Genomic DNA, 123,626 nt, shown 5'->3' with positions numbered 1-123,626 from the left:
CTGCTCTTGGGCTTGGTCTCGGATTCGGATTCGGCTTCGGTTCGTTTTGGTATCCGTTGTCTACCGCTATCTCAAAGGGTTCATCTCCAGGCGTCGCCTAGAGACGAATTTAATTTAATTTTATTGATTACAAATGATGTCTCGAGACAAGACAACAGCAATAATAACACGACAGCAAGACAAAAACGGAAAAAAATATCAATATCAGTTTATCTGTCTAACAATTTTATTAGCCAGGCAAGTTCGATGGTTCGAGTTTTTGTGGCTCCTTTGCTGGTATACTCTTGAAAATGGTGGAGTCCTTCCTTATACAGATGTTGTGTGCAAAGGATTTGAGCCATGTGGTATTCGAAAAGGCTTTTCTGTCTAAAGATAGGAGCTCAAAATGTTGGAATAATGTCTATGATTGCACCGTTGATAACCAATTTTCACCTCTTGGGAAATAGTTGTGTTACTTGTTCCTTCTAGTAAATTATGTTCCCCCTGTGTTAAGGTGTTCAGGAAGTGTAAGGGCATTCAAGTGTCGCCTCAGTCCCCTCAGAAAATTCCTCCGGCTGTCAGGCCTGCAGCCCTTCGATTAATTCTCCATTTTGTGGCTCACTGGCCTGGTGCCTGCCCCGACTGGGGATCCGTGGATCCGTATCGTTTTGGCTTAGTTAACAATTATTAATTGATCGTAACATTTATCATAGCCCCTTTGGGACTTCGGGAATATGGAAATTTACCTTTTGACATTTAGTTTGTCGTGGGCTCGGGACCATCATTTGATATACGGAAAGAGATAACTTTTGGTGTTTAGCCGACAGAACCAGATCTTCTGGTAGATAATCTGATATGGCAGATGGAAAAACTGAGATAACTTGAGGGGAAAACTAAAGTTTCAGCGGCGGAAATGAAAGCTGAAAATGCTGGAAAAATATTCAAACGAATCAATATTCGGAGAGACAACTTTTGGATCTGTCAGCACGGCAGAATGGTGGTCCTGGCCCACTCCACTCGAAGCCCTGTCAAATGTTGAAATGAGCTGGACAATTTGTGAAGCATTTCATTTGTTGATTGTCCTTTGGGTCGGTCCGTGTCAAAGGTCGGTCCTTTTCTTTCCATTCCTGGGATTCCTGGGCAACATCCCGCAGGGCGAGCCTGCAATTTGCCTTTGGCCAAATCAGCTGGTGGTCTCTCAATTTTTTGAGGAGAAGTTTTCAAACCGTATTCCCGTTTTGTGTCCGCGTGTGTCCTTGTAGGTGTTCAAACCCAAATTAGTGGCTTGTGCCCCTGTCCTTAGCGTAAATCAAATAGTTTTGGCTTGTCATTGAGGTTTCTTCAAGGCAGCTGCATTCCCCGATCAGAGTCCAAGTTCCAGTTTCAGTTTGTGTTCCCCCAATCCCAATAGCGATCTCATTTACCATCCCATCCCATCTCCAGGAGCCAGGAGATGCCTGGCACTCTGTGGCACTCTCTGCGGCTCTTCGGGGCCGCTCATTAGTTATGATTTAGTGTGCGCATAAACAAAGTTATTAAATTTCCATCCACGCTCCGCCAAACTACTAAATTGTCTGCCCCGAAGTTGTGTAGTCATAAAAATTAAAACCATAAATTAAATGAATATTTATTTACTACGCCATTGCCAAGCATCTCTCTCTCCTCTCCTCTCCTCCACGCCACGCCACACTCCTCTCCCACTCTTTTGGCCAGGAAAAGGAGATGTTGGCCAGGAAAGCCAAAAGGCAAACAGAAATTTAATTAACGCTTCTGTGTACATGTAACTACACTCAGCGGGGGTGGGTGGTGGTGCTGACGGTACAGATGATGGCAAAGGCGGTGGGCTTTTGGAGCTGGAGCTGGAGCTGCAGCTGGGGCGTGGCCCTCCGTAGAGCTTCTCCCATGAGCCATAATTAACGATTAATTAAAAGTGCCGACCGAGCACAGCCGAACCGCACAAACAAACAAGAAAGAGTTTGTTGCAATTACAATCTCGCACATAAATTTTAATTTTTAAATTGAGGAAAAAAAGAGAGGAGACAGCTCTCCAGCTCCAGCAATAAAAAATAAAAACGGAATTCAAAATTTTCCAAAATATCTTTTTAAAGTGCAGATTGATCCAGCCAAAGGAAATGCTCATCAAAGTCTTAGAATATGCATTAAAAAGTTGTGAATAAAAATTAAATATCCATTATAAAATAACGCCTGAAGGACATTGATTGATGCGATCAAAATGTAAGAACATATGGTTATAGAAACCTTGAAATTACGGTAGTTAAAAACTCAACAAACAAATTCCATATTTGTCAATTCCAGATCATTGCATTGACAATCGCAGTTCCCTCGTTCAGATGATCCCTTTGAACTAGGTCTCCTGTCTTTACCTATACACCCACAGCGAAACTAATTTTTGTTCTATTCCACCCAATTTCCTGGATATTCAGGGCATAAAAATGCAGCTCAAGACGAAAAAGAGTTTCCCAAAGTGCGGAAAAAATACTCGTACCTTTTTATGCGAACAAAAGTCAGGGCAGTGAGGGCCCTAATGAAAACTAAACTATTTAACCAGAAGTGGTCGACATAATTGGCTCAAAAGAGTTAAGGCTGGGGAAACTGTAACGCCTCTACCTAGAGGACACAGAACTCAAACCGAAACCAAGACCGTTCACAGGTAGTTGAGGTGTTAGGGCTGCTCTGGGACCAACGCCCACAATAACAACTTGACTCGGGCGAACGTCAGCGGAGGAGGCATCTGCATAATTTATGCTGGCGAAAAATGCCCAATGGCCGAGAAAACCTCGAAGCAAATAGAGAGACAGTCACAGTCAGAGCTGTAGTCACAATTCAAATGAAAATCCTGCCCGAGGTCCGGCTAACAGACCATAAATCACAAAGGTCTCGGTCTTGGTCTCGGAGAGAGTTAGAGGCCGGAAAGTTGACTGACTGCTTGACTCGGGGAACAGGGACCAGCACCAGGACCAGGACCAGAACAGGGATGAGGACCGGGACCGGGACCAGGGGCCGAGGTTTACTTGCTAAACTGCCAATTCAGACCATAAAATTTGCTTCAAGGTTTCCGTTTCAGCCTTTGTATGTGTCGACTGTTCAATGGAAAACGCCTTGCGGAAAAAGGATGTGATCCTTGGCCTGGGCCTGGGCCTCACCTTGATGTTTATGACATGTAAATATTTATGGTTGACACGACCTTGTCAGATGTGCCTCCCTCTATCGTTCTCGTTCCCTCCTTGTCACGCACTTTTTTTTATGATTCTTTTGAAGCAAAATTGTTCTCTTTCCTTCTCCGGCGAAAACTTTATGATGCATATAATTTTTCCCAAATTTTATTTTTCCGATTTCTTGCCAGGATTGCCAGTTGCCGGGTTTGCCGTGTGTCTGGTGCGTTGTTCCGGTGTCTTGGGATCATGGGTCATAAAAAAATTGACTTTTGTAAGCTATGTTGGCAAACTGTAATCCTCTTCTCGAGGCTATCACGCCTACGGATTAACAGTGCCAAGTTCTTAATATTTTTTGCGGGTTGTGCAAATTTACTTTTTGCTGTTCCTACCTGATGGGTGGGTGGATTGTGCAATGGGAAGTGGTTGCTGAGGTTTTTTGGGGGTAATTAGAGATAATTTGAAGGTCCTTAGGGAAATTCGCACACGGAAATGAAACAAAATCAATTCATCGGTTCGATCTTTTTTTTAAATACTGTTGAAAAGTATATTTGCTCTTTTTCAAACTAAAACTAAAAGTCTGTGTAGACTTAATCAAAGTACTCCCTAATCTTTCGCACGTTCTTCCATAATTTTCTGTACAGAACCCTCTTTAAAGGACCCCTCTTTCCCATTGACTTTTCTCATACATACTCGTAAATCCCCCCTTCTGCCAATCACTTCAATCAAATCCACAAAAGACTGGAAATAAAATACCTATGAAAACCAGTTGGACAAATACTCCCACGCTTTTCCACATGCACTCGTATTCTCAACCTCTCTTTCTCTGCGAGACTTCTCACTCTCTTTGCATTCACTTTGTATATGGAGGAACACTCGAGCGAACGCGAACCCCAGGCAGAGACCTGTACGCCGCTGGGATCGCGGCATGTGCCAAAGGCGTCCACACGGTTATGGTTTTGATTTTGACTCGGGCTCGGGCTCTGGCTATGGCTGTGGCTTTGGCTGTTTCACAGTCCATGACACGAGTCCATTTGCCTCAAGTCAACGCCCACTGTTTGCCCACTTTTTTGTGGCCAAAACTGATTAAGAAGAGCTTTAATTTGGATTGGGGTGAAGTTAAGGGATTATATTGGGTATCAAATACTTGCTACCATTAATGGGAAAAATGTTAATAGCAAAATAATAGAATATGACACGTTTTTCATACGAAATGCCAATGTTCTTGCTTATAACTGGTGCTCTCGCTATCGTGAAAGGCTTTCTATGCGCTTCTCTTGGAGCTTTCCTAGCTGTCCACTTGAGTGGAGAATGCAACCTGCTGTGTCCAGTTCTATGCCATGGGGCTGTTTGTTTTAGGATTCCTCATTTCTAAATTTGTTTTTGTGGATTCTAGGTTTCTAATTTGTTGTTTTGCCATAGCTTCTGGTTTATTTTTCTGTTTTGTTGTTGTTATTCCAAAAGTTTATTGCATTTTTCGCTTCCATTTTCAAGTGGCTGGAAATGCATTATTTATGGGAGTAGCTCGTTCTACGGCAATGCGCTAGAAATCCACTTCAGCCGACAACGTCTCCATCTTCATCAGGCACTATCCCACTCTCCAGTTCGCTCTGTATAATGCTTTCCCAACCCTCTCCCCTTCCCACCCTCTCCCGCTCTGCCCCTTTCTCCATCTCTATCTGGAGCAATGGCTTCATTTCGAATGACATTTGTCGTTGATGCTCTGCGGGATGGGGCCTCCGCCAGTTTGGTGCAATTCTTTCATGTTTTATGGTCTCGCCTGGATCCCAAATATGGCATTGGGGTCGGGCCTGGCACTCGATTGCCGCGGAGTTGTTTTGACATTTTAATAGTCGTCGAAGCGTTTGGCCAGAATCGTTTGACGGCCATTGCCCAAAGGCTGCGGCGACAGTTAATGTCACAATTTACTGCCAATTTTAACGGCTTGGATAGAGGTGTTCTAGGATACATACATATTATGGCAGAACTGTTGAAGAGAACCTCCATATGGTTATTGGCATTATTAATAGAGAAAGAATATGGTTTTCCATATTCATAGAAGATATTGAAGCTCAAAAACGCGGAAGAGGAAGGAATATTGCGTTTCAATTAAATTTTAAACATATTTTTATATTAACAAAATAAAGAATATTAGAGAAAAAACATATAGAAAACCAAAGCCCTTTAAAAACAGCACCAAACCTCAAAATATCAGTTCAGAAAAAAACCAATTAGTTAAACCACCAAACACTCGGTAGAATCAAATCGAATCCAATCGAATGGGAATAGATCGTATCAATTTTGTACATATACTTAAAGCTTATTTGAAATTCCATAAATTAAGAAATGAAAACGGAGCGGGCTAATGAAAATTTATGTCTTCATTACGCAATCGCAATCGAAAAAATGTTTTCCCAAACCAAACAGAAATCGCCAATGTCCGTGGATAGAATGTGCTTAATATCATTAAAATCAATAAAATAAACAACTAATTTGATAAACTGACAGCTGAAGAGGCGGGGGGCAGGAACGGAGCGCCGGAGGGTCGGAGGAGCCCACCGAAAAATAATGAAAAACATTTCAGCCCCGCCAGCGACAATGAAAAATAAACTTTGTGAAATTAGTGCGAAAAACTTGATGAAAAATGCATGTACGGTAGCTTTCAATTGGTCGCGCGGCGGTCCAATCAGCATCGGGGCCCCATGCACAGGCGCATGCTGGGTCGACGCCCCGACCCCGCGGCGGAACCAAACCAGAGATGAGGCAAACCACCCACAGGCCAACCACAGTGGGTGTTAATTTCTGACAAGAAACCAGTTTACCCCTGAGAACAGAAAGAGATGGCCATACAGAGCTATACATTTCCAATGGACTTGCTTTTGAACGGATGGTGTGCTGCTGCACTCGTCTCTCGTATGGTTGGAGGGCCAGCAGTCAGCCATTTTCTACTAGCCATTGCACTCGCACCTATAGCTCTGCTCCATCCAATCGAGTGGTGGGCTGAGTGAAACACACCACAGCGGCGAAAACTCACCACTGAGTGGAGTATGGCCTGCTCGCTCTGGCAGAGGGGATCGAGTGCTTCTTGCGCCGCTGGCGTGTTGTGTGCTCGCTCGCACGCAGGCGACGATCGGCCGAGACATATAGCTAGAATTTCAGGAGCTGTTGGGCATTTCATTCCTGCTGCGCGTCTTGAAACGTTAAGTTCGTTTCGAGTTCGAGTTCGAACGCTGAGAAAAACGGTAGAAAACGCGCGCGAGTGTTTCTTGAAATAATATTCGAAAGCAAAGCAAATATTTACGATACAAGAGATATCAAAACAAAAATACATAGAGAGAAAATACAAGCTTAGTGAGGTGTCAAGTGTGGTGATGGGCTTTGGCCTAGGAAAAAGCCCGAACAACTTATAAAAAACTTCATTGAAAATAACCAAGAAAACAATACAAACTTTCCAAGATGATGATGAACGCCTTTATCGAGCCGGCCCAGCATCATCTGGCCAGCTATGGACTCCGCATGTCCCCAAACACCACAACGTCAGCCAGCGGCAGTGGCAGCAACCAACAGCAGCAGCAACAACACGACATGGCCAGCCAGCAGCAGCAGCAACAGCACCAGCAGCAACAGCAACAGCAGCAGCAGCAACTGGAGGGCAGCACGGACTCCTCCGCGGTGACGGCGGCAGCCTATCAGAACTCGGGCTACGGGCACTTCAACAGCTATGCCTCCCGGGACTTCCTGCTGGGGCGACGCGACACGGACTATGGGGTGTCCGGCAGTGCCGGTCAGGCCGCTAGCTCGGCCGCAGCTGATTCAATGATCTTCTCCAGCTTTCCCGCCCAGGCGGCGGCCGCCGAGCTGAGCTCCGGCTTTGGCCAGCATCCGTTCCACAGCCACCACCATGCCGCCGCGGCGGCCCACCATCACCAGCACCAGATGCGAATGGGAATGGCGGATGCCTATGCCACCCATCCGTACCAGCATCATGGAAACTTCCCGTCGGCGGCTGTGCATGCGGCAGCACACCATCACGCGGCCGCTGCCGCAGTGCATCACCCGGCACATCATGCCATGAGCGCCATGCATCCAGCGGGGGCAGGAGCTTTTCTCCGCTACATGCGCCACCAGCCAGCCTCGTCGGCCTCCAGCATCAAGCAGGAGATGCAGTGCCTGTGGATAGATCCGGATCAGCCGGGGCTGGTGCAGGCTGGCGGGCGGAAGACCTGCAACAAGATCTTCCACTCGATGCACGAGATCGTCACCCACCTGACGGTGGAGCATGTGGGGGGGCCGGAGTGCACCACCCATGCCTGCTTCTGGATCGGGTGCTCGCGCAACGGACGTCCCTTCAAGGCCAAGTACAAGCTGGTCAACCACATACGCGTCCACACCGGCGAGAAGCCATTCGCCTGTCCGCATCCCGGCTGTGGCAAGGTATTCGCCCGCAGCGAGAACCTCAAGATCCACAAGCGAACGCACACGGGTAAGTCGCACATGGAACCGCCTCCTTCCAGCTCTACCACATCCTCCACATCGGTTCACCTTGCCGTGGGTTTAACCCTTTCCGGGGCATGTAAATCCCTTCGGCTTGAGGTGGGCGTGCGTTCCGACGGCAAAAGTCGGTGCAACGCCCACCCCTGGCTTAACCCGCCACCATCCTACGCGCGGGCCTTCTTTTATGACACCTGTAAAATTTCTGCATCCTAAGCCCTTCTCCTTGCCCTCTGTTGCAAATACCCGTCAAAGTTGTCCTAACACGGATAATTCCTTCGACTTCAACTCTTCCTCTGGCTAAGCCCTGTGAACAGCTCTTGACTTTAACTTTCGGATCGTATCGGGCCTTAGAGACAACACCAGTTGTGGATAAACGGCATGGAAAATCCTCAACACAAATGTTTTGAAAGAAAGTATTGTGGTTTTATGCGAAAAGGGATCAGATCTGCTTGGATTCGAGATATGTAAATATATTTTTCTAGACCAAGAAAAGCTAACAAATATCTTTATTTCCGAGCTAGCTCAGATGCTTTAACTCTTATGTGTTTGATTCCTAAGACAATTATAATCTTCCACCTTGTTTAGCATAGTTTTTTGACCCCTCCCATCAGCTATCACCGTCTTAATGGCCGACAATTAAAGCAGATCATATCGCATAGATCCATAAACACGTACTTGACTGCTCTGCTACGTTTTTACACACCCACTTATCATTTTTCGACCCGCTGCCATCGGCCAAAACCAAAACCAGAGTGCCAACGAGCCCATAAATAACCTTTGCATAATCTAAATCAAGAACTTAATGTACCATAGAGAGGCCCGAACAGAAAGCACACAAAAGTATATAAAACAAACTGCTGAGAGAACGGTGCGGTGAAATGTTTGCAAAACAGGCAGTAATCTACTCGAAATGTTACCCCAATTTCGATATTTCGATGGGTTTTTTGGAGAGGGCAGAGGCACAAAGTGCCAAAGAAGTACGAGTATTTCCGTGCGATTACAAACGGAAGTTTTGACACGTGTCAACACATGTGTGTGTGTGTGTTTGTGTTGGGGTTTGTGTGTTTCTGTGTTTGTGTTGGTGTCAAGGCAATAAAAACAAACACCAGCAGCATCCAAGGGACATTTAACCCAAGCAACGATGCTGATTGAATTTTTGATTTATATAGGGAGCAGAGATGGTGAACCAGGAAGGGAGAGGGAGGTACGTTACGTACTCGTAGTTCAAGTGGCCCGAAAAAACAGAGGTTAAAGGCCTCGGGATCCCCGAAGCCCCGACTCTCTAATGAAGTTGTGCGTCGGCCACTTGAAAGTCCATCAATATGTACAATATCTTCAGCAATTTGTAGCCCTAGCCGACCAATCATAGAGACCTTAAAAAAAAACTCAATTTCTGCAACATCATCGGATGGAAAAGAAAGAAACAAAAATGAAATTAGTCAAAAATATCATCATATCGTACATACAGCAACCGATTCACAATGAATGCCCCAAGAGATCATTATGATGCCACATGATTGTTCCAAATCGACTACAATATGGCGGCGGCGTCTTGAAAATCAAAACGAAACATTTTAATTACCTTCGGATGAGTGTGCAAATAGGGGAAGACTAGAAACCAAAAATAACCTCTCATGTTGTCCAAATCTCAGGCTAATTTCGAATCGTTTCAAGAAACATTTCTAATCGAAAGATTCATTTCTGTTTGGGTGCTGAATACACAGACTTTTAATGAAGCATTCCAAGCGAGGGAAGATAACAAAAATCATATTTTAATTCAATTTATAAAAATATAAAGCCACCTAATCCCCTCGAAACCCAAAAAGAAAGAAAAACTTGTTAAAGCCCACGCGCGAAACAGAGGGAAAACGGAGGGAGGAACAAAGTATGGAAAGCCAAAATTAAAGCAAAACGAAATGAGTAAAATACGAGTATGCCAAGCAATACTCGTACATATATAAAACGCCATTTTCTGGATACACCAGATATTGTTGTGGCAATGGTCGCTGTCTAGCTGTGCCCTACTCCGCACACTCGTTGTCCTCGGGCTGCCGGTTCCTCCCTGATTTAATAAACGGAGGACGCTGCCAGGCCAGGATAATGCCTGCACCCGGCCTATAGGGCAGGACCTGTTATTCTGCTCTGAACTGTTGTGGCTGTTGGCTGTTGGCGATTTTAGCGTTTTCATTATGCCTCCGATGATTGTTTGCATCTGGTCTATAGAGGTTTTGTTAAATCGAGTGGCGCCATTTTAAAGCAATTATACATATTTGTTTGTTGTTTTCCTGCAACTTTGTTCTCGTGTGTTTTTGCATTTTATGTTTGTTCTTTCTGTTTGCCCCCTTTTTTAATTGATTTTAATGGGTAATTTTTTTGTACGTGGTTTTAATGAGGTGGGGTGGTCCACTTGGCCAGTCATAAACCTCAATGGAACGGCTCGGCACAGCTGCAGAAATCAGCACTAAGTCATTAAGCTACGGTTTTTGGACCATAAAGTTCAGTTCGTTATAGATCATGTGTTGGTACTCATTCATTGTACATACTGTTTGACCATATCTCTGTGTTATATTCTTTGGATCGTCGTCGAATATTTTACCCATATATGAGATGAACTTGGTGATGCGAGCGAGTGAGCCTGGGGTTGGCGCATGATTAAAGCGAATATGTATGTCCACAGTTTTGGTTCTAGAGTTTGTAGTTTAGATATTTGCCTTTGATTTATAATTATTATAAAGAAAATTAGAGTTTCAAATATTAAAATAATAAAAAACACTTAAAAGAGCTCTAAGAAGCTCTAACTGTAACTTTTCTCTCTATTTTGATCACATTATCTTTAAGCATTCCATAGAATAAGCATTTCTGTGACATTCCATGTCAAACACAATTTCTATAACCTCAAAAATGTTGGGCTCTTTCTCGACCAGTTGGCAGGTCTGTCCCTTTTCACTCGTGTGCGTGCACTGACTTTTGCACTTGTCACCATCGTCGCTGTCGTTGTCGCCGTCTGGAATGGCCCATGTCCAGCCTCCAGACTCCAGACTCCATTCCCTGCTACCTCTTCTCTGCTGGCACTCTTTTCTCTTGCCCCATGCAACAAATACAATCAACGTTTGTACGTTTTGTTGTTGGTGTTTGTTGGAGCCAGAGTTGACACCTTGCTGGGGGCCAAAGCCTTGTGCCTCTGTGTGTGTGGATAGACGACAGGCAACATGAATGGCGTTTATCATGGTGTGCGGTTTATGTCCAGATACATATATTTTTTGTACATGCTCTTTTTTGTTTCGCTCTTCTGGCTGGACCACAAACAACTTTATTCATTAACACCTACAACGTGCCACAGGATCCCGGGTCCGGGTCCGGCTCCAGATCCACACCGCCGACTGCAGCAAGAGCATTCAACAACTTTGTGGTTAGTTTTTGCCCCTCCACCATGGCTCCACCACACGTTCTACCTCTCCAGAAGCCTGGGAAGCTCATTAAGCTTATGCTCTAGGTCTCCCTCTCCGCTCTACAATCCCCCAAGTCGTCTCCATGAAGTGCAGGCACTCGTTGTGCAATTACGTTGTGGCGGGGGCAAAGTTTAGCATTCAACATTGTCCTGGTAGCAGCGACCCTTGTTTGATTAGCTTGCTCTCCTCTGTACCTCTCATTTATCCTTTCCTCCAGCTACAGGACGGCTCCATTTAATTGAGTGCAAGTGTTTTTTTAATGAGTCTTTTATGGACTTGTTTGGTCTTTGAATGATGAAGTGAATTATGCAATTATTTTACACTTTTATGAAGCTTTTAAGCGTGCTAACAGAGGTGCTATTGAGAGTTAACAGAGGCGTGATGTTAAGTCTAGGTGGGCATAGTAGAGAGGGTACACACTGGTTCCTTTCTCTACAAACATTTCTATCAATCTTCTACCTATTAATGTTATATTACGTATTTGTTATACCCTCTCTAACATATTCCAAATATTCGTACTGCTTAACGCCTTGGGTTCTGTTAATTTTTTGCCCACTCCGGCGCCAATGGAATAATTTCTGAAAATACCGAAACTCAACCAAAGCGAAATACTGGCAAATGTCAATGATTGATGACTTTATTGCGGGTTCAACGTTTTTCACAAAAACACACACAAATACAGACACATATCCGAAGCGAGAGACAAAAATCACTTTTTATTTTTGCGCATAAACTGTGTGTTTTGGCTTCTCAGAATTTTTGAACAATGGATCGAAAGGGAAGGAGAATAAAAACCTGCGATGTGCTCGAGCGATTACCTATACTACCTGGTGCGAGGAGGTCTCTCTCTCTCTCTCTCTGCCCAGGATCTGTCAGCCATCCTCTAAAACTACCTCCCTCCCTCCCGCTGGCTAACAAACTGAAAATCAATTAGTTACGCTTTCGGTATGGCTACGGCCCTCTCTCTAGGAGATGTACGGGGTCTAATGACAAATGCAGCAGAGAGACAACAGAGAGACGGAAATTCGTCATTTAATTAGCGTTCCTTCCCCTCCACTCCCCGTGGTCTTTTTCGTCAAGATCCGATCGAGTACCAGTACTCACCTAACCATATCCATATGGGTGGACATGATGTTTGAATTCGTTTCGCTCAATTTAAAGTGTCAAATACCAGACATGACACACGATTGCAATCTGTTAAAAACTCAGACAAGGCGCAAAGTTTTCTCTTCACTGCCTTTTTTTTTGGAGATTTATGTGCCAAAAGTAAAAAGTATATAAATTTCTGGTGTGGTCTAAGCATTTGACAGCTGAATGTAAGTTAAGTTTCGAGAATTTATTGACTGGACACGAAGTAAGAGCTTCATTATTCCCTTTGGGGCTACGGGAAATTTAAGTAAAAAGCACAGGATTTGTAATAGGAATATATCTATAGGAGGTATTAAGTACTTAAGAAGTAAGAAGTAATTTTAAGAAATATAAAACCATGTTACGTTGCCGTTTGGAACAACGGGAATGAACCAACAACATTTTATGCTCTGTTAAGAGGTATTTTTGTAACAAAATGCACTCTTTACACTATGAGGAGCCATCTTTATAAGGAACATAATCTCTTTTGATCTTCAAAAGCCTACTTAGCCTCGCTCTGGCTTTGGGCCCACAGCCAATTCCCGCTGATCAGCCCATATATATAGAAACATATACATATTCCTGCATAATAATCTTGCAAATGCATTCTAATTAGTGACAACCCTCAACGCCGAACCCCTAACACTCCCAACAAAGACCATCGTTGTCGGTCCACCCGTTACGCTCCTGAACAGAGAGGGGGTTGCTTTGCATTCTCTCTATTCAGGAATCTCCATGCTATGCATTTTACCAAATGTCAAAACAGTTTTATATATGGATATATATGTATCTACCTTAACCCCTGTAGGAATTATAATTCCATTTACCCGAAAAAACCTAGATACAGCGCGAGAGAGAGAGAGTGAGAGCGAGCGCTGTAAACGCGGCAGGGGTTAGTTCTCTCAACCCTTTTGTGCGAGCATTGTCATTGTTTTGGTCTCCCATTTGAATCTATTAGCTAAGTAGCCATTTTGTTGAGGCTGTTGCATAATATTCGAATGGAAGTGGCAGTGGATATGGAAGTGTGGAAGGTAGCCGTAACCCCTGGATGGCTCTGTTCCATGGCTGGATGGACATAAGCTGCTTACCCCGAGCTAGTTAATAAATGAGGCTTATTTTTGATAAATTTCCCCTTCTTCACTGGGACGTAAATTTGTATTTTTTTTTTGGCAAGTTTCGCGTTCCAATTCCTAAGCCTTGGTCACGCCCACTTTGTCATTAGAAGTCGCGCTCAAATTAATTAAATTCCTCACCGAAAGGAGCCAAAAGTAGCCACGTACCAGACTCCATTTCGCATTCCATCGGATCCCCGAAAGAGACGGCAGGCACAAGATTGCAGATAGAGACAGACTGAGATCAGAGAGGAGCACAAATAAGAATAAAATTTCAGCGCATAAAGAACTGATCAGCAGCAGACAAACCATAAAATTAAACTGTCATCTTGCATATTTTTTATATCTGCACACGGACGCAACCTCGAGCCAGGGCACAGGTAGAGGCCACAGCTTGGACTGGGACTGGGACTCTGACTCTGACTCCAACTCCGACTCCGACTCGGACTCAGACCTGGGGTCTCTGCTTTTCGAGAATTATGGAAAAGTAAGGCCTGACTAATCCTCTAAATCGCACCAAGGGCCCCTCGCGCATTGCCCCACTTGTATAAATTAGCTGATGGGAAAAATGAAATCATTATTCATATGGGCAAAAATGTTAAACAGCCAAAAAAAGAACAGAGCTGAGAGCAGAGACAGTCGGGCAGCAGAACCAGAAATGTGTTTTATATAAAATCAGAATGATGATTGCGGAATGCCCTAACCAAAGATGATTTTTGGGTTTTAGAGGAATGCTTGGAATGTTGCAAAGATGTTGCGATTCCTATGAAAATATCTTAAAGAAGTGGAGAAATATAAGGATTAGTTCAGGACAAAAATCAATCAATGGCTTCCACTTTATGGATGCACTCAAAAGCTAGTCTTCAGTTCGTATAAAACCAAAGTTATTCCATAATTCTTGGGCATACAAAAAACAAAATATACAAAAATATGAAAAGCCATAAGCGTGCTTGTCAAATCAGCTTAGGTTCTGATGTGTGTTGTGTGTATATGGGTTGCCTTTTGCGGGATACGTATTCGGATCGTTTGTCGCTTTCGTTTAGACAAATTTGTAACACACGAACGCCTCCAAGTTGATTTAAGCATAAAATTGTGATTGTTTAACCCAAATAGCCAGAGTCACAGAGCCAGAGAGCCATAGAGTCAGAGGCACACAAAGAGGTGGAGACAGGCCGCAAACTGGCACGCAATTTATTGTAAAAACATTGTCAATTGTAATTAGAGGCACAATTTACACAGATTTTGTGTGACAACCGCCTGTCAAACGGTGCTCTGACAGTCGGCTAACAGCCAGCTAAGTTTTTGGCTAAAATTACAACGCAGAGAGAGGCATAGGAGAGTGAAATAGAGCAAAGAAGGGAGACACTCTATGACGCATTTGCCGACGGCTACTGTGAAAAGTATCTGGCGGGAACACGCGGTCTGCTGTTCTTCGTTCTCAGCATGATCAAATTTCTGACCAGGACTCAGCCGAGTGTAAGCCACTGGGATATGTGGGCCATTGAGATGTGATACTTTTTTCCCCTCGATTTTCGATATTCAGATCAATTTGTTTGCCACGAAATATGGGTGTGTTTTTTAGTCGAGTGTTAGGAACAGAAATGCAATTTTAGTTGATGTTTTGATGTGTTCATTAGGCAGTATCGATAAGGTACAGAAAGGTGTTGAAGTGTAAGAAAGGTGGTAAAGGTTTAGGGTTTGAGAAGATGGGAAGTACGAACAGAAAGCCGTAGTACTTTCCTCAAACCTGGATACCAACAATAGTGTGGCTGGTAATACTTCCATTCCAATCCAATTTACCCACAAATTCTCGCAGCCTCATGCCAGACTCTTAACAAAAATATTTGTCGCCTGATGTCATTGATTGGTTTTTATCACCGAGTGGGATCTTGTTAGAATTGACAACGTTTAAACTTTAACAAGCCGTTTGAGATAAGAGAACCGACCGAAATCGAAATCGAAACCCGGAGACCCGGCGATCCGAAAACACGAGCCTAAGAACCCCATCCCATGCCTCCTTCAGTTTGCCGGAGATGTCACATCGCATAACCAAATGATGACAATCTTGATGACATTTTAATTTCTGACAAACAACCGAAGAGATTTTCTACTTGACGGAACTCGAAAAAAAAGAGAAACAAACAGATACCGGGATAAGAGAGAGGAAGGAGACGAGTGGGCTGAGAAGATTAAGATCTTAAAGAGCGCTAAAGAGCAAAAAATCAGGCTGAAGGGATACCAAACAGATATAGATACCGATCCCTGACCAAGCCCAGACAAAGCAACACCTCTTTGAGAGTGTCGAGCGGGCCGCCGTGCCACCAATGTCAATGTCGGTCTCCGGCTTCGGCTTCGGCTTTCGCTTCGGCTTCTGCTTTTGTTGTGGATTTTGGTAGAGCAGAGCCCTTACTTCCAGTTCTGTAACCCCCTAAAAGGGAAGTGAAACATTTCTTTCTGCTTTCTGCTTTCTTTTTTGCAAACATTTACCTCGCGTAAGCAGTTCATTCATGAGGGGTAAACAGAGAGAAAGAGAGAGAGAGGCATCAGCTGCTTCTTGGGCTAATCCTGGCCTAGCACTTCTTTGTCAACTGGAGCCGACTTCAGTTACCAGTCCGTCGTCTTACTCCGGTACTCAATCTGTCCCTCTCTCCCCTTGTGTTGGCCCTGTTGTACGCGTTTTGGGTTCAGACAATAGGCTTAGTGTTACCTCTACTTATTGTCTACGCTCCGTTTGTCATTCGAGTGCATTTTGTTGCTGTTGCAACTGAAGAGTATCTCTCTTACGCTCTGTAGATACTCTAGTAGAACACACTTAACTAATCAATTAGCCCGGCCTTAAACTGCCAAGCATAGCAAGCACATCTTCATTAACTGGGACTTAATATTTATTATAGTAAAGACCGCCTTCTGAGAGGCTCGTAAAGTCATTAAGAATTTAATGCTAAAATCGTAAAAATTTATATAAATTTCCCCATATTCGCTAATGATATCTACTTGCATGAAGTCTTTTTATGGGAAGTACAAATTGCATTAAAAGTTTATAAGAAATTCTGAAATAATGTTTTAGTTTAAAAATGTCTGTAAAACTAGAAAATCTAATTTAATTTTGTGCATACAGTTTTTTACTTTGCTAATTTCTGGACGATTTCCAACAGACATTCAAGACATTTCCATAAACCCCGGTTAAAAGTACACAGAATCTTCCAACCATAAACTTCTTGAGAAACTTTTTGCCTTTACACCAAATTTAATGTTTAATGCCCGACCCGAAAATGGTTTTTTGGGTACAAATTTTGTTATTACACAAGGTTGCCAGATGCAGATGCCAGACGCTTACACATTTCCATATATCGTATACATACACATGTCTAGTTCTTAGTCAGCCAAGAGTTTTGCTGTCAGTCCCCGCTCGGTCGCTGTCTGGAAAAGTTTTTCCTGCTGCTGGAGCTCCAGCCAAATGCAATTTGAATGCATTAAATGCAAGCCGCACTCTCATGTAGGTAGTATATACATACATACATATATCTGTGTGGTACTGGCACACACACCTCGAATATGTTAGAGGCGTTAGTTGCATGGCAAACTTGTCGAAAATTTGTACAAATGGTTGGGGGGGCCTCGCAAAAAGACTGAAAAAATACATAAAAAGGAGAGAAACCAAAGTCAGAGACAGACCCAGAGCCAGAGCCAGAGTCAGAGACCGGGACAGAGACAGAGACCGAGCCAGACAAGCTGGCCCATGTTTGGTCTTGTATTCATGTACAGCAAGGCTGTTGCTGTCATTGTTTTACTAATAGCTCTGCTAGTTGTCTATCTGCGAGTATGGGTCGGATGTGTATGGGTTTTTGTGTGGCTGCTGCACTGGTTGTATGAGTTGTGGTAAGTAAGGCGCAACACCCAAAAGTTTTTATTAAAAGCGGTCGTTGAAATAAAGATTATATTTCATATATTTGAGTACAAGAATTGCAAGCACTTTCAATTAGGAACAGTGGAATAGAACAACGCCCATTTCCCTTTCCTTCTCCTGCTTTTCCTCCCAATGCTTTTCCCTCATTAGCCCACAAGCCGTCATTCAAGTGTAAAATTTTGTGTGTTTTTGTTTTGAAACAATTTCCCAAATGTCCGAGTATCTATGGATTGGACTACAATAAACCGCAGACCAAGGCAGGGCTCGGTCTCGGTCTCGGACCCGGAATGAGACTGAGACTGTGTACTGACCCCAGTGTCAATTATTAACGTATCACTTGACAGCAAACGGCAAAGCTGCAAACAAATAGCGAAAATTATGTGAGGATTGTCTCTCCTCTCGCCCAATGAGGGGTTGGGGGTCATCGTCATCGGCCTCATCATCGGGGAGGGATGCAGAAATCATAAATCATCGAGGAAATTCACTCAACGATGGTTTTTGTCAAACAAACAAACAATGGACCGACTGTGTGGCAGACCCATAGGTAACTTCCCTTCTAATTTAGGGGTGCAACATCCTCTAGGAAGATGATGATGATGATGATGATTATGATGATACTCTCCCCGATGATGAGCGAGAGGATTTTGTATTTGGCCGTTGACAAGCGGCATTCATTGCATTTAAATTATGATTTTATTATTATTATGGAATGGAATGAAGCGGGATGGTTGCCATTAATTTGGTCATCAACTGCAGGCAAATGTTATAAATATTCAAAGCAAATGTCGTGTGGGAAAATCTGTGGCACAAAATCTAAAACTAGTCCGAGTGGAAATTGGGTTGCTTTTGCGATGTAATGAATGAAGAGATATGTATGTTGATGATGGTTAGATAGAATCTAACGACGTTTGTAGTGCATCGTTTCCCATAAAAACTGCCACGTGAGCTATCACCTGCTTATCGAACATCTCTATCTCTAGTGCCCTAACAATATTCCTATCATCAACAGTCACTGCCCCCTAACAATCCCTAACAAAAAATCCAAAGTGAGCTATTCGCAACAGAGACACAACGAGGGGAAATAGGGGGAGCGAGAGCGAGGGCCAGGGAAAATTGCCCATTGAAATGTAAACCGCCAGGAAATCGGGGTTTGGCTTTTTCCGGCTTTAACCATAGGAACAAAAGGAGCAAAAAGGAGCAGGGAAACGGCGCAAAAGAAGAGACAGTGGCGGAATACCAAAGGAATACCAAACAAACAAACAGATACAGATATACAATGAGCTAAGGATTCTCAAATCCGAAGAGTGTCAACAACCCAGACAGGCACCGCGAGGGAGATAGAAAGAGATACATATAAGTGTGGAGAAAGAGAGAGCTATAGGGATGGGAGCAGGGATAGGGAGAGGGAGAGGGCAGGCAAAAAGTAGCATCCACGGGAGCTGCCGTTTTGTTATTGTATTGTTAGATAATAATAATCATATCGCATTGCATGTTGTTGACACATGAGCGATGATGCTGCTCATCCCCTCTTGCTATCTTTCATCCGCTCCTACCTTCCTCTCTTTCTTTCATATTCGGAGGGAGACAGATCCCTTCTTTGTTTTGGCTGGAGGGCGAGTGAGTGCGCTGAGCGGTCGGTCCTTAAGCAGGCAATAAATATTTACCAGGCCAATTATTTAGCAGCAATTAAAGCAGTCGAGCGTACGCTCCCTTTACAGAGATACGCTTATCGGCCTGTTATCGCTCTATAAATTAGGCTATCGCCCTGTTAGCACAGTGTTATCGCCCTGTTAACGCAGTGTTATCGCTCTGTTAGCGCGGATTCTGCCTGCTGATTGGTTTTTTGTTCGTTTTTTCTCATTTTTAATTAATTCCCTTTTGAAATGCTTTTAATAAGCAACCGTCACTCTGACGCCAAAAAATGTTTTATTTCTGCATTTCATTTTTAATGTTTTTTGTTGCTGCCGTCGCTGCTGTTGTTGTTGCTGAAAATTAAAAACCTGATTCAGTTCAATTAATCAGCGACTGTCAATGATGTTTAATTTGCATCGCTCGGTTAGCGGCGATCACGGGCAGAGCCAGGATGGGGGTATGATGCAAGATGCTCTCCTCTTGAATGGTTTCCTCATGGCTCGGACGGGTCCTGCTATTTTTGGATTTTTTGATACAGTGGAGCTTCAAATGCATAAGTATTCATTTTCGTATGGTTTTGTATTCTTGTTTGTTTTAAATTCCTAACAAGTTTTTAAATAGTTTTTATTTTCTTTTTATTTAATTTTTTTTTCTTTTTTTCAAAAGTTTGCATTTTTACAGTTTGATCCTATTTTTTTTTCTACCAGTTTTGATAGGTTTTCTTTAGATTTCCCAACCATAATGTTTTACCAGAGCTTTTCTACGCGTTTAAAAATTGTACAATAAAATATGCCATTGAAAAAACAATGTTTTTAGTATTTCCTCAATGTCAACTAAAAGTTTCTTTTGATATCAAATGTTCAACTCCCATTTATCAACGAATCCTAACCTTCTGCTTCCTGTCTTACCCGCCCCCATCCCTCCTCCATCTCCTGTCTCATAACCCATAAGAAAACCATATTGTAGGCCTTACCACCCCCACGAAACCCCAAAACCATATACGTATGTACAACAGCAAAAAAAAAAAAAAGAAAAACACTTACGAGACGTTTAGCCAAACACAATTTCTATATTATTTTTGTTTGGGCCTGACTACGCCCTAAAGAGAGAAACATCAGAAAATCCTGCAGCCCCCACCAGTCACTCCGAAGAAAAATAAAGAAACAACGCCCCATAATAGCAAAACCAGCCGCAACAAAAACCATTTCAGACGAGCGGAATAGAGAAGGAGGAGGAGGTTGGAGATATATGGAGATTGCCGGTGGAGATGGAACTGGAACTGGAGCTGGAGGAAAGGCCGACGCTCGACGGTCGGCTCGGCACTCGAACGACTCTGTGTCGTCTGCAAATGACAGCCAAGCTTTGCGCTTAACAGAACCCGGCAGAAGCAGTTACATAAAAGCCAAAACATGTGCTATATATACACGATGAACAAACAAAGCCACACTGTATATTATATAAGTATATGTTATATATATATATAGAGCCATGTACGAGTTTCTTGGGTGAACGTGAACCCACGCACACACACACACACGCACAGACACATCCGTACACCCGTTAAGGGAAGAGATTACAAAGCAACCCCAAAAATAAGAGCCACCCTAAAAAAAGCAGCAACAAAAGCAAGTTTGCAGCTGTACCACACCGCAGAACGGAACGGAAAGGAAAGGAACGGAACGGAACGTACGCCATGACAGGCCAAGCAAAAGCCGGGTCCGTGCCAATTCGTGCGTTTTGAGCGAATGTTTTTTTCCTTAGGAAATTAACCATTTCGGGGGCTTTCCAGAAAGTAAAGGAAAGGAAAGTAAAGCAAAGCAAAATAGCGCATAGGCAACTCATGATAATATGCAAATCACAAAGAGCAGGCGGCCTATTTCACAGTTACGGCTACCCAGCTCCAACTCCCCCAAGGCCCACTCCCACAATATAACACCATTATATACACAGAGACTTTGCCATTGGATTTACTTTATTGAAATATTTAAATAAGTTTGTCGATTCGCACAGCCTAAATGGGATTTGGTGAGGAAGAACTGGGAGAGCGGGAGTGCTGGAGTGACAGGGAGCTATACTTATGGCGACTTGCCAGCCCAAAAGGGTGTGTGCCAGGCCGTCTTTCTTGTCGGGCTTTATTTTTTGTCGGGAAAATTTCAACTGAAATTGACATTTTATAAATGGGCGGCAGTTTTTGGTTACTTTTTTGTTGGTTGAACTGTAACGTAAAGCAATAAAGCATATTTAAATTTAAATTTTAATGCTCTGTAGCGCCGAGTCCATGTGGAATGTGAAAATTATGCGTATCCTTGCTGCACTTAGCCGGTACACGAACCCTTTAATGGTATGCCATCAGCGTCGTATGCCGTCGTCTGAGCCGCAGCGCGTGCCGCCTGCCTCATGCCTCATGCCTCATGCCTCACATGCCGCATCGCATTCTGTTTTTGCCCCCGCTGCGTTTAGACCGCAACGCGCCAGGAGATGGATACCTATGTGTGTGGATACGGCAAGGGATATGGCTAGGGAATGTCGGCTGCTGCTGGGTTTCCAGAAAAACTACAAAATGTGATAAGAATGATAGCACGGATAGGAGCGGGCACAGTGGGCACAGCGGGTTGGTGCCCAAAGACAGCTGCCTGTCCAATTTATGACTAATTAGCGTGGAAAGATAACATTTTAGCAGCTGATAACAGCTGAAATTGGGAGTCAACCAAAGGTTACAAAGGAATGACCTTAAAGCTGTACGTTTCGGGGAGATTCCCCTGGCGCCAATCTTCGATTGAATGCCATCCATAAGGTGTACAATCGATCTGATAAAGGTACCCAAAGCCGACACTTGACATTGTCTCCCACCGAAAAACCAGATGAGATTTCGAGGCGCATCGAAGTGCATTCGTGCCGCTTGTTCTGCGGTCAACTCTCGAGCCCTGTCAAAATATATAATTGGGCTCCAGTCACACGCCAATGGTAACCATTGTAATGCATATTTATGAGTTTTAAATTTTGACAAATTAATAGAAACCACAACAACAACCACAATGCGACACGCCATTCAAATCGAACAGCATTTTGTCCGATTTTTGTTCATTTTTTTATACGCGTACGAATATATCTCTCTTTCGCCTGAGTTATTACGCATCACGGAATAAAAGCGGGAAAGAAAACTTTATTCAAATGCGGATAATAAAGCACATAAATTAGTATTAAATTACATAAAGCAAAAAAAATAAACACAAATGAAACGGCTGAAACTTGTTGAACGCGCGGAGTCGGAGTCGGGCCACAGAGTCACCGCTGGATGTCTTTTTATAAGGGGCAGCACACAAAGCCCTGACACTGGCAGTGGCACTGGCACCGACCCGTGCCTGCCCCCAGCTGGACAGCTTTTCTTAGCCACAGCACACCCTCCTCCAATCTGGAGACCCACTTTAAGCTCGAGGTGTGAAAATGTTCGATTATTGTCATCGTCATCGTCGTTCCCTGTGTGGGTTTCCTCTGAAAGAGAGTGGGTCTCCGAGATCTCTGAGCCGCTTAGCTGCTGCAATTGTCATAAAGCTTGTGGTGCATATAATGGCCGCTTATCTGCGACATAAATGCCATATGCTAAATGGAATTAACTGAAGGAACCCCATACAAACATACATACATATAGGGCTTTTATTGGGCTTTTCGCGGTGCACTTTGAATACGTTTAATGTGGCATGTGATTGAAACTGATGATGCAAAGCTAGATGATCCACTAAACAGTTGGGATTTTAAACCGATTCCTAATCAATATGTACACACATATTTCTTTATGCTATCGCTTCTCCAGAAAAGTCCTGAATGCACATTTCTCACCATAAATTTAAAGACCAATCTTGGCAAATTATAGGGTTTCCTTTAGGGTAAATATTATTTATGTTTAATCCTGATTTTATCTCTGTGCATCTGAGTCGGGATCTACCGACGCTGCCCCCACCCTTCGCTATAAATAATTTTCTAATAAGCTATAAAATATCACTTCGGACTAAATGGGGACGACTGTTTCTTATTTTTGATAGTTTGATAGGAAAAGGTGTTTGCTACGCACACGAATCAAATAATAAGCGTTAACCTTTTGACCTGTTCCCTTTACCCTTGCCGCTATTGTTCGTGTCCATGTCCATTCCAACGGAAAAAGAAAAAGGACCATCGTCACATCGGCACAGGTGAAAATGGTGTCCGGGGTCGAAGGGTCCCGGTCTCTGGGTCTCTCGAACAATGGGCGCCTTGATCCCGCATAATTTATATGATTTTTGTGCTTGTTGTATATCTTGTTGTTCTGTTATTGTTTTCCCTATAAATATATTGGACACATGAGTTTTTCCCACCTTTATTAAATTGTGTGCCGGAGGGGAGTTCATAAAAATTGTGAGACCATAAATGGGCATCGTCTATTATATGTTTTATGCCTTTCACATAAATAATGATATTTATAGCCACGCACACACTCCGCACATACTATATGCAAGATCTGTATTCTTTTATCTATTGATACTCATGGATATCTTTTTTGGCCTACTTTTAGGAGAGAAACCCTTCAAGTGCGAACACGAGGGCTGCGATCGGCGATTCGCCAATTCCTCGGACCGGAAGAAGCACTCGCACGTGCACACCTCGGACAAGCCCTACAATTGTCGGATCAATGGCTGTGATAAGTCCTACACGCATCCCTCCTCGCTGCGGAAGCACATGAAGGTGAGTTTTCACTTTCGTTATTATAGCTATAATAATTGCCTGATCTTGATCATTTTTGGTGGCTGAAGACAGGACATTCTAACACATTTAAACGATTTCCCTTTGGTTGAATTCAACTAAATATTCTCTCTCTTTTTGTCTGTTTGTTCTCCTTCAGGTGCATGGCAACATTGACGAAAAGTCTCCATCGCACGGCTATGACAGTGAGGGGGAGGAGAGCTCCAGCTCCAGCATCATAACTGGTGGGGCACAGACGCCGCCTTCGACGCGCCTGGATGGCAGTGCCGGCAGCAGCAGCGGCGTGAGCAGCCTGAGTGGAGGCAGTGGCATCAAGTCCTCGCCGCACTCCATCAAATCAGAGCCCAACCCCATGCACAGCGTCCACCTGGGGGCCTCGAGCAGCGGCAGCAGCAGTACGGCCAGCAGCAGCGCCTCTCATCTGTTGCAGCAACAGCAGCAACAACAGCAGCAACACCAGCAACATCAGCAGCAGCAGCAGCAACAACAGCAGCAGCAACAGCAACTTGCCTCCCATCAAAGCGACTCAAAATCCTCGCCTGCCTTGCAACTGATGGCCGCCTCAGCATCAGCGTATCTGCCGCCCCCGCTGGGACCACCGCCCTCGCATCCGCATCACCATCACCATCACCACCACCACCAGGCGGCGGCTGCAGCCGCGGCGGCCTCCTCCCCGGGAGCAGCGGCTGCCTCGGCCTCGATGCTGCACCACAATCACCATTTGCTGTACCATCCGGCGGCGCAGGTTCATCCGCCCAGCGACTGGTACCACACGGCGGCGCCGAGCGGCTCTGCGGATGCCATGAATCCGCTGAACCACTTTGGACACCACCATCATCACCACCATCTGATGCATCCCGGTGCGGCGACGGCGTATTGAGAGTGGGAGAACTGGTGGCCCGAAGAGCCACCGATGCCGCCGCCACAGCCACCGCCCCAGCCGGGGCCACCAGTACCACTTTCAGCGGCTGCCACCACCCGGGACCCTGGACTCTTGGAGGAGTCCTCTTCCCTGGACTGGATCTGCTGCCAGCGGCTGCAGAACCTGGCCCTCGTGGCGCAATGTGAAAACCAAATATTTCTTAAAGTTGAAGAAAATACTTTAAACTTTTTACCTGATAATTGAAAAATTGCTGTTGAAACGAAAACAAAAAAATCTTAACGAAACCTACACAAGAAACTATATTTAAACCTTTTGAATCGTCTTTGAGCAGGATTATTATGTATTTTAAACGTTATTATACAAAAAACACAAAACAAAAACAAAAACAACAAAAACCAAGAACAAGATCAAGAACAAGAACAAGAAATTGCATAATTGCTTGCTGTTTAAATGTTATGTAAACTTAAACGTAGTTTTCTAGTTGCAGAACAAAACAAGATCTACGTATTGTAAATGTATAAAATATGAATTAATTATCGTATAAATGTATAAAACGTACTCTTAACTTTAATAATAAATAACTTACTTAAGCATATTGACTATTTAACTGGTAAGATTTAGCTAATTTTTTGTCAAAGCTGCTTTCTCTCATGCCCCAACAACCTTGCCCCAACACCCATCGCATCGTCCTGCCCCCCAAGCTTTCTAGTACAAAAATTACTAACGAATATACATTGTAAAAAGAGTCGCAGTCGAACATCGAAGGGAATGGCGTTAGAGACACACATACTACATATATACGTACGATACATTTTCGGCCTTAGATTTTTTCCCCAGCTTAAGTACGCAAAAAAGTAAATTTAAAAAAAGTTACCACAAAAAATCAACAACAAAAACTCACAAAAAACAAACAGGAAAAATAAATGGAAAAAAAAAAACAAACTATAAAGATTTGAAGTTTAATGGTTTTGGGGGAGTACTCTCAAAGGGGAATCCAATATCACATATTAGATGATCTCTGTGGGTTTGGAGTAGACGATGCAGTAGATTCTTATTTTGTTTAGAATTTGCTTTCTTCTTTACTTCACAAAATGGAAACAACTCTCTAAGGGTTCACTGATGTCTTTTCTTTCTGCTGGAGACAATTCATGATCCATAAAAACTAAAATGAACTAGAACTCAATTAACATCTTGGCCAAAAGATATTATTTTCAGAACATTCTCAAAGACTTAACGTTATGTTTAGAAGAGAAATTATTCAATCTTAACCACTCTCAAAGCCCATGCAAAACACAAACTGAATCAGACTTAAACCATTTGGAACATCACGTGGCCGTAAATTGTATAATTCAATTGATTAAAAACAAGGAAAACTTCAGCCCAAAACTTCAATCCACCTCAAATACCATATATTCTTCAAACTACTTTAGCCAATCAATCTAATTCGATTACCATTTCCACCTCCAAGTGCCAGCCTTCAACTAATTTCCATGACAATCGATACGGTTCCCACACACACGCTCTCCTCTCTGTTCCATGCCACTCGTTCCGTTTTGAATTGAAATGCAAATGAAATTTGCAAATTTCTGATCTGTTAATTAAACGGTTTTTATTTGAAAACCCAGCTGCTGTGTCGATTGGAGTATATTCACCATTTTATTTGACGGAATTCCGTCATGAATATTTATTGAAAAACAGCCACGCCAATGTTAATTTGTTTTGATTGGTTCAGTGGAGGCTCGCAAAAACAAATTTCATTTCATTCGTTTGTGATCGTATCAAATTTCCAGGGGCTAAAAGCCATCAAAATACTTTAATGGCCAACTATTTACGGGGCTAAGCGATGTCCATTAACATTACCATGACAGAGGAGGGCCAGGCCAAAAATAAATTATAAGCCAAAAACTAACCCCAGGCAAAAAATATACAAAGTGAAATGGTTTTCGGGGCGAATATTTTTTGATTTATTTTCTGTTTCTACCAAAAATTTCTTTGTTGAAGAATTTCAGTTGATTCGAGATGATGAAAGGGCCGTCAAAAGACCTGCCACGGTTTGTTAGCAGTTGAGAGCGCCGGTTACGGGGTGCCGGGTACGGGGTACGGGGTGCCGGTACCATGTACTCCATAGAAGGTAGGATACGAAATCAAACGATTTATGTTTTTTTAATTAACCCAACAATTTGTTACGTGCCTCAAACGCGCACACTCTCACAGAAAGACGGACGGACGGAGGGACGGGCGGACTGAGAGGATGTCTAGGCTAGTCGAGGGGTCGCGCCATAACGAATTCATATTTTGATTTATTGAATAGAAATCGATTGGATTAATCGAAAGAAATTATATTGCGCCGGCCGGCTGTCGATGAGATTTGCTGTGCCCGTTGGTGCCCCCAAAGCCCCTACCTTTTGCGGTGTGTGTGTGGAATTGAAATTAAAGGAAGAAATCAGCCAGAAAAATGTTGTGGCGTGCAATTAAATTTTGTATCTGGATGCCACTCGTTTTAGCCGTCTTCTTTCCACTATCCCCTGTCCCCCTTCGCTACAGCCAAAGGTGGCCATAAAACGAGTTTGGTTTCGATTTGATTTCGTTTGGAGCTTACGGCCAGAATGGAGGAGCTTATATAGTTAATTTTTTTAGAGAAATGTTGGATTGGCTTAGATTTTGGCATCCAAATCTGAATTACACTTGTCAAAAACTGCACTTCAAGAAAGTTGTAAGGAATATTTTATACGATTTGATTGGTTCAATGTATAGAAACGTGTTTAGAAATGTAATTAATTAATTATTCGATTGATTAAAAACCCAATTCTTAGTATATTATCCATTTATCCTGACATACATGATAAGTTTAATCCTTTTATCAGCTTCAATGCAAATCTAATCTAATCTAAGTTTTCCTTTGACCCTAATAGGTCTTTACTTATATAAAATTAAACCCATAACCGTAAACGGAATATTTAAAAGAGATTAAACTACTCTTATCGTACTTTGCATAAGTAACAGAACATCACTCAATGATCAACCGCCCTCTACCAAAGCTCTATCCAAACAACACATCAAAACATCATACAAAACTTCTTTCCCATGGAAAGAGGTCCATGAGGCCCAAGTTCCAGAACCAGAAACCTTTAAACAAATCAAGCCACGACCACACAACAAACCCAACAACGTCAACGACTGACACAGAACAGAAATATACAAAAAAAAAAAACGAGTGAAAAAATGGCCAAAAGCGAGAGAGAGAGAAAAACTTGTTGACACAAAACCCAAAACCCATACAAAACCCATTGCTCTCCAGCTGTCTCTTTCTGGTCCGCTGCAGCCCTCTCGCTCTCGCACTCGCTCTGTGAACAGTTCGACTGCTTGCTGGTTCGTTCACTTTCTGTGTCGGCACAATTTAAGTTTCAATAAGCGACTATTTGTTGCAATTTAAGCTGAACGCGTTTATAAATTGACGACGGAAACGGCCGACGACTGCGGCGGCAGTTTGCCCCATAGACAAGTTAGGAGAATGGCACATAGACAGAGAGACACAGAGAGAGCGAGGTGCTAGAGAGGGGTGAGGCAGGGGGAGGTGCAACACAGCCAACTGGGGAATTGCCTAGGCAAAGACCCGGCCCGGGAGAGTGACAGGGCCCCCGGACGTTTAAATTGAGCGAACACATGCCGCTCCGCTCACTGGCCATGCCCGCTGTAAAGTCTAATTTTCGGTTTTTGTTCCAAACTTAAATATGGTCTGACATTTAAATTACATAAATTAATTTATACTAGTTATGGTTTCTCTACAGCTATATATTTTATTAGTGGTTTGCTTTCATTATTGTGATTTTTTTGCTGTTGGTTTTTGTGGTTCCATTTGGCGGCTTTTGTGGTCAACTAATTTTCGCGGTTGTCATTTTTTAATTTAATTATTTTTACAGTTGTCGGGTAAACAGTTAGTGATTACTAATGGGAATTAGAGTTTGCCATAAGGGAATTAATAAACAAAGTTTTTGACTTTGATAGTTTAGAACCAACTGGAATTCCCTATGGGTCCAAAATGGATGTATCTCATCCTTCTATTCCCACCTCAGAAATACCATAAGGCGGCAATCAAAGCAATTCAAGAACACAAAAGACATCAATAATTTAATCCAAAAAGCCACGGAGCGGAACACCCAATTTGTTAAACAAAAAATAAAAGTATTGGAACAGCTTGGACCAAGCCCAGACCAGACGCATTGGCACCATAACAATACATTAACGATAATGATAATGATAATTTTAACACTTGGCTAATAGTTTTTTAATCAAAAATTTAACGCCACACTCGAGTTACAATAGTTTTCTTTGGGTACACACCCAGCCAGCAGCCAGCCCCATCATCATCCTGGTGTATGGATCCATCCGTCCTATGACCACACGCATGTTGGGAGAAACCTTAATTACTTTTCAAAGTGCAGCCAAAGATGATAAATTGTTGGATGGGAAAGCCGAAGATCGGCGAAGCGAGCTGATCCCAGACTGACTGTCTGGAACGATCGCTGGGGCTTATTGAGTTACGATGTCAGTGGAAGATCATTAAAATTACAGGCAGTTCCAGCCAGAAACTGGGTTCCCAAGAAATCTCAAGGGACAGAGGGGACCAGCTGGCTGGCTGGCCGGCTGGTCGGCAGCATCAATCCCCCTCCCAGTCCCCATCAAAAGTTTTGTAATTTTTCAATATTCGCACACACAAAACGAAATTAGCTCGTTGGACGATCGGGATCGGGATCGGACTAGGGATTGGGATTGGGAATGGGACTGGGTTGGAGTTGGTATCGGAATCCCAGCGCATGCAAATTTCACAGGAATCAAAAAGCAGCACAACAACACGGCAAAAAGATGAAGAAAATAAATACAAATAATAATAAAAAGGCTTATCCCCAGCCTCAAAAGTCGTTGCGGCGTTGTGACTTATGGCTGAGCCCTGGCCAGACCTCGGACACAGATGCTTTCGTCTCGCTGGTGCACTGAGAGAAATTATTTGGTTGCAATTGTGGCTAATACAATTATGACCATTAAATAGATGGAGCAGTATTTGTGTAACCTATATATTAAATTCTATAAGAATTGGAGAAAAAAGACTGACAACTTTGTCTCCCAAGTATTGATAATTACTGTTTTTTTAGATCAATTATTTAGCTCCAACTTTCACATCAATGTTTTTTGCATTGAAGAAGGCATCTTTTATATTTAAAACACGAATTTTGTTGTTTTTTCTGTCAGATTTCTTTTAGTGTATCTTTGCCTTGAGTATATGGTGTGTCTCGTTTCGTTTGGACCATGTGCAGACAGTTGTGAAATTATATTTGCGCATCGTCATGGCCATTGTGTAGCTGCAGCAGGACTGCGGCTAAGACTGGAGCAGAGAGAGAGAGACTCTGCCCGGACTGGACTTGACTCAACTCTCGATTTGTCAGGGCAGACGAATAGCTTAACAGTTGGGCCAAAAAGAGTCGGAGCTTCGTCTGTGGCAGGTTGTTGCAGGGCTCCAAGTCGAGGGGTAGATCGAGCCGCGAGAACTATGGGAGCTAGCCGCGCATCATCGTCATCGTGCTATTCAAACAAATGATTTACAAAATGTTAAATGAATTATGCATTTTGCATATGAGCCCTGGCCGTATAGTGCAATTTTTCATATCCAATGGCCTCCAGACCCAGGATAACCAGGTAGAACCAAGGAGAACCAAGGAGAACCGGAGAGAACTAAAGGGGACCCAGAGGAGAACCTGTGCCAGGGAACATTTTCTTGGTGTTGGCTTTAATAAATTGGCGTGGGGTGCGCCTGGAGCAAATCTACCTCATCCACAACTTCTTGATGCTGTTGTCGCAGTCTTGTTTAGGCCATGTCCCGGCAGAATGTCCATGGCCATGTCATGGCAATGGGCGGCATGCGGTGACTTAAGCAAATATGGCCAATGGACAACGCGAATGGGGAAAAAAGGAAGGCGCATATAATCAAGTCATATAAATTGAGTGCATTTTTCATAATAAATGAAGGGAATTGTCTAAATTATGCCGTGTGCGCTCACCTGATGACCACAAGAGTCAAGTGGGCCTCATCGGGTATCCATGTGGGCAGTGCGTGTGGGAAATTGCTTAGATGGAAATTGGGAATCAGTTAGATTATCGCCGGCAACAGGTTGCGGAGAGAGTGCGATGGTTGGGCAGGGAATTTAACCGAAGAAGTGATCCCTTAGGCAATGTGTGGACTGAGTAGAGATTGCTCAGGAGCCAAAGTTCTATTCAAGAGATCACGTAGCCATTTCATTACCAAAAACGAAACTACCAGCTACCAAAAATACGAAATGGAAAAGCTAATCGCCAGATTAGATTCTCTCGCTCCCCACACCCAAGGAATTGTATCGTAAATTATAAACATATCCCGGCGCACTTCATTATAAGAGAAAACTATGGAACGAATGCAAGCACACCACCACTCACTCAGTTTCGAGAGTATCTATGTACATATCGTACATATGCGGATCACATTAGGCAGGTGAGATATGTTGATGTGCCTTAAAACAATATTTGCGTGCCTCCTCCTACACCACCACCGATTGCAGCCCAAAGATCTGTGTTTGGTTAGCAATTAAGTGCATCCCGAGTATGCAAGGCAGCATAATGGTACCTAGGGAATGGTACCGTCAGTGCTCGGTGCCGCCCGATTCCTGATCGATCATGTAAACAACTCCAGCATATTTAGTATGTGTAAAGAAAATAAATGGTCTACTCCCCATGAAAAGGGAGGAGGAAAACGAGCAAATGGGGAGTGCACGACTAGACTAACAGTAGCCATGGGCTAATTATGCTCAGAGTCAGCTACCCTGCCCATGCCCATGCCCATGCCTCTGCCTCGTACTCTACACAGGTCTTGTCTCCCACTTGAGAGCTGCGCCCTTCAGCAAGATACTTGGCCTGCACTAAAGTTGATTTATGCACCTCTGCATAGGACCCCAGAAACGAACCAAGCAGACTGCCAGGCGGCTGCTCTACTGCTGAAAGTTTCAAGTAGTTTCCTCAACCAGATCCAGCCCCAGACCCAGCCCAGCCCCAGACCCAGCCCCAGCCCCGGTGCAGACGCAGACCCAGCCCCAATGCAGACACAGGCACCTTGCAACGTCATTTCCCAGCCAACATTTGGAGCACTTAAATCATTCTGCCCGGAATTGTCTTGGCCATTGTTTGAACTGAAATCGTGTGCAGTGAACAAATTATGAGTCTTAGCCTTATTCGATGTCACGTAATTGTATTTGGTAAACATACAAAATATATATTGGCTATAACGATTCATTGAAAAATCTCTTTGAGAGAATGCAGCTGATGCTGGAACTTCTTGTTGAACTCCAATGTCTGAATCTTGCAAGAGATATCAAAATGTAATGGATCATCATCATCATCTCCACTGGCCATCTCGTATTCCACTGTCATATGTTGATATCTTTGCAAAGAGGCACTCAGAATGCCCTCGGCTATTCTATATAAACGGTTTTTCCTACAGTGGCCCTCCTCCGTCTCTGAGCGTCGCTTGAACGCTACTCTTGGCCTACAGCTCATGATCGACTCATGGTCATCTTTGGGAGTGCTTCTGGCACTGGTGCTCCTACTTTTACTTCTGGAGGTCAGAGCTGCAGCCAATAGCTTAGAAGTGATGTGATCCTCATCGTCGGAGATCGATAGGTCCAAGTAATCTGAACTCTCACCCATGACCAAAGGACAATTGAAATCTGCCAATTCTACCAGTGCCTCATCAGCATTGTATAAACTTACACCCAAGCAACTTCGGGACGTCTTCGGATCCTTCTGCTCATCATCGCTGGGATATTGTATCGCAATGGAAGCAATCGATTTGGTACTGAAACTATCCGTACTTTTCTCATTTTGACTGTCAACTGTCTCCGACATGGGGCGGAATCGCGCCGTCTTAATGTTAATGGGACTACTTCCACGATCTCGATATGCCTTGGGCACACTTTCAAGGCGACGCTGACGACGATGATGATGATAATGATGATGACCTGTGCTGCCGCACAGATAATCTCTTCGTACGGAAGCTAGCGATATCGTTGATGATGTGGAACTGTCGCTGTAGGTTCGATCTGTCATCTCTCTGTCACTGCTTTCCGCTTCCAAAATCTCCTCCTGATCCGTGAGTTGATCTCTCTGAGGGCTGATATTCTCGTTAATTTTTCTGAGTTCTTGTGATTTTATTGGTATTCCACGAGAAGAGTATTCACACCGGTCTTTGAGAGATCGAAACGAATATAATTGGCTTGGCCCTGCATTTAATTCTTTGAGGCTTCTTGTTGAGCTCGAGCTGCTAGCTAATTGCCTTGGTGAAAGCCTAGGCGATAGTTCTCCATTAGAGCTACAATGCGATTGCGCTTCACTTTCTCCACTCTGCCCTGAATCAAACTCTACCACATCGCTGGTTATCGATCGTCTAAATGAGCTCCTCACGCTATCTAGGGCATCCTTGTTTTCATACTCGCTTATGATCCTCAATTGCTCCTGAATGAGAGCATCGTAATCGAGCTCACCACTAGACTGATCATCGGAATCTTGGGATATATTACCAGAAACGCTAGAGCATTCCGAATCGACACTACTATTTGTAGCTGTAGTCTCCTCTTCCGGACCCGCTTGCTGCTCCTCATGTTCGGGATTATAAAAAGTTTCTAAAGAGGTGACGAACTTTGCTTTGATGCTATCATAATTGAGCACATCTGTCGCTTGATCATCAGCTTCTTCAGGATTATGTGCCACATCGCTGAAGCACTCGGAACTCAAACTCCTGAATGTGGATGCCTCCGATTCTTCGTCCGTTCGATAGGACCTATATTCGGCATAGTGTGGAGATTTACTCAGATTGTAGGCACGACAGAGTTTGTCCGCCCTCTGTTGACGCGTTATGGACTCTTCGTAAATCTCGCTAAATACTTGACTGTAGCTCAAAGAATTGTCAGTGGATTGGTCGCTTGGACAAGCCGTTGTATCCTGATCACTCGAAGAGTCTATTTCTTCTTTGAGGATGCTGTCAGAGTAATCATTTGCCTGTTCGGAAGGCTGTTCGGAGGAGTAGCAAATATCTGGCCTAATTTGGGCCTCTGCCTTGTGATAGAAGTTCCTTTTGGAGGCCTTTTCCTTGAGCTCTCTGTCCGATGCATTGGTATTGTGGTCGATAGCAGCATCCTGAGCTTTTATGATTTGATTCACATACTCATCTGCCTTTTCCCAGCAGGCCATGACGATTTTCGGATCGATTGACGTCTTCTCTTTAGTAAATTTTGTGTTGTTAGAGTTTTTTTTTTTTGTATAGTGATCCTTTATGGAATATTCTTCGACTTCTTCGGTGTACCCCTTATTGGAGTCCTCTTTTTGTATATAGTGTATATTATCCTCTTTGCTATATTCGTCATCCTTGCCCTTCTTGGCGCGCGTCGTTTCAGTATGGAGCCTATCATCTTCATTGTGGGTAAAGATCTCCTTCAATCGTAGATTACTATGCCTGTACCCGTTCCCTTCCTTACCAGAACGGGGCTTTTGGTGTGAAGATACTTATGAATCAGGTGCGTACACATAGAATATTCCCTTCTGAACTTACCATTTTATAGACTATATGTCTGTTCGTGTAGCTGTATGTGAAATGTGTTTAGTTTCCCGACTTGACTTGACAATAATTACAAGATTTCCTGAGATTATCTAGCAATTCCCTAGCTCTAGATCTCTCTATTCCATCGATTTCATCACAATAATGACCTTTCCTTTCATCAGGCACATCAATTACGGCCAACCCAAGACTTGGCAGCCACAAGGGAGCCAAGAGCCGTGTGGACCACGAAACACCAAACTCAATTAGTCGAAAACGGAGGGGAAAATTTAAAGTAAAGTCGCCCCTCAATCACCACGCGGAGAACTCCACTTTGCCCACACACCACGAACCACGAACCGCCGAGCAACCGAAAAAGTGCAGTCAGAATGGGGCACGGACGAGGAGGCGGAGACGGGCAGGGCTGGGCTGGGGGCGTTTTGGGGGCACTGCAACTGTGCTTCAACTGCGGCCCCATTAGTGTCGCTTAGCAGCTAATTATGCTGCGCCTGTGAATTACTTTTTAATTTGTTTGCTCTGCGCCCCGTACCAAAACAAAAATAAACGCCAGCCAAGAACTTCAAGTGACCGAGCCATGGCCAGAAGGGTGCCGGGGGCCGAGACCCGAGAGCCGAGAACGGGCCACAAACATAAACTCAAGTGGCAAATATTTTCACCGGAGTTTTGGCAGCCAGCTTGGCTGCTCCCTCTATTCTGCAACTCCATCTCCAGGTCCATTTCTGGTCGGTTCTGGGCTCCCTTTTGGGTCGCTCCCTCCGGTCTGTCTGTTTGGCGCGTGCTGTGGGCGTTCTCTTTCATTTGTGTGCTGCCCAAGGGCCCAAGACCTTAGACTCTGGATTTCTGGGAGCTCTGGCTCCCAATCTGTGGAAGCCTGGTGGCAAAATGGGCGTGTGTAGATGTAGAAATTATGTTGTTGGTCCAGGGCAATCCAAAGTAAAGACTAAAAGGGGAAGATGAAACAAAGCTTCAGGGGAAATGTCTGTGTATGAAGGTAGTTACGTGATCGCTTAGAATGCTCTGATCGCAAGAACTGAAGGGCTTAAGGGACTGAAACGAGACTGTTAGACCCTACGAGTCCTCCTCTAGATCATGACAAACATTTCGTAACAAGGAACAGTTTCTAGAGCACTCGTAGCTCTTTGCAGAGGTACGCACGTCCATTGCCTACCTCCTTTCCTACCAGGCATTGCCGCTTGTTTACCTTTTGATGTTCACGCCTCTGGTGGCACACTTCAAGTCGCTATTGCCATGTTCCAAGTGTTAATTAGACAAAACTAATTAAACATTTTACGCACACACGCTCCGTTTAGGGACTGGTACAAGGAGGTAGGGAGGGAGGAGGCGAAGGAGCAGGAGCAGGAGCAGGCGAAGACAACGGCGCCATATCATCAGTGCCAAAGTCGCCTCAATCAATGATGCCTTGACTGAAGGAGGGAATGGGGATCGGACAGGGACCAAGGATGGAGGCTCGTACCAAGAGTGCAGGCCAAAAGCGGCAAAGACACATTTATTAAAGTCGCTCAGAGGGCATAAATCGTTGAATGACATGCGACAAACGTCCGAGTTACATTCTGTGCGGTGCGATTGATACGACAATCGGACGACGGATCGTCGATGGACGATCGCCGATCACCGATCGGTGCTTGCCTGGATGGATGATGATGATGGGTAATTAAAAATTGATCACGTTTAACAAACTGCTACCGAAACAATATATCACAAATGATCCGTAGGAGCAGGAGCAGGAGCAGAAGGAGGAGGAGGAGGAGGACTTGACAAAGTCACAAAACTTGAGCAGCTCGATCGATTTGATTCGATTCGATTCGGTTATATGGACATATCGATCTGGTTGAACTGCCACATTAAGTCAAAGCTCTGGTTACATTTCATCTCGGAGAGTTCCCTCACCTCCTTACAGTTCTTCTTTGCTTTCAGTTTTTTGTGTTTATTGTTGATCAGTCCATCAATAATTCATTTTGGTTGAGTGATCTATTCAGCAAAGGAGCCAATCCATCCGACCATCCACCGATCGATCGTTCGTTTCTTCCATCGATCGCGAGAAAAAAGATATTCCGCTTGTCAGCCAGGGGCAGAGGCAGGGGCAGGGGCAGGCACAGGGGCCGGTACCGGGGCCCGTCCTGGCACAAGTGTTTCTTTTTGTTCCTCAGCATTTTGAAAGCAAAATTGTGCCATAAATATAATAAATACATATTGGAAGAGGAGTCAGAGGGGAGCCAGAACAATGGAACCGCTGAGGTTCCGCTCATTATTAGCTAAGAATTGAAGGACCCTTCAGCATGGGTGTTGGTTTTTTCATACAAAACTGTATGGAACTTTTGATTGAACACCGCCGCCGGACAAGACATACTCCAGAATGTTATTGATGAATGCCAGCAATGCGGTAGGGCGATGGATCACATATCCCTGTGGAAGGAATCCGAAAACCAGACTCCGCTCTGGAGGCCGTCCCATAACCCCCTTCGGAGACTTGGGCAAACTTTAACCCTTGAGAGATTTGCGCCGAGGTGTTGGATAAAACATAAAGTTCGTGTGAATGCCGACACGTTGTGACAATTGTTTGACAACAGCAACAATAAGGGAACAAGCGACAAGCGCAGACATGGAGAACTATGAAAAGGTCGTCAAGAGACAACCGCATGACTCGCCCACAATCATCGATAGCATTTTTGTTGTTTAAACGTGCCACGAGTCGCCCGCGAACATTCAAAATATGCAAATGCCACAACCAGACAGGGGAACGAACGGGCAGGGCATGAGTCCAGGCACAGCCACAGCCACAGCCACAGGCACAGGCACTGGGACAGAAACCAAAACCAAACCAAACCAAACCAATCCTATCCAATCCAATCGTCCTATGCCATCATCTGGCCTGACTTCGTCGCTAGTTTCGTCGGTTTCGTTGTGTGTAGAGGACTCTTTGTGTATTTCTCTTGCTTCTCTGAGTTCTGCGAATTTTCTCGAGCAACAAAAATTATATTAACACAAAATTAAATCCGTCTAATCATATTGACAAGCGGGACAAATCTTGGCAGACTGACGGGCAGACAGTTCTGGCCCAAAAATTGCTCAGCGAATATTCGTCATCATGGAAAGAAAGGGTATAAGTATGTACATAATTTTCAGGGTCTATTAAGGTCTGGAAAACTCGATGAATGGAAGAAGGAATGGTTCCTTTCTGTTTATTGACTAGGATAGAAATGATTGTGAGAACCTTATACGTCACCTATAATTTACTCCCTCTAAGTGCTTCCACACTGGAAGCACCCCCAACTGGAGCATACCCTACCCCACTTCCATTGCCACTTACGACTCTGTCGCGCCGCTTCCCCGCTCGGTCTCCCTCCGCGGCTAACCCTGCTTTTGGATCTTGTTCGTCCAGCGTTGTGGTTCTTGTTGTTCGGGACTGGAACAACACCAAGAGCATATTGATATCGTGCATATTGATCTTGTTGGGCGATAAGTCTGCGCTCAAATACCTATATATATATAAATATTTTCGTCGCTGGGCTTAAGCTTCCACTTCCATGGAAGTTGATCGCATAAAATCCGCAGAGGGAGAGGGTAAAAAACAAAGACTCCAGCTTTGTATTGGCATTAGAGCTTCGGTCTTCGGAGTTGGCCAGTAGTTGGATTGGATGCTTTTTTGCTTTTTGTTTTGCTTGGGCTTGTGCTTGTGCTTGGCCTTTTTGCAGTTGAACTCAGGGCCAGAGCCAGACCAGGACGAGAACAGAGGATGGAGGATAGAGGACCGAGAACTAAGGCACATGTGCCCCAGACATTCTCACACGACCAGCTGTGGAATGGCGATTGGGGGTACGGGAGAACCTGGAACTGGGACTCGATTGCGGTCTCAGTCTCTCTTCCTAGACCGCAACTATAAATTTCATAAACAGTTTGGCTTTTGCTCTGCCATTGGGTTTTGCCTTTGGCTTTGGCTTTGGCACTGGAGTTGCCTTTTTGGCTGAAGGTCTTTGCAATTCTTCGAATTAATATTCGTGTGATTTTTTATCGTTATTTGATTTCGGCCAAACGTATTGGCCATATGAGTCAAAGATCTTTCCATAATTATTGCCATTGCAGTGCCAGTGAAAGGTATAGAAGGCCTTTCTCAAAAGACGAAAAGAATCCCATCAATTCCGCTAATGGTAGAGAGATAGTTGGAGATAAATGATACTTGAGCAGAGCTAGTAAAGATCTCCCTTCTTTAATTTCCCTCCAAAATAGCTTTTACTGCAAGTAAAGAGTAAAAATCAAGTCATTTCCTATCCCGTATCTATCCCTGGAACGACTGGCAACCGGCACCCAAGTAATCCTTTCGACATTCCTCCTAAGTACTTGCTGCAAGCTCTTCAACCCATTAACCCCCATAAAGATTGCCGCAAACATGTGTCAGGCAATTGCCATAAATGTCCGAGAAATTAACATGAGCTGAAAGTGTAAGCCCGATCCCTCCGAGTCGCCCCAAAAATAGTCATTACGTGGCTGAGCCTCAACTTTAACCTTTTTAATGGCAGGCCGCTTCATAAAAGTCCCCCCTCCCATACCATACCATACCCCCTTGGTAAATTAGCCAAAGTCATAAATGGGGCAACATAAAATGGGGGACTGGAGAAGATCTCTCTGTAATTATGCAAAACATTTCAATATGTGCAGATGGATTGGACGTGGTGGGGCGTTTGCAGAAATTAACTTATTAATTCAGCAAGTTGGGAATTTCAATTTGGTCGATTGGAGGGCCTTTTTATGGTTCTGCAACGTTTTAGTTATTAATTTCATTCGCAAACGAAGACCTCGCGAACACACGGCGTATGTGGAATGTATCTCCCTCTCTTATTCTCTAATGAGAGACAGGGTCGTATGGAGGGAGAGGCAGGCCAGGGGTGACCACAAACAGCAGCTCGTAATTTAATATTTCATGGCGCCAGCAGCACTATAAAAAAGGCAGCAGCAACCTCAAGACCAGCTCCAAAATGAAATGACTTAAGCTGCACCATTCATTATGACAACACGACGTGGCTGGAGGACCCCGGACCCTGGACCTCAGGCCCAGACCAGGACCAGGACCCGGTCCCAGTCGCAGTCGCAGTCGCAGACAGGCTGTAGAGCAGTGCGCGGGGGGGTCACACACATTCCCTGGCTTTTTGCAGATTTGCTGCTGCTTCATCTTCATCATCTTTCGGTTATCTTCGCAGGTCCCCGTTCCCGTCCTCCTCCTGCTCCTCATCTCCAGAGCTCGCTCGCTTGCTCACACAGTAAAAAAATGTCTGCGCCAAACACAAATTTTGTGTTGAGATTGCGATCATTTCACTGATATGGCATCCCCCGCCTGGACTCCAACCCGCTCTCTGGTATAGCCTCTACAGTATTTCGCATTCAGGCGTGTGCGCAGGCGCAATCCTCGAATCGATTCACTCTCTGCAGCATCTCTCTCCCCTTCCCATCGACAAGGTGGAACAACGCGTGACGCAAAAATACCAAACATACAACATTTGACTGTTTTCTGTATGGTTGTTGCTGCTGTTGTTCTGGTTCCCTCCTTCATGTCACTGCAATGCACTGCGAGAAATTACCAGGTAATCGGTTATGGGGACAGGGAATGCTCTGATAAATAAATACCTCATAGATTTCAAAATGCATTAGCTATATAGGTATATATTTCTAATATGAATCGATCAAAAATCGATAAATTATCGAAAGTTGTTAATTGAAATATGATTGGCATTTTTGATCATAGATTTTGCGGGCTTACAAATAATTTACGTGATTACTTCGATTCTTCTACGTAGTCTCAGGTAGATGGACAGTGAAAGCTTGTAGTATCTTCCACCTCAACTCATTTCAATCTATTCTCAGTGCCAACAATTAGCAAACAAAAGAAGACAGAAGATGAGATTTCCACTACTCCTGAGCCAAGCAGCAGCCCCCCATTGCATTATGTTGAATGAATGATATTTTATGCTTTACTCGCAGATCTGTGGGTTTTTCGTTGATTGTTTTTGTATTTTTACTCCTTCGAACCGCTTCGCCCGCTGCCCATAAACGTACTCGTAATGTGTACAAAATTGTGAACATGTGGGAACTTTTTTCGCGTTTCAGTTTCAGTTTGAGTTTTGAGTTTGGTCTGAGTTTGAGTTTGAGTTTGGGTGCTTTTATTTTGATTTTATTTCATATGCTGGTTGGTTGGTTCGACGGTTGTTTGCTTGGATGGTGGTGGCTGGCCACGGCTGCATTGGACAACATCGATGACTGCGATTGCGCCTCCGACTCGGTCTCTCCTCCGTCTCCGAACCCTATCCCCATAGCCACCTCCATCTGGGTCTGAGTCCGAGTCTGAGTCTCAGCTTTTTGGTGTTGTTATGTCGTACTCATTTCGTTTTTGATTTATGCAGCGTACCCTTTCTAAATAATAAATAAAATATGAAATATGTCGTATTTCTCTCCGTTTTTCTCCCCTTTTTTGCAACTCGAAGAAGAACAGATCTTGGGTTTCACTTGGCTTTATTCCTCACCTGAAATGACTCTGGAGCAGGACCAGAGCGACTGAGAGCCAGGGGACCAGGTTTCGTTTGAGCCGAATCTGGTGTCGTTTTGTTAAGTGTCCATCAAAATCATTTTTGTGTCTCCACAAAGCTCAAAATGTATACATCAAATGCTGAGAGTTCTGCTTCTCTTTTTTTTCGGTTGGCTCATAAATTATATTTTTGCCAGTCTGATTGTGGGATACTTTTTTGGGTGCGTTTTTGTGTGTTTGATTTTGAAGAAATTGAAAGTTTTACTCCGACAGCGGGCGGGAGACTGACAAGTGGGCTTGGGGCCTCAGGATTCCAATTTTTTCTTTGTATTCATGTCCATCTTTGGCCATACTCGTACGGTGGGTCCGGCGCTAGTTGGCTGTCAAATTAGTTTGGTTTCACGGTGACCGATGGGAATGGGGTTGAGTCATGCTGAGTGTGTGTAGGATGTAGGTCCTTACGAAACGAAGGGTAGTAATGTGAGGAATTTGTTCACATGTGTGGACTGAGGAATTTTACGGCGATAAATGATATGGAGAGGCTATAAGAATTGTTATAGATTACGTAAATGGAATGGGAATGTTCCAAGAAATTGCTTGTCATTAATTAATGAGTTTAGATAGCTTTATTATTTCCCTTTGCTTAGGATCTGAAGTAAAGATACTTCCTTTATCAACCCCCTTCCACTTACTGAATATCCCATAATTCTTCTCAAAAATCTGTTGAGGACTGTACTCTTGTTTCACTTCCACTGTTTCAACCAGCAATTACCGTTGCATAAATCAACAGATTCAGATTTTTATTTGATATATCCTCCATTTAAGTTGTAAAAAAGTAAACGGCAGCCGGATGAGCATAAAAATAGGCCTTTAAATAAATAGACTAAACCGGATTTGCTACAAAACCCACTCCCATGCGCACACGTACACCTCCGCATCCTCATCCTCATCCGCATCCGTATCCGTATCCTTTCATATGACGCATTTACTACTAGGAACATCAACACCACCAGCAACAACAGCTACAACAACAGACTGCAAGTGAAGTTTCCTTATTTGAAGACCCACCATTATCCTTTCACACGCAGTCCTTAGCCACCATCCGAGGGGAGGACGCTACGCGGCCGCCGCTCTCTCTTGCTGTCTCTTTCTCGGAAAAAGTCAATTAAAAAAGTTAAATAAATCATAAACTTGGCAGATGATTTGATTGCGGCACAGGATCCGTTGCCGTTGCCGTTGCCGATGCCGTTGCCGTTGCCCTTGCCTCACCCGGCCAATGGGCCACAATGTGTCTATGCGTCTATACTCAGAGTCGCTTCGGTTCGAAGGGTAGCTGGAATGCGCCCTCTGTTTGTTTGTGTGTTAGAGGCTTTCATCCTTCGGAGGGGAAGTACGAGTGCGAGTACGATTCCTCCTTCGGGTGTTTACTTTGCTGCGGTTTTCTTTTTGCGAGGCTTAGCTTCCGGATGATGATGATGGGTGGATGGGCGGATGGGCGGACATCCGACGTCGCCTCGTCCCCCAGTTGACTTTCGGGCAATCATAACTGTAACTGTAACTGTAAAGGTTCCTTCGCTTTTGGGTTTCCCTTCTCTCTGAAGGAAAATTTATGAAGTGTGGCGTGTGCAAGGACAACTCCGGACACGTGTACGGTAGTCCTGCATTTGAGTTCTGGGCGTGCTTTGGGGATTTCCATTATTAAACATTTTTCGTACCGTTTTTCGGCGACTGCAAGTGATTTGCTTTGATTTTCTTGTCTGGCATTTATCATTTCTCTCATTCTCTGTCGCTCTCTTTGGCAGTAAATGAATTTTAATCAAATATTCAAGTATTTTGTATAATTTATGATTTTCATGGATACTTGTCGCATTTTTCAAATTTCCTTGTTCCTTATGTTCCTAAATGTATGTATGTATGATATAATTCTTGGCAGACTTCTTAAAGTTGTCCGCACCCGCATCCGTTTCCGCAGTCTCCATAGAATTGGTAGCCAAAAAAATGCTTGAACGAAATTTATTATATGGGAAGTGCTCGAATAGAAGACATCTTGTGGATTGCAGTGAAAGATTTCTTCTTTCTAAATAGTTCTTAAGATAAAGGTTTATTTTGTATTAATCAAGCCATAATAAAAACCTCTTTAACTACAGATATTCATCCCTTACCGACTGATCTGTGACTAAACATCTGCTATATTCCATTATTAAAAGAATTCTTTATAGGTTCATTAGTAGATTCAGTTCCAATTATTATCAGAAATAATATAGGATAAAGAGTTCCCGCCATAGTTTCGTGGATAATATTCAAGTACCGCGGGTGAGGAACAAAACTTATCCATTTACTTCCCAAATTGTCTTCACGGCTTCGCCTGGTACTGTTTCTGCTCCGGCCTCCTGCTCCGGCCTCCTCTCCTTCTGGCATCCACTGCGAACTCCACTGCGCCAATACGTTTCCGTTTTCCTGTCTGCCCTGACATTTGCAGCATGTTGCTTGTCATTATCCTTGGCTCCTTTCGGCTTCCTCAATTTCTTTTCCATTTTTACTTCTTCTGGGGGTCTGTACACTTTTCGGGGACCTTACGAAATGATTTAATGACAACGAATGAAAAATTTATGGTGCGTGAAGTTTCTTCTCGCTCAAGGGTCGCCGGTGAAAGATTGGCAACGACATCTCGACATGATTAGCTGGCGGAGATTTTCTTTTTGCAACCCTCGTTTAAATAAATACATATATAGAATATTTGGAATGCAGAGTGGGCGAAGGGGAGTTCGCGTTGGACAGATAGGTTGTCCTGTCAATGTCATAACTATGTGGGCGTTCCCCATTTTCCTTTGTCTGGCGAGTCCATAATTATGCTGTCATTGCCAACATGTCCTCGATTAACCCTCCAGCTTTAGGGCTGATGCGGGTTGCAGGTTGGGAAACTTGGATCAAATTACCAAAGTTGCGATTGCGGTTTCGCATTAAAGTAGAAATATTGAGAAGCGCAGAGAAGGGTCAAGGTTTAAAGGTAATCTGAGAAGTTACTAAACAGACGAGTATAAGAGCAGGCAAAGGTTTTAAGGGAGCTTATAGAAAGAATAATTATCAATCATTTCCTAAAGAAAATATGCATTTGAATAAATAAGGCCTAGTAGTCAAGAGATATTCCAGCTGATTGGTCTTAGGTCTTCCCATAATAGTCCTGTTCTATACGGCCTTCTTAAAGTTTTCTCTTCCCCGTTTTCCTTTCCTTTCATTTCCAAGCCATTGAAGACGTCACAGCCACTGGCTGAGGCCATTAAAATTTCAATAGGTCCCCCGTATGGCCCCCTCTATGGCCATAGAGTTTATTCTTCTTCTGGGATACCGACCAATCGTTTGCCATCTTGTCTCTTGTCATTATTGGACAATTCATGCGCATTGCGTAAACATCCGTTAAAACTTTATTTTATGCCCGCCATTTTACGAACGTTTTGGTGTAAATACATTTCCGCCAGCAGTTCAAAAGCGGACAAGCGACAACGGTCCTCTGACCAGGACAAGCACCAGCACCGGACAGGGGACACTCCAGTAGCCAGAGCCGAACCGAACCGAGCCACCAGTGGGCATGGGGACCAGGAACAGGGGCAGAATCCGGCTCAGGAAGCGCAAAAAATGGCGACGCCAGAAGAGAAACGGCAACAGAGATAAACGGCGCGCCGGTAGAGAGAGGGAGTGAGAGAGCGAGAAAAAGAGCGAGTAAGGCATAAATTATGCACTGCAAAATAAACGACGAGGCACATAATAAAAATCGGCAAAAAATTGTGTATGCAATCAAAAGCATGAAATGGCAAAGAAAATATGAACGAAGAAAGAACAAGTCGAATGAGGAATGCTCTTTGGGGGTTACAGTCTCCATACATAACTCTGAAAATACTTAACTATAAAGTTCTGCGAAGTATTTTTCACTCTATAACAATCGAAAAAGAAAATAAGGACCTCATTAAATAGTACACAGTTTCATCGTTTTTAATTTTTTTTCCTTTCAATTCTTTAAATTTTCCATTCAGAGAGAGTACCACAAAATGAACAAAGTGGAAAAAAAGCTTTACAAAAAGTCCTTTTTTGCTGCCACACAAGAAAGCAATTTAAGGAACCCCTGGCAGAGAGTGAGCGAGATGTGAGATGCGAGATGCGAGAACAGCAGCCTGAACTGACAGGGGCCAACAAAAATAAAGAGAAAAGAAAAGCTGACAATTTTAATGAAAAATCTTTTACATTGCAAAGACAAGAAATGAGTATGGTACGAGTATGTACTCGTATATTTTTGTGACAAGCATGTGACCCAATTATGTGCAATCATGGCGACAAGTTAGAGGAATCATAACATTCACTGGGGATCTGGATCACAAAAGGCGAAATGTCAGCGGCACAAGACACGAGACACGAGACGTTGTTCCTTCCAGCAACAATTTCAATTTCAATGCGGCTGACAGCGCCAGTCCGTTCTGGAGATCCCTCCCCCACCGGCCCCACGTTTTGTGTAGTACAAATCAGCCAGCGAAGACAACGCAGATGCTGATGATGATAAGGATGATGACGACAATCAGCGGCAAACAAACAAGTTAATGTCCGCTCAGAGGAGAGTCGCAGTCGCTTCAGTTGAGTGGTAGGTGGAGATGGAGAGAAATTTGCTGGGCATTGTGTGTGTCCTAGAAAGGCTTTTGTCCTAACAAGTGGCCACAATTGAATAAATGAATGCGCAAACGAGTGGGACGATGACAATGCTACGAGTGAATGGCGTACCATCGTCGGAGCAGTGGAACAGTGGGCATGGGTCAGGTGAATGCTCATTATGCTCTACTCTCCGTCCCTTTCTAGCTCTCTCTCTCTCTCTCTATCTCTCTCTGGTGCATTGTTTTGCGTGGCTGCAATTTGCGCTCTTTGTCTGCACTTTGGGGGCTATGCAAATAATTGCTTTATGCTCTTGTTCTTGGTCCTGTTCCTGGTTCATGGTTCCTGGTTTCTGGTCTGGTATGTCCTGTCCTGTCCTCTCCTCTCCTGCAGCTATTATAGACAGTCCCCCTCTGCCAGACAGCATCGAGGACTCTCAACATGACTTAATGAGCTTTCATTGCAGTGGCCAGAGTTTGAGTTTTGGCCACAAACTAAGTTAAGTGGATTTCTGTGGTTGCCCAAAAACATAATTGAACATCAATTGCGTCATTTGTTTAATGTCCAGGCGAACAAACCCAAAGCCTAGATTAGAGGGAGGTGTGCATGCGGTGGACTTGTGTGCTGCCAACTTGTGCGATATTTTGGTTGCTTTACCGCCAACTGCCAACTGCCAGGGCTGGCCACTTGTCTGATATATCGTATTGCTAGCTAATCAAAAGCATGCCAGATAGTGATGACCCCACTTAATAGTCTTAGCCTGTCCTCCCCCTATGTATACCCCATAGATCCCTATGTATGCACCCCCCAATGAAGTGTTCGATAAGCGGGAAAATCTCCCACGTTCCACTAAGGAACCCAACGAAACCAAATCAACAATTACACAGCGAATTAAGTTAAGGCCCAAGACGGGTCAACCCAGAAAACTCTGAATACTGCTGCCAACTCTCTCATTAGGAATTCAAAGAGCGTCGCACAAAAGTCATTGATAAAACCCTTACCCTGAAACCGAATCGGCTTGGTAGCGGAGAGGGAGGGCCCGAGTTTCGAAACAAAACAATTTACGTATAAATTAATTTACTTTCATTAATTAGTTGGGGCATTAGACGCTCTGCTCTGCTCTGCTCAGCTCTGGGGTGACAGTGTGGAAAATTGAAATGTAAAAGTTTTCGTTTTCGTTGTTTCGTTTGTTCATTTTGGGGCAAAGAGAAATTTGCATAGCAATTCAGCAATCATCCGAGAGTTACGGGAGGAAAAGAAAGATTGTTTTCTATTTTGCATGGCAAATTGAAAGGTTCACTAGAAAATGAAACTCTTTTGCCGGAATTTCTGTGTCAGGGCTGGAGAAATGCGATATCAAAAGTGAGTCTGAATAAAGTGAAAGATAAAGAAAGTTTGTGATGAAATTTTACCCCCAAAAAGCCAGAATCTTAAGGAAAGATCGAAATATCTATGATTGGTGTATTGGTTAATTGAAGAAGAAATGAAATCAAACTCTTTTGGAGCCATGAAATCCTTTTTCCTTACCATCCCGATGAGTATCTCCAGTTTTATTTCATCAACTTTAGATTCCGCCTTTGATGATTCGAGAAATGCAATCCCAAGTTTACAATCAAACAAGATCTGTCACGCCTTCTCCGAGACCCTCTATAGGCCGACGTCAACTAACCCATTAAGATTTTTGATGTGTGTAAACTATAAAAATCTTGTTTGCTTATACGAGTATTCAAAGCGGATGGAGACTATTGTTCGATCCAGAACCGAAGCGCATGCGCCATAGAGACAGAGGGAAAACGTTTAAAATGCACATAAATTAAATGGGAAAAGAAAATGTAGAAAAGGCAGAGCAAGGAAAACTCATAAGGGAGATGCACTAAAAAATCCGTAGGTGTTGCCATTGTCACAGTCTGCCCGCCATTGGAGGTAGACCCAAACCCAAACCCAAACCCGAACCCGAACTCAGAGCAATATTGGAGATCCAATAAAAGTCAGTCAAACGTTCGATCGAATTTATAATTTCATTAAAGTTTCGTTAAAATGGCGCCACTGGACGCGATAGATATAAAAATGTTTATGCATCCGATGCTTAAGAGAAAGATTATAATAATTGCACTCTAGCCGAATCCTGCTCTCAATTATAGGCAATTTCTGGGCTATAAAAGGTTATATAAATTATAGAAAATTGCCGACAAACTTTTGCAAATTTCCGCTGTCGTTAAGTGTTCCTGTTTAATGTTCGCGATGAAAGTAATTGATTTTTTTGTGGCTCAATTTATGGGTGTGTTTAATGGTTAGACATCAAAATATTTGCACAGCCATTAAAAGAGAGGAAGAGGTTTTTATGGACGGAATACATATATATTCTAGAAGAACATTTTAATCTTAAGTATATATCTTTCCTTATTCCTATTTGCAGAGCTGGATGTCGAATACCTCACTTGTTCATTCCATACGATCACATATCCCTCCATTTTATACCCCCTTTATTGACTCTTTATCCGAAAACCAATGCGCCAAAATCCACACAAAGTTTATCTTTCATTAATGCTACTATTTCATAATTTTAAATTGGTCGCGAGTGGACTGGAGTGGTTCGGACGGAGAGAACAGAGACAGAACTGAGGGTCGATTCCAATGCTACAAAGAAAACAAATTTATAACTCAACAACAACTACAACGGAGGCTGAGACAGAGACTGAGAGACACAGAAAATCGTGTAAGAGAAATGAAAAGTTGAAAACCTATAAAATTTAAAATTGATTGTTCAATTAATCTTCACAAAACTTGACAACAACGGACGATGTGTTTTGGATATGGGGTTTTTTTTTTTGGGTAGAGCAGAACAGAATCAACGATAGTCCCAGGAGTTTCAAAGATTTGCTTAGTTAGCAAAATTAAGATATTGAAATCCAGGGGGCACTCCTCAAAGACGTTTTGATCTCAAAGACGTTTTGGGGAGCATTGCAAATAGAGGATTTAATCAAATGTTCTTCCATAATGCTAACTCCCCCTCGAAAGCTCTTAAGCCTCGACAAAAAGCCATAGTTATAAACACCATAATCAATATATACGACACAATGGCTGCACAGACTGAGAGTCCCCTCCAATGACAAAGGGCTTAAGAAGACAAGTTACATAAAACCAGTTACATAAAAGAACCCAAAAAGGGGAAGACCGAGAGAAGCCCATAAAGACAGACCCCTTTGCACCTCTCGGCCCCAGACAATGCAATAATATTTTTCATAATTTTCTGTTCAGTTTCTCAGTCTTTCTTCTTTTTTTTTGTGTCTGTGTTGGTTGTTAACCTACAGTCAATTAATGTCCCATAATTTTCAACTTCATATATGGACAGAGGCGACCGGCGAAGGACGGATCGAACGATCTTCGAGAGCTGCAACGGTACCTAGACTCGACTTTCTCAACTTGTCATAAGATTTCAGTATTTTTTGTCTGTCTTTTAATTGCTAATAGGTATTTTGATCGTTCTGGATGGAGGGGCAGGGCAGGGAACGAGGGCTCAGTCTGGTTAATCAATATGAAAATGCCGCCAGAGCGGAGCGCGTCAAATGAAAACCGATCCCGATATCGATCCCGAATGGCGATGGGGATCCTTGGCGTTCATTTAACGATCGATATGGAAGCAGTCTTCGTCTTGTGCCCCTTCCTCTGAGCCCCATCCGAGCCTGCTCCAATCGTCAGCTAATTTCCATGTCTGAGTTTTGGTTCCATCTGTCGCCCGGCCGATTCGATTGGAGCCCCTTCTTCTGGGCTTCGTTTACGGCTGCCTCTTTCGGCATCATTAACATTTTCGAGATTTAATCATCAAACATGGCGCAGCATCGGCTCTGCAGCTCACCTTAGTTCGGCGCTGTCCGTTTGGATCGGTTGGTGGTAATGATGGCATGTTCTGTCTCTTGTTTAGTTGCTTGTCGTACATGCGCTTTTATCGGCATTTAAAATATATCTATAAACAGTTCGAGGAGCAGCGATCATGGTAGATGCAGAGGCAGCTACTCAATAGGCATGGATAGCTATGGGATTCCATCAGTTTGAGGCGCCACAGTGGAGGAAAGCCACCGAATTGCTCAGATCAGCTCGGTGGCTTACCCAATAGGAAGGTAATCGGATATATCCTGGTCATAAATGTCTACGAGATTAGAGTATTCCATTAAAGTGGTGGATGTCGTAATTATTAAAGATGAGTCTTCTTTGGGTTAGAAGAATGGATACTTTAATGGCTAAATATACGATCTAATTGATGATCAAATTGCAGAGCCTGAATAAGAGATCACATACAGAGTGGCATATTGCTGTTCCAGTCTGTCAGCCATTGCTTTAATGGAAAGCCCTCTACGGAATGTTTTATCCCAGAAATTCCCTTTAAGAAAGCTGAATTTTCCTTTTCATTCCTACTCCTACTCCCCCTCTGAAACCCCTCCCCACACTTTAGTCAGAGGAATACAGCATTTTCATTGATTTCAATTTGCCTGCGTTGCGACGCCATATTTCAATTTCTGACCGACGCACAATTTACAAGCCATAGCATGTGTCTCCAATGGCCCCCACCCCCCGTCCGTACCCCATGCTCACTCGTACCCCATATATCTCTGTCTCCCTTCTGCCATATAGCTCCGTCTCTTTCGTGTGTGTGCAGGAGTAGGAGCAGGAGCAGGACAGTGGACAGACAGCTTAATTGATGAACAAAGGCGTTTGGGCCAAAAGTTGTGCGTTTGTTTAAGAGATAGCAGAGAGCCATGTCTGGGCCCTGGACAGAGAGTCTTTTTGCAGAGTCCGACCGAAGTTGAGGACTTGCAGAAGTCGTACAAAATATTTAACACCCGCTGAGCGTATTTATGGGAGAATGAACCTGTGTGTCCTACTCCTTCTCATCATCAGCAGCGTCCCCATCGTCGTGGTCTTAGTCGTCGTCGTCGTCGTCATTCCCATCCACATCCACATCGTCATCGTCCATGACTCCACCATTTTGTCTTAGACGGGGCCAATGTATGTACAAGTGAGTATGTTAGCTGACAGGAGCGCTATAAAGGATGTGGAGGGGGATCTTGCGATTGGTTTTAAGGGAATGATGTTGGAATACTTTGGTGCTTTTATCTACACTTTAAAATGATATATTATTTATTTATATGAGAAACTACTATATCAAATTTATACTCTTTAAAAAATATCATATGCTGTATAGAAAAACCTTTCCTTGTAATTACTCTAGTCATATTATATTGTAGTTTAATTCTTTCGCCTTAACAAACTGGGACCGCTCCTGTTCTGCCACATCCTCGAAGAAGCTCCTCTATCTCTCTCTCCCTTTACAACCTTACAATCGTTTTCTCTTTCTCATACATATGGGAGATTTGCAATTCCAATTGGCGCGACGTCTTCGCTTCGTCTAGGTCTTGCTCCTTCCACTGATGATTAGTTGTCGTCTCTGTGTCTATCCCACTCTCCCCTGCTCTGTCCCTCTCACTCACATCTCCCTTTCTCTTTCTCTGGTGCTGTGGAGCTTTCTATGGCTTTGGCCTGGGCCACGTTTAACCTTCTTTTTATTGCACACACGATGCAATTATTTGTTTTATTAACTGTTGAACATGTTTTCTGCGCACATCGCGCCATGTTTTCCCACTGATATATAAGTCGCTTCCAAATTGTAAATTGCAAATTTTATTAATTTCTATCCATGGGAAACTTGTTCCCTCCTCGATCGCGGCGCTCCGTGTGGGCTTTATTCAGTTTGGCTTTTCGTTCGATTTGGGTTGGGTTCTGGTCGATGCGATGCGGTGCGGTGGAGTTCGATTTAATTAAATTATATCTATGGCCATTATTGAATGTACAATTAACCTTTTAAGGTATTTTTGATGGGCTGGGCACTGGAACACGGGAGTAGGTGTACTCTTTCCAATCTACCTGGAAGCTCAAATATTTCATTAGTTAATACCTAACATTAGCACAGAATTAACATAAATACAGTACGAGAATGTATGTATGTATATATTTGTTTGCCAAGAAGGTTATATAAGGCGTTGGGGTTCATAAAAGTCAACTACACGAATCCCCCCCTTAAAAGATTAATCAGCTAAGCAAACATAATAAAAGGCTAAGCGGCATTTTGCGACACTTTGATAAATATCGAATCAAAATAATGCGTCAAAATAATTAATCACGATTAAACAGGGTGGAGTCAGAGGCGAGTGACGGGGGGCTGAGGCTTAGCCCTCTGCTAATGATCGATAAGTGAGGGTCGGGAGGCAGCAAAGAGTAGAGAACAAGTGTTTTCCATCACACGCCATTCCCAAATTAGTGGAAAACAATGAGAAAAGCGAACCCCTCGCTGAAAAGCTCACAACCCACCATCATGACTCTAACACTTTGCAGAGGCAAAATGTCACATAATCGGGAAAATCAAATGCAAATGTAATAAATCCGTGTGAAATGCGCTCAGTGGGCGGGTCGGTCCCGGTCCCGGTCCCGGTCCAACCCCAGATTTGTATTTATTTACTTACCGACGACTTTCGGGCGCATAATTTAAGGCCTGTCCAAAGGGATTGGAATCCACCCGAAGTCAATTTATATTCATAGTTTTTCCGAGTGTGGGAACTCTGTCATGTGGTTTCGCATCAGTCAGTCTGTCAGGCTACTGCAACCCTTTTTTGCATGTTTTCACCCAAAAATGTATGTATTTTTTGGTTTTTCTGCTTGGATGCATACGTTTTTTGTGGTTTATCAATGAATGAATAGATTCCACTTGTTGAATGCTGACTGATAGGGCTGTCCTTCTTTTTATGAAGTGTGGGGCACAGTCGCCTTAAAAAAGTGAATTTGATCTTTAAATAAGGAAAAGTTTGCCAAAAGGGCTATAAATCAACTGCCTAGCTCTTCCCTTACCGTCTCTGTAAACGTTTGTTTATATAAATTTTAATCAAAATCGGTGTTCAGCAAACGATCATTCAAAAGCGGCCCCAAGGGTAACATTTGATGGCTTTTAGCACGTGCAACAGGCCGCAAGCCGCACCAGAGTGCCACAACTGTGGGTGGTGTTGTCGGGGGTGTCGGCTGTCCGCAACCCTTAATTGCGCGTGTAATCTGGGCGCCCAGGGCTGTGAAAAGCGGGGTGGAGGCCCTAATGCCCTGTAAATGCAACAAAACAGCTTGTGTGCTCTGGGGATTGACTTCAGTGCGATGTAAAGTGCCGTTGATGATGTGATTTCGTCTCTGATTTGATTAGATTGCATTTCATTAGCGGAAGATTGATGAAGCATACGTCAAATAACATGGTAAATGCATAAGAATGTAAGCCGATTTGTTGTTCAACTTTTTTCGTGGTGAAAAGTAATTTGTAGAAGGTTTAAAATGGAATTTTAAATACTTTTAATGTGTTAGTTTTAATTTGAATTTTGAATTGCAGCCGCGCAAGCTCAGGCTGACATGAACAAAAGTTCTGACGAGCTGCACTCTAACTTCGGTAAGTAGCCTTACAATTATTTTCTGTTTCTCCGATTTTATAAAAAGGGTTAGCCTTTCAAATCTATTTGAACTTTCAATTTGCAATTTATTGCCAAACACCAATTATACATGAATTTTCAAACTGCTACTGCACAAAAGCTGTTTGGTAGGAGCTGAGAATGTTAATACAGTGCTGTTAAGCGCAGTTTTCAAGTGCATGAACAGGTCTAACTTAAAGAAAACGAAAAAAAAGCTGAAAATTTTCAATATGAAATTTAAAAAAGCGTAAATAGTGGTGTTAACAATTTTTTATTAAAGTGATATTGAATATGTATTTTACATAATTTTCATTAACACATCCAGTTCTGTGGGGCTAGCTTCTGATTCTCTTTCGTACAACATGTCACTCCGTAGTTAAAACAGAATTTTCAAAGTCTTCCCGAGCTATACCTGTATATTTAAATACTGATTCGAATTTTTTTTCCTGCTTAGTTCCATGGAATTCCTTAGTTTTGTCTTAACGAGATTAATCTGGCTTAATGCCCGCTCAATCTATAGAAGTAAGCCTCCAAAACCTAGTGCTGTCTCTGATATTTTCTCTCTTTATCATGATTTGCCTTAAATTTCTAAATATTTTCAAATTTAAGGTAATCAAAATTGAAAATTCCATTCTTCTTAGCGCACAAGATTTTGTTGACGGAAAAACGACAACCTGTTTTAGAATTTCTAAATTATCTGTTAAACTAGCAAATATCGTTAAGATATAATGATTAACCGGCCACATTTTCTTAGCCAGTGGCAGCTTCAAAAAAAGTCAAAATATAAAAAATCAAAAATTTCAAGCTTCCCGCATGTGGTCTTCAAAAAAATCCATTCTTACGGGAAAAAGCGTAGTCGGCAGCACTGGGCTAGTGTGACCGAAGTGAACAAAAAACATAACCCCAAAAACCATAAACCATCGCGGCGGCAGAAAGAAATCCATGCATTGTACAAATCTTAAAATTTAAAAATACAAGTGCTATAATGCAAAGGGTATGTTGTGAAGTGTTTGGTTATCAAGCCCATATTTAATTGTTTGCCCTTAGAACATTGACGCATTCTTCAAGCGGCTGCCAGGCAAAACAAAAAAATCTGATGAGGAAGAGCAGACGCCATCGAAGGCGCCAAAACGCCGCAAGCCCATGATCATATCTAGCGATGAAGAGGAAATAGCCGCGAGTCCGCAGGAGCCAAAGAAACGCAAGACGAGCAGCAAGGCCGTATGCAGCGATGAGGACAAGGTGGTCGCCAGTCCAGATGTATCGCAGGCAAAGAAGCGTGTCACAAATGGTGTTGGAGGAAAGAAGCCATCGCTTTCCAAGCTGAAGCCGGTGCAAAAGGTGGATCCAACGCAGCTGTTTGGTGGCGAGACCATGCGCGTGGAGAAGCCGAAGCAAAAGACGAAGGCTGTCATCGAGTTTGAGGATGAGGATATCGATAAGAGTCTCATGGAGGTGGATTTTGATGAAAGCGTAAGGGCAGCGGAACCTAAAGAGAACGAGAAAGGGAGAGTGGCTATTGCTCCCAAGTCGCCCTCGCGCAAACGAGCCAAGCCCGGCAGCCCGGAGCCGTCAAAGAGGAGCAGTCCAAAGCCACCGAAGCCGTCAAAGCGTATCAGTCCAGAGGCAGCAAAGCCCAAGAGTCCGGAGCCCCCAAAGCGCAGCAGTCCGGACACACCAAAGTCGAAAGCTAAGGGCAAGACCACGACGCCACGTGTGAAGAAGGAGAAGCCGCCAGCGGACCTCGAGACCAGCGTGTTGAGCGATGAGGAGCGCCACGAGCGGAAGCGCATGTCGGCAGTCCTCTACCAGAAGTTCAAGAACCGCAGCGCCTGCCTCAATCCCGGCAGTAAGGAAATACCAAAGGGAACACCCGACTGCCTGAAGGGTCTCACGTTTGTGGTCACCGGCGTGCTGGAGTCGATGGAGCGGGAGGAGGCCGAGTCGGTGATCAAGGAGTACGGCGGCCGTGTGATGACGGTGGTGGGCAAGAAGCTCATGTATCTGGTGGTGGGGGAGGAGGCTGGTCCCAAGAAATTGGCCACCGCGGAGGAGCTGAACGTGACCATCCTGAGCGAGGATGGACTATTCGATTTGATCAGGGAGAAGTCGGGACAGGGCAAGAGGCAGCAGGTGAAAGAGGAGATTAAGAGTCCAAAGAAGGAGGAGAAGAGCGAGTCCAGACCAAAGAAGGAAGAGCCCAAGGTAAAGAAGGAAGTGAAGGATCAATCATTGGCCAAAGTAGAGAAGATGGATTCTAAGGTGAAGAAGGAGAAGGAAGAGTCTGTGCCAGCAGAAGCCGTCAAGGTGAAGAAGGATAAGGAAGAGTCTGTGCCAGCAGTCGCCGTCAAGGTGAAGAAAGAGCCCACATCCATAGACACTTCCCAAGCTCAGACCAGGCCCGTTGTGAAGCCCCTAGATCTGGGCAGCATGGCCTGGGTGGACAAACACAAGCCGACGAACATCAAGGAGATCGTGGGCCAGGCCGGAGCAGCCAGCAACGTGACCAAGTGAGTAAAGTAACCCCCATGTCCACCTTCTATTGAACCATCTCCTGCGCAGGCTGATGAACTGGCTGTCCAAGTGGTATGTGAGCCACGATGGCAAGAAGAAGGCGCAGCGACCCAATCCCTGGGCCAAGAACGACGATGGTAGCTTCTACAAGGCTGCCCTGCTGTCGGGACCACCAGGAATAGGAAAGACAACGACAGCTACGCTAGTGGTCAAGGAACTGGGTTTCGATGCGGTGGAGTTCAATGCCTCCGACACTCGGAGCAAGCGTCTACTCAAGGATGAGGTATCCACCCTGCTGGGAAACAAGTCCCTCTATGGCTACGTTAATGGACAGTCGCAGGCGGTGTCCAAAAAGCATGTGCTAATCATGGACGAGGTGGACGGCATGGCTGGCAACGAGGATCGCGGCGGGATGCAGGAGCTAATTGCCCTTATCAAGGACAGCTCCGTACCCATCATTTGCATGTGCAACGATCGCAATCACCCGAAGATTCGATCTCTCGTCAACTACTGCTTTGACCTGCGCTTCCAGCGGCCGCGTCTCGAGCAGATCAAAGGCAAGATCATGAGCATATGCTTCAAGGAGAAGGTCAAGATCTCGCCGGCCAAAGTGGAGGAGATCATAGCAGCCACAAACAACGATATTCGCCAGTCCATCAATCACATTTCCCTGATGAGTGCGGGAGAAGATATTCCCACCCAATCGCAGGCTAAGGTGGAGCTGAAGACGGCCTCCAAAGATCTGAAGCTGGGACCTTGGGAAGTGGTGCGCAAGGTCTTCACCGCCGAGGAGCACAAGCGGATGTCTTTCGCCGATAAATGTGATTTATTCTTCCACGACTACAGTCTGGCGCCACTGTTTGTCCAGCAGAACTATCTCCAGGTCACGCCACAGGGCAATAAGTGAGTCTCGGTAAATCCTCTAATAGGAATCAGTTTATTAACTTTTATCATATTTTGCTTCAGAAAGGATATTCAGGGCAAAGTGGCAGCCACTGCGGATGCCCTTAGTATTGGCGATATGATAGATAAACGAATCCGTGCCAACTCCGCCTGGAGTCTGCTGCCCACGCAGGCATTTTTCAGCTCTGTTCTCCCGGGAGAGAAAATGGCAGGCCACTTCACGGGGCAGATCAACTTCCCCGGCTGGCTGGGCAAGAACTCGCGGACCACGAAACGGGCAAGACTGGCCCAGGAGCTGCATGATCACACTAGGTCTTGCACCTCCGGCTCCAGGCTTTCCGTCCGGCTGGACTACGCTCCCTTTCTACTGGACAACATAGCCCGTCCGCTGGCCAAAGATGGCCAGGATGGAGTGTCCGCTGCACTGGACGTAATGAAGGACTACCACCTGCTGCGTGAGGATCTCGACTCGCTAGTGGAGCTGACCGCCTGGCCGGGCAAGAAGTCCCCGCTGGATGCCGTGGATGGCCGCGTGAAGGCGGCCCTGACGCGGTCCTACAACAAGGAAGTGATGGCCTATTCCTACTCCGCCCAGGCGAACATCAAGAAGAAAAAGTCGGAGGCAGGTGCCGCCGATGAGGAGCTGCTGGGCCTGGAAGAGGACCTCGAGGAGGGCGAAACCAATCGCGTAGACTCGGATGAGGACGAGGATAAAGACAACCTAGAGCTAGATGGCCTGATCAAGGCCAAAAAGAAGTCCACGGCTGCCAGCACGTCGAAGGCAGCGAGCGGATCCAAGAAGTCGACCGCTGGTTCGACGGCCGCCAAGCCCAAGTCCAGAGCCAAAAAGTAAACCCAATGTTCCTTTGTTTCAATTTATACATTACTTCATTGATGGTTATTCACTTTACGAATCTCTCATCCAATAAAAATTCATGTTGAAATAGAGCACCGTTTAACTATAAACTTTATTTATAAAATAAAAGAATGAAATTTTATTAAAATGTATTCATTTACTCATAGTTTTCCCCGGAATATATTTATATAGCGGATCCAATACATCTATTTAAAATTGTAATTCTTATTTGAATAGTAAAATGTGTAACGCCATACAAATATTTTTGACGACTTTTTGCCTGCGTGGATTTTGTAAGATGACACCACCATATAAGAGAAATATACTCAAAGTCACAAGATCCTTAATACAATACGTATACTGAATTTACGGGCCTAAGCGGTTGTTGCATACTAAAAAGAATGTTCCATGAGGACCACGCGATGTTTGACTTTCCATTTTTTAAGCCTGGACTGACAGGCTGTCGAGTCCGAGACAATTCGCTCATAATAAAGGAGACAACATAGGTCATTATTTTTCTTATGTGTGTATTTAAAAATTGTTCAGCTCAAATCACATAAATACTACAGTTGTGCAGTTGTGTCCGCACCTTCGTAGACTATTTGAACAAGCAGGTGGACGTGAAGTCCCACAATCAGAGCCATCATTGAGATGGCCATCCAGTGCCTGCAGGCGTCCCTATTGCTGGTCGAGTCACTCATGAACGAAGCATATGTTCTAAGTTCAGTTAAACTGTGTAGAAAGAAGAATGTACAAATCATAAATTATCTGCTACTAGCAAGTTCGCTAAACAATTCAAAACAGAAGAAAGTTAACTTAAACTATTCATTAATTAAGACCTGACATTGGAAGCATAAGTATCAACGGGAAAATTATGGAACTATTTATTGTAAACTAATATGGTACCAGGAACATATCTTGATATTTTTGGTAGTGAGGAGACCAGATACAGGAACCAGAAAAGAGAAAAGTAGATTAGTTTATGGTATATTGGTAAGAAAATTCCTCAGACTACCTTTTCATAAGGCCAAGGACTCCTTCGGGTTTATTCGAAATAGCAGATATATGAGAATTAAAATATAATTTAGGTACAAAGATAATGCCCAAGTCATTAGCTTCGTACAGGCGTTCGAAGGAAATGTTATAAATTGTGAAGTCAGACCTTCACACCATATTTTAAAAGACTTTAAAAGATTTTAAAAGGGAACCAGACTAGAAATCTATCTCCTCAAAATGGCAAGTCCAATCATTCCCAGTCAGTAATAGGTTCAGTTGTGTGGAGGCATCTATTCTCTTGTCGAATAAATCTCGAATCTGCTGGTTCAGTACCATAATTTTTTCTTTCTGTCCAGAATTTGTATATCCTCAGGCATATAGATTGGATAAAATAATATACTTTTTGAAGGTCTTACACTGTGTAACTCAACTATAATTAATATTACTCTCTATTGGTGTTGCTCCTACGTTGTGAAGGTTTGTCCCGTCATAAATTTAATTTTTATACAATTTATAATTACGGTCGGCAGAACCAATTCTTGAGCGAGTCGATTAAGCCATGTCTGTCTGTCCGTCCCTATGAGCGTCTAGTGCTCAGAGACTATAAGAGCTAGAGCAACCAAATAATACGAACCTGCACAAGTGTATTTAAAAATTTCGAATCAATCTATAAAAAAAATTGGTGTTCGGTGGGATGCTTGGCGAAGCCATGCTCCAACTCCTCCTCCTGTATCTCTTTGCTCTTTTAATTGGAGTCGGACTAGTCGCAGATCGCGGTGGAGCAGGGCGGCTCATTGATGGGATTGATGGGCCAGCATTTTACTGACATTCGTGGTGGTGCTGCAGGCAAACGTAACGTGATGTTGAGCGTGGCACCGTATCCGCCACAGAGGAAATCTTGGACATGCGCTCTGACATAATAAGCGTTGAGGGCGACAACGGACCCGCAGCCTGGTCATCCTTTGGCTGATTTCTTATGGCTGCCGACATCTGTCCAGAAGAGCAGACACTTCATACACGGCAGTGTTGCGAGGCTTCTCCGAGTCCCCGGTACCGATGATGCCTACGGATTCTCCCAGAAACCTAGAAGAGGAAACGTTTTAGGAGCAAAATTACGCGGGTGAATAGTAGAGAGAGGGATTTACCTGGTCACGTTAATGCTGTCGTAGTAGGAGTAGGTCCAGAGGAGCAGAAGCCCAATGATGCCCATGGCAATGTCGAACGGCTTTTCTCTGTCACCTCTGTTCCTCTTGTGGTGGATACGCCCATCGCTGAGCAGCGTATGAAGTCTTAGGGCTCTCTCAAGTACATGAAGCTGCCTTCCACAGGATTCGCGACGTTCCAGGATCTTTCAGTTGTCTTTCTATGATTTTGGTATGGTTTTGAATACAGAAATAGAAGGTCACACTTTTCAATATACCGCAAATATGCATCTAAGAAACAGCCTTTATCGATTCCAGACTTCGGTTATCGGGCTAAAATCAGCTGAGAAAACCCGGTCATCGATTTCGATTTCAGTATTTCATTGCAAGGTGTGTGATTACTCTTAAACGGTCACACTCCTCAGCTGGCTCAAAAGAAAAATGGCGTTGTCGTGAGCGGGACGAGAAATTTCTACACACGGGTCGCCGCAGCCAATCCTCAGCAGAAATGCAATAAAATTGCATCTATTAACGCGTTGCAAGCCTTCGAACAGTGGACAAAATTAGCGTGCAAGTGGAATACAGCGATTGACAAAAGAAAATAGTGTGTACCCGATGGTTTTTCACCGTTCATTTGCTCGAGGGCGCGTTTTTTTCAGTTTGTCACTTGATAAAATTTTTATGCGTAAAAAGTTCCCTAAGTTCTCGCTCTATTGTGTGTATATATGTTTTTGTGTGAAGGGCGCAGCATCGCAAAAGAAGAAAACCGGAGCAACAGCCAAAAATCCATGAGAAATTTCTAGCCCCGGATCTTAATTTAATTGAAATTAATTGCCGCTCAACAGCCTCAGCCCAGCTCTTGGTTCTTTTTTGCGCAACTCGTTTTTGCCGACGAACATCAAGGAGATCGTGGGCCAGGCCGGAGCAGCCAGCAACGTGACCAAGTGAGTAAAGTAACCCCCATGTCCACCTTCTATTAAACCATCTCCTGCGCAGGCTGATGAACTGGCTGTCCAAGTGGTATATGAGCCACGATGGCAAGAAGAAGGCGCAGCGACCCAATCCCTGGGCCAACAACGACGATGGTAGCTTCTACAAGGCTGCCCTGCTGTCGGGACCACCAGGAATAGGAAAGACAACGACAGCTACGCTAGTGGTCAAGGAACTGGGCTTCGATGCGGTGGAGTTCAATGTCTCCGTGGAGCAAGCGTCTGCTCCCACGCTGCTGGGAAAGAAGTCCCTCTGTGGCTAATCAAAAAGCATGTGCTAATCATGGACGAGGTGGACGGCATGGCTGGCAACGAGGATCGCGGCGGGATACAGGAGCTAATTGCCCTTATCAAGGACAGCTCCGTACCTATCATTTGCATGTGCAACGATCGCAATCACCCGAAGATCCGATCTCTCGTCAACTACTGCTTTGACCTGCGCTTCCAGCGCCCGCGTCTCGAGCAGATCAAAGGCAAGATCATGAGCATATGCTTCAAGGAGAAGGTCAAGATCTCGCCGGCCAAAGTCGAGGAGATCATAGCAGCCACAAACAACGATATTCGCCAGTCCATCAATCACATTTCCCTGATGAGTGCGGGAGAAGATATTCCCACCCAATCGCAGGCTAAGGTGGAGCTGAAGACGGCCTCCAAAGATCTTAAGCTGGGACCTTGGGAAGTGGTTCGCAAGGTCTTCACCGCCGAGGAGCACAAGCGGATGTCTTTCGCCGATAAATGTGATTTATTCTTCCACGACTACAGTCTGGCGCCACTGTTTGTCCAGCAGAACTATCTCCAGGTCACGCCACAGGGCAATAAGTGAGTCTCGGTAAATCCTCTATTAGGAATCAGTTTATTAACTTTTATCATCTTTTGTTTCAGAAAGGATATTCTGGGCAAAGTGGCAGCCACTGCGGATGCCCTTAGTATTGGCGATATGATAGATAAACGAATCCGTGCCAACTCCGCATGGAGTCTGCTGCCCACGCAGGCATTTTTCAGCTCTGTTCTCCCGGGAGAGAAAATGGCAGGCCACTTCACGGGGCAGATCAACTTCCCCGGCTGGCTGGGCAAGAACTCGCGGACCACGAAACGGGCGAGACTAGCCCAGGAGCTGCATGATCACACTAGGTCTTGCACCTCCGGCTCCAGGCTTTCCGTCCGGCTGGACTACGCTCCCTTTCTACTGGACAACATAGCCCGTCCGCTGGCCAAAGATGGCCAGGATGGAGTGTCCGCTGCACTGGACGTAATGAAGGACTACCACCTGCTGCGTGAGGATCTCTCGGCCGGGCAAGAAGTCCCCGCTGGATGCTGTGGATGGCCGCGTGAAGGCGGCCCTGACGCGGTCCTACAACAAGGAAGTGATGGCCTATTCCTACTCCGCCCAGGCGAACATCAAGAAGAAAAAGTCGGAGGCAGGTGCCGCCGATGAGGAGCTGCTTGGCCTGGAAGAGGACCTCGAGGAGGGGGAAACCAATCGCGTAGACTCGGATGAGGACGAGGATAAAGACAACCTAGAGCTAGATGGCCTGATCAAGGCCAAAAAGAAGTCCACGGCTGCCAGCACGTCGAAGGCAGCGAGCGGATCCAAGAAGTCGACCGCTGGTTCGACGGCCGCCAAGCCCAAGTCCAGAGCCAAAAAGTAAACCCAATGTTCCTTTGTTTCAATTTATACATTACTTCATTGATGGTTATTCCCTTTACGAATCTCTCATCCAATAAAAATTCACGTTGAAATAGAGCACCGTTTAACTATAAACTTTATTTATAAAATAAAAGAATGAAATTTTGTTAAAATATATTCATTTACTCATAGTTTTCCCCGGAATATATTTATATAGCGGATCCAATACATCTATTTAAAATTGTAATTCTTATTTGAATAGTAAAATGTGTAACGCCATACAAATATTTTTGACGACTTTTTGCCTGCGTGGATTTTGTAAGATGACACCACCATATAAGAGAAATATACTCAAAGTCACAAGATCCTTAATACAATACGTATACTGAATTTACGGGCCTAAGCGGTTGTTGCATACTGAAAGGAATGTTCCATGAGGACCACGCGATGTTTGACTTTCCATTTTTTAAGCCTGGACTGACAGGTTGTCGAGGGCGAGACAATTCGCTCATAATAAAGAAGACAAGATAGGTCATTATTTTTCTTATGTGTGTATTTACAAATTTGTCAGCGTAAATCACATAAATACTACAGTTGTGCAGCGAAGTTTTGTCCGCACCTTCGTAGACTATTTGAACAAGCAGGTGGACGTAAAGTCCCACAATCAGAGCGCGAGCATTGAGATGGCCATCCAGTGCCTGCAGGCGTCATTTGATGTCGGGGAAGAGGAAACGGAAGCCGAGCTTATCAATCCCATGAAAACCAAGAATATCGAGAGTCCCTATGGCTGGTCGAGTCACTCATGAACGAAGCATATGTTCTAAGTTCAGTTAAACTGTGTAGAAAGAAGAATGTACAAATCATAAATTATCTACTACTAGCAAGTTCGCTAAACAATTGAAAACAGAAGAAAGTTAACTTAAACTATTCATTAATTAAGACCTGACATTGGAAGCATAAGTATCAACGGAAAAATTATGGAACTATTTATTGTAAACTAATATGGTACCAGAAGCATATCTTGATATTTTTGGTAGTGAGGAGACCAGCTACAGGAACCAGAAAAGAGAAAAGTAGATTAGTTTATGGTATAGGGGTAAGAAAATTCCTCAGACTACCTTTTTATAAAGCCAAGGACTCCTTCGGGTTTATTCGAAATAGCAGATATATGAGAATTAAAATATAATTTAGGTACAAAGATAATGCCCAAGTCATTAACTTAGTACAGGTGTTCCAAGGAAATGTTATAAATTGTGAAGTCAGACCTTCACACCATATTTTAAAAGACTTAACTGGGAACCAGACTAGGAATCTATCTCCTCAAAATGGCAAGTCCAATCATTCCCAGTCAGTAATATGTTCAGTTGTGTGGAGGCATCTATTCTCTTGTCGAATAAATCGGGAATCTGCTGGTTCAGTACCATAATTTTTTCTTTCTGTCCAGAATTTGTATATCCTCAGGCATATAGATTGGATAAAATAATATACTTTTTGAAGGTCTTACACTGTGTAACTCAACTATAATTAATATTACTCTCTATTGGTGTTGCTCCTACGTTGTGAAGGTTTGTCCCGTCATAAATTTAATTTTTATACAATTTATAATTACGGTCGGCAGAACCAATTCTTGAGCGAGTCGATTAAGCCATGTCTGTCTGTCCGTCCCTATGAGCGTCTAGTGCTCAGAGACTATAAGAGCTAGAGCAACCAAATAATACGAACCTGCACAAGTGTATTTAAAAATTTCGAATCAATCTATAAAAAAAATTGGTGTTCGGTGGGATGCTTGGCGAAGCCATGCTCCAACTCCTCCTCCTGTATCTCTTTGCTCTTTTAATTGGAGTCGGACTAGTCGCAGATCGCGGTGGAGCAGGGCGGCTCATTGATGGGATTGATGGGCCAGCATTTTACTGACATTCGTGGTGGTGCTGCAGGCAAACGTAACGTGATGTTGAGCGTGGCACCGTATCCGCCACAGAGGAAATCTTGGACATGCGCTCTGACATAATAAGCGTTGAGGGCGACAACGGACCCGCAGCCTGGTCATCCTTTGGCTGATTTCTTATGGCTGCCGACATCTGTCCAGAAGAGCAGACACTTCATACACGGCAGTGTTGCGAGGCTTCTCCGAGTCCCCGGTACCGATGATGCCTACGGATTCTCCCAGAAACCTAGAAGAGGAAACGTTTTAGGAGCAAAATTACGCGGGTGAATAGTAGAGAGAGGGATTTACCTGGTCACGTTAATGCTGTCGTAGTAGGAGTAGGTCCAGAGGAGCAGAAGCCCAATGATGCCCATGGCAATGTCGAACGGCTTTTCTCTGTCACCTCTGTTCCTCTTGTGGTGGATACGCCCATCGCTGAGCAGCGTATGAAGTCTTAGGGCTCTCTCAAGTACATGAAGCTGCCTTCCACAGGATTCGCGACGTTCCAGGATCTTTCAGTTGTCTTTCTATGATTTTGGTATGGTTTTGAATACAGAAATAGAAGGTCACACTTTTCAATATACCGCAAATATGCATCTAAGAAACAGCCTTTATCGATTCCAGACTTCGGTTATCGGGCTAAAATCAGCTGAGAAAACCCGGTCATCGATTTCGATTTCAGTATTTCATTGCAAGGTGTGTGATTACTCTTAAACGGTCACACTCCTCAGCTGGCTCAAAAGAAAAATGGCGTTGTCGTGAGCGGGACGAGAAATTTCTACACACGGGTCGCCGCAGCCAATCCTCAGCAGAAATGCAATAAAATTGCATCTATTAACGCGTTGCAAGCCTTCGAACAGTGGACAAAATTAGCGTGCAAGTGGAATACAGCGATTGACAAAAGAAAATAGTGTGTACCCGATGGTTTTTCACCGTTCATTTGCTCGAGGGCGCGTTTTTTTCAGTTTGTCACTTGATAAAATTTTTATGCGTAAAAAGTTCCCTAAGTTCTCGCTCTATTGTGTGTATATATGTTTTTGTGTGAAGGGCGCAGCATCGCAAAAGAAGAAAACCGGAGCAACAGCCAAAAATCCATGAGAAATTTCTAGCCCCGGATCTTAATTTAATTGAAATTAATTGCCGCTCAACAGCCTCAGCCCAGCTCTTGGTTCTTTTTTGCGCAACTCGTTTTTGGGCTGAAAATTCAATAAGCACGTAAATTCCGGAACACACCCCAAACCACCGCACACCCTGCTCTGCTTTCCCCGCGCTTACGCACAACCACTCCACTCCCCCCTCGCGGAAAGGAATGCTGGATTGGCAAAGAGAGAAAGAGAGAGGAAAGCGAACCCAAAGGCAAGTGTAGACTTTGACAACAGCAAAATGAGTGGGTGGCCCTTTGCAAGGTAGATTTATGTGGGGTGAGGGATTCGCAAATTAGCATTATAGTTGCTTTTTTGTGAACGCTTAATTATAAAAAAGCAGTGATTTGTTGTGGAAAAAGTATGTTAAATTCCTACTTCACGGTATTGTCAGTATACGCTGCCGATTGGAGACCGTTTTCTTGGACTTCCTGACCTTCTTGTGAATATACCGTGGCCTGGGCCCCCCTCAACACTTTACTCAGTCACTTCTCTGCTTTCTCTCTCCTTCGCACTCCTGCTGTTGCTGTTGCTGCTTCTGCTGCTTTTGTTGTGTTAGGCACAAGGACACGCCATGGCATACGCATACATTCATGCGCAGCAGGGGACGTGGGGCAGGGGCAGGGGCAACAAGAATTACAGTTACAGTTTTCGGCCCCGAAATTTTTTGTAAACACTTGTCGCCTGCGCCGTTGACGTCGACGCAGACGCTAGCGTCGCAGTTGCCGCGCCTTTTCTTCAATTTTATTATGTTTTTGGCAACACATGTTTACGGGTTTTTTTTTTTTAATATTTGTACCGTAAACTTTGTAGGGGGAGTGGGGGAATAACCCTTTTCAGTGAGAGATGGTTGTGAATGGGGATTCAAATGAAGAGAATCTAGGGAACATTTGTTAATTATTTTTTTTTAAACGGTGGGGGTGACAATTTGTTGTCCTAAATGTAAGTTTCCGTGGACTTATTTCGAAAATCTTACGTTTTCTTATATTTCAAACACTTGTGTTTTCTTGTCCTTCTGCTGCCGCTTTTTCTCGCATTCTTCCCGGCGCCCCTTTGCCACATTTTCTTGCACAAAATGCTCCAAATTCAGGTCATTGCATTTGTTTGAGCAGCGCCACCCACCCATTATGCATGCTCTCCCTCTCTATTCTTGTATCTCGCTCTCCTTTACTCATGCACTCTCGTTGTTTTTCTCTTTCTATCGCCGTGGATTCTGCTCTTTTCCTGCGTGTTAAGCTGGTTTTTCCCATGGATTTTCCCTTTCGTTTCAAGCTTTCTTTAATGCTGTTCTGGATCTATATTGTATTAGATTTTTGCCGTAAGATGTGATTAAGGATATTATCATTCTTGAGAGTGAGCGGTAGATGGGAAGCAGCTTATTTCATTAATCAAAGCTTCAAATGGATAGTATAGAACTCACACCTCTAACCTCTTCAAATAATACATCTAATAGTACTGTTAATGGTAATTTAGAACCCTATTTATTACCATTCTTTATTTTCGGTATGATGTCAGCATATTCTTTATCTGGTTTTGCATAATGACGGGACATGTCCGCATATTCCTCGATATTGGTAGTGCAAAAAAGAGAAATAAAGAGAACGAGAACGAAAACACAAACTTGTAGATAACGGTTCAAAGATTGATAAGACACATAAAACAGACCCAGAACACAGTTACAGCACCAGAGAGTGAGTTCCTATAACGGTGTTCCGAAACAGACAACAATCAAATAGATAAACGATGGGTAAAAGAGGGCAGGCGGCAGGTGGCCTGCCAGTGAGATGGGGGTGGGGTGTAGAGTATTGCTGCTCTCCTATTTACACACGACCGCTTACATGCTTCGGAGCGCACTTCGTTATCAGTTTTTCTACATACACGAGTGTGTGGTGCGTGTGTGTGTGTGTTGTAGGGTTGCCAGGGGGTAGGGTAGGGCAGCGGAGGGACGGGACGGGACGGGTCGGGACAGAGATAAGCAAGCGACGACAACACTTGACTGAGTCCGAAGCGCTGTGGCTGTTAAAAAGACCCGTTTGTTGGCATAGCTGCTTCGCTTTTTTTCTACCTCTTTTTTTTCTGTTGATTTTATTTATTATTTTTTCGTTATTTTGGCAACTCCACCTATCCCCCGCCTCCCTTCTGCTGACATCATCATCCACAGATTTTCATGCTCAATTTGAAATCTAGAAAGGGGACACATGCATTTTATCGGGTCTCGATCACGAGTCGGCAAGGAAATGAATGAAATAATAATGGGGGAACGGCAGGCCAGCCCTTACAGAGATTACTATTTGCAGTGCAAATAGAGGAATTTTATGGGGTAGATTGACTCTAAAGTAAAATCAATTGCATTCTCATGTATTTTGTTTTTCTATTGAAAATTATACGGCACCTCTAAACCCTCTAACCAATCTAAATTATATTTAAAACAAATTATTAATAAGCAGTTTAATTTCAACTTCAAGATTACAAAGCTCGCGCTAGAAGTGGATTAAAAGTCGTCTTAATTATGGTTTTCATAACGAATATGATGATTGGAAAATAAATTTTCATGATAATCAAACGGCTTTCAGCCGCTCTCAGCTTAGAACTGGTTCTTAAAAACGTATAATAATATCTGATCAAGGGTCTTGGCGATCATATATTCTGTATTGGCATCCAACTTGTTGTAGAAACTAGATTGTAAAGTGGTCCAAATGAAAACTTCGTACACGTTCCTAACCCAATAAGAGTGTTTCCGTCGCGTGAGATACTATACGAAATGTATCCAATGGATAGGTCGGACCATGTATGGCAAAAGTCTAGGCAAACACAACACGGATGCAGAGTTCAAACATAGAAATATCACACGTTGCGGTGGTGGAAGGCGAATCAAACTTGGGGCCAAAAGAGAACGAGTTAATCGTGCAGATGAAATGGGTCAACATTGAGTCCGTCTGTACGTGTATCTCAAAGCTACACAGATACAAAAGCCTGCTGACAGTCCCCAGGCCTCAATGGGGCAAAGCAAATTAAGTTGCAAGCAAACTTCTGAGTCTCCATCTCTATCTCTCTCTCTCTCTCTCTCTCAGGCCATACATTATTTATTTGCGATCTCAATACGCTTTGTTGGCTTTCTGTGCCGGGAGGGGATGGGTGAGGGTGGCCCAATGCTAGGGCCGGGCCGGGTCGGCAGGGGGGGGAGAGGCACTTGCATTCATTGAATTTGTTTTGCCTTTGTTTTCTCTTCGGTTTTTGTTTTTCCAGAGGTCTAATTGAAATCTGTTGTCTTTCGGTTGGGTTTCGGCTGTGATTTACACTCGTTAACAGGTTTCCCCTTTTTTTTTGGCTTTGGCTTTGGTCAAAAGCATAAAACGATTTCCATTTCCGTTTCGGGGCAGCATACTCATAAATTCAAAATGTATCTTGTGTCGGCTCCGACGGCGGTCTCTTGACTTGTGCTGCATACAAATTGAGGACAATTTCAAGTGCTGCTTAGCCATGGTTGCACACACACATACACGCACACACCGACACAGTGTAGGGATCGCTTGTCCGAGGGTTACAGTGGATATGCGATAGGGATGACGGGAGCTCGTCATTTGAGATTGCCAGGGACTGTCATAATTTCAGGTGTTGTACGATCGATGCTCTAATCGCATCGGACTTAATGGGGTTATGGGGCATTATCTGTAGAGCCATATGTTTGGCACAGCCCTATCTCATGGGCAGATGAAAGTTTTCTGCATAACAGTGGATGTGAATGTATGGTTGCCGTCGGCTATCACAGCAGATGTTCGCTAAGAAGTCCATTCAGAGAAGGAAGTCCCCTTGGATAAGGATATGTCTTCGAGATCAGAGAGTGGAAATGCTATTTGACTCTTTTTCCGTACATTTGATTGTTCTTCTAACGAAGTTTCCCGCAACATCCGCATATCGATTGTCCTCCTGCTGTTAGCTTTGGCTCTACTGTACTTGGGCTTTATCCTTAACCCGTTTCTTTGTACTCGTTGAAAATGTCAGTCAAGTGTTCTGCGACAAGGCTGTCACCTCATCTCAAGAACTTTTTTGCACTGTCTCCCGCCTCCTGCCTCCCGCCTCCTGCCAACCGCCTCCCGCCTCCCCCCTGCTTATTCTTTTTACTTGCAAATTCTGCCATTCTGTATCTTGACTTTGTCCAACAAATTGCTATAATTTGTTGTAAATTCCATGAAAGTGCTTGTCCGCCATGGAAAAAGGGCGGTAGAGGGGAGGGGTCTACTGCCCGACTGTCTAATCAATAACCAGAGCCACTTGTTTGTTCAGTCAAAGTGTTGTCCGGCTGTCAACGACATTTATTTTCCCCCGTTCATGCAGGGCTCTTGTATGTATCTGTATCTGTGGAGCTACCTAACGACAATACTAATTGATTTCGTTCGGCATTTTCAATTGCGTTTTGTTGTGTCTATTTATGAGTGGTTTCCCCCCCCCGCACGTCTCCCCCACGAGTTCGTGGTTCGTTTTGCATATTAGCAAATCTTTTTGTTTATAGTCGTTGAGGTGAAAATATCTTCAAAGCAGTCGGTGGCTTGGAGTACACTTCTGGCTGTCTGGAACCTCTGGAGAGACACTTGCAGCTTCTATGGGTTCCATTAAAACTAAAATTAAAGTACTTCTTATGGCGAACAAAGGTTTCCATAGGACGATGCCTGCCAGAGCCAGATAGCAATTAAGAGATGCAGATTCTGTGGAATATTATCCGCTGACAAGTACAAAAAAACAACAAAAAAGATCAGACGATGAAGGGACACACATGTGCAGAGAGGACTCTCTGTGTGTGTGTGCCATAAAGTAAGGCCCTGCACTGTATATATAATCCAATGATAAACAAAGAGTCTTCGAGTCGTATAAAAAAAGAGCAACTGATGGGATGATGGTGCTGTTCCTGGTTTCTGGTCGAGGCTCCGTTGCGGGGGAAACTTTAAATAAATATTTTAATGAACTGCACTAAAGGCAGTGCAGTGCAGTGCAGTGCAGTGCCGTCCCGCTGACGGCTAAAAAGAGTTGACTTTGAAATGCACTCGCCGGCAGCAAGCAGTAGCACATCTGAGGAACGTCCATCCGTCAGACGGCGGAGTGCATCCTTTTATATTCAGGCTCGGGCACACACATAAAATACACTCTCTGTTCGGTGCATTTTATTTATAAACCGCTGTGAAACGTGAAAAAAAAAACACACAACCAGACAGACAGATGGAGTTGCAGCCACCATGTGGGCTGTAAAAAGAATATCTACTATATCTTTCGCGCTGGCTTTTGGCCCTATACAAACATCCATCCACAACAATTGTTGTTCTTTCGGCAGGGCAGGGGCTTTGGCCTGCTGTACATACATATTTCTTGGAATGGAAACGGCCCCAAGTGATTCATCTTCTCGTTTGGCAGCGGAATTATGAAAGATGCTCGAGATACATTTTAATTGAGATGCATTTGCCATCACAGATACAAAGATGCCTCTCAGTGCAGAGAGATTGAGATTGTTTCAATTTAAACGATGACAAAAACGAACTAAAAGCAGGGCATTGGAGAGGAGTGGATTGGAGTGGAGGGGGAAAACTCTTCTATAAGCAATTCAAAAGAAAATTATTATTGACATTTCGAATTGATATTGTCAATTATTTGGTATCCAATATCATATATGATGGATTTGTATATCTATGGAGATGATTTATGATGAATTGCAAGAGAGTTTTAATCAATGAAATATTAGGGGAGGGGAAACACTCTGAAAATTGGGAAATTCCTAAAAGAAATCTCTAAATATATAGAAGATACAAAACAATTCTGTAGAAATTAGAAAAGAGTTTGTGGAATGTTTTTCCTATGAAAAACTTCATTGTTAATGGAATATTTTGTGTGGAAAATACTTTGAACGAATTCTCAGATGTGTAGGCAAATAAAATTCCATGAAATGCATTCAAAAGCAGGGAAAACCACGCCCTTTTCCCGACCTTAGCCAACGGAGAGACACCCAAAGTGCCAGAATGGCAAAATGGCAGGCGGAAACTTAATTAAAGAGCCATGAATTTATGTCACTCCATAGTATATAAAAGTCATAAAACTTTGATGGGGACACACACACAACATTTTTTGGGTCACACGGATTCAAAAGGAGAGAGAGAGAGAGAGAGAGAGAGGGGGGGGTGGGGAAACTGGTTAAAAACTTCTTCATGCCTCCAGTTTTGGAGCCCAGCCACAGGGGACAGCCAGAAGCCACAGAGCACATCATTCGCCAATCTGAAGTTTATGGAATGCCGAAGAGTATGCCAGGCCGGCCAATAAGGCCAACAGATACGAGTGGACATAGATATAGCCTTGCCGTGGCCCAAGTTGGTGGCTCATCAAGCGGTACTGTAACCCCATTCTAGCACTGCTTTCAGTGCTCCCCGAGAGACCGGACCGGAGACCAGTGGCTGCCAGAGACCGCTTCTAGCGACTTGTCCATAAATTGTCGAGCATCATTAATATTGCGGCAACGTCTTGATGCCGCTGCCGTTTAAGGTGTTCTCTCAGTGTGTGTCTTTTATGATTAAGGATCAACAGAGAAGAGAAGTGGTCCACCAAAGATTGAGACCAAATCGGTGGAAAGCGATTGAAAGGCTACAAAGAACAGAAGGAGTTTCGAATGCTAGAACTCTCCTTCAAGGGAGACTTCAAAGTCTTCTCATTTTCTATCTGTTCCAAGGATTTTTCGCGGTCTCTTCCACATTAATCATCCCAGAATTCGCCAAAAGACAAAAGGCGGAGAGCACTGCCCGCATTTTATCTGTAGAAATGTGATTGAAGAGGCCACATGATAATCATTTGTGTGTTATTTATGACAAAACGTGACTTATGCGAACAGAAAAGCCACAACTTCACAGAGAGAAGGAGAGTTCTTCAGTCTGCCTATCCCTATCGGTCTCTGGAGTATATGCATTTTGTTATCAGAACCTTCTCAGTGAATGAAGATCATCTCTGTGGGTCATTGAACGATGTCAACGCTTGTCTCCGTGGTTATCATCGGCCTGAGGAGAACCTGCCCACCGCCCCCCCCGACTCTGGCGGCGGACAAGATACGAGTATTCTCATATCGCATCGTAAATTCACACATTTCACGCCCCATTCAACCGCATGGAAGTGCCTGGCGACTGGGGGCATCCTGTGTGTATCTCTCTCCGTCTTTTGCAAATTGACAGCCCGCCGTTTGGCCACGTTCGCATTTAAATTTACGAGCCACAAAACCATAAATAAATGGACACAGAGCGGACAGGAGGACGGTGTGGCTTGGAAGACGACTTCTTGTTCATAATTTTCCCATATTTTATTATTATATTTCGCTTCTACGAAAACGCTTCTCGTCTCGCGTCCCACATAGTAATTGGGCGCCAAGCTCCATCTCCCCAGTCCTCAATCAATCTGCATCTCTAAGACTGCTTTTGTATGTAGGCTGGAAGTTTCTTTTCTCGGATGCGATCCAACGCGTGGGCCGGCAGCCGCCACGTGGGTAGGCGGTGCCGCATCAAACCTGATTCGGCGGCAAACCAGAAGTTACACTCGTACTTCCACTTCCACTTCCATTCCATGTCCATTCCATTTGATTTCGTGCCGCTTCTGGGCCCGCTCGTCGTGATAAGCCTATTTATTTTTTCACAGGTGTTTTCCCTAATTTTCTTCTTTCCATATTTCCACAATTTCCCATTTTTATGGGCTTTTAATGTTTTAAATAATTCCCCTGACAGGCATTTATTTGGGTCATTGTTTTGGCTGTTTTTTATGTGCTTTTAATTTCTCAATAGTCGAATGGGTTTCGGCCCAGCCCCCAGCCCCCAGCCCCAGCGAGAGATGCTCGCCCACTGTCGACTGTCATCTTATTGTGCGAGGCCTGAGGAATGGTTTTCCATCCAAGACTCTGTCTTGTGAAGTCTGTCTCTGAGTGGGTCCACGCCCACTTTTGGCAAGGCGTTTGATACATTTCCAAGACGATTATTTCGATTTCTTTTGAAACTTCACGATCCTGAGATATAGGGCTTTGGAAATATGAAAAGAAACATGGCCATGATTGTGATTTATTTGAAATTTAATGAGATTTGTCCGTGGAAGATCGTGCGATATGGGAAAGGAAAAGTAGAGAAGTGTGTTTTCTTTGGTAAAAATATAAGAACTATTCAAAACATGGGCTCCATGGGCTTTCTCTGATGCAATGGCTGCCACATCCAGTAGCCCAGGGGATGCTTCCACGCAGAAACGCATATCGACCGAGGGGTGCTGCCACATGACGCGTATAAAAGTTTCTCTCATAATGCCTTGTCCCATATTTTATGAACATAAACCAGCAGAACAGAACCCACTGATAATCCAAACCGAAGAGCTTATGAATTTCCATCTTTTCCACTGCACTTAAAATTACGACTAACATATTTTCTCTCTCAATCTTTATAGGAAAACGATGGCCAGTCCGAGGAAGAACTGAGATGAGGAAATCCACGAGTGGCCCAAGCACATGCTGAACGCCGTAAAGCCGATTTCAAAACGAAACGAATATATATCTTTGGCTCTCTGCGCGAATAATGCCAGAGGGAAGTCAAGAGGCATCGTCGGAACGCACCAGAACGTATCCGAATTCGAATCCGAATCCGAATCCGCACCCGAAGACATGGCAAATGTGAAACACATGTGAGAACGTGTGCGTGTGTGTGTGTGTGGTGTGTGGCGTTATAGCTTCCAATTTGTTCTGTTATTGTTCTTTTCTGGATACGAAATGAAATCGAATTAAAGCCCACAGACACAGATAAAGATACAGATACAGTTACAGTTACAAAAACAGAGGCAGATAAAAAAAAAACAGAAGCGAAGAGACAGCTGAAATTCAATTAACGAAACGAAATACAAACAAACGAAGAAACCCCCAGTAGCATTCCATGTTTAAAGCATTTAAAAGAAACTCCTAAAGAAGACAAGAGACAACAGACAGAGCCAAAGAAGGCAGCAGACAGACCCTCGATCTATGCCACAGATCGGAGTCAACCGAGTCTTATTCCAGCCGTAATCCCCCAAAATTCTCGTCTACAAAATGTCCCTCGCCGACATGGGCACGGCCTCGCGATCCACCGGAGGCGGTGGCGGTGGCGGCGGCGGCAGCGGCGGTGGCCGTCACTATGACCTGGCCTCTGGCGGTGGCCCGGCAGGAGGTCTGCCCGGCGGTCGGATGACCCATTCGCTGAGCACACCCTCCGGTGTGGACGGCACCCCCTCAACGCCCAGGCATCGCGGCGGCAAGAAGCTTACCGTCCGCATACAAATGCTGGATGATTCGGTTACCATGTTTCAAGTGCAGGTGAGTCCAAGAAGAGTCCAAAGGAAGTAAGCTGGAAAGTCACTTCCACAAATGAATGCAGCTCAAAAAGTGTACGAGTGTTCGTTTAGCCACTTTATTCATGAAGTTAATGTAATATGAAAATGAAAATTCCATCCCTTATTGGATTGCCAGAATGCCTATCTGTGCATACAGTTTCCCTTCGCGTCGGAGCTATCTTCCATTTCACACAGGAAGCACCTGCCGAAGCGGAAGTCATCCGTTAAATGGAAATTGCACAAGTGCCCCTCCCCCCACATTCTCCCTTTTGGAACAAATAGCTTCACGTGCAAACGGGAAAATATGTATGTGAAAAGCTACTTTTAATTAAATGTAAACTCGAAAAAATGATACAGAGTGGCTTCACAGTCGGAGGAACTACGGAGAGATAAAGAAGTGGAATCGAGGAGTGTACTCCTCCACTCTGTGTGGAGTCTGGGGGCAACTTATGCGACAAGGGGCCCTGCGTTTGTTTCGGGCGCAGAAGAAGGCGTGGCTGGCAGTTTGTTTGGCATTCGGCCAGAGAATGAAGCACATTTTTTCGGTGTTTCCTCTGGCAAACAAGAGGCACAGAAATCAACAGAAGCGGCAGCAGCAGCAGCAGCAGTTGCAGTAGCAAGTGGAAAGTGGATGGTGCTGCACGGGGCAGATGCTGCACATCCGTTCTTTTGCCCCAGCCCCAGGACCACCAAAATAAAACATGGCATAGATTTCTCCTGATTCTTGGCTATTTTTCAGTGGACGAAAGAGGAGGTGCAGGGCGGCCAGGGAGTGGCAGTGCAGCATTTTGGGGTCTACGAACTGCGGTGGCTGTGGCCTGCAAATGTCTGATTGTCGACCGCAAATCGCATTAACGACGGGCAGGATTTCTGGTTTTGGGAGCAGTCCAAAACCACAAAACACAAATTAGAGCAGAGCATCGATGTGCCGCGTCATGGACACAACATGTATGTTGATCGCGAGTCGGGTCGTCATTTGGGAGCAAGGACGCGACAAAAGCTGAACATCTTTCTGCACTACTTGCTCTACGCTCTACCCATACCCTGCTTTCTGTCTCCTCCTCCTCGCTTGGTCGTACTCCTGCTTGCTCCTTTGTTTCTGGCTCTCGCCATTCGCTCCTCTCCCACTGCTTTCTGTCCGTTCGCTCCTCTCCCACTGCTTGCTGTCCCTCAGTTTCTGTGTTGGTTAATGGATTTTGTCGTAGTTTGTTGTTTGTTCTTATTGTTGGCGCTGCTGTTGCGCCACTTCCTGGCTCCATTAGCCCGGCCTAGTGCAAAGGCTTAGGCATTTTTCTGCCTACCATTGAAGTGGATACGCCCAAAAGCCTCACCTCTGCCACAGCCCCAGCCCCAGCCTGTGCCTCCGCCTCTCTCCTCTCTAGTGCAGACACATTTCAAAGGCTTCAACAAGCAAGGAGTGGAAATGTTTCAGGGCAACAACTACAACAGAATGGTGGCCATTGTTTTGGGGGGTTGCAGCACACAGATGGTGGCTGGGGGTTGTGGTTTCTCTCTGGACTAACCTTTTTGTGAACCAGTTGCACTTGAGGCGCTGCCCGATGCTCGGTAAATGTTGTGCTGCAAAGTGCTGCTCCACACAAAACTATTTTTTATGTACGAGTATGTGCCATGCCATTCGCCATCGCCATTCGCCGTCTGCATTCCACTCTTGTGGTATTTCTCTGCTTTAGCGCAGGCCCCCAGGCAGCTCTGGTGGTGGCGGTGGCAGCACTTTTTTGTGTCGCGCCTCTGTTTCAGGACTGACATTGCCAGTGGAAGTGCAGGAAGGACTCTGGCGGAGGACTGGGCTTGGGAGGATACAAAAAGGATGAAAGTTAGTTGTGAAATTAAGCTTAGGAAGTTGCTGGCTTGTATTTGAGTTTACTGTTTGGATAATGGAAAAATACTTTGTTATAAAACAATTATAGGGCAGGGCACAGTAGAAAAGAGCCACTTAAAAAAGGGGAATATGATTTCCTACGGGTATTGAAAGCAGTGCAATGGAAAATATTGATAAATAAGAGTCATGCGGGTTTTCTAATGATATTTGTTTGCTATTCCTTGGATTAATATCTTTATTAATGTATACGAAGCAGTTTAGAGGGAAAAAGCAGTTAAAAGCAGTACACAATAGTTTAAAGCAGCGAAAATCAGTATTCACAAGAAGATTATCTATTAGGAGCAGGTTAGGGAAAAACAAAGCAGTGCAAAGCAGTATTAATCACGGCAATGCAGTTTAAAGTGAAAATCAGTATCTATTAAAGTGTACATCAGGTTTAAAGAGGGAAAAACAGTTGAAAGCAGTGCACAGTTTAGAGAAAACAAGGCATCGCAAAGCAGTGCCAAGCAGTACCATGATATTTTTGCAAGAAAAATCATCTATAGCCAGGCTCTTTCAAAAAATACATCATTCTCAGTGGAGATTTGATTAGTTATTAAAAATGTAAGCTAAAGTATTACTTATATAAAGCAGTAGATGTCAATGCAAGCGATAAATTGCTGGGAAATTCCTATATTTGAGACCAATCCCCTGGGAAAAGGTTCTCTAAACCAAATAAAACGCTTGTAAATGTTACGGAAAATCAAAGCAGTTCCATTATCAACCGCTCAAAGCTCTTCAAACCTCTCACATGGCATTGTGCTTATATCATCGGTCCATGTCCATACTCGACGCGAAAAGCTCTCCTTGAGCTCCGACTGGTATTAAAAATTCAATCACGTTACAATTTCTGCTGTGACGTGCACTTCTTTCGCTGTGCATTGCGTATACGTAATATATATTGACATGGTTACATTTTTAAAAATAGAAACCCCATCCCCCAAGGCACCCTGCAACCCTTTCGCCCTTCTCCCGGTGCTTCGCCGCTGTGTGGTGTAGCCATAATATCAGTTGCAGAACCGTTTTCTCCATCGCATGTTGGCCCTTAAATAGAAATGAATACGAGTATGTGGCCTGGTCTTGGTCAACAACTGCATTATTAATCAAGGCTCCTAATGGATTGTGTGGCTTGTAAACGATAATGTGGCTGTGGCTGTGCCTCTGAGGATGTGGCAGACCTTGTCGGTCATGTGGTCCATGAAAAATAGCACTCAAACTTTACAAATGTAAACTTCCCCAAAGAAGAATGTGGCCAAAAATGTTTGCAATTGAAATGTTTTCGTGAATGCCAGAGCTCGGAGCGAATAACTTCTGGGATTTTTTCTTCTGCGGCTGCCAAAAGTTTAATGTTTTACACTCTACCTTAAGAGCCTCACCTCTCAATGCCTTATCCTGACGCCATTTCATATATTTAGCAAACAAAAGCACTCTGCCTGCCTGGCTGTCTGGTGTGTGCAAACATTCTTAAAAGCTTATCTTCCAGCGTGGAGAACGTTGTGCTGATAGCGCAGGAACACTGGAACACTGCAGAGCATTCTCCGAGAACTTTATTAAATTATGACGCAAATAATTGAGGCATTTATTGTACAATGTCGGGGTTCTTTGTCGGTAGTTGAATGGGATTTAATTGCAGAAACTTGAATCATCAAAGATCGCAATGAACAGACGATTTTCATTGGCTAGAAGGCACATACTTTCGGTTTGATTTCTTGGCTTACTTTTTGGATAATTCACAATCATCGCATAGTGTATTCCTAGTCCCAGAATTCCTCGCTTTCGGAGCATACGATCCTTTTTGGTGGGCTACGAGTAATCTCTAGATCTAAGACATTGCCAATTCCTTCTATTTATGGACACATCCTCAGAGTCAGTGTCGTAGTAATAAACCTTTTTCCATTCAACAAGCATTACGTACTTGCCAAAAAGTTATTCCGAACCAAAACATATTTTCGTCTAAACTCCAGAGCTCTTTGAAAAGACATTCTCAACTTTTCTGGTTACCGAAGAAAGTTTGCCATTCGAGGACCGGAGAGCCCGCAGCTCAGGGACTTGGCAGCAATATCAATGGGGGGGCTTAGGGTTAGGGTTAGGGCTAAAGGCCCCACTCAATAGGCAAGGACAATGCCGGCTATGACACGGGGATTGGAAGCGCCCGCATGTGCAGCTCCCTCCTAGAGGACGACACCTGCCTCTTGCAGTTCCTGGCCCTGGCTATGCCACCGCTGCTGTTGCTTCCTCCTCTCGACACAGCGACAAATTGAACAGCCGACAATTGTGGGCCAACTTTTGGCATATGGGGGGGGGGATGGGGAAATGGCGAGGGTTTTGCGAGAGGCTTGTTTGCATTGAAAAGCTTCCTGTCGTTTTGCCATTTCCGCTCTTCCCAGCCTGCAGAAGTCGCCAAAGTTAATTGGTTTGTTTTGTAGCCGGCCAAGAGGCGGAGGAGAGCCGTGTAGTAGACAGGAATTGCCCTTAAAGGATAAATGCTTTTGGGGAGTAGCCCCATAAAAAGGCTATGGGCGTGGCTGTGTCCCCCAACAAAGGTCTTTCGTACACTGCATCTCCTGGGAAAATGTCCTGCATTCTACCCTGATGTATCTGCATCCATGCTCTTGTGGCTCTTGTCATCATTTTTCTCTTGTTTGTCGAATTAATTAAAAATGTCCCTCCCAGAATTGGCACAACAATTGTCGAAAATTTGCCAAATAACATTTTAGTTTTTCGAGCCTGTAAATTGCATTTGTGGTAAGTGGCAAGTGGCAAGTGGCAAGTGCCATAAATTGCATTAACAGGGTTATAACAAAGTTTTTCGCTGTGAGTTCTATGGGGGGCCATTGGGGAGTTCGGCTCGGGTTTGCTTCGTCGACAGCTGAATGGGAAAACTAAAATGAAAATTTAATTGTGGCCTCCATGACATGGATTTGCTGTCGGTTTCTGTCGGTTTTTGGGGTTTTCATTTTGCTGTTGGTTTTCGGTTCGGTTTTTGGGGTTTTTGTTTCACAAAAAGGAGGAGCTTTAATGAGCGCTTAAATATTATTTTGCTATTTGCTGGAAAATAAGATAAATATGAGGCTGAAATAGTTGATCATTTATTGGGAATAAACCGATTTAATTTCTCCGAGATTTATTCTGTCAAAGTAAGAGAGATGTTCTAGCCGCTTCTACAGGCTTCTAAGCTGCAAATATTGTTCAATTGAAGGCGTTTCCAGTTCCGACGAATGGGGGATTTCGGGTTGTAGCACTGAGAACTCTTTGGCAAAAATTTAAACTGAATTCCACTCATAACGAATGCATCAGTAATTTCCTTTGTTCTCCCTGCGAGCTTTTATTTTATTTGTATTTATTTTTACTGATTATTTCATATCACATGGAAAACGGAAGCTGCGAAAAACTGCCGCATATGGCCGTTCCGTTTTATCTTTTTAGGGCTTTTACGAGTATCTTTATTTAATAGGATGTCCTGTCCGGACCACGCCATGTCCTGTCCTGACCACGCCCAATTCTGTTTGGGTTCTGTTCGTTCGATTTATGCGCCTGAAAGCCGCAAAAGCATTTTGGTCGTTTGCCAACAAATTTGTTGTCCTTAATATCTGGGTTTACATTTCTATACGACGAGTATACATATGCATGAGAGCCATAAAATATTCAAATGGAGAGAACAGAGAGGGTTTAATAACATTTTGGCACTCCTTGCGGAACATTTCACACTCTGATAGATTGTGTGTCCTGAGTCCTGTGGCCTGGGAGGAACGGGGTTCCTTGGCTTCGTTTGGAATAAAACTGACAAAGCACTTTCCTTGATTGGCCAGCGCTAGATCAAGCGTGGAGACAGCTGTGGAGCAGCAATCTCCTTGCTTCCCGATCCAAAAATTAATATACATATTCCACGAGTCACAGGGCACACACATGGCCTGACGTAAGAGGATTAGCAAATTGAAATTGGATTCCTAATAGGTGTTAGGACCAAGGATTTAATGGCCCATTAGCTGTTTTACTCATTTGCCTGCTAATCCCTGAAAGTAATTAGAGGAAAGGTTTAAGGGGTGGGCTTAGGGAGCGGCTCTACATGATGAACATTTCTGTTTGATATGCCATAAATTCGAAGTAGGCAACTGCTCTCCCGACAGCAATTTAAATGCTGGAACCACATAAATCATTCGCCTGAATTCGAAATATGAATACGACACATACATAGTTCATAAAATATGCAAACCCCTCGCTGGCAAAACGCGACGACCCAAATTATTTGTATATGACTTAATTGCGGCCTGAGACAAGCTGGCCCAGTTTTTTCCACTTGCTCCCAGAAGTGGCGAAGTGTGGCCCAAGCCCAAGCCCAGGCGTCAAACTCAATTGAAATTTATTCAAATGCAATCAGACGCTGCAGCGCCCGCCCCCACAAAAAGCATTTGTCGTGCGGCGGGCCGGTCGTTGTGGTCGTCTGAGATGATCTGAAAACTGCATGCTAGATTAGATTTTAACGAGCTCAATGAGTGTGCCAAGACCAAGACGCTAGCGGAGAGGCAGGAGTCTCCCACCTCATGGAGCCCCCGTGGCTTGTCGAAATTGGGCCTGCATGCCTGCCATTTAATTGCAGACCTGACATTGAAAAGTGGTGTGGCAAGGCTTTTGGGGTTTGCATTGAAGTGGTTCTTTTGGACAGGTCTTGGATAAGGAAAAAATGCATGAAAGCGTCTCCTAGGTGGTACTTTGAATAGGTAATTCCCTATAAATGTGAAAGTTCTGAAGACCAGGGCTCGTCCCTGCTGCCTGACGCTCTACAAGCGAATGCGGCAAGAGAAAATGCCCTAGAACTTCAAAAACAACATAAATGTCGTGTGCACGACGCAACCAATTAAAGCCAATGTCTTAGGTGTTCCTCGAATCCTAAAGACGATATTTTAGATCTCTCTTAAATGGTATTTTGAGCTGTTTCTTCCGCAAAAAAGTAGAAAGATCCTTCACACAATGCTTTGGGTTGATTCCATCGATTAAATCCAATTTCTTGTGTTATTTTCCAGGCCAAAGCTTTGGGTCGTGTGCTCTTCGAGCAAGTTTGCCGTCAGTTAAACCTACTCGAGGCGGACTATTTCGGATTGGAGTACCAGGAAATGTCCACACATACCAAATACTGGCTGGACCTGGAGAAGCCAATGAATCGCCAGGTGGGCCTCTCGCTCGTCGATCCCGTGCTGCGCTTCTGCATCAAGTTCTATACGCCAGATCCAGCGCAACTAGAAGAGGAGTATACCAGGTATATCGGGAACATCTGAAATCTCCACAGAGAATCGAAGGCTGAATGTATTCATTTTAGGTATCTGTTCTGCTTGCAAATCAAACGGGATTTGGCCACAGGAAGTCTACAGTGCAACGATAATACGGCCGCCCTGATGGCCAGCTACATTGTACAGGCCTCGTGCGGGGACTTTGTGCCCGAGGACTATCCGGACCATACGTATCTATCTTCGTACCGCTTTGTGCCCCATCAGGATGCCAGCGTGCAGCGGAAGATAATGGAGAACCACAAGAAGCATGTGTAAGACTATCATTATGGAGCTGCCCAGAACATTTCTAATATATTTTGCACCCTGTTCCACTCTGTTTCGATAGCGGACAATCCCCAGCGGAGGCAGATCTTAATCTCCTGGAGACCGCACGACGTTGTGAGCTTTATGGCATGAAAATGCACCCGGGAAAGGATGTGGAAGGCGTGCCACTCAATCTTGCGGTCGCCCATATGGGCATCACCGTCTTTCAGAACATAACGCGCATAAATACCTTCTCGTGGGCCAAGATACGAAAGATATCTTTCAAGCGCAAACGTTTTCTGGTGAAACTGCATCCAGAGGGATATGTAAATACGGGCTTTAAGATCATTTGTAGGATCATATTGATTGCTATTTGTGTACATTCCAGGGCTATTACAAAGACACGGTGGAATTCTTCTTCGAGGGTCGCAATGAGTGCAAAAACTTTTGGAAGAAATGCGTCGAGAATCATGGATTCTTTCGCTGTACCGCAGTACAAAATACCCCCAGGCGGAAGACACGTGTCCTCTCACGTGGCAGCTCTTTTCGGTAGGAATATCTTTAAGAATATATACAAATGTATGTTGTTATGGTTTCTAATGCCTTGGCGTTTTCCCTTACAGCTATAGTGGCAAGACGCAGAAACAGATCATCGAGTTTGTACGCGAGAATTATGTGAAGCGGCAGAACTTCCAAAGGTAGGGGAGCTTTCGACTTACTTTCTTTCTTTGTGAATCAAAACTTACTCTGGCAAAAGTTTGTGTTTTTCTTTGACAATTTTCCCCCTTTATCTTTTGTCTTTAACGATTTTGTTTGGTTGAGATGGAATTTATGATATTTTTGGCTTTTGCAGCTTATAATCGTATATTTCCTTAACCAAAAATCAAATTAATCCTTCCAAATCAAGATCTAACAAAATATCAAATATTCTATCTATATATATATATATTTTATAAGCAAATAATAATATATTCATCAGCCTACATTTGCCAATTCATCCAGATTCCGTTCTCATCCAAAAACTCGACTCGTTCGCTCGATCGTTTGCATCGTCGATCGATAGATCCATTCGTTTGTTCGTTCTTTCTTTTACACTTCTTTACAACATTTGTATATTCGTTTTTATTTGTTGTTAATTCTAAAATCAATCAATTTATGTTTCCGTAAAACCCACAAAAGAAAACCCCACCCCCACAAGAAAAAAGAACACCACAAAAAACTCTATAACTTGGTCGAAATGTTGGTGGCGCGCTTTAGAAAAGAGAAGAGGATCTAAAAAACCAATTGGTACAAAAGCACAAAAACAAACTAAAAACCAAACCTTTGCATACAAATAGTAAAGAACAAAAAACCCCAAAGAAAAACCCAAAAAAATACCAAAATTTAGTCGATATGTACAGCAGAGCAATGACGAGCATTTCAATTACAATCATTCTTGATTTCCAATTTATTTTCCAATGTATATTCCATTTATGATTTCCCCTCACTAACAAATCTGTATGTGTGCCTGTGTGTGTGTGTGTGTGTATGTGAGAGTGTGAACCACAAATCAACTAGAGACCATTATTATAAATTATCCAAAAATTGGCGTTCATCTTTTGTGTACTATAATATTCGCGTATGTATATCATTCATTTCTGACTATTTCATGGAATAGCTCTAACAAATCATCGCTAATCATTGTGGTTCTCATCTTTGGTTTGCCCTGCACTCGAAAATACTTAATAAAATGCTGCTTTTGTCGTACAATTTTGTGTGTGTTTTGTTTAGACTGTACCTACAAGCATAATGTAGTTCATAAGACTCCTCCCCAACCATTTCTCCCACTTCAATGTGTAGTTTATTAGTCGTGTGCGATTCCTTAGAGTTTAGAAACTTTTGAATTCGATAATGTTTGGTATACTCTATAAATATAATAATAAACCCACATAGGAGTAATCCACCTATGAGATCCGAGACTTCCTTTAAGGAACCAGACCCCTCCCCAGTAGTTGCCTATGATAATGGATATTGTGTTGTGTTTTATTCCAAGTTCTGTTTTCTAGTTGTTTACTAATCCTTAACTTTTGAAACTCTCTTAAGTTTTGTTGTGTCTTGTGTTCGTTATACTTTTAACTGACGCCCCTCTGAGCTCTCAAACTGAACAACTTTCTAACTATAAACTAAAAACTGTGCTAAACAAACTAAATCTCTCCAAAAACTAAACCCCCAAAATGAAAAAACTAAAACTAAAGCTAAACCCAAAAAAAAAAAACACTAAAGAAAAAAAAAAACAAGCATGTGAAAATATATAAAGCGTGGTATCCTCTTGTCTTTTCTTTTGCTGCAGGTCTCAGTCATTCCGGCAAGGGCCACTGAATGCTAGTAGCCGAAGTCAATCGCATACGTATGTGAATTCCAGCATTTCAGCCAATCCCCTACTCCCAATTGACACTGGTTTGTATTTATTTTGTTACAACATGCGTTCTCAACTATTCAAGTATTCAATGTATTCGATTTTCTGATTTCTGATTTGATTATTTCGATTTTTGAGTTCCATTCTTGAGTTATATGCCTTTCGGTTCTGTCGCCTTAGCTGATGATGAATGTGCGGCAGAAGGCACGCACGTGCCTTCTATATGCTATCTGTGTTGTGCGTGTAGTCGATTCGAGTTCTTCTTCTTCTAGTCTTCTATATGCTATGTCCTGTATGATTTGTAATGTTTTCGATTTTAATTTGGGATCTCTACAGCGACATGGGACTATCGCAATCAATGCAGCGACTCGATGACCCCTTCTCTGACGAAGAAGGCAGCGGATACCTTGGATCGCCGACGCGACAATCCTATCGACCACATGCGTTCTCAAGTTAGTCTCTACAATAAACCCTCTAGTTCTGCATCTAATTATTGCTTTTTTCAGGTCACAGCAGCCCAGGTGGAGATCTATCAGACGAAGAACTATGCAGCGGAATCGCCAACCTCGCAGGAGGAAGCGGCGGCATGCTCGGCGGCGGATCGTCAACTCCACTCGGCAGTGGCTATGGACCAAATGAATTCGAACCGCTCGCTTTCACCACAGGGTCCGCAATCGTGGACTTCGCCCAGCCACAGCAGCAGCCACCATCAGCCACAGCCACAGCCACCGCCACGCAACGCTCCCGATCAGGCTCGTGCGCATCCAGGCGATCACAATTTAGGTGAGTGCTGCCACAGGAGTGCATCAACCTCTACCTCCATTTAAGTTGGTTCTTAAGCCCAAGATTATTGTTAATTATATTTTCATATGATTTAAGCGATTCCTAGAGATAATTTTGTAATTATACAATGATTTCTAAACCATTTAAGGTGTGGATTTAACATCCGCGCAATAGATTTTATAATATGATTTACTTTTTCATCTAAGAATAGAAGGATTTTATAGTTTTAGATTACATTTATGATTTAAGACATTCTTAGACTTAATTTAGTTGTAGTTGTATAATTTAAATCCCGTAAGAAAGTGGAATGACACTCACTGGGAATTCTTAGTCTTTAGTTTTAGATGTTGCATGATGTTTTCCCTTCAACGGGAGATTCCAACTAGAGATCTGCGTGGCTTCACTCCCAACACAAGCCCAATAGTATGCCTTCTAATTGAATTGAATTAAGTGAGTCCGAGGCACACAATGAAACAAGTCGATATGACTGCGAATGTGTATTGAGTCTCCCAGCATTCGGCGTTCAATGAGTTAGAATGAAGGAGAATGAGCGCACACGACGAAATGAAGGAATTATTTTATGAAAACTTTCCCTAAATGCTCGGATGCTGTCAGGCGCACAACCTGGCTTCCAGAAATGGCACTCTATGAAGTAATTTCGGTGGTAGAGAATCTCTAAATCTCAAGAAATCTCCTTAAAAGCTTTTCTTGATATCAAGGGAGCCCTTAACAATTTCGTACCAGGTGCAAAGTTGAATGCCCTCGAATCACTGCGACTTATTGATCGGACAAGATCAAGCGGACTGGGAGCTAATCCATCGAAAACGGAACTCGGAGCTCTCCGCACAACCCCAAGTGATACGCTAAATGCCATCCTTTGCCTGTGCTCATCCTCAGTCAAACTCTATCGGTGTAGGACTTTATTTCAATCCATTTTGAGCATCATGAAGACCTCTAGTTCCAACCTCCGTTATATTTTTAAGCCTAAGTTATTTCTAGCCTTGAGTTTTGTAAGAATTGTATAATTCTCTGGCATTTCAAGGAGAGAATGGCCTTAACCCACTTTCGTTTTCAGTGTTTTGATTTGTGATCCCTTGTGTTCGGTATGATTTCGGTTTGGCTTTCGTTTTACCACGTCCCACATATGATCATAATTGATTGATTGCTAACTCTCTGTCTGATTGCTGCTCTCTGCGCGCCTATGCAGGTCTGAGCCACTTGTCCCACTTGTACAGCAGCAGCACCCCTCGTCGAGTCTCAGTGGGATCCCAGGCGTTTGTCCCTGCGTCGCCGCAGCTCATCAGCATCAGCACCCACAGCACCCACAATGCCAATCCCAATGCCAATCCCAGCATCAGCATCAACAACAACAACACTATGCCACACAGCACATTGGTGGGGGGTCATTCGGTGGATCTCAGCAGCTCCATGGAATTGGAGGAGGAGGAGGAGGAATTCCTGGGTCCTGCGGACACGGAGGAGGAGGCGGAGGAGGAGCCTATGGGGGAGGAGGAGGAATTAGTCGAGGAGGAAGCGGATTCGGACTTGACAGCATCTACCATCAATCGGGAGACTATAACGGGAGCATCAGCGGCGGCAGCATCGGCCTTGGCATCGGGAACATCGGCCTCGGCCTTGGCCTCGGCCAGTGCCCATCGTCAGCCGCTTCGGTCACAGGAGTCCCAGTCGCAAACTGTCACCCCAGTCCATTATAGCAGTACCAATTATTCGATGTCTAAGCAGTGCATGTTGAACAACGCCAACGCCAATGCCAACTCAACCGAAACGGAGACCGACAACATCATCTACACCGACATCAACGACATGGGCCACTACAAATATCCAGACTTTCACAGCACCCTGCCACATGCACAGGAGCATAAGATCTCCAACAGCGAACACCTCAATCTGAACGAGCGCAACGACATCTACGCGACGGTCAATCGCAAGGCCAAGTCTAAGACACGCGAGAAGCACTTTAGCGATGAGTTCATTGATCAGTCCATCATCCAGTATGCCAGGGCCAAGCAGATGGGAGGCGGAGTCGGCCCACCACTGCTACAGCAGCCCAGCACTTCTGCCTACGCGGCGTCTGTACTCCAGGAGCGGAACTACAACGGTATGAGCTACAATCAGTACCACAACGATCTCAATCATCCCTCGGAGTCGTCTTCCTCCTCATACTTTGGCACTGGCTTCGGCACGAAGCGCTATGCTGGCCAGAGCGAGAGGGTGAAGCTGGCGCAGTCGGAGAACTATCTGACGCCCTCGATGGACTCTCAGAGCTCGAGGCACACGCACTCGTTGCCCCGCAACTCGGAGCTCTCCGGGGTGGATTCGGTGGACTCGTACGACAGTCACTACATCACCCACCATTCGGTCGGCAATCTGCCGCCGCCGCGCCAGTCCTCCTCTTCGGAGAAGCTCGAGTATCAGTTGTCCTCGGGCAATCTCTATTCGACGGCACAGTTTGTGAAGCCTGAGGAGGCGGCCGCCCACTACATGGACGACGAGGAGGAGGATGAGGAGGATGCTGATGTCGATGGAGAGAATATCTACGATCAGGTGGAACGCGAGTCCTGGCTGAAGAGCAGCTCGTGCAAGGATCTGTTCGAGCGTTACAGCAGCACCTATTACGACCGAGAACATCCTAAGCCCATGACGGTTCTTGACAAGGAGTTCCTCTCCTCAAACCGCATCGATTCGCCTGTCACGCGGTACGACGACTCGCGCCATTCGCTGTACATCACCAAGAACCATTCGATCGACGCCCACCAGGACTTCTCCCCGCTGCCGCAGAGCAAGGTCTACTCCTCGAGCTATCCGGGCAGCACGTACAACGCCCAAGACAAGCGGCACCATGGACAGCACCTGGACTACTCGGGGTCTCAGGATGATATCTCGCAGGACAGCTACGAGCTGCTGGAGAAGTACGACATTGACTTTTTCAGCGGTCGCGGTCGCTCCGAGGACCACATGCGCTCCTGTTCCCTGGACTCTGGCAACTATATCCCCAGCGACGATGAGTCCGTATCGGAGCAGCCCAAGTACCGATCGGCTATTGATGTGAAGTCCAAGTCCGCGGCGGACATAATGAACGAGATCTGGGACGCCGAAGATCCGCGCTATCTGCCGCGCGAGAAGCTGTCCGTGAAGTCGGACGGGAACTTCTACAAGAAGATCCAGGAGGCTCTCACGCGCACCTCCAGCCAGGAGAGCCAGAGCGAGATGTTCGAGACGAAGATCTCGCGCAGCTCCGACTCCAGTAAGAAGTCGCGCGACAGCCTCTACCACACGGACAGCAAGAAGTCGCGTGAGACCACCAAGAGCAAGACCTCGGTGGCTTCCAGTCAGGACTCGAAGGAGTCGCTGGTCGGGGACTGCTTTGGGCGCAACTACGAGATGCCCACGACCACCTGCAAGAAGGTCAAGCAGTTCAACAAAAAGGACCTCTACGACAAGTTCGCCCAGTCCTCACAGGACTCCAAGAGCGACTACTACGACGCCGTGGAGGGGGGCGGTGTCGTGGCAGAGGCCCCCGAGGGTCTCTACTCCCGCCCCAAGGTCAAGAGCCACGACTGCCTACTCTCGGACACCCACAGCTCGACGGCGAACAGCTCGTTCTACGACAGCAGGGACACGTACTCGACGTTCCCCAGCAACAAGACCCACAAGACCTCAAAGGTACACTCGATTAGCCTCCAGAACGTGGAGATCGAGCGGAATGCCAAGTCCTTCGGCGCCAAATCACCCGAATCGGTGTCGACACCAGCTTCGGGCATGCGTTGCAAGGAGAAGGACTTCCAGACGGGTGAATCGCTTGAGCAGACGACCTTCCGCAAAAGCAACTCGCAGTCGTGCAAGATCTCCGCCTTCCGACGGCGCTCCGACAGCGAAAACATCTTCAGCTTTGACCAGGATCGGATCGAGTGCATCCAGAAGTACACCAAGCAGTGGGAAGGCCAGCCAAAAGATAAAGAGTCCAAACAGAGTCCCGAATATCCGCTTACGCCCGAGCTGATATCGGAGTTTGAGAAGCAGCAGGCCCGCATCATGGCCCACCAGAAGATCACGCGCAAGGAGGAGCTGATGGCCAAGACGCACTTCGAGGAGTACAACCCCATAATGGTGCCTCTTAGCTACAGCCACGCCACCGTGGAGCGCACCAAGAGCGATCCCAACTCGCTGGCCAATCGTGCGCGCCTCGGCAGCAACTCCCGTCGCCATGTCCTCATGCACCAGAAGTCCATCGATCTCACCCCGGCGGACTCAAACTCTAGCGACGAGGATTATATCTACAAGCAGATACCGAGTGCCCCGCCGCTGTGCAAGGCGCATGGAAACTTTGAGATACCCAAATGTTACGATGGAGGCGGCACTCCCACCCAGCAGGAGCTGCCAAAGACAGGGTTCGAGCTGCCTAAGAGCTTCTTCCGCGACTACGAGCGTCGCTTCACCAAGGTCCTGAAGGAGGACATACCCTATGTCCTGCACAAGCGGCACATCATGAACGGCACTGCGCCTTCTCCCAGCGAGAAGAAGCACACGAAGCCCAAGTCGCCCAAGTCTCCAAAGTCCCCCAAATCCCCCAAGTCTCCCAAGTCACCAAAGTCACCAAAGGCCAGTGCTCCAGTGCTGCCAGTAATGGGAGGGGACTTCTTGCCTGACATCCTGGACAGCCTCCTACCCGCAGAGACCAAAGAGTTCCTGTTCACGCAGAACATTGATCTGTCCAAGGTGGATCCGATCACCCTGGAGATCGACAAGACCATCCCGACCATACAGCTGTCCTCGCCCAAGCGGGACATCACCAAGCAGATGGACGCCTCCACGCTGGAGAAACTCAACAAGAAGCTAAGCCAGATCGAGAGTGACTCGGCCACCAGCTCGCGGACCGAGAGCATGCAGCAGCAGCAGAAGCTCGAGCAGAAGCAGATGGAGCTCATCCAGAGCCTTCGCAAGGAGCTGCAAGCGAATGCCCGCAAGGCCAACAAGCCGCGTGTCATACCGAAAACCAAGTCGGGGGTCAAGTCGAAGAAGCATGGCAAGACTCGCATCACCTCGTTCTCGTCAGACGACGAGAGTCTTGACTCTGATGACGTCTTTGGCTCGGCTGAGGCCATCCCCGACCGGCTGGAGTTCTCGCCCCCACAGTCGCGCAAAGAGATCGAATCGATCCTGCGCATCGAACAGAGTCGACTCATCTCAGCCGCCTGGGGACGCGGCCAGACCATGAGCTCCACCGAGATCGAAGGCTCGCCCCCGCAATGCCGTCGCCTGGCCGATCTGGAGAGTCGCTATCACACCCAGAAATTGGATCCACAGTATGCCAATGCCACGGAACTGAGGCGCATTTCGGAACGCTCCATTTCGATACCCTCCTCGGAGGACGAACCACATGTGCCGATGCGCGGACGCATGGACGAGTGCACCAATGACTATCAGCGAAACGAGAACATCCCCTCGCCGATACTGGAGCATGCCGAGTTCTTCCGCAGCAACGACGACATCTACGAGACGTGCCACGAGGAGAAGATCACCGGCTCAGACATTGACTACACGCTCAAGAAGCAGACGGCCAGCGGATCGCAGGCGGCCAAGTCCAAGGTCAAGATGATGGAGGAGATCATCGACTCCTCGATTGTGCTGCGGTCCAAGGGCCATGCCCCGATCCTGTTTGCCCACGCTCGACTCAATCTGTCTGAGGGATCAGTATCGCTTCAGCGTCAGAAGGCCACGCAGGTGCAGTCGCCGACGGCAGACCGTCGCACTAAGAGCCTGGACACCCCAGTGATCTCTCTGCATCGTCTGCCGCCCATGAATGCATTCTCCTCTAAGGACGACACTGTGGGTTTCGAGGAGGAGGCCGAGATCCTCGAGGAAAAATCCCTGGAGCGTGCTAATCAAACGGCGGCGCAGGACGATGACAACGCGGACAGCGTTCATTCCTGCGGCGGGTCCATTCCCACGCAGAGCAGCTACAACAATGCCCATGGCAAGGACTCGCTACTCAGTGCCGTGACCATCGACAGCGAGGAGGTGCAGCTCCTGAATCAGCTAAAGTACATCGAGAAAATAGCCCTCCAGGGCGTCAAAATCAAGGACAAGAAAAAGTCTAAGACGAGGCTCAAGAGCGGGGACCATCTCATATTGAACATTCCCAAATACCGCTTCACGGACTGGTCGCCCTACAGCTCGGCGAACAGCTCGCGCAAGACCTCTCCCGGTGTGTCCCGGGCCAGTAGCATCGAGAGCACGGGCAAGGGAAAGCTCAAGACCTCGGAGCCCTATAAAGGAAGGCCCGTATCCCGCAGCCGTCCCGAGTCGCGACGCACCAGTGCGGATGACATTAAAGGCAGGGATGGCCGCGGTGGAAGCAAGAAGTCCAGTCCAAAGGAGCGACCCCGCTCCATTGACATGCGGCGTTTGAGCAAGGACAAGAGCAAGTCGCAGGAGGAGACCGAAGCGGATATTGCCAAGCGCAAGGAGCGACAGCAGAAGCTCTACGAATCGGCCATGAAGCAGACCATTACCATGCTAAGTCCCGTCAAGGACGCACTGCCTGCGTTCCCTGCGCCAGAGGACAAGATTCTGGTGAAGACCGACGGTGACAAGATAATTATCGAAACGGAGTTCAAGTCCAAGGCCGAGGATCACGTGCTGATCGCCAAGGCTCCTCGAAAGCTTGACACATCGCTGGTGAAGTTTAGTCGCAGCTTCGACGAGGGACGCAGCCCCGACAAGCTGGACAAGGCCAATCGCAGCTTCGAGGATCGCAACAAGTCCTTCGAGGACTCGGAGAAGTCAGATGTGCCCGAGGACATGCTCATCAAGTCGCCCAAGAAAATAGCTAAGGCGCAGGAGATTAAGCAGAGGATCGAGGGCAGTGTCGTCCACAAGAAGATCGATGGAAAGTCGAACAGTCTGGAGCGACCTGCCGAGCACCACTACCTCGGCACGGACATTAAGGCGCGCAGCCTAGACGACAAGAGGCAACAGACGGCTGCTGCCGCTGAAGCTGCGACCAAAAAGAGCGAAGAGAAGCCCGCTCCTGTGGCGCGTAGCGCCATAGGAGACCGCCGCATGTTCGCCCATCAGTACAATGTCCAGGAGGATATTGACATGCAGGCCGTGATCTCGGAGCGTCGTTCGCTGGAGATACTAAAGCGTTCGCTGCCCTCCGAGGATGCCCGCGACAGCGAGTGCACCCACAGTCGCAAGGCCTCCACCGCCGAGAGCCTAGACTCTTTCGTATCGGCCGATGACAGCCATTCTCCAGCCAGCAAGTCCCCGGTGCCTGGGACGGAAGGTTACCCTCATCGCGTGCCCACCATCGAGTGCGAAGAGCCCTCCATTGAGGAGGACGACAACTCCTCGGAGCGACGGCACTTGAAGGTCGGAAGGCAGGACACGAATCGTCTGAGTCTCGACCGAAGTCGCAGCGACGAGACGGGCTCCTGGATGACCGTAGAATGCGACGAGTTTATTGGATCGGACACCTCTGAGAATGAACCGCGCACCTTAGAGCCCGATCGGAACATACTCGAGACGCAGGCCACTCTGGAGGATGCGAACCCTTTGGAGTACTCGAATTGTGCCACACCCACGTCGGAACTAAACATACTGGTGACGCCACCAAATGCAAGTCCCATGATTGAGAAGTCCGTGCTGGAGACTTTCGAGAAGTACACCGGAAGCTCTTCGGACACCAAAAAAAAGTACAGCCTGGAGAAGCAGAGCGACAGATCGAAGAGCTCTGATTCGTGGACTAGCGGCGAGAAGGACAGCAGCCCCCAGCGGCAGCAGGATTGGAGTCTGTCGGTAGGCAAGGAGAAGAGCTCCGTCGAGGAGGAGTCGAGTGTAAGCTGCTCCATAGCCCGCCCGCTGGGCATCTCACAGGACTTTGGAAACGAGGAGGCCAAAAAGTGCCAGGAGCTCAAGCAGAGAATGCTTCAGCTGGATGTGGCCGCCGGCAAGGATGGAATGGAGGAACCCGCTGGAGGATCCAATGAACAGACACCCACCAACGAGCCACCCAAAGTACTGATCCCAGGAAAGAAGCCAACAACTCCCACGCTGGAGAAGCAGAGTCCCATCGATCTGGGAAACAGCACAGAGTCCTACTTGGATCCGATTGAAGAGCGCATAGCCAAGATCCTGCAGCGGACCGAGGACAGTGAATCGAGCTCGGGAGGATCGCGAAAGCCGCCGCGGATCGAGAAGCCCGCCCGTGCGAATGCCGGGAAGAAGCTGTCGGTGACCCAAGCGGAACCGGGCAAATCTGGCAGTGATCGCAGCTCCCAGGAGTCGAAGTCGAGCTTCGACTCGAAGGGTTCCCTGAGCGTAGAGTCGCGGGGCTCGTTCGAGACGGAGAGCAGCTCCGGCTCGCTGGGAGCTGCCCAGAGACGCGGAGACCTGGCCGCAAAGGAGCAGCAGAGCACCTGGAAGCCCTTCCCTATCGAGAGTTCAAACAGCTCCAGCACCGACGATCCCTGGCACCACGTGGAGACGGATGGGGGATACGAGCGCTACGATGCGCAGCATCCCCTGCGCGACTCCTCGGACAGCGACGTGAAGGAGGTGTCCCCCGACGAGCAAAAGAGGGATGAGAGCGACACTAGCTACCAGGACGATCTGAATGACTTTCCCACGACATTCGGCTACCCGGCGATGACCAGTAATCTTGGCGGAATCGGGGTCAATCCAACGGACATCATCGGCTATAGCACAGGCTTCACTCTGGGCCGCACCCTGTCGCGCATCTCGGAGCGAAGCACGGCCTCGGAGAAGTCCAGCATGGAAGATGACGTGAGCAAGGCCTCCACGCATTCTGTGAGCATGCGAGACGAGTCGGTGGGCTCCACCGACCACCAGCCGAGTCTCAGCTCTGACTCGAGAAGCAACACCAATCTGGCCTATATCTCTGATGCCGATCGTCGCACCTCCGCTGAAATGCCGGAGATTCCCTGCGACTCGGCCACCGGGGATCGTCTCTCCAGTTTGGGCAGCATAAACGACCCAAAGTCCCCGACCCTCGTCACGGGACGCTTCTCGGTGACCCATGTGGATGAGCAGCAGGGGGATGGGGACGACGGGGAGCGGCACACTCTGATGTGTCTGTCGAATGCGGGAAGCCAGGACTCGGAGGACTGGCCACTGCCAGAGATCCCCTTCGATCATGTGCCAGTTAAGCCGCCAGATAGCCTCTATGCCATGCCGGATCTAGACAAGCCCGTGCCAAAGTCTTTCTGCTGGAAGGCGAGCATGTCCTTTCAACAGAGCCAGGACTCCGTAGACTGGCCCTCGCCTCCCTCGAGCACTGTCGGTGCACCTATCATCGTGGAGAACATTGAGACGTACTACGCCAGCGAAGCCCAGAGCGCCGACCAAGTGGTGCTGCTCGAAGAAGAGGGCCATGGACCGCCCGATGTGGCCAAGGTGCTGCCCTACGAGGAAACTGCCTACCTTATGTCCTCTGCCTTCGAGGACAAGGACTTTGGCAGCGAGCAAATCCAGCCCGACACGGTCAGCTGTCTCAGCTCCACCCTGAGTGCTGCCTCGTGTCTGTCGTCTTCGCTGAACGTCAGCTGCAGTACGGCGTCCACACAGCCCACGGCCAGGGCGGGACCACGCAAGAACTCCAGCCCCGAGGTGATTGTAGCCCAGCCCACACGCTCGCCAGCTCCAAGGAGCCCACTCTCCGAGGATGAGCTCTTCTCCAACGACGATGTCTTTATGCCGGGCACCATCAAGGTGCAGCTCTCGCCCGATCCACATTTGAGAAAATTGTCGCGAGGATCAAACAATTCGGACACCTCCATCGACGACATCCTGTCCGCGAGCACCACCTACTTGGACGATCAGACCACAGTGCGGCGGAACTACGAGAAGAGATTGAGCAGCGGCGGCAGCTGCAAGAAGTGCAGTCACTCGAGCCACTCCGAGGAGGAGACCAGTTCCATTGGTACAGATCTGGATGGCACCGTGCGAATGGGACTGCAACACAAGAAGTGCACGCACAGCTCCCACTCTGAGGACACTTCCATTGGGCTGAGCATCTCGGAGTGGTCTACGGGCACTAACACTGTGCGTCAGTATGCCAATCTCTCGGGATCCGACAGCCTGTCGGCCGTGTCCACGCAGTCGTGCGCCAAGAGCGAAAAGTCAAACCAAACCAAGTCGAGCATGAGCTCCATCAACAAGTCCGCGGAGAGCTTGAACGAGCAGAGCGGCGGCAGCTTCTCGCACAAGTTCAGCGGGGACAACGGCTCCTCCGACGGCCTGCGCTACGACATGCTCTCAAACTCGGAGACGGACAAGATGAGCGAACCCACATCGGCCACGCGCAGCGACGACACTACCCTGACGCTCACGGAGATGGCCCAAACGATCAGCGATTGGTCCACCTCCAGTAGCCGCACTCTCGTGGCTGCCACTCCTTTGAAGCAGCAGCAGCGTGTGGGGTCGGGCGCCAAGGGTTCGCTGGGATCGCCCAGCGAGGAAAAGCGCTGCTCCCTGCCGCAGGTGCACCGACGCAGTGGCAGCAATGGCAATCAGGGCCGATCCAGTCAGGAGCACACTGAAATATCGCCACTGACAGGCACCGCCAGTGGACAGCCCGAGACCAGTGCTGCGGCCCGCAAGCGACGTTCCTTGGAAATGATGTCGAAACTCTACCAGAGCCAGGAGATCTGCTCCGAGTCGGAGTCGCCTTTCGTGGAGCGTTTGTATGCGCACACGGAGAAGCTGACGGAGCGGTATCAGAGCCAGGAATTTGTGCCACTCCACGGAGCGGTAGTTCCGGCTGCGACTGCAGCGGGAGCACTAAACACCACTCAGATCCAGACACAACAGTCGCAGCAGGTACGCCCTAAGCCACGGGCACCACAGCCACCCACAAAGCCCAAGCCAGCGGTGACCCGTCCCATCATGCAGGCGCTCCTGAACAAGATGAAGCAGCCAGGATTGGCAGAGCAGGCAGCCGCTGCCGCCGAGGCAGAGGAAGAGGCTAATGCCAAAGCCAATGCCAATGCCAAGAAAGTGGTGCCGCCTCCTGTACCAACACACGTAAAGGCAGCTCCTCCACCGGTGCCCACTGTGCCACCGATTGTGACGCCCAGCGATCTGCCCGGAGATGTGGGCGCACCGCCAGCCAAGCCGCTAGCCAAGCATCACAGCTACGACGACAAAACACTGTCGAAGACCCAGATACGAGACTTCAAGACTAGCAGCAAGCAGCTGCGGCAGTCGAGCTCCTTCCACGAGCACATGCTGAGCAAGTCGCAGCAGTCTTCGCAGGAGCAGCCCATGCGGATTGACGAGGAGCGCGACGCGCACTCCACATCCTCGGCCACCAACACCACGACGACCACCAATACCCTGAACAGCGAGAGCACCGAACCCTATTCTCCTCACATGCCCCAGCGGGCGGACAAGCTGATCCGCTGCTCACCCTACTACTCGAGCAGCCTCAGCTCGGAGTCACCCCCTAATCAGCTGGTGCAGAAGCCCCCCAGGAAGGCGACCAGCGGTCAGCTGACCGCGGCAGCTGTGGCCACCTCCATGAAGAGTCCTCCCAGTGGCAACGACACGGACAGCTCCCTGGATGTGAGGGGCCAGGACCCAAAGCTACGGAGTCGCGGCTATCGCAAAAAGCGACAGCTGCCGGCCAAGAGGATCAGGGCCAACATGACGGCCGCTGCACTACTGGAGCAGGCCGAGAGCTCAGAGTGCTCGGAGGGGTATATGCCCGAGATGGACTCGGGAAGCTCCGAGTACTCCTCCCAGTACCAACGCGACGATCAGTATCTGGAGTTCGACGAGGAGCTGGAGCGCGGAGAGACGGATGAATACGATGACTATCCGCAGTACAGCGGAAAGTTCGAGAGCCTCGACATGAGCGACAACGTAGATGAGATGGGCTTCCCGCGCTACGACCGACTCGGGCACATCACGAAGCCCATGTACCAGGCCCTAGTGGATCGCCCGGCGCCGGCCAATCACCCGATGCCCCCGGCCAGCGGGCAGCCTGTGAAGCCAGCCCGCACCAAGAAGAGGACCCTGAAGCGGGAGGATTCCATGGCAGCAAGCACCTCGAGTGCGGCGGCTCAGGCGCAGCCTTACCACGGACGCAGCTACTGCAATCCCGAGGAGAGCGAGTACGAGACTCGAGGAGGAGGTCTCTCTGATGAGCTGGCCAACTCCAGTGAAGACAGTTGCAGTGGCTTTGGTGCAGTGGCAGCAGGATCGGGATCAGCAGGAGGAGCAGGATCCATGGGTACCATAAGACGGGGAGCACCCAGAGGAGGAACCATGGAGCAGCAGCAGCAACAGCAACAGCAGGAGGGACAACCGCCCCGACAGCAGCTGCCATATCCCGATTTTCTGTCCGACTACGAGAGCGAACCCATTGAGTACGAGCGCTATGCCTGTGGACTGGACATACGCGTCGATCCTCCGCCCAAGTTCCATGACTCGGATGACCTAAGTGATCAGTAGATCGGTAGATATTATAATGGATAAAAGAGATCTCTAGGATACCTAGTATGTTGCGTGTGCCCCCTCTCCTTTTTTGAGTGCAGCATTTTGATTTCTTCCGTTGCCTTGGAACAACATTTTTTAGAACAACTCTACGACTTTTACACACAATCCAAGTACTTATATGTATAACCAACTTATTTGTAATTGAGACTGATTTACGACAAACCAAGAAAAGAAAAAAGAAAAACCAAAGCATCCCAAGAATCCCAAGAATCTTACAAGCTGCGAAACAAAAACCCAAAGAAGAGCCAAGAAGTTATTATTGAAGCGTTTGAAAATCAAATCAAATTCCAAATTAAAGGACATTTTAATCAAATTAACATAACATAACAAACATAAAAAATCAAATAAAATACTTACAAAATAACTTAAATAATCGAAATGATGATGATGATGATGATGATAAGGATGATGATCGTTGATGTCGGATGAAAAGAATTAAAAGATGAGATGAAGTAGTAGATGTATGGATGGATGGTAGATCGTTGGTAGATTGAGTTGCCCATTAGCGGTATCTAATACATATATTATGATATATATATATATGATAATGTTATAGATCAATTCAACATTCAAATATATATATACGAGTATATGAGATATATCGAGAGCGAAAACGTTAAACGAGTTGAACAAATTTTAATGCACTGTTTAATCATCGAATAATGGAATAAACCAAACAAATGTTTAATTGTTATTTAGCTAATACACACAATACAAATCGAGACGACACGACATTTAAGATTAAAGTTATCTATATACAATATATATATATATATATATATTATATGATTCTTCATTCAAGTTGCCAATGATTCAGTATTCGATCAATCAGTATAGGTTATGCAGATCTATGCTCTCAATATAGCTATCAATCTGAGTTCCAGTCAAAGTGTCAATCCATATACATGCGGGTATATGGAATCAATCTTCTAAACTACGATATTTGCCATATATACAAATACCTATGCTATAAGTCTAGTAATCTCTCAGTTGAAGGTGCGACAAATCAGCTAAATGCTTTGAAATACCCAACTAAATATATCGAAAATAGAAACCTCCAGGAAGGAGTTTAATATCTTGGGAGTTCCTCGTGACAGATCCTCCAGATCAGAGCAGTTCGGTATTATCACAGTTTGAAATGAAAGCATTTACTTCATGTCTCCAAGCGGGTTTTCTAGCCATATATTTTATATAGTTCTTGTGCTATATACGTTTTTAATTTACATATATGCCAAAATGTTTTTAGAAGCAATTAACAATTGAAATATTAATTACAATTATCACAATTGAAGAAATGTTGTATTAGCCATTAGTTCTAGTTTCTAGTACATAAATGTGCCAAAAAGAAAACACCCACTTCCCAATCCCCATTCCATAATTATTCTATTAAAAATGGGAGAAACAAAAGGAATTAAACGAAATTAGACGAACCCTATTAAGTTTTAAAACTCCATCATGAGATCTTTAAGTTTATAATGATAGTTGGAAGAAATATATAAGAGTTGTTAGTGAGAATAGAAACGGGCCCTAGAAGAACAGGAGAGAAGATCGTACAACGTACAATAATTTCAAATAAGTTAATCCAGATCAAAAGTATTCGAATCAAAAAATATCCATTTGTGTTTAGCTCTTAGTCGGGAATGAGATTTAAACGAAAATTGGTTGTTGTGAACAAAGTTTCGCTTGGATTTAATCATTTTTTGATTTGCCAAACCACCAAAAGAACCCAATTATTTAGTTAGGATAACTTTTTTAAACCGGACTTTTCGGTTGCCAAAAAGGAATATTTACTATTTGTAATCTTTTCCTTTTCCTTCGAGTGCAAATTGAGTGTTTATTTCATTTAAGATTTTGTATTTATATAGAGAACAGACACAAAACACACCACACACAAAATTTAGCTGAATTTTAGAAAGTAAGACAGGAAAAATAATAATACTCAAGAAATTTCAGTTTAATTGAATTCTTTTCAACCGAAAAATCTCACATAAAAACTCAACCAAATCGAAAAGGATAATACAAAGGTCTTTAAACAAAGTGAATACAAAATGAAATGTACACGAGCAATCGATTTAACAAGCATTAAATTATAATTATATAGAAACGAAACTAAATAAATAAAACTTCATTAATCAAACAAAAGATCGGGAATGAGTTTGGATTTCAGAAAAAAAGGGAACAATATTTTAGTTAAATTCAATTTTAGTTAATGACATTCTTGAGTTAAATATTTCAAGTTAAGATATTAATTTAATTTTTAACAGTTTGCTTTAAGCTTCATTTGATTCATTAGGTTTATGATTTCATTATTTTTATGTTCCTCTTTTGATTGATTTTCAGATGTCTATCACGGAATCAATGGCAACATGTCGCTGGATAGACGTGGGGAGATCACCACTCCTCCGACGCGCTACGACCTCACATTGGGATCGGATAAGTCCTCTTCGCTCTCGCGCTCAGAGGCTGGCACCTACGATGTGATCCAGGCAGAGATCCAGCATGCCAAGAGGCAGGAACTGGCCACCGGAGTGGCCACGGCAACGGCACCCCACCAGAACGGCCATAACGGGAATGGCCATCCGATGAGCACGCAGCATGACATCGAGGCGGAGGTCAAGAAGAGGAAGTGGCCTACTGAGCCGAGCTACTTTCTGGCCAAGGAGCTGCTGATGACAGAGCGGACGTACAAGAAAGACCTGGATGTGCTGAACAACTCGTTCCGTCAGGTACTGAGCATTGAAGATGTGGAGCAGCTGCAGCCGCTGTTCGAGCTGCTCGACTCGCTGGCGCAGCACCACAACCTCTTTTTGCGGGACATCGAGCACCGCATGGTGCTGTGGGAGGGCCGCGGCACCCACGACTCCCACCGCATCGGAGACGTGATGATGAAGCACATGGCGGCGCTGCCCATCTATGACGAGTACGTGCAGACCCATCTGGACATACTGCACTGCCTGAACGACATGTACGAGACGGACAATCGCTTCCAGCAGGTGTACAAGGACTTTGAGCAACAGAAGGTCTGCTATCTGCCTATCGGGGAGTTGCTGCTGAAGCCCCTAAACCGCCTGCTGCACTACCAGCTCCTCCTGGAGCGGCTTTGCGACTACTACGCCGAGGAGCACATCGACTATGCCGACTGCCAGGCCGTCTACCATCTGCTCATTCGCAGCACCAAGGAAATCCGTGCTCAGCTTCCCGATTCGGCTAATTTCGTTGAGCTGTGCGAGCTGCAGCGTGACATCAGCTTCGAGCAGCTGGTGCAGCCCCATCGGCGCCTCATTCGACAGGGCTGCCTGCTGAAGCACTCCAAGCGCGGCCTGCAGCAGCGCATGTTCTTCCTGTTCTCGGACATCCTGCTGTACGGCTCAAAGTCGCCGCTGGATCAAAGCTTTCGCATACTCGGCCACGTTCCGGTGCGTTCCCTGCTTACAGAGAATGCCGAGCACAACACGTTCTCCATATTCGGGGGCCAGTGCGCCATCACGGTGAGTGCGGGCACCACCGCCGAGAAGACCCTCTGGCTGGCCGAGCTCTCCAAGGCGGCGGCGGACGTCAAGAATGGTCCGCCCAACATGCAGCTCCAGTTGACGACGCTCAAGAACTGCAGTGAGTATATCTAGAGGGGATTCAGTGGGGTGCATTAAGATAACTCTTTCTTTAGTCTTCTTTTATTTGTTAAACTTTCTAATATATTTCTCTGTTTATGGCTGGCAAGAAAAGCACGCTGCAAGGCCTTGTAAGCAAGCACCCAGATCCCCGGTGTCCACTCTATACAGAACGATAACTAATTCAACTCTCTCTCTATCTCTGTGTCCCTCGCTATCCCTAGGCTCGTCCGAAGAAGGTCTCGATCTGTTCGGTTTGACGAACGGCAACAACAGCAGTCTGAACAGCAGCATCAACGGAGGCGGACCCCTGACCCCTCAGCAGCTGCAGCTCCAGCAGCAGCAGCAAAGCAAGACGCAGCCATCCCGAAGCAATACCGCTCTGCACGTCTGCTGGCATCGTGGCGCAACCGTCGGACTGGGCGATCATCTAATCGCGGCCGAGCACCAGCTGTCCGGCTATCTGCTGCGTAAATTCAAGAACAGCTCCGGCTGGCAAAAGCTCTGGGTGGTGTTCACCTCATTCTGCCTGTACTTCTATAAGAGTTACCAGGATGAGTTTGCCCTCGCCAGTCTCCCGCTGCTGGGATACACAGTGGGACCGCCCGGCCACCAGGATGCCGTGCAGAAGGAGTTTGTGTTCAAGCTCTCCTTCAAGAATCATGTGTACTTCTTCAGAGCAGAGAGTGCGCATACCTATAACAGGTGAGTTGAGCTACATTTATCAAATATGAGCCAAAGAACCAGCTAACTTTGGTTTCCTTATCTTCATAGATGGCTGGAGGTTTTGCGGAGTACCACACAGACCCAAGACTTTAAGAACATACACAGCCATGCAGTGCTCGGCAATTAGGATGTGGACACCTCTACCTAGCATGGACGTACTTTGACGAAGTCCTCTCCCAACATATGTATAATCCCTGTGCAATTCCATGGAGGAGTCACTCAAGCAACCACATACGCATAGAAATGCCCTCTAGTATTCTATTTTTTATACAACGTATACACCACAACAAATATTCCCGTTTTATATATTGTATTCTACTCTACTACCACTCCCTACACATTCTACACATTCGGTGTGTATTCTATTTGTATCTTAAGTTATCCTGTAAATAACGTCGTCTTCTATCGTTTCGTCTTGTCTTTGTTTCGGTATCTAGTACATCATTTTATCCTGTATCTTTTATATCTGTACTTTGCTTTAAGTGGAAGGTTTTATGTATTTTAGTATTCAAAGTTTTTATTCGCTTGTGTCAAATGTTTATTCGATATGCAATAAAAAAATTATAGAGAAAGTTAAAAACTGTTGGCAAAAATTAAAAAAATCTAATGAAATTCTACTTTCATATACGTATAAATAATGCAATTGTTTAATCGTAAGCTTAAGTCATTAACTTTAATAGACTTTAACAAATTAATAAAAACAATTTTAACAAAATGAAGGGAAGTTCCATATTGAAATTTTAAACGGTGGGGGAGGGGATACTTTTGTCGTATTCTCATTTATTGATATTTGAAATCTTATACTTTATTAATAATAATAATAATAATATTAATTACAATAAGGTATTTTGAAATTCCACATAATTTGAATGGTTGCATCAATCATTGTTGTCATTGTTTGTTGGTATTTATATTTTTCTATGATTTGATTTGATTTATTTGGGATTCTGTTTCTTCCATATACTCATTCGTTACTCCGCTCTACCGTTTCTGCATTATTAAGTGTTTCATAATAAGTTTTAAATAATAAAACAATGGGTTGCTATGTGGTAGATTATTCATACATATATAAGATTAACATGATGCTCAGAGCATCATCACCATCAACGAGTGCTCGTTCTCGTTGCCTTCTATTCCGTTTATATTCCAATTCAATTCAGGATCTCTCTAATCTCATCTCATCTCACATCATATTTCATATCTCGTTTCGTTTCGCGTCCAACACAAAGTGCCAAAAAGTGGAGGGAGGTTGGTTTCATAGCAAAAGGAACAGCAATTTTCATTCAACATACAAAACCAGATCAAAACTCGATTGTAAACGCTTAAGACTAAACTAAATGAATTGCCGCAGCCAAGACACAGTTGAACCTAGAGATTATATAGCGTGGCAAATGGCAGTTTATGAGGTGTTTCCATCCAACTATACACTAAAGGGAGCGATCACACGATCATACAATCTTCTCCATTGCATTTGGGATAATTTTTGGGGGAGGGAAGAGTGTTGTGTGTCTTTGCGTGTGCGATATCAAACCAGTTCAGGAGTTCAGGTCGGGCCAAGGAGGACCAAGATCTTATAGTTAGGCTAGGAAAGTGGTGGTGTGCCGGGTTAGCAACAAAAGAATATACAAAATACATTTTGAATTGGTCTTTCAAGCATTACTTTCTCAGCTCATTCCAATCATTTCCAGGATCAGAATTTGTTCACACTTCCCATGTTCATTTTCATTTTTCGGATTGCTAGTAACTAACATTTAATTTAAATTTCTAGTAAATTTCACATTTTATAGCCAATAAACTTATTATTCAATCTAGGTAGCATGTGCTGTTCGAGTCTGTAGGTGTTGGTGTGTGTGTGCACGTGGAAGTGGGCATGGTTGGAGAGTTAACATTGACATTCCACTTTCAAAATTCAATTACAATTTCAATTTCGGGTTCTTGAGCAGCTGAAAAGTTGCCGCCAATCAATTAACTTTCAACTTTTGCTGTGCTGTTGCTTACTACGACACGAACTACTACAGATATACATACATATGTATCATGTTTTATTATTGTTGCTTTACGCTTTTTAGTTTTTGGTTTAGCTTCGGATTTAGTTTTAGTATGCGTTTAGTAATTTGTTCTTAGTAGAGTTGCTTTGCACACATCTAAAATGAAACTATTTTGTTTTTGCAATTATTTGACATAGTTTTTATAATGTGTTTTATTATAATTATTAATCATTTTTCGCCGCTGCTATCTATGCTACTATTATAACTTTTGAATCGCTGTTAGCTTACGAGAGAGATTATCAGCTGCAGCGGCCTGTGACGCTGCTGCCAGCTGGGGAAAGTATTTCGCATTTCTGGGAGTGTATCGGGTTCTTGGATGATACGATGAAAAGGGCCAAACAAATCTAACTAGGATCGAACTTTCGTGAGTGATTGCGTGGGGGATAGTAAATGAATGTGTTGCTGTGACACTGTTACAATTTTATAGCACTATAATTGTTATAAGTATTCATGCTGTTATTTAATTTAAACTTGTGTATGTTATTGTATATTTTTGTTGCTGTAGTTTGCTGATTTCTCAATCTGAAGCTAGTGCCCCTCCTGCTGCTACTGGTACTGCCTATGCCCTGGCTGTCGCTTCTGATTTTTCTGCTGTTGCTGTTCCTAGTGTGGGCGCATGGCTAATCGATGAAACTCTGCTCCACGCAGGCTTTCACACGCTTCTCGTACTCGCGTCGATTCTCTTTATACAGCTGTGCGGCGGTGGAGTTTGCCGGTGAGTTGGGATTGGGATCGCTCAGCAGTGACTAAGAGAACACACCGAAAATAATTAGTACAAATAATGTCAGTATACCACGATTGAGATTAAGAACCTCACCTGTATGGATGTTAGTATGGCCGACACGTCGTATGTGGGACTCCAGCGGTTCTGCAATATATCAAGGCATATGCCACCATCTGCATACACATTTGGGTGAAATACTTTCGACACGAATCGAACTGTTGGCGGTTTATTTGGATATTCTTCCGTAAATTCTATGGTTAACTTAAAGGTTCCGTCCTCGAATGGTGTATCGTGTGGACCAAAAATCACAGCGTTCCATATCATAATATTATTATCTGTTGGCGCACCCGAAACACCCGTTGGTGGGTCTTCCTGAAGTCTGGTGAAGAGTTTCGAAATGTGGTAACATGTTAGAAATATCAATGCATTATGAAATCTGCTTGGGCATCTATATGATTTTTATTGAACTTTGAAACTGTTTACTAGTCCACACAAAAACGCATATATTTCTTAGTCATAAACTGTTTACTAAACATCTTTCTTTGTGACTAAGAGAAGGCTTTTTATGGCGCGTAAATATGTGTACATATATATAAATAGAAATAAACACGAAAGCTCGGTACCATTTTAAGTGCCTTAAGCACTAGATATGTCGTTGGTTTTCCTTTTGTTTGAGACACGGTAATTTGGAGCAGTGTATGATGTAATCAATATAAAGAAGGATTCTGTTGAAGTCCAGCGAAAGTTATTTTGCAGCCACGAAATGATTATTTAAGGTGCCTTCCTTTTCTTTACATTAGGTACACAATAAACAGACTAAAACTCCAGCCAAAGAGGAATCCCATTCGCGATATGGTAACTGCCAATTGGCACGTTATCTGTTCGGGGATCTGTAAGGAATGTAGGTCAATGCTGGCGCGGTCTGCAACAAGCGGGTGGTCTGAACTGAGCCGAAACCGCACAACAAAAAAGACCTACCACCCAACCGTGCCCTTCAATCGGCTTAAATCAATACCTAAATGCGAAATGAAATGCTGCTCTGGCCAACGAATGAAATCATCGATTAAACAAGAACTACTAGGGAGTAGCGACTAGACTAGGGATGGATGGACGAGTACCAAGAGATAAACCAGTTAATAGAGGGTCACGTGCCACCCACTTCTCGTTCGGGTGCAGCCTTGACATTATGCCAGGGCCATGACGGTGCGAAGTGCAACCTCTGGGGTGAAATCTAATTGACAAAAAGAGAATACACTGACGAAATCACATGAAATTCCATTTGGGAACACACTCAATTCTTGCTATCTCTGTCGCGTAAGTCAACAAGGTTACGCGAGAGTGGTGGCGGGAGCGGGAGAGCAGCAACCAGGATGCGAATGACTTTTGGGGCAGCTGCTGTTACTGCTGCTTTCTGCTCTCTCCTCTGACTCAATTCCCAACATTTTCGGATCTGCTCTTCCTCTCGTCTCCTCTCTCTCTCTCTCTCTGGGGCACACATTCATGGTTGCTATTGTTAATGATTTTTGTCTGCGACGCAATTGGCGAAAACGGAAGACGAATTTTCGTTGTTACAATTTTCACATATTCTATCTTTATTTTCCTTTTGGATTTGTTTTTCGCGCTCTTCTTCTTCTGCAGTACCACACCACATCAAAGTCAAGTGTCAAAGACATGCATATGTATGCATAAATATGTATGGGTGTATATTTTGGCTGCGCAAACTTTTCCACGACATACAGACATAATGGTCTGCTCTGCGTTCACATGTATTGAGGCAGAGGGAGCAGAGCAGCCCCCAGGTTTCTCCATTTCATACCACGAAACACGATTTGGGTTGGGGAACGAGCGACGGATACGACGACGAGGTCTCTCAAAGTGTGTGTACTTTGCGTTTTTTTCTTTTAATTTTTTCGTGGCGTTTTCTTACCTTTTAAAATCTCTCATAAGACGTCTGCGTGCGGGTGTTGACATTTTTTACAACGATACGAGTGCTAGCACTTTGTGTGTATTGTGAATTGTAAGTCTAAGCAAATATGCTTATAAACAGAAACAGTGAAATTTTGGAATTTAATTGAGGACAATTTGAGCAGAGCAGTACAGTGTGACCGACCCTCAGAAATATACCGAAACATACCGTCTCCTTTAAAAAATATACCGTAAATATAATGACGAATTCAAGTTCTATTTCACATGTTCCCCGTTTTTGATATTCCGTGCAATATTATTAGCTAGATAGAACATTTAACCATGAGCACATAATTTTATAAGATTAATAAATCAATTTTCTACTTGACTGGCCTATTTTAAATACTTACTTTTATTGGATTTCTATATAACGTTGAAAACGAAATTTAATAGATTGATGAAATTGACAAAATATACCATTATATACCGATATACTGTAAATATACCGTCGGTTCAATTTTGACCTAAAAAAAATACCGTAAACGGTCACCCTGTTGAGCAGAGCAATACAGTGTGACCGACCCTCAGAACTATACCGAAATAAGCCGGCTATTTTAAAAGTATACCGCCTCGAATTCCTCTCGAATCGTACTTCAGCCTCCTGTTGCGCTGTTGCAAGCCATTAAGTGTTGCTTAGCGGCCATTGCTATTGTATTTGGTATTCCTCGGAGCATCCTGCAGCGATATTTTACTCCATTTTGTAAAGGTTTTCTCTTCGGCTCGAGAATTGGATCTTGTCCAATACATTTTAAAGTGTTCCAACCATTATTATGACCTAAGCATCAACGAGCTTAGAGAGTTGGCTTATCAATTCGCAAAGAAGCTCGCGGTTGACTACCCAGAAAATTGGAATAAAGATCAGATGGCGGGTCGCCATTGGTATACGAAATTCATGCGCCGGCACGTCGAACTTGAGTTTATCACACCAGATTCTTCGACATCGAAAGTGTCGTCGGAACCGTTAAAATCAAGAGCATTTTCAACAATCTGCATATCACCTTTGGAAGACATTGTTCCTCTGCAAGCGGCTACATCAAAGAAGCCTACAAGAAATGGTCGAAAGCCGATACAAAGCTCCGCGCCTACTGAAGGTTAAAGATGCTAAAAGAGCTTCTGAGCTACCAGATATAAAGGCATCTGTTTCTTCCCAGAAAAAGCGTGCACGGAAGGCACCACAAGTCAAACCATCAACTAAGCTCACCAAGGAAACTCCATCTAAACCATCGGCTAAGCGCACAAAGGTACAGGAAGATCTACAATCTGACGATGATGTGAACTTCTGTCTCATCTGTCTGAACCTTCTGCCAAGTAAATTGACCGCAAACTTCATTAAATGCAATGAATGTAGTCGCCCGGTTCATTTAAAGTGCAGAGACTTCACATGCAAGGCTTGTGCTTCTGATTTCAATGAGTAATGTGAAAATGTGTCATGTTTTTTTGTTATTTATGCCAGTGAAGGGTCATATAATAAATATTAATACTAATTTTCTCTTTATTTGTGGTGGTTTCCTTTCATATTTGGCTCCTAAGATTACGGAGAAGTTCAAGAATCCTACCGCAGAAGGTGGTCACCGACACATAATCGGACGACACGGAGCTAATCCCCATATGTCGTCTGGAAACGAAGATACACATGATGCTGTCCAATTCGCTTGTATGTTAACAAAACCTTTCTGAAGGAATCCTTTCTTTTATAATCGATGTTTGCCCACAGGTTCTTCCTCCAATTGCGAGACACAGAGGACGACCAGAAGGCCATCGCCCAGTATCACTGTAAGAACTCCATCGAGAGTATTGGAAACGCCTACACCCAAGAGCGAGCACTGTCGTGGCGGAGCTCTGTGGCAAAACGAGCCGGCTTTGCAAGCTGCAGAAGTCTCTGATCGTGGAAAGCGATATTGATCATTGAAATAGGCGAGTGGAGCAATTGGTTTTTTTCATTTCTTTCAGTAAAAAATATGTACATTTAGATTCTTTTCACGACCTAGAATTTTGAATTTTGGGTATCCGTAAAAGAAAGCACTGATCTAAAAGTTAGAAGTAAATCATCTCATTTCCGTCCCACCCCAGAGGTAAAGATTTACATGGGCTCGTTTTTGTTTGAAGTTTTGTCCCTAATAGTTTCAGTGGTAGCCTTTGATGAAGATTTGAAGACAAAAAGTACAAATTCTTTACTAGTTTCGGATATACATCTGTACTTAGCATTTTGTTGCTTACTGATATATCAAAGTATCGTGTGTTTCTGTTAAATTTCGTTTAATTTATTGAATATTTTAATATTTTAAGACTAATTAAAACAAATAAAGGGTATCACAAGCTTAATTCTAAATCTCGACAGCTGCATCCAAAATGCCTTGACGCTCATCTTAGACGGGGAACAGCTCGTTGTAAGTGAAATTCTCGAGGATTTTGGTGGTGATGACCAGGAACTTGGCCTCAAGGGCGCGCGCGATCGGAGCGATCACCTCGTTGGTGAAGACCTCAAAGTTCTGGTTGATCGTATCGTTGATCACATCGCCCAGCACCTTGTCGCCGTTGAAGAGGTTTTCCAGCTTCAGGTTTCCCTTTCCAGTGCGAATCTTCAGGGAGAACTCCTTGACATGCAGGTAATCCAAATCATTCGATTTCTTGATGTCGTACTGGACGCGCACATAGGCCACAAAGTTGGTGAAGTTGCCGGTGAAGGGTCCGTTGCCCTTAATGGGGAGCGCCAGAATGTTGCCGTTAATCTCGTACATGCCTTCGCCCTGCAGATGTGGCAGAATCAGCTCGAAGTCGAATCGCCTGTTCTGAGTAGAGGCGCGCAGCTTGGTGATCTCAAAGTTGGAGGCTCCCAGAACGCTCAGCTTCTTGGCCCTCACTGTAATGCCAGCGGATCCATCCAGAATGCTCAGGTCGCCAATGTAGAGGGGCTCTAGCGGTGGCACGTTCAGCTCCTTGATGCCCTTGGCCAGATACGGACGCAGGTTGTGGACGCTGCTCTTCAGGCACTTCGACAGCTCGGGATCATTGCGATGGCACACCTGAATGTATTCAGCTAAGGGAAGGGATATTTTGAGTAAAGGATATAGTATGGGATCAGCGTTTTACTTACGCATACTGGCAGCTAAGGTGACGCCCAGGAAGCAGATCATCAGAGAGGCTACAATGAGTGTGGACTGCATTTTGATTGATTGTATAGTTGCAAGTTTAGTTTCCTATGGGAAGATATTAAAGAGGTATTGTATTGTATTATAATAATGGTTACAGAAACTATTGTTTGATTCCCCATCCCCTAACATCCCACCATCCCACCATTATCGCGATTGACGTCACAGCCGATGTTCCATAATGAACATCTATCTAAAAATCATTAACCTCTATAACCGAGTCGGCACACTCAGCCCCCTTTAAACCGATCCTCCTCCCACTGCTATAATCATCCCAAGTCCCAGTCCCGATTATAGGCATTATGGTGACTGCGTCGTAGTCAAATAAGTGGGAGGTTTCTATCGACTGAACCGATCCACAACGATTACTATCATCAGATGTCTGTTTTGTTCGCTTTGTATACAGCAATTTAACTGATTTTGATCGGGTCTCCGCACTATATTATTATCAATGTTTTACGGTTTTTATGAATGGCCACTGATTGGCGGGGTGCCAGCGAGAGCGAACTTTGGTTAATCTTTTACGAGAGTGCAATTGAATAGAGGGGGGGTTGCCTTTGAACTTGAAAGAGTTGGATTGAAATTGAAGCTTGGAGTAAAAAAATAGTTTTGCTGAATTTCAAAAGATTAGTCCTTCGTAATAGGGTTCATTCTCATTCAGAAGTGCGAAGGAATGTAATCGTTCCTTGTTGGATGGAGTGCAGAATGAGTATTCCTTTAGTTAGGATGTTTTCACTGGTTCTCTTGAATAGATTTATGCTTGAGGATTACGTCCGGGTTCTTGTCCTGCGAGTTCTCTAGGATATATCAAACAAATATTTCCTGGCCTGAAACTTACACTTGAAGATTATTTAGCTTTTTATTTGAGTTTTGTGTGTTCGGGCACTTTATTTGATTAACTTTTGATGTCGAAGGCCGCTCAACGTTCTCGCTGCTGCTTGAGGTTTATTCTGTTTGTTTGTTTCAGAGTCTCGTATTCGAGTGTTGCTTTAGTAACCGTCTACAGATCGTACTGAATGCAAAATTGTTGAGACCGGCACGTTTTATAGCAAAAATTTCGCTTCGATTTACATGAGAGCTTGGGCAAGTTGTGGAGCTAGAACAGCAGCACGACGTAGAACTCAGAAATACCCCGGTTCCGCTCCCTGGTGCTGGAGCGAAGCATGCTGGCAAAACGCTTAGACAACTAGAGAGAGACACGCGGCACGCTGCGGCAGAAAGGGAGAGAGATAGAGAAAGACGCTAAGCAGCTACTGTTTAATACTAATAATAATGTTTATACTGATTGCATCCACACAAATGTATCTGCGAGCTGCGGGAAAATTGCCAGTTGCCAGTTGGCGGCTGGGAAAATGCAGACAGCCAGCCAAATGCCAGCAGGTAGGTCATGCAGGAAGCTGTGGGCTGTTTCCCACCTCAGCAGCCTTGCCACCCGAAAACGCAGTCGGGGATTAGTGGTTCGACGGTGTCAGGGGTTGGCAGCGGCCAGAGGGAAGGAAGGTCGCTGTCGTGCCAATCGCAATTACGAGTCGAGAACAGATCTTCCCTGTGTTCCGTGGAGACGATCGGATCGGTAGTGAGTTGAGGTCGTGTGTTGGTTGACAATCTGTTCACTTTGGATATTATGTAATGTTCCTGGTGACGAGAAGCTTTCTCGCTGGGCACTCGCTTATGGTTGGGGTTGGGGTTGAGGTTGGGTCGTCGTTGGGCTGCCTCTGACATGGTTCGGTGCTGCGACTGATTGTGGTATGGGGAAAATTGTTGAACCGCACGCAATTCGGGGGTCAACCAAAAGATCAGTTGGCCAGGCTTCGGCTTAACGGCCACCACGTGTTAGATAACTTGAAACGCCTTTAGTTGCTATTCATTCATCGTTTATTATTCAATCGGCAGTGGTAAGCCTCAGTGAAGCTCCCTTTGGTCATGGAGCTTTGGATTGTCGATCATTCGCGGATTGTTTTGCGGGGGTATGGCACAAAGTGCAGTGCCAATGGTAGTGGAATGCTGTCTTCATGTATTTCTAAAGAGATATCTTAGCTACTGTCGTATCTTCTGATCACTACAGCTACAAAGTTGGGTTATTTCTTAAATCCATATGGCTAGTGATAAATACCAACCCCTCGTTGTTTACGTACATTTTCTCATTCATGGAGACGGCGCGATGGCCTTGAATTAACATGCCAAACCTGAACGAGAGTGGGTAACTTTTCTAACTTTTCAAACGTGCATCTAATGATAACCCCGATCCCGGTTGCCTAATGCCGCCTCTGATGAGCTCCACAACTCTGATAATATAGCAACCTGTTCGTTTGGGTCGCACGGGAGGATTGAGTAGTATAATCTCTCCTGTTTCCACCTCTCATCTTTGGTTTTTCGTACAGTTTTTTGTTTGTTTATTTAGCTTGAACTCTGTGCAATAAATTAGAACTTAGAAGTAGAACAGGATCTTAGGGATGGGTCTTGGGGAGAACTAGTTTAAGTTGATCCATTCATCCAGGGGGATTTTGGCGAATATGCGATCCATAAAGTTCCTGATGACCAGAGTGAGCTTTGTCCTAAGCGCCGGCTTCATTTCCTTGAGGAGCTCCTGAGAGTTCGAGTTGATGAACAGATTGAGAGCAGCCTCTGTGAATGGGAAGTTATGGGGCAGAATTAAATAGGCTTCCTAGCGACTCTAGATCTAAGCTTACGTATGACTGAATTGCCATTGGCAATGTTATCGACACCCATCTGAATATCCTTCACATTGAAGTCCATCTTCACCGAATCGGTGGTCAAGTAAGTGCGGCCATCGGCTCCCTCATTGGCCACCGCCTTGAAGTAGATCTTGGCCTTTACGCCCTCTGCCAAGAGGCGAATTATTAGCATCCGACCATGAAAAGTCTATCCGATGAAGTTACTTACCATACTCGCCCCAGTAGTCGCCGGCACCGGAGGCCTTCACCAAGATCAGAACACCTGTGGATCGGTACTGAGCCTTGACGCGTATGCGGGGTATCTCGCACGTCAGCTGGAACTGCAGTGAGTCCAAGTCGGAGCTGTAAGGTAAACAGATATAGAAATATATAAATACATACGAATATGAATATCTAATGGCAATGACAGTGACAATCTGCGTAATGACTCTTAAAGCTCCTTACAAAAGTGCCACTTCATTGAAACGATGAGCAGACGATTACTGCCACAACCTTGATTTGCTGGGTGGTAACCGAAACGAAACTCTCTTAATTCAAAGTCTTACCCCCAGAGAGAACTGTCCAAAAAGAACAGTCTGAAACGACCTTCGGTGGACAAATCAATATTGAAATGATACCGATTCTGAAACCGGCCCCTGTTTGGGGCCACATAGAGTATCTAGTGTTGGCACACTTTTCTGGCTCGTTTCTTGGTCAACGATCTGTGGGTCTGGTCTGTCGTCGCGGACAGTGTTTATGTGTCTACCAATTGACTTGGCGTCACTTTTTTCGCCAATTGAGTGACAAGTGTCTGTAGAGAAACGGTAGTCCGTCGTCGATTGTTGTTTCTGCTGTTCTGTTGTTCCAAATACCGGAAAGTTAAGCCAAAAGTGCTATTGGCTTTGGGGGCGTTGCATAATCCAAGAGGCCCCCAAAAACTGAGACCATATCCATTTGAGAGATGATTGAAAAGTCATTGAAAAGCAGTTAAACGCGAAGGAATCTTTCCTTACTTGTCCATTGACCACACAGAAGGTATAAGGAGAGCACATGATGCATCCCAATGAAGTATGTATTTCCCCTGCTTTTCAAAGAATCTCCTCTCAACCGCAAACTGCGTCGATAAATCCCCCATTAAATGATAATTAGGTACTGGTTTTTTCTTTGATTGTCAAGCTCGCCATAAAAATGAATTACGACTAATCGGTTATAGCCCAACACGCAAGCTCAAACAAATTTCCAGCGAACAGTATCTCTGTCTGATTCCAGATAAGAAATGGCTAAGATTTCCCTGGAGCTGTTCGCACACCTACACACCCACCCCCAAACCAGAATGGGCACGAGCCGATCTGGGGGCAATTACGTGATATACTTGCAACATTGCAATGAAAAAAAAACCCCTCGTGCGCATGCAAATCGATCCGGGCAAACATAAAACGTTTGAGTTAGAGTTGAAGAGCCACTCAAATGTAAATCAATTATGGCGCGATCGATACGAGTGCGAATGCGAGTGCTAATCGTTTCGAATGGGTATAAATCAAGATCTTGAGAGCCCATAACCGGTGGCAATATATCGGAAACTGCGCTCATTCAATGAGCTCCCCACACAATGTTGACAACGTGAGCGATGATCATGGCGAAGATCGCGTGCTTAGAGGTATTGATCGAATCCGTAACTGAACGATTGACTCACTGACCGATTGACTTGGATGCTGGCCAAGTGGGTTGATAACATAGTTGCGATATATGTAGTGAAGCTTGAATGAGATTTGGATTCACTTAGATGTCTTTAACATCTTTGACTTTTGATCTTATTTTAACGGAAGTTCAAACAAACCTTCTAGAGTTAAATGCATGTAGCCCCTTCTGTTAAAATATAATAATTAAGATTAAAATAATATATAAAGAAGTTTAAATGCTCTTTCTAGTAAAACTAATAAGGAAATAAAAGTACAAGGACCGTGAAAGTATCGCTGATGCACCATAAAATCTCATAAGAGCCTATAAGCCTCGAATTACCCTGAAGTTAAGTATCAAAGTAGTTCTTTTGTTCAATGCCGGTTTGTTCCATTCAGGTTGAATAGCAGTGGGACTCTAGCTGTTCTAATGCATTATCATTCCCCTTCCATGACAGAAGCAACCACTTAAAGTGTCGGTCAAGTTATGCGGGTTCAAAGCTAAGCTTGCCCCCCAGGCACGACAGAAGTAGTGGCGACCAAAGTACATTGGAACTTATCTTGAGTGTACCTGAACTTACCGGATATTTGTGACAGTTATGTTGCTCACTCCATAGGCCTGGATGTTGCGGAATAGAGCACGATAGCCATCCGGACCGCTTCCCAAGACAATGCCGATCTCATCGATCATCACGGGCTCGATCTGGAATGGAAATACTCGTAGGTTAGCGATGTTCGTGAAGCATGAGAGATCTCCACTCACCTCGTAGATGTCCAACTCGGGCACGCCCTTCTGGAGGTAGTGGACCAGCTTGTTGCCACTGTCCCGCAGACACTCGTTGATCTGAGCCTCATCCCGCGGACACTGCTGCAGATAGTACGCTGAAAGTGATTGGTAGTTAGGGGATGGGTGAGCGGTGGGAAATACTGAATGCAGTGCTTAATAATTGCTGCCACTTTTGCCTATTCACAGTCTACATTGTTTCATCGAAAATTGTGCACAATGGAGCTGAAGATTCGCTCCCGAGCTTTCCTCCCATTAACTGCGCTTCCCCTTCTCCAGGGGGTGCGTGAGTTGTCGTTGGGTTCAAGTTCGCCATTATCTCAGGGGATCTCTCACAGCTATAGTGGATAATCGCTGTGAGCATGTTCAGCCTGCATTACGAGTATGAGCGGCGACTGAGAAATGAGGCTGGTGACAGGTTTATTGCCGGGTTAAGAAAGGTGTTCAGGGAGGCCAGTGGAGGAAACAATTGAGGATGTATATCAGAGATACAGACTTGATAAATGGAAGTCATACTTGATATTGCGCTCGGGTCTAGACTTTTCCGGAAGATGCAGAGCCCTGTCTTCTGTCCGTCACTTTTAATTGACTTGAACTTTGAGCAATGATTCCAGAAATTTTGTTTATATCTTAGATTTATCCAGACACGTCCCATCCTAAACATCTTTATAGGCCTCAAAGTTCTTAAAATAGCGAAATGAAATGGCACAAGTAACTCCGTTCCAGATTGCTCAAATTTTGATTGCATTTATGCGGTGAAGTACCGAAAGAGAACCAGAAGTCTTGATCAGAGATAGCACTGCCATCAAATGCTATTCCGGGAACTTCATTGCCATTCGCGGTAGTCGTAGCCACCGGTATTAGCCAACTTTCGTTGTTGCCGGGGCACGTTTGGGGGTGGGTAATTAAAGCCCTATCCATGGGCTACTTAAGCCAATTTTGGGGCCGTGGCCGGGGCCGGCGAACGTGTCTAAGGAGGGGTCTGGAAAGCCGCGCTGCTTTTGATGTAACTCTTCGAAAAGAAAGCTTTCTAGCTCAATCGGCTGATGTCTATTAATCATACGATTAGTTGTAGATGGTTGTATACTTACGCTGCTCTTGGGCCCAAATGGCGCCCACGATGGACGCGAGCAAAATGAATCCTAATTTGTGGCACATTTTTATGGTTTGTTTTGTCTGAATGAAAGTAGAAGTAACAGAGGAAATTATTGATAGTGTTTCACTTTTTTTTCGCTAGTTTCGTAATTGATTAGCACGTTTTTTCTGCTCTACTGTCGACTGTCTCATCGGAAATATATGGATATATGCTAATTTTTGGTCAGATGACGTCGTTGGTCTTTGCCCGGTTTACGAGCGAAAGCGAAAACAGTTGAACAAGAATTTTGAACACACACTCGCACAGTAAATCTGTGGGTTTCACTTTGACGGAAATTCTTTCGGGCTCTTTAAGTGGGTCAACGAAGACCCAGACCCAGTCCCTGACCCAGGCCCAAGCCCCAGCCAGAGGCAGAGGCAGAGCCAGAGCCAGAGCCAGAGCCAGTCCCAACCAGTCCGCACCAGTACCAGTCCGTCGTTGTTTGTTCTTGAATAAAGAATCGAATTGTTGTCCGCTGCTTTCTTCGGCGTGACTTGGCCTGCGCTTACTTTGCGTCCAACTTTCACGCGACTCGGTCGAGGAATGAGCTCGCAGTGCTTTGGTCCAAGCCATTTTAACCAACAAGAAGTCGGCTCGAAAGCGCCGACGAAATGCAGCTAAAGAGCCAGAGAAAGAAAGACGAACACAAGGAGAGGCCTCCACCTCTGTTACTTCCACAGGCCTCGGTCTCAGTCTCTGCCTCTGCCACTGACACACCCCAGAAGCAGGCAGGCGTAGACAGGTCGTCGTCGTTTGGGGCCTGGGTGCCTTGAAGTTGAAGGTTAACCCTGCACTAAAGGGTCTCTGACTTGGGTGCCGCAATGCAACGCAACACCGCCTAAGCCCCAGCCCATCTAAACTTGCAGTCTGGTAATGAGTCTGCCACGAATCATGAATCCATCATTAGCGATTGTCGAGCTGGGATTAGCATCCACCTCCTTTTGCTTCTCCCTTTTTTGCGGCCTTTGTTCTAAAGAGTGTCAAGTGATGGCCAAGCGGCACCTCATTATCTCATCCATCTTTCCAGCCATTCATTGAACCCTTTCCTTTATAAATCAGTAATGTTTATTGGGCTTACCATCCATCTATTCCTGCCATTGACAGCGAGTGACAAGCCCTCCAAAAGAAATGCACATGCCTCGGAGAACTTTGTCACTGAACTTTATTCACTGTCGAGAATAATTCTGATTGTTTATGATTGTGCGTTTTGCATTTAAATTTAATTTACATCTAGAGATGGTAAGAAAAGCGGGTCGTGAGCTGTGAATCACATCGTTTAAATGTTGGATGTTTATCTTGCCGTGCATTAGCAATAATAAAATAATCCATAGCGATTATAAAAGTCGACTTATCAAAACAATTGCGTACACTCGCAATCTTTCCGAGTCTATTCTATCGTTTTTCTACAATTTTTTGGCCAAAATCCATTCGAAAAAAGAATGCCACGCACAGATTGGCACTAATAAATATATTTAAAAGGGTTTTAAAACCGTCCCGACTTTCCGTCTGCAACGATCACGATTTTTACATACAGCATGGTTCGATATTTCCTACCGCCACTGTAGCTACAACGCCTGAAAGTATGCCAAGGAAACGTATAAACTGCAGAGTCGTTTGCATGCAAATGTATTTATTTTTGCAGGAATTTCGTTTTTCTTAAAGAAAGTTCGAGATGAGCTTCCATCGTTTGTGGTCCCGTGTCCATTTCTGCTGCATTCGACCCTCAGTGTAAGTATGTCGAAGAATTCAGCTTGAATCACTTCCCTCCTTATTTATGTTCCTCCCTTCCATAAGGGCTGCCGTCAAAACATTTGCCCTCTCGAGGAATAAAACTCCATGCATCTAATTGTTGCATGCAGTGAGAAAATGCCATATACAATAAAGCGGTGGAATAGGTATTGGACCCGATGTCTGCCGCATGCTATCACGCATGCCAAGAACTCCAGTTATATTTTAATGTTAATTTATTCTTTTGAACTAGTGGTAGCGTAGCCAATGCAAATTGATAATTTCATTCTGGCTATACTAATGATTCGATCTCATCCAGATCTGGTATTCAATCTGGTACCATATCTACCATTCTCTACGGCTCTGCGTTTTCGGTTGTCTGGTATCTTTAAAATTGTTGATGCTACAGATGCTGATCTAGAATTTGTATACAACCTGAAATATGCGGTCTATGCATAAAAATGGTTAACATTAAATTCTTATATCTCCTAAGCTAAAGATCCGATTTTCTTAAAGCTTGAATTTGTGGCAAGTTCTCAATTTATCCAAAGCTCACATACAAATTTTTACTTTTGCCACATTATTTCGGCGAAGGTCCCACTGTGCGGCCCATGTGCCACTGCTTCACTTGGACTCGCTTCAAGGTCAAGGTGGTTCGGTTATTGGGTCAGCCACCCGACAGTGAACGCAATTGTGGATCGATTCCTTTTTGGCCAGCTGCTTTAAGGGACTTAAACCATACATTAGGGGTCATATTGCTTCCTGTTTTATGGCCGAAACTTGATAATTGACTGCTAATCAAAAGAGTAAAAGAAGGAAGCTTAACAAATATGGAATTATACCAGAGCTTGAAAGTAAATGCAAATTTTGAGACAATGTCACTTCGAGACTTTATAGAACTTGTTTCTTGGAAATTTATCTTTTTCTGCTCTTTAAGTGTGATTAAAACGTTCAAATTTTAATTAATACAAATTATGGTTATTTAATCAGTCTGTTTGGCTAAATGATCTCCACCTTCGTTGTTTTTTTTTTACATTTTTCCAGTCACTTTGCTAATTAGTAAGACAGTCTCACTAAAAAATGATGGGTTTGTGAGCAGGCAAACAGCGCCAATTGCCACCTTCTGGGAACATGTAGGGGATGGGATACACTTACGTATAGAAAAAGTTAGAGGCAACAATGAGGCGAATGAAACAATGAGATTTGAGTAATGTTTTCATTCCTCTTCAATGCCTAAAGCATTTATCCATTCCGCTCGCACTGCCACTTCCCAGCCAATTCTCTTTATTCTCGTATGCCTTTGTACAGATACAGATACAGATGGAGATATATTTATAACTACATATACTTACTCGCATTGTACGCATGGACCTGCTGTCAACAAGCTTTAGAATCGGCGAAGAGGCCTTTTGTATGACAAATAAGTATTTGGCCCTCGTTCCATTCCACGCTCCCAGATACTGTACTACTTCCCCATTGCGCTGTTTGTTTGTGCTCAGGGCCATTGTAAACAGTTTAAGAGTTCAGCTTCATTCGTCTAGGTTCAGTCGAAAGTCTCGAGGCTGCAGTGCAAAGTTTTGGGGCAAAGTATCTGGGCTTTCTGTGGTTCCCAGACAGCTCCATTCTATATAGAAGAGAGTGAATTCTAATGAATTCCGCAGTATTTGCACATAGTTATACCAGTTTAGTCACTCACCCAGCTATTAATTAATTATTTCTCCAGCGACTGGTCTGGCTAGAAACTAAAACTTAACGGATAAGATCTATGCCTTAAAGTTTAAACCAGTATAACCTTTTCATTATTCATTATAAGATGAACGCGTGAGGAAAGTCTTACCGTGTGCAACACATAAAAGTGCCTGATTAACTAGTTTCAATGAAGTGCTAATAAGCAAACATGTAAATATGTTTCTTGTGAATAGATGTAGGGGCGAGTCAGTAGTCAATGCTAGTACCATTCAAGTTAATGAATGTTTTTCTGACTGAAAATGTCTACTGTTTTATTGACAACCATTTCATGCATAAAACAAAGTTTTAAACGGGATTTTAGAGTATTACGTAGTGAGGCTTCATAGACAAGACATTCGTTACAGTCTTATACAATCACATCTTGTGATCTAAGCCTAATAACTCATTAACTCACACACACACAAAACGTCTTAATTTAATTTGATTCCCAGATTACGCGTAATGAGGTTTATTTAGCTCGCTTTAGCCTGTTCTGATTCCAAGAATGTACCAATTCTATTCAGTACCTCAAGGTTTTTAAAACTTATGTTTTATTGGATCCAAAGTTTGGTTTCCTCAGAGATCTTGAAGCTGATATATCTTATTATGTCTTTGGCCGATTCTCTAAATAATTGCTACAACTTTTGTTTGCCTCCAGGGTTATTTTGCGGTCAACTGGAGGAAGGTTATAAAAGCAGGTGTGAAGTCTCTCAGTTTCCCTTTAAGGGAAAACCATAGCCATTTTTACCTACATACTCGTATATGTACTACTGTGAGTTCTTACTGCATCTCGTAAGATTGACAAAGAAAATCTGCAGTCTATTGCGTAAACGGAATTGCTTAATTAGTTTTTATGGCACTCGACAAAATGGGTAAACAAAAAATTTGCAAGAAGCCAAAGAAGTCAGACGGAAAGAGAGGCCCAGCCCAAGTTAGAGACAGAGAGAGACAGAGAGATGGAGGGACCGAAGAGCAGGTAAGCAGTCGGTCAGTCAGTCAGTTAGTCAGTTGGCCAACTGCTACTCAGTTCCAACGCTTCACGTAGTCCCATCTCAGATCTGTTCGGAAATATTGAAGTTCTCTGCCAGCGACGACGTCGTCTTAAACGTCGGGACTTGACTTGAGCTCTGCTTTAACTTGTCCGGGCTTTGCATTATGTACTACGAGTGTGTGCCCCGCAGTCCCCAGTCTCCATTTCCCGCTCCACCACTTGAGGGGCCTTTAAAATCTGCGATCGACTGGCGACTGTCTCGCAGTTCAAGTTCTCAGCTTCGCGGTGACAGACGTTCGACCACGACTACGACCAATAATATAAATATTTAAATTAATTATAATTCCCATTCCGTGTCGCGTGTTGGTCGTTTCTGTCTGTGTCGAACTATAATTCATAAAAGTGATCAAGTGCTATTTTTATTCGCATCCGAGATGTTGAAGTACGTGTGCCTGGTGATTGTGCTGCAGACGCTCTGGATGGTCCAGGCTGAAGCCCGTAAGTTGGAATACGGATCATTAAGAATATTCAGAAGGGATATCTTAGTATTTGGTGGGGAAACCCGCTAGCCAAAAGACAAAGATATACCTTTGGTTCTTTATCCATAACATTTAAAGGGTATTCCAGCTTCGATTTCCCTTAAATTGGTTCCCTTGGTGAAACCCATCAAAACAATTAACACTTTCAACTCTTTTCACACTATGGCGGGGGAAAAATGTGCATTTGCATCTTCCCGAATAAGTCAAAAGTCAAGTTTAATGACAGGCATACACATGTACCCACAAAGGCACCTGTGCAACCCATTCCAAATCGATCTAGAGATACTATTCAAAGTGTTAATTGCTTGAAGCGACACAGTTTTATTTGACAAATGAGCGAAACAAAGAAAAAGGGGGACAAAGCCCCGCTTCGGAAGCATTGAGTGTCAACAAAGACGTCGCTTCCGCATTATAAATGTTTGGAGCCCCATGGCATCATGCTAGGAGCATATCATGGCATCTCAGCTTCGAACTCAAAATGCAGACTATGAGCCAAATCCATATTTAATTAGCGCTTGAGAGCGCGGCCGTTGAACAGCCTTCAACTTGAAAATTCGATAGCTCTCGGTGCAGTTTGCCTTGCCAGCGAATGGCGCTAATGAAATCGGACCGCATTGTAGTATTGTGTAATGGTAATACCGGTAATCGCTACCCGGGGGCCCCCGCCCCCCGGCCTCAGCGCAGCCGAAATGTGTGTCATGTGCGTCAGAATGGAGACTACAACAGGTTCTAGAGCTGCACTTCTCGGGCAGAGCGCAGCATAGCCTCAACCTTGCCCGCAGACTCAAATCATTATCATTATCATGATCAAGATCGAGTTCGAGATCTCAATCTGGCTGGCTGAAGGCCGCCTGAAGCCGAGACTGGTTTATGGTATTTATTACTTGTCCGCAGAGTCGTTGAACTTTACAGGAATTGAAGTGCAGAGACTTTAACTGTTGTTGATCTCTATTTTGTTGACTGTGCTAAGTGATTTTCCTTTCTAAGCTTCTGTTTGGTTTCTATTTTGCAGCCGCCTATATCAAGCAATGTCATCGCGATGATCCCAAGCTGGTGGACTGCTTCATGGGTGCCATAGAGCATCTGAAGCCCTATCTGGCCAGTGGAATTCCCGAGATCCAGGTGGGTTACTTTTCTCTCTCATTTGCATTTGTTTTTCCTTGCATTTCCCTTTCTTTTCTGCTGATTTTCCATTGCAAACGAGTTGGAGTTGCATAAGTCAGTTGTAAGTCAAATGGAAGTCAGTGGGCTAGAGATTGACTTGCGCAACGCCAATTTTTTTGTGGAGAAAGTGCGGAAATCTCTCACTCTTCGAACAGTGGTGCAGTGGTGCAGAATCAAGCAAACCTATGACTAAGCCTACACTCTTTCCCTTTCTCCCCACCAGCTGCCCTCTGTGGAGCCCTTCAAGATGGATTCCCTGGCCCTGCAGCTGACAGAGGGGCCACAGGGCTATAAGATCACCCTCAAGAACATGGAAGCATTTGGGGCTAGCAACTTCCAGGTCAAGTCTCTCAAGCTGACTGAAAACAACGAGCCCTTCAAGGCGAAGATCGTGATGCCCAAGCTGAAGATCGAGGCTAAGTACACCAGCTCCGGTGTCCTGCTGATCCTGCCCGCCTCAGGCGGCGGTGATTTCCATGCCGTCTTCGAGGGCGTGAGTGCCGATCTCACCGGCAAGACATCGGTGCGTGCGTCCAAGGGGGCAAACTATCTGCACATCGATTCGCTCAGCCTGGTGCTGGATGTAAAGGATGTAAAAATGAGCATCTCCGGGGCGTTCAACAACAACCGTATCCTGCGTAAGTTTATCTTGGCATTTACCCAAGCTCCTGCCTAAATCAATTGCGTTCTGTCCCCCTAGTGGAGGCCACCAATCTCTTCCTGCGCGACAACTCCCAGATTGTCCTGGAAGCCATGCAGAGCCAGCTGCAGAAGAAGCTGGCAAGCGAATTCGGAAAACTCGCCAACCAGCTGCTGAAGAACGTTCCTATCGAGCAGTTCTACGTGAACTAGTCGAAGCCCCGGCCCTGCATCCTAGTCTAAGCACCTACTCTAAGCATTATTTAATTGTAATTGTAAATTACTTACCCGCTAACGCTATGAGCCAAGTATTAAATTGTATGTGGTGTGAACATCGTAGACAGAACTTTACTCATTGTCAATGGAGAGGGGCATGAAATACAGAAGAGATGCAAGTATTATAAAATTACATACAAAAGTTATAATATATTGATTGCTGGCGTTGATCTAAAGGATCTTATTAGGCATTGCCAGCATCCCACGACAGCTGACAAAATCATTATAGAATTTGCCAAACACAAAACGTAAAGGGACACATGCCACGTCCAGATCGGTCGCTCTATAGCCGAGATATACCGTTAATAAAACGTGGGGAGTCGTGTAAACGTGTAGTATATATGTAATGTTGAGTATTTTGTTGAATCTGCTATATTACTGAGGGTAGATATGGTTATTCCTTATTATTCTGCTGTTTTCTCGTATCTTCGCACGAAAGATGTCTGTGCTTTGTTGGGCGGAAGGGGGCGAAATTTTACGAGAAATACACTTGAGTCATATTTTACGGGGGAGGAAACGCTCCCTTCTGGGTGTTACACACATCCAACACAAGACTTATATTCTTAAACTCTTCGGGTATAAAAAGATAGGACGGGATGAAACGAAACTATTAATGCTGTCTGCTGTACGACTATAAAAGTGGAATGCTATGAGACTATATGCTGTCTGCTATGAAACTATTGAAGCTGGGTACTATGAAAAGATTACAGTTACACTGTA

The 123,626-nt window shown here is 44.9% G+C and overlaps 10 protein-coding genes across 12 annotated transcripts; 6 read left to right on the top strand and 4 right to left on the bottom strand.

Moving 5' to 3' along the window:
* The first annotated feature begins 6,391 nt into the window (after positions 1–6,391).
* Positions 6,392–24,850, top strand: LOC6591804 (pair-rule protein odd-paired). The gene is made up of 3 exons (XM_002017229.2): positions 6,392–7,635; positions 23,421–23,590; positions 23,748–24,850. The coding sequence occupies exons 1-3, from the start codon at positions 6,609–6,611 to the stop codon at positions 24,486–24,488; spliced, it is 1,938 nt and encodes a 645-aa protein (XP_002017265.1). The 5' UTR covers positions 6,392–6,608; the 3' UTR covers positions 24,489–24,850.
* A 6,923-nt stretch (positions 24,851–31,773) lies between these two features.
* On the bottom strand, positions 31,774–34,143 carry LOC6591803. The gene is made up of 2 exons (XM_026994931.1): positions 34,117–34,143; positions 31,774–34,052 (listed from the first exon to the last, which is right to left on the bottom strand). Exons 1-2 carry the CDS (start codon positions 34,117–34,119, stop codon positions 31,803–31,805), a joined length of 2,253 nt encoding a protein of 750 aa, XP_026850732.1. The 5' UTR covers positions 34,120–34,143; the 3' UTR covers positions 31,774–31,802.
* Positions 34,144–53,690: 19,547 nt separating this feature from the next.
* On the top strand, positions 53,691–57,144 carry LOC6591802 (replication factor C subunit 1). Its single transcript, XM_026989580.1, has 4 exons — positions 53,691–53,773; positions 53,827–55,289; positions 55,342–56,196; positions 56,260–57,144. The coding sequence occupies exons 1-4, from the start codon at positions 53,765–53,767 to the stop codon at positions 57,047–57,049; spliced, it is 3,117 nt and encodes a 1,038-aa protein (XP_026845381.1). The 5' UTR covers positions 53,691–53,764; the 3' UTR covers positions 57,050–57,144.
* Positions 57,145–60,021: 2,877 nt separating this feature from the next.
* LOC6604201 (replication factor C subunit 1) lies at positions 60,022–61,972 on the top strand (the record flags this gene model as incomplete). The annotated part of the gene is given in 5 exon segments (XM_026992563.1): positions 60,022–60,134; positions 60,187–60,437; positions 60,440–60,998; positions 61,062–61,466; positions 61,468–61,972. Coding segments are annotated over 5 exon segments (1,689 nt in total), but the record flags the coding sequence as incomplete, so codon positions are not given.
* A 2,476-nt stretch (positions 61,973–64,448) lies between these two features.
* Positions 64,449–102,404, top strand: LOC6591800 (FERM, ARHGEF and pleckstrin domain-containing protein 2). 3 transcript variants are annotated; one of them, XM_026985411.1, is made up of 13 exons: positions 64,481–64,640; positions 73,312–74,206; positions 81,124–81,356; positions 81,417–81,638; positions 81,713–81,956; positions 82,019–82,179; positions 82,254–82,328; positions 83,960–84,066; positions 84,362–84,477; positions 84,532–84,808; positions 99,692–100,960; positions 101,184–101,664; positions 101,734–102,404. In XM_026985411.1, the coding sequence occupies exons 2-13, from the start codon at positions 73,943–73,945 to the stop codon at positions 101,810–101,812; spliced, it is 3,528 nt and encodes a 1,175-aa protein (XP_026841212.1). In that variant the 5' UTR covers positions 64,481–64,640; positions 73,312–73,942; the 3' UTR covers positions 101,813–102,404. The 3 variants fall into 3 exon arrangements, with proteins under 3 accessions (XP_002017261.2, XP_026841258.1, XP_026841212.1); XM_002017225.2 differs by lacking the exons at positions 99,692–100,960; positions 101,184–101,664; positions 101,734–102,404 and adding an exon at positions 86,016–97,673 and having other exon boundaries at positions 64,449–64,640; XM_026985457.1 differs by lacking the exons at positions 83,960–84,066; positions 101,184–101,664; positions 101,734–102,404 and having other exon boundaries at positions 64,479–64,640; positions 99,692–99,805.
* A 1,453-nt stretch (positions 102,405–103,857) lies between these two features.
* LOC6591797 (ubiquitin-conjugating enzyme E2-17 kDa) lies at positions 103,858–106,468 on the bottom strand. Its single transcript, XM_002017222.2, has 3 exons — positions 106,385–106,468; positions 104,551–104,836; positions 103,858–104,479 (listed from the first exon to the last, which is right to left on the bottom strand). The coding sequence occupies exons 1-3, from the start codon at positions 106,426–106,428 to the stop codon at positions 104,354–104,356; spliced, it is 456 nt and encodes a 151-aa protein (XP_002017258.1). The 5' UTR covers positions 106,429–106,468; the 3' UTR covers positions 103,858–104,353.
* Positions 106,469–107,474: 1,006 nt separating this feature from the next.
* On the top strand, positions 107,475–108,708 carry LOC113566510. The gene is made up of 3 exons (XM_026992489.1): positions 107,475–107,663; positions 107,953–108,076; positions 108,137–108,708. The coding sequence occupies exons 1-3, from the start codon at positions 107,475–107,477 to the stop codon at positions 108,322–108,324; spliced, it is 501 nt and encodes a 166-aa protein (XP_026848290.1). The 3' UTR covers positions 108,325–108,708.
* Positions 108,709–108,761: 53 nt separating this feature from the next.
* On the bottom strand, positions 108,762–110,575 carry LOC6591796 (protein takeout). The gene is made up of 3 exons (XM_002017221.2): positions 110,410–110,575; positions 109,517–109,619; positions 108,762–109,459 (listed from the first exon to the last, which is right to left on the bottom strand). Exons 2-3 carry the CDS (start codon positions 109,584–109,586, stop codon positions 108,789–108,791), a joined length of 741 nt encoding a protein of 246 aa, XP_002017257.2. The 5' UTR covers positions 109,587–109,619; positions 110,410–110,575; the 3' UTR covers positions 108,762–108,788.
* Positions 110,576–111,940: 1,365 nt separating this feature from the next.
* Positions 111,941–116,367, bottom strand: LOC6591371 (protein takeout). The gene is made up of 7 exons (XM_002017220.2): positions 116,351–116,367; positions 115,798–115,882; positions 114,686–114,804; positions 114,504–114,625; positions 112,476–112,609; positions 112,262–112,414; positions 111,941–112,196 (listed from the first exon to the last, which is right to left on the bottom strand). Exons 2-7 carry the CDS (start codon positions 115,862–115,864, stop codon positions 112,042–112,044), a joined length of 750 nt encoding a protein of 249 aa, XP_002017256.1. The 5' UTR covers positions 115,865–115,882; positions 116,351–116,367; the 3' UTR covers positions 111,941–112,041.
* A 4,201-nt stretch (positions 116,368–120,568) lies between these two features.
* LOC6591370 lies at positions 120,569–122,976 on the top strand. The gene is made up of 4 exons (XM_002017219.2): positions 120,569–120,786; positions 121,840–121,949; positions 122,215–122,629; positions 122,692–122,976. The coding sequence occupies exons 1-4, from the start codon at positions 120,723–120,725 to the stop codon at positions 122,841–122,843; spliced, it is 741 nt and encodes a 246-aa protein (XP_002017255.1). The 5' UTR covers positions 120,569–120,722; the 3' UTR covers positions 122,844–122,976.
* The last annotated feature ends 650 nt before the right edge of the window (positions 122,977–123,626 follow it).

Source organism: Drosophila persimilis, unplaced genomic scaffold (genome assembly GCF_003286085.1).
Source record: "Drosophila persimilis strain 14011-0111.01,24,50 unplaced genomic scaffold, DperRS2 tig00000000-arrow-pilon, whole genome shotgun sequence".
In the NCBI taxonomy this organism is placed as follows: Eukaryota; Metazoa; Arthropoda; class Insecta; order Diptera; family Drosophilidae; genus Drosophila; species Drosophila persimilis.
Note: the sequence above shows the minus strand (reverse complement) of the source record. Positions and strands in the feature narration are given on the sequence as shown.

What these genes read in the sequence shown, in the direction of transcription:
- LOC6591797 (XM_002017222.2), bottom strand. Translation starts at nt 106,428, where the DNA reads ATGTCAACACCCGCACGCAGACGTCTTATGAGAGATTTTAAAAG. An exon ending in CTTATGAGAGATTTTAAAAG is followed by an intron (nt 104,837 to 106,384) that starts GTAAGAAAACGC and finishes ACTCTTCACCAG; the next exon opens with ACTTCAGGAAGACCCACCAA. An exon ending in CCATACTAACATCCATACAG is followed by an intron (nt 104,480 to 104,550) that starts GTGAGGTTCTTA and finishes GTGTTCTCTTAG; the next exon opens with TCACTGCTGAGCGATCCCAA.
- LOC113566510 (XM_026992489.1), top strand. Translation starts at nt 107,475, where the DNA reads ATGGTCGAAAGCCGATACAAAGCTCCGCGCCTACTGAAGGTTAAAGAT. An exon ending in CATCGGCTAAGCGCACAAAG is followed by an intron (nt 107,664 to 107,952) that starts GTACAGGAAGAT and finishes TTGGCTCCTAAG; the next exon opens with ATTACGGAGAAGTTCAAGAA. An exon ending in TGATGCTGTCCAATTCGCTT is followed by an intron (nt 108,077 to 108,136) that starts GTATGTTAACAA and finishes GTTTGCCCACAG; the next exon opens with GTTCTTCCTCCAATTGCGAG.
- LOC6591370 (XM_002017219.2), top strand. Translation starts at nt 120,723, where the DNA reads ATGTTGAAGTACGTGTGCCTGGTGATTGTGCTGCAGACGCTCTGGATG. An exon ending in GATGGTCCAGGCTGAAGCCC is followed by an intron (nt 120,787 to 121,839) that starts GTAAGTTGGAAT and finishes TCTATTTTGCAG; the next exon opens with CCGCCTATATCAAGCAATGT. An exon ending in CAACAACAACCGTATCCTGC is followed by an intron (nt 122,630 to 122,691) that starts GTAAGTTTATCT and finishes CTGTCCCCCTAG; the next exon opens with TGGAGGCCACCAATCTCTTC.
- LOC6591796 (XM_002017221.2), bottom strand. Translation starts at nt 109,586, where the DNA reads ATGCAGTCCACACTCATTGTAGCCTCTCTGATGATCTGCTTCCTGGGC. An exon ending in CACCTTAGCTGCCAGTATGC is followed by an intron (nt 109,460 to 109,516) that starts GTAAGTAAAACG and finishes CCCTTCCCTTAG; the next exon opens with CTGAATACATTCAGGTGTGC.
- LOC6591800 (XM_002017225.2), top strand. Translation starts at nt 73,943, where the DNA reads ATGTCCCTCGCCGACATGGGCACGGCCTCGCGATCCACCGGAGGCGGT. An exon ending in CCTACTCCCAATTGACACTG is followed by an intron (nt 84,067 to 84,361) that starts GTTTGTATTTAT and finishes GGATCTCTACAG; the next exon opens with CGACATGGGACTATCGCAAT. An exon ending in TCGACCACATGCGTTCTCAA is followed by an intron (nt 84,478 to 84,531) that starts GTTAGTCTCTAC and finishes TGCTTTTTTCAG; the next exon opens with GTCACAGCAGCCCAGGTGGA.
- LOC6591371 (XM_002017220.2), bottom strand. Translation starts at nt 115,864, where the DNA reads ATGTGCCACAAATTAGGATTCATTTTGCTCGCGTCCATCGTGGGCGCC. An exon ending in CCGAGTTGGACATCTACGAG is followed by an intron (nt 114,626 to 114,685) that starts GTGAGTGGAGAT and finishes TTTCCATTCCAG; the next exon opens with ATCGAGCCCGTGATGATCGA. An exon ending in ATAACTGTCACAAATATCCG is followed by an intron (nt 112,610 to 114,503) that starts GTAAGTTCAGGT and finishes TTTACCTTACAG; the next exon opens with CTCCGACTTGGACTCACTGC.
- LOC6591804 (XM_002017229.2), top strand. Translation starts at nt 6,609, where the DNA reads ATGATGATGAACGCCTTTATCGAGCCGGCCCAGCATCATCTGGCCAGC. An exon ending in CCACAAGCGAACGCACACGG is followed by an intron (nt 7,636 to 23,420) that starts GTAAGTCGCACA and finishes GCCTACTTTTAG; the next exon opens with GAGAGAAACCCTTCAAGTGC. An exon ending in CGCTGCGGAAGCACATGAAG is followed by an intron (nt 23,591 to 23,747) that starts GTGAGTTTTCAC and finishes GTTCTCCTTCAG; the next exon opens with GTGCATGGCAACATTGACGA.
- LOC6591802 (XM_026989580.1), top strand. An exon ending in GCAGCCAGCAACGTGACCAA is followed by an intron (nt 55,290 to 55,341) that starts GTGAGTAAAGTA and finishes TCTCCTGCGCAG; the next exon opens with GCTGATGAACTGGCTGTCCA. An exon ending in GTCACGCCACAGGGCAATAA is followed by an intron (nt 56,197 to 56,259) that starts GTGAGTCTCGGT and finishes ATTTTGCTTCAG; the next exon opens with AAAGGATATTCAGGGCAAAG.